At 42.0% G+C, this 144,179-nt stretch overlaps 4 protein-coding genes across 6 annotated transcripts; 3 read left to right on the forward strand and 1 right to left on the reverse strand.

Annotated features, from left to right (window-relative positions):
- The first annotated feature begins 249 nt into the window (after positions 1-249).
- LOC308323884 (ethanolamine-phosphate cytidylyltransferase-like) lies at positions 250-26,409 on the forward strand. Its single transcript, XM_080775740.1, has 13 exons — positions 250-623; positions 11,992-12,080; positions 17,281-17,442; positions 17,595-17,661; positions 18,106-18,190; positions 18,896-18,937; positions 20,874-21,006; positions 22,001-22,083; positions 22,207-22,284; positions 22,437-22,502; positions 22,624-22,689; positions 22,782-22,870; positions 23,595-26,409. Exons 1-13 carry the CDS (start codon positions 478-480, stop codon positions 23,707-23,709), a joined length of 1,221 nt encoding a protein of 406 aa, XP_080631866.1. The 5' UTR covers positions 250-477; the 3' UTR covers positions 23,710-26,409.
- Positions 26,410-29,759: 3,350 nt separating this feature from the next.
- LOC308323386 (guanine nucleotide-binding protein G(o) subunit alpha-like) lies at positions 29,760-42,748 on the forward strand (the record flags this gene model as incomplete). Its single annotated transcript, XM_080775114.1, has 10 exons — positions 29,760-29,798; positions 30,122-30,254; positions 30,367-30,458; positions 31,374-31,466; positions 32,549-32,709; positions 38,126-38,254; positions 40,025-40,169; positions 40,614-40,685; positions 42,081-42,168; positions 42,546-42,748. The coding sequence occupies 10 exons, from the start codon at positions 29,760-29,762 to the stop codon at positions 42,746-42,748; spliced, it is 1,155 nt and encodes a 384-aa protein (XP_080631240.1).
- Positions 42,749-43,514: 766 nt separating this feature from the next.
- Positions 43,515-45,132, reverse strand: LOC308323387 (neuropeptide B-like; the record flags this gene model as incomplete). Its single annotated transcript, XM_080775115.1, has 2 exons — positions 43,515-43,643; positions 44,866-45,132. The coding sequence occupies 2 exons, from the start codon at positions 45,130-45,132 to the stop codon at positions 43,515-43,517; spliced, it is 396 nt and encodes a 131-aa protein (XP_080631241.1).
- Positions 45,133-50,085: 4,953 nt separating this feature from the next.
- Positions 50,086-98,906, forward strand: LOC308324689 (E3 ubiquitin-protein ligase rnf213-alpha-like). Of its 3 annotated transcripts, none has more exons than XM_080776904.1 (71): positions 50,086-50,258; positions 51,774-51,882; positions 53,099-53,262; positions 54,339-54,668; positions 54,768-54,863; positions 54,966-55,162; positions 55,635-55,756; positions 56,849-57,060; positions 57,216-57,373; positions 57,665-57,835; positions 58,843-59,045; positions 59,135-59,439; positions 59,923-60,179; positions 60,372-60,584; positions 60,842-61,034; positions 61,136-61,191; positions 61,661-61,832; positions 62,964-63,128; positions 63,299-63,397; positions 63,485-63,607; positions 63,868-64,051; positions 64,549-64,722; positions 64,855-65,007; positions 65,813-66,435; positions 67,125-67,284; positions 67,379-67,596; positions 68,174-68,311; positions 68,924-69,088; positions 69,343-70,615; positions 70,733-70,914; positions 71,174-71,329; positions 71,428-75,018; positions 75,137-75,261; positions 75,355-75,468; positions 75,740-75,864; positions 75,953-76,072; positions 76,295-76,359; positions 76,585-76,741; positions 76,855-76,990; positions 77,320-77,505; positions 78,944-79,068; positions 79,430-79,587; positions 79,727-79,936; positions 80,155-80,342; positions 80,854-80,974; positions 81,299-81,399; positions 81,513-81,695; positions 82,146-82,312; positions 82,751-82,853; positions 82,947-83,061; positions 84,747-84,948; positions 85,335-85,531; positions 86,143-86,265; positions 86,437-86,547; positions 86,644-86,886; positions 87,017-87,092; positions 89,305-89,339; positions 89,436-89,536; positions 89,775-89,931; positions 90,178-90,352; positions 90,824-90,918; positions 91,885-92,139; positions 92,389-92,521; positions 93,478-93,561; positions 93,814-93,994; positions 94,574-94,775; positions 95,049-95,126; positions 95,527-95,724; positions 96,316-96,405; positions 96,778-96,956; positions 97,662-98,906. In XM_080776904.1, exons 2-71 carry the CDS (start codon positions 51,780-51,782, stop codon positions 97,813-97,815), a joined length of 15,924 nt encoding a protein of 5,307 aa, XP_080633030.1. In that variant the 5' UTR covers positions 50,086-50,258; positions 51,774-51,779; the 3' UTR covers positions 97,816-98,906. The 3 variants fall into 3 exon arrangements, with proteins under 3 accessions (XP_080633030.1, XP_080633029.1, XP_080633031.1); XM_080776903.1 differs by having other exon boundaries at positions 50,086-50,241; positions 51,755-51,882; XM_080776905.1 differs by having other exon boundaries at positions 50,086-50,241; positions 51,755-51,882; positions 76,588-76,741.
- The last annotated feature ends 45,273 nt before the right edge of the window (positions 98,907-144,179 follow it).

Here is a 144,179-nt window from a genome sequence, read left to right on the forward strand (position 1 = left end):
GTTCTTGTTTTAATTCCCTGTGGGATTTAAGACGTACGGTGTCACATGACAGTGGAAAATGGCCCTATTATGTAACAACATGTCGGCAGCAGTCAGTGCGCTCCTATAGCAGTCATCTCATCGTACGATTCCACGCCGTGGTGTGACGCTGCGTGTAGCGGCGAAGGAGGCGTTGGCCCCGGTTGGCCCAAACGGTGCTTCTCTGCTGCGAGGCGTCACTTTTTATTGCACACAAACTAACCGGCTGCCCTGCACGCACGCACGCACGGACGGACGGCTCGACGCACGGACAGGGGGGGGCATATACATTCAGTAGGTATATAGGCTTGACACATAGCCTTTCCATCCAAAAACGCGAGCAATCCCATTGCTGTTGTTTTTTGTTTGTTGTTTTGTTTTTCTGTAATAGGGTTGTACCGCATAGATAGAATCTTTTTTGGATATTTTTTTGCCGTTGTTTGCCTTGCACGCACAAAAATGATCAAAAACGGACACCACCAACACCAAGGGAACGGTAACACAGCACCACCGGCCGGGGGGAAAGACGCAGGGACTGTCCCCAGCGCTGCAGCCTGCAGCCCGGAGAAGAGACGGAGAAGCATCCGGGTGTGGTGCGATGGCTGGTGAGTTCAAGTTGATGGCATTCTAATAACCGTAATATGAATATGATGATGATTATGCTGCTGCAACATTAAGCCATGTATTTATCTCAGCATCATATTAGCGAGCATGTTTGATTCAATGACTCAAGGCAAGCCCACATCCATAGGCCTAATACTGAACACTGTACTGTAGTAGCCTAGTCTATTTGAGAGCTGACTGACATAAATGATGACAGCCTATAGCTGGTTTCTTGTGCATGTTGTATGTATGCATTACATTATTGCATTATGTATAGTATACGTTGCATACGCGCGCGCATGCAGAGAGAGACTAGAGGGCATTATTTTACATAACATCACCACCAGCACGCCATGCAGCGGCAGCCAGAAAGTTTCAATGGGCTCCTATAGGACTCACAGCCTACAGTGAGTGTAGACAAGACAACTTGTTCTCTTCCACGGGAACAAGTAAATGGAATCGTGACACACTAATCGCACGAATCTGCACATGGAGTCCCTTTCAATGTGATTCACTGCCAGTGCCACCACATGGAGTCTAGACACCTGTGTCAATGGGGCTCAATTTCATCAGGTTACCTTGCCCACACAGCACCACGTGACTGTCACTTAACCACTTGGTTGACCCGACTGAAGTACCCCAGGGATCTAGGGTCTCTTGTGGGGAAAGCTATTGTAGAAAATAGCAGATCTACAAGATGCGTTGTGAGCTTTGTTGATCTCCTATTTTCTGTGAAAGCTTTCCCTACAATACGGATACTGGGGTTTAAGTGGTTAAAGGCAATAAGTTAAGGCAGAAGATATGTATTTTGTCAAATGATCAAAATGCCAAATTTCTGACATTAGTAAGCAACTGGCTGCTATGCACAATTAAAAAAAAGGTTCATTTGAATATGACATCTTTGTCATTTAGGTTCTTCTGGCTGTATTTATCTACGTAAAATCCTGCAAATGATTTATAGGCCTATAGTGGATAACATGCAGGTTACACATTGATGGAGGCCAGCTTTATGGCAGAGTTCTGTTTACACTTGCATCATGCCATGTATCTATATCTGTGATACTAAGGTATCAGGTGAAATTAACCTTTAGATTGTTAATGTGAACTATGGCTGGACAAGATCAAATATTAAGACATTTCTGACCAAATACCTCGAGACCAAATACCTCAATATAATATTTTTCTTTTTGACGATTTCCGAAAGTATAAAATAAATCGTAAGTGATTAAAACCAGGACAAGACAACAGACATATGCCATCAAATCCCAGATGGTATCTAGTCGTCGCATATCTACAATCTTGATATCATATCTATCTACTGTATGTTGCCCAGCCCCGATGTGGCGGGAGGGCTGTGAGTATGTCATGTACAGTACAAATCCTGCACCGATCTCCATGAAGCACCGCTGATACATTTGATGACAACACACTAATCCTTCTAACGATAAACATACATATGCCGACATGATATAACATGCAACATATGCCAACATGATGTAACAGCAAGCTGATGGAGAAGACATTTCCACTGACTCTGCATAAACGGTACTTGCCGTGCCTGTGGAGCCAGTAATGGCTATTCAAGGCACAGAATGAAACATGTGCGCCAACATTCCTTTGGTCCTGAGACGCAGTACGTGCACTGCCTGGGATCGGGATGATGTTTCTATAACAATATGTTCCAGCACTCACACATCCCACAGTACATTGCACACATGGGTCAGGCAAGTTCATTTGTTGCTGAACATAATTTGAACATTTCATTGGTTCTCAAATGTTTGCCATGTAATGGTTCATTTGGAACCAACTCAAGGAACCCTGAGGGTCCACTTTGAGAACCACTGGCATTTTAAAGCACTGTTCCATTCAAGTAATGTAAGGAAAATAAAAGTAATGAAATAATAATAGGTATATTCATATAGGCCTATTCAAATCAAGATATTTGTATATATTTAAAAAATCAAACTGCATGGCTATGTGAAGCAACTGAACTTCCTGTGAGAATATGGACAGTAAAGAACAATAAAGAACAAGAAATGAACAATTTTATCATTAATAACTCAATATATAAATCCATATGGATACCATCAATAAAATCAATATGACAAATCTACTACACTACTCCAGCGACTTTTGCACTGCGTGCGTGCGTGTAATATGTGAATATATATCGGTATGCACACATACTGTAAGTACAAGTATGCGATATACAGTACAGTACCACAGTTATCATTGCTCTGTTGAAGCTTGCCCAGTAACCCGCAGGTGATGGATTGTCCATGTGGAAAGGCTACAGTGAACTATGTGAGTGGCTTTGTGTCACTCTGCCAACTCACACAATAACAATAACAACAGCAGCAGCAGCAGCAACAACAAAGTCAGAATGAGTGAGAACACATAGTAACTATTCCTACACACTGAGTACATGTGTAGGCTGTAGGTAACATCATTTTTTATGTTCATATAGTAAAAAGTCAAAACTCAGGTCAAGCCTTTCAGCTAACTACATAGAGACAGGATTACAGAATTAGTTGCAGTCAGCATTGCATTGCAAATTGAAATGAAACAAGTAATGGCAAGTCATGGAAATGGTAATCACATTCGATTCATTTATAACTATATAGGTTATATGATTATATACTGTGCAGGTTCTGGAGTTGAGTAGGTTCATAGATTATGTTATTCAAACACACACGGGAAGATGTACATTTATACCTACTTATTTTTGTTGAAAAGTAAAGGCTCTGAAAGTAATCATTGCTATAGTGTTAGTTCAGTAAGAGGGGTCTACTCATCTCTCCAACTCTTCAATAAACAGAAAATAAATATTGTGGTGGGTCATCTATCTAAGGTCGTCTGCTGTAAGGCCAATTCTGACATTAGTAAGCAACTGCTATGCACAAAAAGCTCATTTTGCATTCTGACATCTTTTGTCATTTAGGTTCTTCTGGCTGTATTTATTTACATAGAATCCTCCAAATGATTTATTGGTGTAGTGGTGGTTATACATTGATGAAGGCCAGGTTTATGGTGGAGTTCTATTTACACTTGAATGCCATAATGTATCTGAGTGAACCTGTAGTATTGAAAGAAAATGAAACATAATATTGGTTAAAATATGGTTGAATATTTAACCCCGAAACGTAGTGTATGGAAAATACATTATGTTTAGTGTAGTTAAACCATGGTCATTCATTTTCTGTTGACAAGGTTTTATCATAGGGGGAGCTGTGGGGGAAAAGCATGTTAGCACTATTGCTAACATGCAATAGATCCAGGAAGTGAGGTACCAGGAACAGTTATAAAAGTACAGGAAGTGAGGCAGCAGTGGGTTCCATTTTAGGTATCAAAAAGTGTTTGGTGGTAATTTGTAAAAGAGACTCTTTGGGGCCAATGCTAAACCATAATCAGAAATTGATAAACCACATAGTAGTGGGGCCTGGAAACCTTCTGGAATCAATCAATACAGTTTGGATACAGTATAAAGAATTACTGACGCAGGTACAGGACCTTTATTTCTTTTAGTTCTTTAATATAACTCAGACATACAGTACAAGTTTATGGTTCTGATTGTTATACATTTTAGTTTTTCTTCATTAGTGTTTGGCTTTTGTGCCTTCGTTGATAGCAGCAAAGGTCGTCATGAACGGTAATAGGTACTGCGCCTGGACCTTTAGATCAGCAGACGTCCCTCTTCATCATTTCTTGTTTATTGTATCCTGTATGAGTTTACTAAAGGAGTGGAGAGATGGGGAGACCTGTTACTGAACACTCACTAGCAATGAGCTCTATTGGAATGTAGAACTGTTTAACACAATGTATTCTTTAAAATAAATGTCACTTAGTTTACACCTTTCATTTTGGGCAATTGTTGTTGTTGTTTGTTTGTTTGTTTTGTTTATTTTTTCAGAGGTGATGCTTTCCATTGTCAAGGTTATTTGAGGAGAATCAAATCATCAAATCTAGCTTTATTTATAGCACAACATTTACAACAATCGAAATTGACCAAAGTGCTAGAATAGAAGGCATGAAAAGAACAAGGCCTGTGCAACAACATGGTCACATCACAGGACATGCACAGATAAAAATATAATGAAACAAGCTAGAAGACTATTGACTCAAACCATAATTATTAAAAGCTAGAGTAAATAAATGGTTTTTGAGGATATATTTAAAAACCCCAATAGTCTGAGCACTTCTAATGGGAGGGTAGGCTGTTCCAGAGCCTATAGGGGCAGCAGCAGAAAAGGCACCGTCACCCCTGTTTTGTTTTTACCTCCAAGAGCAACTTGTCAGCAAACATCAGAGCCCTGACTGGGGTATAAGGTTCCAAAAGTTCAGCCCATGTGAAGATTTAAAAAACGAATAAGAGGACCTCTCACATTTATCACCAGCTGTAAGCGCCTGAGTGCGGACTGCTCAATACCTCCTGTATGGCGAGAGTTGCAATAATTAAGGCAAGAGAATATGAAGGCATGAATAGTCCATTGTTGTCACATCTTGGACACCCTTACACTGCTCTGCACTATGATGACTCATCTCAGTCATCTCAGAAACCATGTTAAATTGGAACATCCACTTTGGATGCACATGACTCATGCTGTGTAGTTGTTGCACATGAAGATGCACTGTGTGTGGCACGAGATTTTTTTTTCATTTCATTTTATTTCGCACATGGTGTATCACAATACAGTACAAATCATAATAGATAACAATTCATATGTCTTACATAATTCATTTGTCTTTCATACCTATCTGATACCTATTTCACACAGTCAAATACTCAAGTGTTCATTTATCCATTTATTATGCAATGAACCTAGTCCATCAGAATGGAAGTAATAAGGAAACTTTTACCTCTTAAATCTTGATTTAAACTTCCTCACATTTTGATTTATTTTCTTAAAAAAACAGTGCATTTTCTTCACATATAAAATAAATGAGGATATTTACAGATTCACAGAACCCCCCATATTAGTCGCCCTCCTTTTTTCCTTCTACGCCAAATCTTTTTGCCGAAAATAGCAGATCTACAAGCTCATAACGTGTCACATTGTAATGCGTCGTGCACATGTAGATCTGCTATTTTTCTGAATGTTTGCCTATTATGGCGAGCCCAGAATAGGGCACCAGACGCAGGTGTGTTGGACACTACAGTGACAAATGAATCAACCATGAACAAACAAAAATTCCACACTGCTCTTGCTCAGCTGCACCGTTTAAAAAAAAATCAAATCAACATGACGTTTCTGTCCCTCTGGACCTTCATCAAGAGTCAGCAGCAACTTCATCAGCAGTGAGGATTTTACTTAACGGCAAACTTTTCTCCTGGGCAGAAACTGGGCTCATCACAGAGAGAGAGAGAGAGAGAGAGAAGAGGAATTCTCTGAATCTGCGTTGCTCGAAGACCAGGATTAACGGGGGCTTTCTCTGGGAGAATTCCAGCCGTTTAGGTGCGGCCCGGCCTCGCTGTGGTTTAATGGAATGTTTGCGGAATATTTGGGATGCCACGATATTAACCGGTGGGCTAGCTCGCAAAGAGCCCCAGTGTCAACACAGCTCATGTCATTAACCCCATCTAACCCCTGTGGGCCACACCTGCCAGCAGTGGTGGAAAAAGTACGCACATTCAGTTTTTACTCAAGTAAAAGTATCAATACTGCCAATGCAGAAATACTCTTGTTTCTCTTGAATTCAAAATGTACTTGAGTAAAAGTACAAAAGTATTGGCATCAAAATGTGCTTAAAGTAACGAAAGTAAAAAGTACTCATTATGCAGAAATCTTACATTTCATGTTTTAAAAATGTATAAAATCATTTGAAGTAGATCTGCTATTTTCAAATAGCCTAGACAACGTGACGTCTATATAGGGCTGAAGTGGTTAAGTTTTGTAATATTATTTTAAATCTACAAAGTAACTAGTAACTAAAATTGTCCAATGGAGTAAAGGTACTATATTTGCCTCTGGGATGTACAAGTAAATGTATTAGAAATACTCACGTAAAGTTAAAAAAATAATAAAGTAGTATACAGTACCTGAGTAGTGAGTACATGTACTTAGTTACTTTCCATAGTGAACGTTGTGCTGGACCATGCTCACCATGTTCTTATTGACATTCTGCAGCGTCAGCACAATGATAATAAAGGCCTAATTGTTCCAAGGAGGAGGCAGCCCTCGTCTTTCTCGCCCGGCGGTAACGTCACGTTATTAAAATGGGTGGGGACAGTTAATCCAAGTAATCGATATATAAAATATATATAATTATATCGTTAAGCGATTTTAAATACAAATAGTACAATTTGTGCAGAGGGGTGGGGAGGCAGATCTAGAAGCTATAACGACGATTTGCGTCACTAGGCCAATCATTTGATGACTGGTAGAGTTTCTGGTAGGAGACTGAAATGAGTCTCCGATTCCTATTGACCAATGACCCGGACATCAAATTATTGGCCAATAAATGCGACAAAAAAAATCTCCATTAATTCAAAGCTTCATGGCGTGAACTACACCTTTAAGTGGTTAATCATCCATCCGCATCTTCAACCGCTTATCTGTTGTCGGGTCGCGGGAGCAACAGCTCCACCAGAGAGCTGCAGACATTCCTCTCCATAGCAACATTAGTAACTTCCTCCTGGGGGATCCCGAGGCGTTTCAAGGCCAGTGAGTCGATGTAATCTCGCCATCTGCGCCTTGGTCTGCCCCGGGGTCTCCTCCCAGTGGGACGTGCATGGAGGACCTCCCTAGGGAGACACTCGAGAGGCATCCTAACCAGATGACCGAACCACCTAAGCTGGCTCTTTTCCAGGCAAAGTCGTTAATCAGATATATCAATTTAAATTATAAGAAATCATTTTTTTGTGTTTATTTGTTGATATACAGTACTATATATAGTCTATATATAAATATTACTCAATTAAATGAAAGAAGATATCAATAGAATAATAATCACTATGTGCACCCCTAGTTGTTTGTGTAGTCATCCCTGTCACCGCCAGTCTCCCTGTCCCCAACGAGGCATGTACTCTGCTGTTGTTTTTACTCCTGTGACACAGCTGGGCTAACAAGGTTAAAGTTCATCTGCCATCATCATCCGGGCCTCGAGTAAAGTCCACTTCCAGTTCATGTAACAGTGCAGACATGCACTTGTCCTGTTCTTTATTGACTCATTCTAGGGTCACCTGAGACGATGCAAACATACTGTGAGTTAAACCAGTCGATATCAGATACAAACACAATTAAATAATGATATATTTAAATATTTATTGTCCGACATGGTGTTGATTTAAGTGTGTAACGTCATAGCAGCACTAGTAGACAGACATTGAAATAGTTCCTGTTCAAATCTCGAATAATTGTAAACAGTATAGTTCTTTACTTTCCATACATTATTACTTAAGCCATTACTGGTATAATGTGTGTGTGTCTCCGTGCTGTACACTCTGGCTGTCAACGAACAGCAGTCCTCTTGCAGGTATTATTGTCACGGAGCCCAGCTGGCTCTGTTTGGGTGTCTGTTAACAAACGAGTTAATTTTTTATTAGTCACCTGTGATCCGGGTGTGATGATCCATCCCTGCACAAAAAAAAGAAAGAAAAAAAAGACAACAGAAATACAATCACTTCACCCTCTCAGCGTTCCTGGGTTACTCAAGGGCAGATGCTGCTGACTGGCTGCCTCCTCCCAACAAGTCTTATGTAAACAGGGCTTCTCAAAGTGGGGCCCGCCTGGGGGACACCAAGGGGTCCTTCAGAGGGTTCCAGGTGGTCCCCTGCAAAACGGGCAACCGTTTAAAACACTTGCAGGCATTCGAAATTAGCCGATCTACAAGCTCATACTTGAAATATATAATGTACAGTATGCTGTCTGATGACGTTACTCGGGCCGGCTGCAAGATTAAATTATTTTTGAGGGGGCAAAAAAAATAATCATATTGCGTTGTTAAATCAAGCAGGCAGTGTCAGTTCTATGACTCAGGTGGTCCTATGCAAGATTAGAATGATAGCGCTGCCCCTCCAGGGGCAGGGGCTCCAGATTTTTTTTTTAATGAAAATGCTTCAATCTGGTGCACTTAAAAATGAAGAGGCTAAATCTATAAAGAACTACACACATCATATTAGATTATTATCATCTTTACTGTGCTATTATTGCCATTTGCCAACATCAGCAGTAGGCGACAAAACAAAACATCGGATAGGGCAGGGGTGGGAAACTTTGATGATGGAGAGGGCCACTATATATTTCAAACTCACTCCAGAGGGCCACAATGCATATAGTCAAAAATAGCTGATCTACAAACTCAAAACGTTTCGCAGTGCGATGCATTTTGATCTGCTTTTTTGGTATTTTTTTTTAATTGGAATCCTGCATTATTTTCACCTATTTTTTTTTTATTGGAATCCGGAAAAGTAATCTTGTTTTATTTTATTTCAAATACATTTATATGTTATGTTAACTTTATGATTATGAACTGAAATGCAAATATTGGACATAAAAAAAAGACTAGTACTAGTCATTAAGCTACTAATATAGTAGCTTAAAGTAGTGAAGTAATTATAGCGCGTCCTGTTTGGAATTGCAATTGGAACAGCTGAAATCAATAACATATCAGTATTCTGATATTAACCTGCAGACCACAACTGCGTCTGTGCTCAAAGAATGCATTCTTCAGCGTGTCCACAATAGTCCACAGCCCACTTTGTCACTCTATCTGATCCACTGCATCAATAGCACACCTCCCCCCAATGGCAGACAATCATGTCAGACACATACATTCAGTAGATCCGAATTGACATATGTTAAATTCCTGTGCCTCAGGAATGTCGTACTTCCTGTTCTTTCCAGATGGGAGATGGCCATGACGCATGTTCTTCTCAATGTGCTCTATAAATAACTTGATTTGATTTTAAATGACTCCTCGTCACCTCCAAATGCCGTTGGTGCATTTTCCATCAATTACACACCCCATGAAGCCTGGAAGGAATTCATGGATTATTTGCCTCATTCCTAAAACAATAATTTGGGGGTCATCGGTCAATGGGTCCCCCCAGGTACCTCCTACCGACCGGGTTAACAGTGCCGGAGATTAGCTGTTCACAGACGGACAGACGGAGTGCAAAATATACTCTCTCCCCATGCCTTCGGCCTGGTGGAGACGATAATGGTTTATCATATCTTTTAGGACCTACTGGAAGACATAATAATAATAATAATGGTTTATCCCATCTTCTAGTTCAAACTGGAAGGAATCTTGGTTCACTCATGGGCGATTCATTCGGGCCACTGTGTGAATGTGTGTACAGTGATTCCAGCCACGGCAAGGCCTACACAGATGCACAGATATGATTAACATGCCCCGGAGCTGACAGCATCAGTGCATTATCATACCGTTCTGGCCGCGCACAAGGTCCTGGTGGCAATCTGTTTCTTATCTGTTCCTTATTGATTTGTAGAGGATGCTACAGTATGCTATTCTTGTTCCGCACACCACTGTGAAAATCCCGGGTAGTTTTCTTAAATGCAATTGGGGAATTTTACAACTCTATGTCATTGTCCAGCTAATCACACAGGTCCTACATACCACTGAGCAGTTGGAGGTTCTGTGCCTTGCTCCAGGGTGTTGAGGGCGGTGAGTGGTGAGAAGTGGTCATTCACTTCCTGCTCGTCCAGTGGGCTGAGTGGTTCGTCTTGGGGAGATTGTGGAATAGTTGTCTGGCTATGCGAGACTAGTGATGGAGTGCCAGTGGTGATTAGTGGTCATTCACTTCCTGCTCGTCCAGTGGGCTGAGTGGTTCGTCTTGGGGAGATTGTGGAATAGTTGTCTGGCTATGCGAGACTAGTGAGGGAGTGCCAGTGGTGATTAGTGGTCATTCACTTCCTGCTCGTCCGTCCGGTGGATCAAGCCGGTAACCACAGGTGCGTTCATCTCACCTATGGCCCCGGTTTAGTTTGAACATGTAGAGGCAATTGTTAATGGTCTTGTTCTCCAGATTGACAGGATACACATTTATCTGCTGTGACATGAAATCACACATTTCGCAGCATTAATTTTGTAGTAATAATGCTGAAAACATCACGTCACTCCTGACAATGCGTTGTTCCGACATGCCGGAACAATGACCTAAACGCAAGCATGGTCCGTGCTTGCAGTTATAGGGTTTTGGGTAGGGTGTCGGTCTAATGACAGTCGGACCAATAGTATAGGAAACTTGGAACTACCCGTTTTATTTGGTACAAATTATTTAGCTTACAGATGTATTATTTCAGTTAATTTTGTGTTCCAGCTAAATGCATTTATTTAAAATGAAATGGAATAAAATGCCACCAACCTGCAAGAAATGCTTGGACAATGGACTGCGTAAGATTCACTACCTGAGGCTGGTACCTCAGTGGATTTTTGGAGTTTTATTGATGTTGACAATAGCTACACTTATGGTGTGCATCCTGATCTTGGTGCTATCTTGCCTGTACATTAGACATCACTGTGTGCAGACACAACAAATACCAGATGAGTATCCTGCAGCCTGTGATCATAGAGGGGCTAATGACCATCTGTCTGCTATCCCTACGCTACATAATATAGGTGACAGTGAAAACACATTTGTCTGTCGAGGTTGTGATCAAATTCATATTTTATTCAACATACTTTATTTCTTATTCTGTCGATTACTAAATAATTAAATAACTGGGAAGAGCATTATTATAATATATTATAACATATTTTTTCATCGATTGAATCGGGTAGTATGATATAACCTTGTGCCTATTTTATACATTGTCTTACAACAGTGTTGCACAGAAATAGAAAAAAAAATGTGGATCTACAAGGTCATGATTATTATTTTAAAAATGATTTAAATCGATTTGTTCTATTGTGCCTGCACCTGTTTGGAGTACAGTATTAGGGCTACTTACTAGAGCAGTGGTTTTCAACCCTTTTCAAGATTTTGTCCACAACTCCATGCTGTATTGTGGTACCATAGGAGAGACAACAAGCAAATGTTGATAAAAACAACACCTTCTCTAATTGTGTAGACATAATTTAAATCTTGAGAGCGTCCATTTAGTTTTATTTTACCCTCTCAAGAGTTAAAGATCCATAAGAGTTTGTGCTGCCAGAGGGATGTGGGGGGGAAAAATATATGTAAATTGTTGAAAATACTTGTGTAATACAAAGAAAATGAATAAACATATGTTTAAAAAAAAAAAAAAAGATCCATAAGAGACCACCTGGAACCCCCTCAAGGACTACTGGTGGTACCCGAACCAGTGGTTGAAAACCTCTGCACTAGAGGGTAAGAGAGCTTGCGTTGTATCACAGGAAAAACCAGAGTTAAGTTAAGCGTGTATCTTCTCCTTGTCTCTTCCTCAGCTATGACATGGTCCATTATGGCCACTCCAACCAGCTGCGACAGGCCAAGGCTATGGGAGATTACCTCATCGTTGGAGTACACACAGACAGTAAGGTTCCACCGCTTCAACAGTGTTGACATTTTGACCACTGAGCCAATGAAAGGAGAAGGGGTCTCAGGGGGTCCGTGACCCCTAGAGGTGCTCTGAGATAATGCGGGGGGGGGGGGGGATCTTTGTGTGATAGGAACTATATTTTAGGGTCGCTGCAACAGCACGCTCGTTGCTACGTGCTAAGTTGTCAGCCAAACTGCACCTCTTTCCAGAATGTTTGGTTTTCTTCATAAAACACCCAAAACCTGCTAAATATTTGTTGTGTTCTTAGTACTGGGTGAACATTGATACTTTAGCATCATGGGATTAACATTGGTATGCAGCTTGTTGGCAGTGGCTTAACCTTTGCTTTTTTGAAATATCCAAGAAGACAATTAATGTTTTATGCAAGATGCTTCTCATCATCATGTACTGTATGCTTGTGTTATCTTATCCCTGTATTCTGTGTGATATCATGCAACAGCAAAGCTTGTTGTTGTCCTGTAATCTATCTTTTCACAGATTTAATTTATAATTCGCCACGACTGAGTTCAGTCATTTTGATAAGACTAAAGACTAGTATTAGAATGAGTCGAACTAGAATATTAAATCTGTGAAAAGCTAGATTACAGGACAACAACAAGCTTTGCTGTTCATGATATCACACAGAATACAGGGATAAGATAACACAATGCACGAAAAAGGGCATAGTAGTCTTTTTCTTAGAGACTGGCCCATTATCATGTCAGTGAAGGAAAGGTTGCTGTTGTTCTTTGTTCAATTATATGTGAGGATCCCATTGTTTGTCGTAAGCCACAGCAACAGTTGCTCTTCGCTAACGTTAAGCCTGATTCATACTTAGTTGTGCGCCAGTGTTGTACACTGAAAATAGACGATATACAAGAGAGTTTTGCTGCGCCACATTGAGGGCTTGTATATCGGGTATTTTCGGTGCACGACAGACACCCGCAAGCAACACGTATAGGTCAGCCTACTTTGATGTACCATGCAGAAAGGGAATCCAACAGCACACTAAACCGTTAAGAGGCAGGTCCAGTGGATCACAGCATCACAGAACCGAGACACATCAGCAGACTGGAGCATGGATGAATACATTACTTTTTTATTTATGTTAAAGTAAAGAAGAGACCGACATTACGATGCCACGTGCATCTCCATTCATGATGCTGGTGAAGATGCACTTGACGTCAGTCACTTGTTTACGGAGGACCTTTGAGAATAAAAGGGCATTTTGTCGTCCGCGATGCTCCGGAGCTTTTTTCTTTTTGTCCACTTTGGTACACCGTGTTTGTGTCACAGTGTCCGAATACCCCAGTGTGCCATGATAGAGTGGGACAGATTGGTGGGCCAGCATCCCTGGGTCCCTCTCTGTGCTACCGTCACGAGAGCAACCCTCTGGAGCTCAGAACACACAGCTGGTGCCTGCCTGCTGATTATTGGACCGAAACAGAACAAACAAGGGCTGGTGTGATGGGGAGTTTAAGGTTGGAACACGAGTGGGTGAGTTCAGAGGAATCTGGGATAGTGATGGAGGCAACAGGCTAGGGGATCCAAAGGTCAATCGAAGGACCTTTTGAGGTAATGACAGGGTTCCCACACATTTTATAAACTTTTACCCAACTTTAACAACATTTGTTGTATACCCCATTTCCATCACTTTATTGAAGTAGTTTAAAATAGGAAGGCCTATAGCGAGCTCGTCAATCTGCTGTCTTCAGCAAAAGCTTTCCCAGCATTACGGATGCTACTGGTTTAAGTAGGCCCTTTAATCGCAGGTCTACTTCTGACCTCAGCGGTCTACTTCTGTCTCTCTGTTGCTCATCAACGTATAGGCACAATACGAGCACTTTGTGAACTGACCCTTGCTTGCACACTCCTCCAAGTGTGCCCTGGTGTGGTCACTCCTCCAAGTGTGCCCTGAATGTGCCACATTCTTCAGATTCAAATCATTCACGATCTTCAATGTATTCGCAGACAATCAGGACGAGGATCACATTCACCTCTTCCCACAGTGCAGTTCTCATGAAACACTACAGTAACTAACTATCCACTCCTTCTGTTCTGACGTGAACCCTACAGCAGTGGGTTTCAAACAGGGCAAGGCACACAAATGGTCCAAAAGTCCAAATCTGAAGGCACACCTGCATTCATAGCGGAAATAGCCAATTTACAAGCTCACAATGAGTTAACCTTTTGAGGTACTCCTTCGGATGTCAAGTACATTCTACTCCTTCGGACAAGTACATTTCCCATTCAATTATCCGGGCACAAAAGTCACTTGTCTGAATAAATGTCACATCATTTTTCACAAACATGGGCGTCCGATCGTCTGAATCCTGTTTTTTACTTTAATCACGTTTCGTGATTAGGATTCTGTTGATGACTCTTTATCTCATGGGGTGAGAGTGTATGTTTAGCCTCATCTTTAAGACAACAGTTGTTGTCATGTTGTTGTCCATTTAATCTTATTTCCCTTTGGTACAACGGACAATCTGGAGTGGGTGACAGCTGATAGTGGAATTAATACACACGCAAATATTGATATGACTTGATATATCACTGGGTGACAGGGCAGTCCTGGGCACCAGATACAAGAATATTTACAAGGTCTTTTTTAACATAGTAATAAGATGTGAACATAAAATATGAAACAATAAATCATAATTAAGAAAATAGCCATCAACTGCTTTGGTGAATACATGTTGGAATATTAGATGAATATTCTCATTTTACAAGTTAATAGCCCTAGAATGTCTGATATTTTACAAACATCTTACATACATGTATTCCAAATACACGTGTGCGGATAGGATCGATTTATGGCTGTGTATTTGGAATACATTAAAAAAATGTATGTAAGATCACAGACATTCTACGGCTATCACCAATATTGGAAAGGTGATTATGAGGAAAGCCAGACAATAATGCCAGACAATATTGTTGTCTGATAGGAGCATCTCAGAAAATATGAAACAAAGAGTACAATTTTAATACACGGAAAGATTGTGCAGAAAGATTTTTTATTTGTCCCGGACAACAGGACAAGCCTTAATGTCTAGCCCTGCTTATAGTACATTAACAGATAATTCATGACCTTTTGTATAGTGGTAGTGGTCACTGGTAGGTATATATGGTTGTCACAGCCTTGGCAAGGCACACCGTTTGGTTTGGGAACCACTGCCCTGGAGTGACCTTGGGAGCACAACACCCTGTACTCTCTCTCTCAAGAAGACATCATCACACTGTACTCTGTACACTGTAATCCTTTCTTAATTTTCTGCACACGCGGCTCTTTGTCTCTGATCTAGGCATCGCATGCTTCTAAGAAAAGGTTATTGCACAGGTGTCTTGAGCAGGAGTGAGATGAGTAAGGTTTTACAATCCATTTTTATCTCAAGCACCTGCCCTTTTTTTTTGTTGATCAAAACCAATATCCACCGTAGGCCTGGTTTATAATAGTTATGCACCAAAAATACATTTCTAAAAACTCTACTACAACTTCTATTTTTAGTGTACAAACACTGGAGAGCAGATAAGTATAAAATAGGCTACCCTTTAGAGGCATTCTTGTGTTCACTTGCTTGATCAAAAGTCACTATTAGAGGACGTTTCTTTCAATGTCCTCTCTTTGATCAAACAATCCATTGTCTCTGCAGACAGAATAAAGCGGAATAAAGACAAAATGTATTAACTGGCTGCCTAGGTCATCATCAAATTATTCCACTCACGTTATTACTTCATTTGTTCCCATGAGAAAAATACAAATTAACAATCCTTATTCCTTAATCTTTCAGTTTCATTTTACTGGCTAATTTGGTGACTGTCTTAACCACAAATATTTTTCATCGGATAAAATACATTCAACATATTGATAGTTTAAACAATGTGCATTGTATAAAGGTTAAGGTTAAAGTTAATATTTTTGGATTATATTCATCAGTTCTACAGCGAACATAATTGTTTGACAGACGATTTCAATTAGTGAATTGGAAATAATTAAACTACAGTAGGCCTATGTATTTATTCTTGTGAATGGTATAGCTTTGTCTTATCAATTTGGTATTGGACGAGAAAAGGGAATGTTGATGGTCTCACTGGAAAAGTAGATCTGCTCTGGCTTTCTTGACCTCCTGTAAAATATGTGATCTTTGGCTCTGGTAATGCTCCTCTTGAGACTGTGTGACATGGTTGATCTCATGAGACCACAGAATCAGTCCTATCTCACAAACGTTCAAATGTTTAACCCATCGGTGCTGGCAGAGTCTAAGCATGGATGCATGTGTTGCATGCTTCATAAGGTCTTCTCAGTGTTCAGGGCTGTTTTTAAAATGCCAATACAGTAGGGAGAGAGTATGGTCCACCTTCCATCCGCTTGCCCTCTATCCATCCCGGAACACGTCAATGGAGAGTGCCTAGTACAGTACGTTCAGCAGAGATGTTGACTTGGACAAGTTTGGAATGAAGAAAATGTAACACTGTACAATTTACATTAAGCCCGCCCATTAACTGCACAAGGTTCTTATATTCTGTCTGTGCTGTATGATGTCCTGCGTAATTGTGTGCCTCATGGACCTCAGAGCTTACATACAGTAGTACTGTAGCAGGTTTTCACCAGCCCCACATCCAACATTCAGACACACAGCCATTTGTTTGAGTTGGAGAGCTTTGTTGTTCAGGCCTTCATTGAACATCATTCCATAACCAGCCAGCCTGCATGGTCACCTTTGATAACAAGCCATTTGAAGTAGGGCACAATTCCGAATTGTGGTGGAGAGGTATGCACTTTGTTTCCACACATCTAAATTTGGCTGCTATTAAAGGAGCCACACATTATTAAATGGGCACAAGTTTCTAGGCATTGTTGCAGATATGCAAACTGCTGGCACTCGCTAACCTTCTTCCTTGTTAACCCATTACGACCTGAGGCCGATTCTACAAATGGCTTCTAAATCGGTAGTTTGCACACTTCTATAATTTAATTATGACACGGATGCTTTCCTGGTAAAACAAATCTTACGATGTTTGTTAGGTCCCAATCTGTGATTTGTGAAAAGGCTTGAAAGGAACCCTATAGTGTTCTGTTTCCCAAAAGATTAGCACAATATGTAGAATTATGATGTTTAGCATTTGTGTAACCTATGTGTCGCTGTTCCGAAACTGCAGGTTGAGGCTTTAATCCCTGCGCTTGCTCCCGTAGGTGAAATCGCAGAGCACAAGGGCCCGCCGGTCTTCACTCAGGAAGAGCGGTACAAGATGGTACGCGCCATCAAGTGGGTGGACGAGATCGTGGAAGGAGCTCCCTACGTCACCACCCTGGGGACCCTGGACAAGTACAACAGTGACTTCTGTGTGCACGGAGGTAGAGCTGCTCATTCCAGCCAGATATTTATCGAGAATAATAATAATATATATATCTTAACACGCAAAGACAAATCACACATTCTGGGTCATGTGGTTATATGTGGCAGAGCTCAGGATACAGTGTGACGTCGTCATATTATGTAATTTCAGATGATATAACGCTAACTGTGGATGGAAAGGACACGTATGAAGAGGTTAAGAAGGCGGGACGATACAGGTGAGTACACAGATGTGATGAATATGATGATGTCACTGCACAAATTTATATAAATTTGACCCCCCCATCTGAACAGGTTTTGGGATCCCCAGAAGAGAATATTTCTCAAACACTTTAAAGTTAAATGTTAAGCTATTTCTGAGAACCACTGTTGTAAATCCCTAAATCTAAAGAGTTTATTTTTTTAAACGTACGTTTTGCTATATACAAAAATATGTAGCTAAAATCTAAAATTACACAGATGCTTTCCCGCTCTTAGTGGGCCACGATCATTATCATCATACATCAGCCAAAAATCACCACATTCTGTGTTACAAACACCTACACACAAAGCTGTGCATAGGAGGGGCTAGCGACCCTCGAAAAAAGATCTCTTTGTACATCGATCGAACCAATTAGATTTCTCTAATTAATTGTTGCGCATCTAATGTTCTGTTCTTCCAGGGAGTGTAAGAGAACACAGGGGGTGTCGACCACAGACCTGGTGGGCAGGATGCTGCTCATGACCAAAGCACACCACAGCAACATAGTGAGTAGAACAGTCTTTATTGTCAACACAGCAACATAGTGAGTAGAACAGTCTTTATTGTCACCACAGCAACATAGTGAGTAGAACAGTTTTTATTCTCACCACAGCAACATAGTGAGTAGAACAGTTTTTATTCTCACCACAGCAACATAGTGAGTAGAACAGTCTTTATTGTCACCACAGCAACATAGTGAGTAGAACAGTCTCTATTCTCACCACAGCAACATAGCGAGTAGAACAGTCTCTATTCTCACCACAGCAACATAGTGAGTAGAACAGTTTTTATTCTCACCACAGCAACATAGTGAGTAGAACAGTCTTTATTGTCACCACTCACCCCTGTAAGAGCATTAAGTCTGCTAACCCAGTGTTTCTCAAAAGGACCCCCAAATTTAATTATTGTATTTGGCCCCCAGATCCCTGTCTGAAAATGTTTTGTGCCAGGGACCCCCATCCCAGAACATTTATGTTTTATAAAATTTACCAAACAAACGTCGACATAAATTATATATTTTCAGAAATAGCAGCTGTACAAGCTTGTAGATCTGCTATTTTTTAATAGCCATACAAAGTGATTAAAATGATTATGATGTTATAATGTTTTATTCATTACGTTTGCTGAGGACCTCCTGGAACCCTGGGGGTCCCCAAACCACACTTTGAGAACCAATGTCCTAACCTTACACTCTCATCTCACCTCTTCAGGGTAGCCCAGACTACCAGCAGCACACGGACAACTTTGGAAAGGTAGGCATCTTGTCTGTCAAAACATTCTTCCTATTACACTTTAACCATGATGAATGGGCTGTCAATGGGAAGTTGCACCTATTAAAAAACCGGAATGTCAATGTTTTTTGGAATGTTACTTGCCACTACTGTTGGAGCAGCCGTAAACTAAACAGGTTCATCTCGATTTTCTGGGCATCTTTGTAATGTTAGTGTTAGTAAAAAGCAGGTAAAAGAGTAACGTTTGACTTGAGGCTGACTAACATCAGTCACTCTACCGTTCACTGTAGTAGAAGAGGTGTGCCTGGTGAGGGTTTAAACCCCGCAGCTATGGCGAGTCCGCCTACAGGAAATACTTAAGCTGCGACCATGAGACCCGTTTCTGAATTCGTCTTTAGAGCACCGAAGTCTGACATCTCTGCCGCTAGAGGGCGGGTTTTCTCTCGAAAATCCCATAGGGGAATCTTAGATCGTGTCATATTAGAGCTGTGTTCCAGAAATAAACAAATCAGCAGGGTGATTTTAATCATAAGGATATGAAGCATCAACTGATGGTGAAAAAGTACAAATGTTTTTCTCTCCAAACACAGACGTTATCAAATGTAACTCAATATCATAAACAACACACATACCTAACAAAATCGCCAGGGTGTTCTATTTTGTTTTTGGAACAAAAAATATATGACACGATCTAAGATTTGGGATTTTCAAGCGAAAAAAGAACACCATGAGTCATGACCCAGCAGTAGTGGAAGTGACTAAGGTAGTATATCTTGTCCCATCCTTTGGGAGTGACATCTTGTCCCCATCCTTTGGGAGTGACATCTTGTCCCATCCTTTGGGAGTGACATCAGGACTAAGGTAGTATATCTTGTCCCATCCTTTGGGAGTGACATCAGGACTAAGGTAGTATATCTTGTCCCGTCCTTATCCTCCTCTACACCAAATCTCTTGGATAGAAATAGACGATTTAAAATCTCGCAACGCGTCGCAACACGATACATTGTGAGCTTGCAGATTTTATTTCCGCCGGATGTTTTTGCTTATTTTTTGCCCACCCAGACTAAGGACGGACTCTAGGGTTCATGTCAAAGTCATTGTAATTCTGCCCACTTGATTTACTCACAAACTCTAAACCAGGGTCTATTTATTTAGGGACCAAATCCTTGCCTCTTTAGCCAGTCTGTTACCCAAAGTTTCCTAAGTTGTCCTCTGGGCCAGATGCCACCGTTTCCAAACAAAGGCCTTTACTGTGGGCCCAGTGCAGAATCATGCTGCGGGACTGGCGAGGAAACAATGAATGCCAACCCTGTTCCCGGATGGGGAAACTAAACACGCCGTGAGTCCTTACGGTGGCAAAAGAAAAGAGCACTGTTTTTAGGTTGTCCTTCACTCTTCTGACTGGAAGGGTAATGATGTGAATGTAGAAGGCACAGCAGAAATGCACATCTTTGGATGAATGGGCCAGTGATGTTTCTGTGTCTTGACATTTGTTCAATGTGCTTTTCATGCCACTCGAGGGCGCTAGTGCAGCATGAGCATTCAGTGTTCCATAGACATTAAACTGTGCAACACATATGGATCCACTGGATCATAAAATCGGTGCCATATTAGTAGGGGACATTTGCTATAATAACTCTACTGCAAGAAATAGTTGTATAGGTAAAGGTATAGGTTAAAAATTTGACATTTGTAACAACTAACAACCCAAACCCACTTTTGAATCGATTGCGAATACAGACAGCAAGTTATGATGATTTGAATGGAATGTGGATAGACCTACCTCCGCATTGAGGCATGGCTCCAATGAACGGCAGCAGCCAATGCTGTATCTACGTGTCTAATTACCTATATTATCTATGGCATCCTCTGTTCAATGCACTACACAGTGTTTGAGAGCACATCTTGTCTTGACTGCTTCTTCTCAGTACTTATTTACTTGTGTCTGTGAATCCAGAAAGGCCACAGTCCGTGGACAGGGGTGTCCCAGTTCCTGCAGACCTCCCAGAAGATCATCCAGTTCGCCTCGGGCCAGGAGCCTCAGCCTGAAGACACCATCATCTACGTGGGGGGAGCCTTTGACCTCTTCCGTATCCTGATGAGCATACTGTATATGACCTTCCTGACTAAAATTACTATATGACCATACTGTACAGTATGCTTCCTGTAGGCTTATAGGCTAACCTATAGGCTTCTTGACTGAAATAACTATGACCTATAGGCTTCCTGACAAAAATTACTATATTATTTGGACATGAGGTTTCCACCTGACAGAGACAGTACATTCTTGTCTATATTGACATGTCCAAAAGGTTGAAATGGTTAGTGCAGATACAGATGTTGTCAAAAAATTAAAATAAATATCTGATATATCGACCAGGCCGATATACCTATATATATAAGTTCATATCTAAGTGGCTATCTAAGTGCTAGTCAAATGTTTGCCCTGCAGGAGTGAGGACTTTTAAATCAATTCTAGAAATCTAATGTTCAAGTTCATGACTGGATGTACCTGCAAATTGCATCATTGTAGCGCTCTCAAGCCCTGTAATGAACTGTTAACTCTATAGAGGGTATGCGTGTGACATCATCATACCCGTAAAAAAGAAAAAGAAAAAAAGAAAACAACTTTCTGGCCTTGACAGTCCATGCATCCAAACAGAAAACTCCTATATGATTGCATTAAACGGCATTAAACAACGTTAAACTCACTTTGCTACTCGATTTATACCCTCTATACATGCAGACAGTTGTGTGTTCTGTTTTCTATTGGAGGGCATACGACAATCATTCCCTGCACGACATGCACACGTATAGGCTAAATAGGCTGTACGCTTGGCACGTGGTCAATGGATGAAATGGTTAGCAGACACTATACGCTTTTCCCCGGAAATCTCTGCACGGCATACTACGTATATACTGTAGCGTAACACGGTAGAACCACACCACTGCAACCAGACTAAAAGGCTGCACTGGCTAAAATGCCTGTGTGTCCTGCCTGTGGGTTATATTTTGCATCTTTAATGGTTTCAGTGCCTGTCGTGTTTCTGAAACTGTAGTGATCCTTGACCAGTCTCCTCGCAGACATTGGCCATGTGGATTTCCTGGAGGCAGTGTATAAGCTGTCAGATAAGCCATATATTATTGTGGGGTTGCACTTTGATCAGGTACAGTTCTACTATCTTTTTTTATGGTTACAAATGTATGAGATATAGCTACATGTATACTGTACATTTCGTTGAGGCTTATGAACTGGTTTCATACTGTGATTTGACGTTACTTTATTTCAGGAGGTGAATCGCTACAAAGGGAAGAATTACCCCATCATGAATGTCCATGAGAGGACGCTCAGTGTGCTGGCTTGTCGGGTGAGTTCTTTCCTATGTAGGGCCATAGTTGGCATATATGAAAAGATGAAGAAAGGAAACAATAAAGAGCGAAATTCGCTAAACATGTAAATGTTTAGCACTGCAATAACAACAATAACAAACAGTTATTTTCTTATGTGTTTCTTTCTCAGTATGTTTCTGAAGTGGTTATCGGGGCACCCTTTTCAGTCACAAAAGATTTGCTGGACCATTTCAAGGTAAGGTAAATACCCCGGCTACAGTTTCCACCTTAAACACGAGAACAACAGAACAATCTCATTTCAAAATAAATTTCACTCACTAAAAACTGCCTATGTATGTGCGGCTTTCAATTTACAGGTGGATCTAGTGTGCCATGGGAAGACGGAGATATATCCTGACAAGGATGGCTCTGATCCATATAATGTAAGATCTATTATTTCACCTTTAACCTTTCCATTGAGCATTTTCACAAGTGTCGTCACAAGTGCAAACGAGGTTGATTTGTTCCTAACCAGGAGCCCAGGAGGAGAGGGATTCTGCGTACTGTGGACAGTAGCAACAGTCTCACTACGGACGCCATCGTCCAGAGGATCATCAAAAACAGGTACCAGGAGGAAGGAACCTTCTAGTCCACCGGTTCTCAAATGCCCATTTTCCTTGTTCTAGATTCTTGGAACCTTGGTGCTTTCACGGAACCGGTGGCCATTTTATTTGGTCCCAGTTCTGTTTGGGTTCTGTACTAATTAATTTTCAGTGGAAACAACCCCGGTGGAAAATGGACCTGAGACACCTTTTCCACCGGTTGGTTCCCAATGGGAACCGGTTCAGTTCTTTTTGGGTTTCTTAGTCCATGAGCCAGAGCTCCAAATATGGAACGTTAATTATGAATTGAGTGGGCAAAACTGTACCTTCATTATATTGTTTATAGGATCAATATAAGTAAATAGATATATGATAACCCTTCCACAGTAGTAGCTTTTTCATATTTTAAATGTTTTTCATATTTTCCTATATAATGCCTAATTTGCATAATTCACATTTTAAATGTTGTAATACAATAAATCATTTGTGGTTTTGCACACTCAAATCATAATTATTGTTCCAATTTTGGAGCTCGATCTGGCTCATGGACTAAGAACCAAAAAGAACTGAACCGGTTCCCAAAAGGGGGTCTGTGTCCTTACATGATTGAGAATGAGAACCACTGTTCTAGTAGTCAACATAGACAGTAGGGGGCAGCAGTGGACCAAATTACATTACATTCCCTGTACATCCTTTAGTCATTTAGATGACTGCTTGCTTACATTGTATATTTATGGATGACTCAGGTTGCTCTTTGAAGAAAGGAATCAGAAGAAGGAGGCCAAAGAGATGGCTGTGATCCAGGCCATGAAGAGACGAGAGGAGGAGAAGATGAAAGAACGAGCCCAGGCCGTGCTGTAGGAGAAAGATAGGCTCCGTTCCGCTCCATGAATGAACCACTGACCAGCCCCCCCGTGTACATGCAGCCCAGATGAACAAACACTACTTCCACATGCTCTCTCTCTACTCTACCCACAGCAGTCCTTAAACCGCTACACTTGTGGGACTCTCTGCCGGAGAATGATCACAAGATTTGGCGGGGATATTCTGTTTTATTTATTTTATCTCCAAATATGCCACATTATGCAATTTACCTTTCATTTCAACGAGGAGTCATTAGACAGATCAAAAACTAATGGAATACTGGGTTGGAAAGTATCATGAATAAAAAGAATGAACATCTGCTCCAATGTAATTTAATGAGCCAAGGCTCTTTTTGAGTGAAAAACCTTTGAACCGATGTAGAGCCTTGGCTCGAAACGGTGTCATTAAATTATTGGAGCAGATGAGCGGGATCATTCTTTTTATTCAACAGATCACCCATGCATACACATACGTACTGTACATCCCACTGGCGGCCCTCACTGCTAGGTTACAGTCGAGGCCATAGAAAGCCAAAGAACAGATGGAATCATCATGTCAGTAACTTAACTTCTTTTCTGCCTTCAAGATGATGGAATTAATTTTATGGGCATTTATTTTTTATTATTATTATTATTCCTATTATGGAATTTGGGATAGGATGTGGGCGAGCAGATCACCTGTGATGTTGGTCAGAGCTTGGTTATTGTTCCATTTGTGAATGAATGGCGGGTAGATTATTTAAAATATAAGTGGAATATGAAATACGACTGGCTGTCATGGGATGATAGATGACCATCAACAAACCTTTGATGATAGCTGACCATCAACAAACCTTTGATGATAGCTGACCATCAACAAACCTTTGATGATAGCTGACCATCAACAACCAGGGGGCTGTTGCTGCTTTTATGCCCGACACTGGGCTCAGTCCCCCTCAATAATCTGACCTTCTGACCTTTGTATATAGTGTATGTAGTTTGTATCTATTATTAAATTAATAACAGGCTCTGTGGAAGATGCTGAAGCCAACGGAGAACCGGGAGTGAGACGCTCTCCTTCCTCCCCTTGGAAGCATTCCAATCGGCTGACCGGGAGTGAGACGCTCTCCTTCCTCCCCTTGGAAGCATTCCAATCGGCTGACCGGGAGTGAGACGCTCTCCTTCCTCCCCTTGGAAGCTTTCCAATCGGCTGACCGGGAGTGAGACGCTCTCCTTCCTCCCCTTGGAAGCATTCCAATCGGCTGACCGGGAGTGAGACGCTCTCCTTCCTCCCCTTGGAAGCATTCCAATCGGATGACCGGGAGTGAGACGCTCTCCTTCCTCCCCTTGGAAGCATTCCAATCGGCTGACCGGGAGTGAGACGCTCTCCTTCCTCCCCTTGGAAGCATTCCAATCGGCTGACCGGGAGTGAGACGCTCTCCTTCCTCCCCTTGGAAGCATTCCAATCGGCTGATTTGCTTTAGGAGAAGCAGTGGGCATTAATTGCATTTTTATCCGATATATAATTGTTTGAAACACATGGTCGTGTCTTGATTATATAAGAGCCGGTGTTATTTCTGAGGTGTGCTCGACCCGAGAGTGCCCGGACGGCACCCTGCTGCCTCGGTTACTGCCCTCTGCATTTAAAATGGTGGACCTCAGCCTTTGGAAGTGGAAGACAAACGGAAAGAAAGTATTGGATATTTTGGTGGGCTAACTTTATGGGACCTCATGTACTGTACATACCAGAACCTAAAGCCTGATTCATACATAGATGCGCGATGGTGTCACGCACCGAAAATAGACCTGAGGCCCATTCTACAAATGCCTTCTAAATCTGTAGTTTAAAAATTAGTTTTGCCATTGACTTGAATGGGAATTGGGAATTGTGGGGGGGATGGGGGGGCTAATATGGCATAGACATCCACACAAAGCCACACGTTGGAGTGGTTAGCACCGCTCAGAATATAGATGTACAAGCTTGCAGCGTGGCAGAAACTATATCTGCTGTTTTTGAATAGCCAATGCAAAAATCTAAAATGACACGGATGCGTTCCCAGTTTTAATGGGCTAAAGCTCACAGCCGTGTCAGAACACGACAACACGTTGAGAGTTTGTATGTCAGATATTTATTTTTGGGTGCGCGACACTGGCTCACAGCTACGTATAAACCGGGCTTAACTCCAGAATGCACTGACTGTACGCTGTTCAGAACCATCAGAACTGTTCCGTTTTATAGATAGAACAGTTTTTTAACTCAAAATGCACACTATCAAGATCTGCACATCTGGCCTTTCTGAGTGCAATTGTTTCTTCTTTTTTTAAAGACACACTCCTTATTCTTATTCTATCATAGAAGCACTATTAGAGTTTTAACAAGAATGCTTTTAATGTTAAATTATCTTAACAAGTAGAGGATTTATGAAAGATGCTCGGTGTCGTCGCCTTGATTATAGACCTCTTACTGTCATATTGTCGAAGCCCTGATGACGTTAACCTCTATCCCAAATGAAATGGGATTTAAATAATATATTTTTTGTAGATGTATATTTTGCTGACCACCTCTACATTAACTCTGGTTGGTTTCATATTGTTTAAAAACCATAGTATGTCTATATGTCATGTTGGAATGTATTGAGTGTAGGCTGTAAAATCTATATGTTAATCACAACTCCTAATTGACAAGCACTGTAGATATCGGTTGGCCTACTACAGTATGTTATCATCACTGACAATAATAACAACATTGATCTGAAAAGCTGTGTCGTCTTGTGTTTATGAACTTACTGTAACTCTACGCCTGTAGGTCATAGCAGTGGTGGCCATTTTGTGTTGGCACATATAGAAAACCCATCCACTTTTCCCATGGAGATTTCCGAAAATATTTATATAAATTATTTTAAGCCTAGAACCATGCCATCCGGCACCACTATGCCCTAGCCTAGGTCAGGAGGTCTATTTTACTGTAGGCCCTCATATGAGTCATATAATAATACTGAGGTAATTGTGAAGGTTATGTTAGTAACATTTACAAGGGTAAGGCCTAGTTGGACATAATCCTATTCATCATCAGTAAACACAGTTAATTTGAACTTGAAGGTCAATGACTGCATGCAGTGTCCATTAAAATCAGGGCATTTATGCAGAGCAAACCTGGCTGCTCCCCAACATATTAGGCATGACTTAACAACTTAAACCCTATAGGCCTATTGTATATTGTCTCGGTCGGGTGGAAAACATATACTGTACTGTATGTCTGAAACGGTTACTTTTCAGGATTCAAATTCTAAAGTAACAGATACTACTTTTGATGCTTTTGTGTAATGCTGTAATATAGGTCATCATTCATTTATGAAAAAAGGGGAAAAAATGGAGATAAGAGGTTTCTGCCCAACAGCAACGAAATACTTTGTGCCAGCTAGGGGCCTGTTCTTGGTCCCCTCCTTTTCTCTCTCTCTCTCTCTCTCCCATGCAGGAGACGGGTGTATGGATGGTGTTCTGTGTGAATATATTCATAAAATGTCATATATGACAATGAAAATGCTGGTGTTAATATAAGGTCTATTGCTCAAGCACACCATTATCAGCAGACTGAATTTGCACATGTACTGTAACGCCCAGGATTCAAAACCAGGTCTCCTGCTAGCTCTGGTCCATAGCCTTCTACTGCTTCTACGATTCTGCCCTGCGCAGTAAGGCTATTGGACTTTCCGTTTTAAATCTCAAATTGAAATCAGACCAGCCTCTCCTCTTTGGCGTAAATAAAAAGAACGTTTTTGATACTCGCCAAAACAAAGGCGGGTTGTGTCATTAGAAAGCCTACTTTCCTTAGTGGACGCACTCTGAGCCCCCCACCACACGTATAAACGGTACTTTTTGGCCAGAAAGGGATTTGTTTTCACCAGAGGAAAAATATTCTCTATGAGGCAGTTCTCTGGGCAATATCAGTAGAGGGCGCAGCGGAGTAACAAAAAATATTTTTTTCCCGGTGGAAACAAAATCCCCTTTGAAATGAAAATAAAAATAAATAAATCTGAATGAAGTTATCTTTAATTACATTATTATAAGTAATACTATTAGAGTTGTACTATTACTCGAACGAAAATAAAAGCTTGGGGGGGGGGGGGGGGGAGATGCAATGCAAATGAAAGACATATACTGTGTATCCCTATTCCCTGACATAATTTTATAGCTAAACGGACAGAATTCTATTTTATTTGAATGATGAAACCCAGCTGCCATTAATAGTTGGAAATGGAAATGGAAATTGCGGAAATTGTAATTGTGGAAATTGCGGAAATGGCGGAAATGGTGGAAATGGAAATTGCGGAAATGGAAATTGCGGAAATTGCGGAAATGGTAATTGCGGAAATGGAAATTGAGGAAATTGCGGAAATTGTGGAAATTGCGGAAATGGTAATTGCGGAAATTGCTCTTCACTTATAGCTATCTATTTTCAGGTAGATTGTTTTATTTTACTCAGTCAGCCATATCACTACCTCAAAAAGGTCATAGCTGGGTAATCTATTTTCAGGCAAATTGTGTTTATTGTATTTTATTTTACTCAGCCATAACAATTTATTTTCTGTTAACCAACTTGCTGGCTGGCAGGCAGGCAGACAGCTACTCATAGACAGGCAGACAGACAGACAGCTACTCATGGAGAATTGGACAGGCAGGCAGTCAGACAGCTACTCATAGACAGGCAGACAGACAGCTACTCATGGAGAATTGGACAGGCAGGCAGACAGCTACTCATGGACAATTGGACAGGCAGGAAGGCAGACAGCTACTCATAGACAGACAGACAGCTACTCATGGACAATTGGACAGGCAGGAAGGCAGACAGCTACTCATAGACAGACAGACAGCTACTCATAGACAATTGGGCAGGCAGGCAGACAGCTACTCATAGACAGACAGACAGACAGCTACTCATGGACAATTGGACAGGCAGGAAGGCAGACAGCTACTCATAGACAGGCAGACAGACAGCTACTCATGGACAATTAGGCAGGCAGGCAGACAGCTACTCATAGACAGGCAGACAGACAGCTACTCATGGACAATTAGGCAGGCAGGCAGACAGCTACTCAGACAGGCAGACAGACAGCTACTCATGGACAATTGGACAGGCAGGCAGGCAGACAGACAGCTACTCATAGACAGGCAGGCAGACAGCTACTCATAGACAGGCAGACAGTAAGACAGCTACTCATTGACAGACAGACAAATAACTACTCATGGACAGACAGACAGACAGACAGGCAGGCAGGCAGGCAGGCAGGCAGGCAAAGAGCTACTCATGTTATGTTATTATGTTATTATAACAGCTACTCATGTTATGTGCAATAATTTGTGCAGTTATGGAAACAGCTCTTTGTGTTTATGCAAGAAAATGTAACACATTTATTTATTTACATATTGTGTGCATGCACATTGTATTTTGATACATTTTGCGAAAATAAAGCAATTGAAAGAGAGAAGTTATCAAGTATCATTAATGTCGTAATTTTATCTACTGGCCCCTGGCCCCTTGCCATTTTTGTAATGTGGCCCACAGGTAAATCTATTTGAGTATCCCTGCACTAAGGAAAGTAGGCTTTCTAATGACACAACTCGCCTTTGTTTTGGTGAGTAGCAAAAACGTTATTTTTATTTACGCCAAAGAGTAGAGGCTGGTCTTGGTCTGCATTCATGCGAGCGGCGGAAGTTGAGAGTAACATAGCTCTAATGCGCGCATTAGAGCTATGGACCAGAGCTAGTCTCCTGCATGGAAAGCCAACATCTTAACCACTAGCCTAAAGGGGAATTATCCATGGCTGGGAGAGATATTAGGCTTTATAGTCATTAGGCACATATGCTCTGACTCTGAGCCACTATAGGGCAGGCCTACACAGGTGAGCTACATTCTCCAATTAGTGACATCATTGCCTCTGCCAAAAAAAAGAAAAAGATTGAACCCCACCCCTTCTTCCTCTGGGGTTTTCATTCACATGAGAAAAGTCTACAGGTTGCTGTGAGCTCAAGGACTACTGTTTAAAACAAACAAGCACGCCAAAAGTTGTGATGTTTTGCTGTCTCACTTTTCTGCCATCCCCTCTGCAGGTAGGCTAATTATCTATGCAGTTGTTCTGCATAGATTTCATGGTTCTGCTTCTGCAACGTTTTGATTACAAGGACCTGTAGGCCTACAATTTTACTCGAGTTACAGACTCGGGTCAATTTGGAAACTTCTTTAAAGAACCAAGTTTTGAACCATGTGCTGCTCATCACTACCAAATTGAATGCTTGCTATTCTAAGGTTGTGTAGTTTAGATAAACAATCCTATTGGGGTGGCATAATGAAATGAATGCATGAAATTAAATTATGGAAAAGTAGCCTTTTCTGTCTAAAGTTGTCCCACCTCCTCACCTGCCTGTATACATAGATTTGCATGGGCCTTTGCAACCAAGATGTGACTGAGGCGGGTAAGAGGGCAAAACTGCAAAACTCTATAATAGAACACGACATATGTGAACATGCCAAGAGTGAGCTCAACGTGACAAAGGTCCTGATGCTGGGTGAGTTTTAAATGTCTTCTTCAAATATTTCTGCTTCAAAACAATGAGTCATGTCAGCTAAGTGTCTGTCTCTAAGTGAAATGACTTGTTCTGTGTGGTTGGTTTGCACCAGGTGCTGCAGAGAGTGGGAAGAGCACCGTAGTGAAACAGATCAAGATCATCCACAGTCATGGCTTCTCCAAGCAGGAACTCATTAGCTTTAAGGTAGGGTCCATAGACATTTTTAAATCATTACTGACGACATATTTATTTTCTCATATTTCTTCTCTGGCTTTAATTTGAGCTTAACTAAATCTGGCACACCAGAATCGAATAGTGAATAGATTTCACTAGCCGCAATTTGCAACTCTAGTATTTTGAGTGGTGCAACCACTCCCTTACGGAGCTATGTGTGTGGCTGGCTGGGTAGCTGGCTGGGTGCATCTGAGCATGAAAATAGCATGGTTGTTTTTCACCCCCTGTGCTGTGCGCAACCCAACACACACACACACACACACACACACACACACACACACACACACACACACACACACACACGCACATTAACTGTATACTGTATATGATGCTTTCGGGTGTGCCAGTACAGTACAGGTACAGTACAGTCGAGAGTACAGTAGAGTGACCCACACCGTAACTTCTCTCAGCACTCGTTTTTATTAACGGGTCACGCTGCTGCCTCCTGCATTATGTGCAAATGTGAAACATGTGTTACGCAGGGCCGTTCAGTGACCTACAACGAGTGCTTCCAAACTCCAGCACTTAGAAAAAAATATCACCTGCACAGAATTTCTTGACAGAAAGTAGCTCATAACATGTCTATGGTGGATTTTTATGACACAAAAGCTCAGCAGATTGAAAGAGGATAATTCAAGCTTGGCCTAAAGCTGCAATGTTGGTGAGTTTAACGTTGTTTAATACAAGCAGATCGCAGATGAAAATTGGATGAGTAGGGAGTCAATTGAGGGTATTGCAACTCTAGATTCATCCCATTATAAAAAAATCTTATTATTACTACTGCACTTAAAAGGCATTATGATGGTTTCTTTCTTGTAACAAAGTGAATGTTCGGCTAACTACTCGGCACCACTAGTGTTGACAGCGGTTGTTATCCTTCCACAGCCTGCGGTGCTCAACAACCTCCTGACCTCCATGAAGTTTGTGCTGCAGGGTATGGGAAAGCTCAGGATCAACCTCACCAACAAGAAAAACAAGGTGATGCCATCACACACTTCAATAGACATTCAGACGCAAGATGTTTGTTTGAGATGAAGAGGAAAATTCACCAAGTGCACCAGTCTTTGTACATGCAGTACCTCATTGTCACTCTAGGTGTCTGTATCTATGCACTGCATGTGTGTGAGGAAATGAAGGCTCTGAACAACTGAAGACTGTCTTTAATTTGGTGTGGTAAAAAGGATGAAACAATTCCTACATTAGTAGCATTACGCCATTTTGCAATTAATTCACTAAATTCTCAAGCACTGGAATGCATTTTCTCATTGCAGTTCAAAGTGAACAAGAAAATCTGTGTAATTATAAGCTATATATTCCTAATCTAAAAAGCTGATTTAACTGTTTTTTTTATTGAATACATGTAAACTGCACAAGGTACAGTCAGACATTAAGGCTAAGGACATTACAAAAAAGTCCTGGGGACATGTTTCCATTGTGGTATATTCAATTCATCATGACATAAAATAATAATAGCACTAGTAGTAAGACGCCCTGAGGCCGAGAAGCGAGGTCGTGTGCACGCATCTGCCTAGGTGACAGCAGACTGCTGGGCGAGCGCTGGCGCTTTTCAACACATCTGTACTGTACTGGCCATATATGGAGTGTGTCTTGAGTGTACAGGGTTTGATGTGGTCAGATCAACACTATGAAATGTCAGAACAGGAAGGACGGGTGGGGTAGGATCAACATATGGAATGTCAGAACCGGTCAGCTCAAAGGAGATCTAAGCGTTTAAGGTTTGACGTCAGATGTAGAGTTGCTGGCCGGCTCCGCAGATCTAGGTGATGATTCAGTCTTCATGTATGGTTAGGTTAGATGAGGTCAGTGTCGTGATCATGACCATATATGGAGGCGTGATGTCACGAGGTGTGACCATATATGGAGGCGTTATGTCACGAGGCATGACCATATATGGAGGCGTGATGTCACGAGGTGTGACCATATATGGAAACGTGGGTGACTAACTGATGGGAGATGTAGGTTTTCATAGTAAATGCGACCTATGGTCGCAATTAACAAAGCCAAAACACTCATTCTGTATCTACTGTGTTGCCCTCTAGGTCCATGCCCGTGCCATCCTCTCTTGTTTCCAGTGTCATGGGGAGGACCAGGAGTTGCTCCCTTTCGTAGCTCATGCTTTCTATGCTCTGTGGACGGACCAGGGCGTGAGGACCGCCGCAGCCAGAGGCGCCGAGTTTGAGCTCAACGACTCTGCTCTCTAGTGAGTGTATATGCAGTACTGTACCCTTTACTGTACTCCTTTATGGGGTTCAGCATCCTTCAAGGACCCCTGGGGGTGCTGAACCACACCTTGAGAACCAGTGGTTTACATTCAACTACTCATCTTCACTATAGAATTCACAGACACGTCATTGCTTGTCATCACCATTGACGTAAAATGATGTATATGACGTAACTAAATCGGTGCTCGGAGTCTTGACATTTACAAAATGTTGTGTGTGCGTGTGTGGCTGTGGAGGCATAATTGCAGTCACATCATAATGGCACTGTTTGCACATGTCCAGGAAGACTGTGATTGGGTTGGAGACTGTGATTGGGTTGGAGAATGCGATGTTTTATTTGTTTTGTTGTAGTAAAGATGAGCACAAATGCAGTGATGGAAAGTAACTAAGTACATTTACTGAAGTACTGTACTTTTTACCTACTTGAGTATTTCCATGTTTGTTGAGTGGTGCAACCACTCCTATATACAGCTGTGTGTGTGTACCTGTGCCCATAGATATTAAAAAATCACACCCGTGTGAAGTAAGTGGTGCAACTCCGTGTCGGGGTTCCCGGGGGTCCCCGGAAGGAACCCTCAAGACCCGGAGGAATGCGCCCAGGGTGTCGGCCCGGTTCTGGCGAGCCGCCCCGCGTCCGAAACGGTCGAGAAATGACTATTACCGTGTGGGGTTCCCCGGAACATCCAGACCCCCAGGAACAAAAATAAAAGCTAAAGCTCGTATTTGAACATGTACAAAGACATGTAATCATCCTCACGATCATGGCAAATGCACTTGGTGTAAAGTGACACCAAATCCAGATTGATTAATTTCTGTAGCCTACATCTTATGGGTATTCAAGAAATGCCAGACTTGAATGGTGGCATCATTGACTGAAGAGTGTGAATGAAGTTCAGTAAATGTCACAAACATTTTTCACCACTCTGGGACTCGGGACTGTTTGCCGCTGTGAGGCAACGGGCTGAACACTGCCAAGTTAAGATGGGAACATGACGGCTTCATCGGAATTCAATAAGTGTGAGTGGTTGGGAACTGGAAAGTAATCACTTTACTAACTCTCTCTTCCTGTTCTCCACTCTCTCCGATAGACCTCATGCTTAAATCTCTCGTCCTCTGACCATTTTGCAGTCGTGACATAGTTTTGGGGCTTTTTTGTGCAATTTTAAGGACAGGCATCACCTTGGGCTACGACGAGCAGACTTGTATTATAATAATCTGTCTCCCAACTTTTCTAACATAATTTAAATGTCTTGCCATTCCAGAAAATGTTACATTAATAAGGCACACTGCATTATGGATGTATTATGTGACAGTCTACTAAATGTAGTTCCTGCCGCTCTTGGAGAAATGGAAATGTGCTCCCCAGACATCAGTGAGTCACCCTGTGCTTGCTAGACACTTGTCCTGTAACTCTGTGGTGAATTGCAGGGATGTGAGTATTGTGTTAGCCTTCATGATTTTGACTTCATGAACATGCACATTGCACAAACACCCACTGATTACGGTACACTGTGACCTGTGTTGTGATGATAACACTGATTCTTAACAAATGTATTATCACTTTATATACCCATTTGGCTGGGCCAATTTAATCACTTTAAAGCTTTTTTATAATCTGTTTTATTGTGTAGTCATAGACTTTGGCTTTGTAAGGCAGTAAAATGTACCTGTATGCTAGATCATATCACCCCCTGCCCCTCAAGTGCCTTTGAGACTGCCCAATGTCCCCAGTCCTATTAGTCCGTCATCTGAGCCCGCTGAATTACAATTGCAAGGCCGACACCCTGACTTGCTCTGGATTTCCTGTATGTATTGGATTTGGGGCAGAGAGTCTTTGAGGGAGGTGGACATGCACCCTGGGGTGTGACGTGATGAGAATGGACCTGACTGGAATGTTTCCTGTCGGGTGATGTCCTGGCTGGATGTGATGGAAGAATTACTCGCATGTTTTAAATACTCTGTGCTTGAGTGGCGCAGTGTTAAAGTCCCTGGTCACCATAGCAGTGCAAAAGTTAAAACACGTCAGGTGACTTATAATGATGATTCTTGAATTTTCCTGAAAAACCAGTGCAAGTGAAATGCTTAGAATCATGTGTAGATTGAAGGCGTCAAAGAATGTATTAATTATGGCCTTAACAGGGATCACAGAGTGATTCAATCTTTTCCTCTTGCTTCTGGAAACACTGGAAGCTGGATGTTTTTACATAGGATATCTCAGATTTTATTGTCTGTGTTGTTTCTTTGTTTTGTATATTACTAGAATTTCGTGCGCGCTACGCGCGCACTCATCCCAGAGCGACTTTGCCACGCACTATGGGAAGAAATAAATGGCGGGAGTTGACTCCACATGTAGTAACGAATGGGTTATTGGAAATGTACCATTGTTTTGTCCTGAATATTTCCACAGCCTAAGTACTAAAGGATTGTGACTGTGGGACAGACATACAGTCTGACATACAATAGGCTACACGTGTGCACAGTGAATAAACAATGACCTATATGCCCAGAGTTCTTAAATTAACATAGTTGGATTTTAACAGAAAGACAATGCCATAAATCAGTGAAAGTAAGTGACAGACTCAACAGTAGCACACAGCATGCAAGGCAGCGATGCATGCATGCAAACATGTTTGTCCAGCTGAGATTTAGTGTCTCCATCTCTCTGTGGAAGAGGTTGCACATGACCTGTACGGCCACACTGAGGCGCTCCAACACAAACACAGACACAAAACAACACCACGCTGTTTGTCCAGTTGACCCAAATCAACACCAATACCTAGCCTGTTTGTCCAAAACACAGTATCTGCTGGCCACGTGTCTACTTCGCCACAACCTAATGTTAGTAACAAATGTAGGGGAGAGCCGCCAAGGTTGTAACGCTTCACGGTTGTAACATGGACGTTATATCTTGATTGGTCAACGCCACCATGACGCCATCGCGTCAGTATGTGTACAGCAACGTACTCTACGTGGCCAGGAGTTTGAAGTTTGAAGTGTTTACCTTCAAAATGCGTCTAATTTTACACCTGGAGTATATGTGTGGTACAATTTTTGTCTTTGGTGTTGGTGAATAAAAATCCACATGGATGTGTTCATGCTTATGTTCTTCATTAGTTTGCATCGTGTTTAGACGGAATTCACGTTCATTCTGGTCTGTAAGCAACTGCAAAGAAAACTTGCAAAAGCGGGTCATTTGTAACATGTGTTACAAATGGTCCGCTTCCATTCAATGCCATTATATGTAATATTTACATATTTGACATATTGGCCAATATTATATGTTCTGAAATGGTATTGTATCGTGTAGTGTATTCTGAAATTAGTTTAGGGTTGTATAACGTTGTACAACGCAATCAATCAAACGTTTGTTTAATCAATGTATTGCCCCATTGAAAAAAAAGAAATGGCCAAACTGGTACTGGTACACCCGATACTATTTAATATTTCCCTTATGTTTGATACATTTTCTTATCACATCCATGGTATAAAAACAATGCTAAGGAGTTGCTTCAATGAAATGTAATTGCTTTAAGCTGAGAACGATATGTTTAATGGTGTTTTTTAGCGTTGTTACATTTATCATGCATGCCGTTACAATTGATCCGATATGCGCAGCAAATGTAACACTGAAACAGCGTCCACGTTCGGTTGAATAACTCCCGACCTGTTTTATCAAAAAAATAACTTGAAGTGGTTTATGGTAGCTGACATGTGTAGGTCCGTTGCCTGAAAATATTACATGTGTAGCTAAACGGATCTCTGAGTAAAAGAATGAAACGTGCAAAATGTTACATCCTTGGCGGCTCTCCCCTATTAGTTTACTCACAGCACAGCACCGTCACTCCTGTCAGTTATTTCGTCCTAATAACTTGAAGTGGTTTATGGTAGCTGACATGTGTAGGTCCGTTGCCTGGAAATATTACATGTGTAGCTAAAGGGATCTCTGAGTAAAAAAATGGAACGTGCAAAATATGTTCTAAAATTGTATTGTATTGTGTAGTGTATTCTAAAATTAGTTTAGGGTTGTATAACGTTGTACAACTCAATCAATCAAACGTTTGTTTAATCAATGTATTGCCCCATTGAAAAAAAAGAAATGGCCAAACTGGTACACCCGATCCTATTTAATATTTCCCTTATGTTTGATACATTATCTTATCACATCCATGGTATGAAAACAATGCTAAGGAGTTGCTTCAATGAAATGTAATAGCTTTAAGGTGAAAACGATATGTTTAATGGTGTTTTTTAGCGTTGTTACATTTATCATGCATGCCGTTACAATTATTCCGATATGCGCAGCAAATGTAACACTGAAACAGCGTCCACGTTCGGTTTAATAACTCCCGAGCTGTTGTGTGTATTGCGTGGTGAAAAGGCCGTGTGTTTGTGTTGTAAACAACTCATGTTATGTCTGCGCACACTGTATGTTGCTATGGCTGCTGACGTTAGCATGTGTGCTATCAGGCAAAAGCTGAGATAGATATGCAACTACTACTGGGGAAAATGCCATACAAAACACAACACCTAATTTCGGAATGTTATTGTGACCTATTGAGCACAATCAGACCATCATGATTTGCTTGCTGGACCTATAATTAATTTATTAGCATTAAATGTCCACTCGCCCATCCAAAAGAAAAGCAAGATGGCTGCGACAGATTGTGAGCGCGACGGACTACGGAGGCCAGGAGGAGCAGAGCTGGTGACGTAAGAGGCAGGCAGTGTTGCCAGGTTTGCGAATTGTAAGCGAGTTGCAGTGTATGCAAGTAGCGTGGTTAAATTCCTTGTTTCTCGGCGTGTTGTGGCACCCGTTTATCTGCTGGCTCGATCGTGATTTTCATAAAAGTAATATTTGCAGAGTAAATAAGAAACTTGAACGGCTAAAAAATAGGCTATGTCAGTTCGGGGAGGGTGGCGAATTTATTTTGCATATAGAGATGTGTGGTAAAAGTGTGGTTCGGTCGGAGATAGAGCATGAAGAATGAGTATGGGTACACCTTTTCACTTGTATATAAGATGGATCCACTGCGTCTGAAATTAAGTATCTATCAATATAGTCTTGAAATAATAATCAAAATCTACAAAGTAAATAGAACTAAAGTTTTCATATAATTGTAGTGTTGCCTCTGAGATTTAGTGGAGTAGATAAAAATACTGAACATGTAAATACTCAAATACCTCAACATTTCAGTACTTGTCCCTGGTATTAATGAAACTCCTTTTATAGGTGAATGCTGCTGATGGCATAAGGAACGCTATTGCTTCTTCGCTATCTTTTGTAAAGGATGGAATCCCACTAACACTGTTTAGCAGCTGACCCATCATGTCAACAAACACTGGTGTCTTCATCTTGATGTTTTAATGTTCCCTAAAGGTCTCCTTCTTTTCTAGCTTCTTCGAGAACATCAGTCGGATAATTTCCCCAAACTTCATTCCTTCAGAGATGGATGTATTGAGAGCGAGAGTGAGGACCTGTGGAATCATCGAGACCCAGTTTGAAGTTAACGAAACTATCTTTCGGTAAGAACTTGTAAGGAGCCTCTCTCTCTCTCTCTCCCTCTCTCTCTCTCTCTCTCTCGATTTGTGGCTGATGCCATGACAACACATTGAGGTTAGACACACTCCATATTTGGAGCATAGCTGCATTGGGAGCTCCTTATATGCTTATGGCTGTGTCTGAGTGACGTTAGTGGTCTGCATGCCCGCCCGACCTCCCATTGGCCATATCTTACTATAGGATAATACCGTTGCCTGTTACTCTGATATGCTAACACTGAGTCTAGATCTTGTGTCAAAATGAATGATATCCTTCTACAGAACAGCTCCACTGTACCGTTTGTACTGTAGCTTCTTCAAACAGTTCATACTTGGATTAGTCACCTCACCTCTCACTTCTCCCGTCTTTATGCGAGAGCTTCTGGGAACTGAGCTTAATCACTTAATGGCTGTCAATTATTACAATTTGGGGGTTTATTCTAGGCAGAAATGTTCAAAACATATTAAACATTTAGGGTGTTTTCAGCACAAAATATGACCGGGATGTTATGAAGAATTCACTTAATGTTGTTTCACCCCAACCCAAATTGGACTTAAATATATTTTTTATAATTTTGTATATTTGCACTTTGCATGAGTCGCCCCGGTCCGCAGACCCAGGTGATGTTTTTTCCAGGCTACTTCAAACACCACAGCTCTGGGTTACTGTCCTCCAGCTTTTGAAAGATGACTTTTTACTCACTAGACATGAGTATAGCAATCATGCACCTGGTTGACTGTGTCTGCTCTATTGCCCGTGTCACCTAGACCCACAGCTGCACTTGATGCATGACGTTCAATCTTTGACATTGTAAGTAATTGGTCTGTTGGATACTTCTTTAGTTTAGAAATTGGTCACGGTACTGAAAAAACAACTCCTTGGGCTACTGGCAGCGACAGTGTGCACAAGACATTTGGCACTGATCGGTTTGTGCGATTATCCTCACTCACTCACTCACTGTGTATATATATATAATTATAACACTTAGGTCAGGAGTGTTCAGACGAAGCAGGTACCTCCACTACATTGTATAAAATTGTGTTGCAGATTAAAAATGTTCATAGATTTCATAGATGGCTTCATAGACTTGTTTGACAGAACTGTCATCAGTGTTGGAGTCATGTTAATGTTTATTTATTTTATTTTCATTTCTTTTTTGACATTGTATCTGTAGCATGTTGTTGTGTATGATGTATTTTGGGGTGTGACGGACCCCAGGAAGAATCGCCATGCTTAGACGATTGCTAATGGGGATCTATAAAGTAACTTGGTAAACTGTACTTCATCTGCTCTTTTTTTCCCTCTACAACAAACCTCTGTCAAAAATAGCCAATCTACAAGCTCTCATCTCAATGCCTTGCGCCACAAGGTGTTGTGAACATACACAGACTGTTTTCACAGCCAAAATATATAAATGCACATGATACTGTACAAGTGTACAATGTACTTCTAATTCATGGAAGTAGTCTATTCTGTAATTGGCGACACCTGGTGACAAATGTGTAACTACTATGAATGAGAACATGGAAGCTGGTAAAAAAAATGACATTCCCAAAATGGGGATGCCAGGTTGAAAGTTGGTCTGTGATATTGGTAAATAAAATCTTCTGACAAAAAATTACTACATTGGATCTATTGTAAGACAGGTGTTCTTTATTACATTTCCTGAAAGGTAAGCGTTTTTTGACACTGGAGTTTCCAGACTATGCTTCATACACATCAACACTGGCCCATTGACCTTACTGTGTTGACAGCTTGTATGATGTGGGAGCCCAGCAGAGCCTGAAGAGGAAGAAGTGGCTGGGCTGCTTCGACTGCGTCCAGGCCGTGTTGTTTGTGGTGGATCTGAGCGGCTATGATGTGAACATGATGGATGACCCCTCACCTGGGACACACCGAGTAATGCAGTGTTCGTTCTCTCTCTCGCTCACTCACTCACTAAATGTTGACCTAATGGGTTGACTATTCTACAAATGTTTTCTGATATAGAAACTCGGGTTGCTATATCGGTGACCTGTGTGAGACAGAAGATTTGAGATGAAAGTTTAAAAATAATTATATATTCAAAGATTTTCACAAATGTTCATGATTTTTCTAAAATGGCAGATCTACAAGATCATATCGCTGCACAATATGACTTGTATATCTACTATTTTTTAATAGAAAAGTATAAAATATGGTCAAAATGATTGTGACAATATTAACTACTAAAATGACAGATTCTTTCCCGGTTTGAATTATTAAGAAGTGATTATTTACTAATCTTAATAACAGACAGTCCTCATCTATCTATCTGAATATTAAGTCCTCTTCTGTCTTTTTCAACATATCTTGCTGCTTCAGAGCCGGCTGCAGGCAAGCCTTGATCTGTTTACATCCGTCTACACAAACACCGTTTTTAAGGACACTCCGTGGGTAAGTTTTAAAAGGCCTTGATTCATTACACATTAAGCACTTAAACGCTATATGGGGCCCTCCTTTTTACCCTCTACACCAAATCTCTTTCCCAAAAGTAATCGATCTACAAGCTCACATTGCAGAAGTAATGACATTTTCACTGAATGTTAGCCTGTACCATGCCCAGAATGGGGACACTAAAGCTTTGTTTATTGTTTACCAGTATGTTGGGACACGGACTCTGTGTGTATTGGGATGTCTGTATATATATTATACGCCCAGTTAACTCTGTGGGTGTGAGAGGAATACTGAGCGGTTGGTATTATAATAACCTTCCCAAGCAGACGGGTCACTCACAGCCTGGCAGTGATTGCCTCTGACACGGATAATTAGTGCAACTGCCTGGACGTGGCGGTCTCAAGGCAGGTGATTTGTGTTTGTCATGTCAGCTGGAAGGGCTGCTTTTAAAACCCTGCAGTGTAATGAGTTTCAGAGTTTGTTTGATTTAAATTGTGGTGATATTTAAAGAGCTATGTACAGTACAGTGTGAGTCACTGGATGTTGGTCACAGTGATATTTTTAAGCAGCTGGGTGCAGGTTTGTTTCTATTCTTGCTCTTGCGTGATTTTCCCCCCTAGGCAGAACAATTCCACCCATTTCCTATACACAGCAGCAGCAGTCAAATGTTGTGACCACCAGGGTCTACATTTCTCAATGGAAGAATGGGGAAACTACCTCCAACCATTGCAGATGTACTACTGTTTGCTTTCCTTCACAAGACAACAGGGTATTCTTGGAGTATGCTTAACTAGTATAACTAATAAAGTTGTTTTTTATTCTTTTTGTCCCTTAACGTGACTTTGAGTACCTTGAAAAGGTCTATATAAATCGTATGTATTATGTGCAAGGGATCACATCTGCTGTGGCTGAACTGTCCGATGTTTGAGTAGCAGGTCTCTGGTGCAGTTTCTGCAAGAGTTGTACTGTAGAATTTCACTCGACCATGGTTGACTGACTGTAGCGACGGTGCACACTTATTGCAGAGTGTCTTTCTTTGAATGGACTTTGAAAGCATCTGCCAGGGGCTAGCCTTTGATGGGCATGCAATGAAGAAGGTCATTAGTGATGTTCAATCTGTCTCTTGGCTCTGGATGAATGGAGTGTTCCTGGTGTATAGACAGGCCATGGTTGGTGACTCTCAGCCGAGACAGTGACTTGCTGTAGCTTGCTGTTTTGGAATGGATGACGCCAGATGGTGGAGAAGGGTGTTGGGGAAAAAATAGTATTGCGTCTAGTGCACATCCAATTATTTCAGCATGTCCTGTATGTTTGCATCCTGTTGAAAATGTACCACTTCAGTGCCAATTATAACCACTTATCTAAATTAGATTGTAAATTATTTCTCTTCTATAGATTCTGTTCATGAACAAAACTGATCTTTTCCGGGAGAAGATCCTATACTCAGGAAGACACTTAAGATTGTACCTCCCATCTTATAAAGGTATGCCTCCATAACTGCTTTTGTGTATTGAATTTCTTGGTGGAAACAAATGTTCTACCTTCTCTGGTCATCCTGATTCCTTGTGAGAAACGGAGCAATTCAGAGCAACTACTTGACACACACACACACACACACACACACACACACACACACACCACTGATCTTTTTCTGCCTTTATTGATAGGATGAAAGTAGACTGACAGGAAATAGGGAGGGGGGGGGGGGGGGGAGAGATACGCGGCAAAGTTTGTCGGGAGTCGAACCCGCGGCACGCCGTCAGGCTGGCTCAGCAGCCTAGGTGCCCGGACGGTTGAGCTAACCGTCCTTGCTGGGAACCACTGATCTAAACGATTTAATACTGCCATGTCTCCCTGTAGGAGCTGATGGTGACGTGGATGCTGCAGCACACCACATCGCTACCATGTTTCTGGAGTGTAACAACAAGCCCAACAAGCCCATCTACCACCACTTTACCATCGCCACAGACACCTCCAACATACGGGTGGTGTTCGAGGTGCTGATGGAGCAAATCAAGGAAAAGGAAAACGGCGACCGCATCGCTTCTGTGACACTACTCTGAAGATGCCATGCAGATTGTGTTTTTAGTTGATTTATACTCGTTTGCGTGTTGGTGTCGCGTACCAAAAATGGCGGAAAGGGCCTTTACCACAACACACATTCTTCAGTCATAGATTGCAAAAAGTCATAGTAAACACAAATATATGGGAAGTACATAGATTTGCGTTGCTGTACTAAAAGTTGTAATAGGTTTTTACTGATTTTAAAATTCAATTTTAAAGCTTTTTTGTTTTTAATAAATATTTAATTGATAAAGCTCTACCTAAGTTTTCGCTCATTCTTATTCATTCCTCTTATGGGGATAGGGTTGTGGTGGTGGGGTATAATGACATTTAACCCAAAAGAGACAAATGTGTTAGTTTGCAGGTGGTAGAGGGTAGAGATGGAGGCACATTCAGAGGACTGTTTTGGAAACCTCACAATTTAAATTATATAAAATATTGACTTGCTAACATGTAGAATCTAAATGATTTTCTTTCATCTTTTGCGATTTAATTTAATATCAAACAATTGCTGTCTTGAGGATGATCAGCATATCTTTGATCATCCTGTTTTTATTGCATGAAGATATGTAAACGTGGAGATGGACAATTAATGACAATTTGGATGAATGTACCTTGTTATTACAGTGCATTATGTAACACACATCAGCCACAAAGAATGTTGTAGAGGCATTGGTTGAATGGAAAATAAGTTCTTTCATTTGGTGGAACAAAGATAGATCTTCAGTTTTCACCGCAAACCAAGGCTTATCCCATGATATCTGATCAATATTCTGCGCAGTCTGTGGCGTCCAATGACAGGAAAACATCGGCTTTACACTTGAATAACCCCTTGATGCCTCGGTCGAGTTCACAGCTCTGCAGGTTGGGTGTGATGTCTTTGATGCATATGGGCTGTTGGAGAAAAAAACACGGATGTATTATTGAGGGATTCCATACATCCTTGCAGTGCATAGTCTGTTCCCCAAGTGGGGGTCTCCAATACGCCAAATGATTTTGGGGGGGGTCCCAAGATGATTAGCTTAAAGGACCACTTCACCACTTTGCAATCTATCTTCATATAATTGGTACACAGTTCAGAAACCCATCCACCAGTGACATCATTGTTGCGCAGATCTTTTTTTAAACTAGATTAATTTAAAGAAAGATATTGTGAGAACGATGGCTTCCATTTACGCATTGCAACTTTTCAGGAATAGAAAGCCTGCAGTTTCTATTGGCTTGGATTGCCCATTGATGTCACTGGTGGACGGGTTTCTTAACTGCCCACAGCCGCCCTATGAGACACAGACTGAGTATAAAATAGTAGCAACATTGTTTTCTCACTAACAAATCAATACAAACACATAAGTTTATGCAGGGTATCTGCTCATTCCTAAAGTTACAATTTAAAGACTTAATGCCAAATTCGCCAAATTGTGAAATATTTCTTAAGGAAGAGGGAAAACATTGTGAAAATAGCTCATCTACAAGCTTGTAGATCTGCTATTTTCACAACATTAATCTGTGGAACTAAAAACTACTTGGACTATATTCTCAAATCTACAAGCTCACAGTGGGTGTGCAACACAATATGTGAGCATGATGTAGATATGGTATTTGTTTTGAAAATGAAACCATTTTGAATTCTTTGGAACATTTTACACAAATGTGTCATGGGTTCCTGGCACAAAACATTTCGCATCCAAAAATAGCCTATAGATGCATGTAATTTGGGGGTCCTTGATATGAAAATGTCACAGTCTAAAATAATGCCTGCCCTATGCTATAGTTGTAAAGAATGCCTGCAGTGTAGCCTATGCTATAGTTGTAAAGAATGCCTGCAGGCTGCAGTGTAACGGCTGTAAAGTGACTGCTGTGTTCCAGATCCCGGTGCTGAACGGACAGCTCCCCCATTCGAAATACGGTGGAATTTGAAAAGCTAGCCTATTCCTATTGTTTCTCTTCTTTATAATAACTTTATATAGCACCTTTTCAAAATCAATTTTACAAAGTGCTTCACATAAAAAATACAATAATATATATTATAAATTGTATAAACAGTTTATAGGCTGAGCGTGTTTAAAAAAATAATAATACTGTAAGTCTAGTTTCTGTTTGATCCTGCTTTACTTACAGTGTTAAAGAGGAAATTCAGAGAACCAATAAAGTCTTGTATGTTGTTTCCTGTTGGTTCTCTGCTGTTGTCAGATGAATCTCGCTCGGCTCTCCTGGCGAACGGGAATCTGCGGAAGCCTGACCCGGACAGCAAGCCAGACGCTCTGCCCACGGAATAGTAGCTCGGACCGGCGGTCACCTGCTTGTACCATGCTTCCGTTGGACTGCACCGCAGCAGCAGCAGCATGGAGATAACCGCGATACAGAAAGTGAGTTTAACTGTCATCTCCATAAATAAACTGAAGTTGATCGGCGGTGCGGTCACTGACTGCAGTGGCTTAGTTCCTCAATCCAACTTTAAGCTGCAACTGCGGTCGCTCTTGATCTCCTCTCACTATAGGTAATGGTATGATCTTGTTTCGAACGTATTCTCTACTTATAAAGACCCCGTGATCGTAGGCTATGCCTCTTGTGCACCATAGTAGACTCTAAAGTGCACGACGCAGATCACTATATATTCATTGGAATGCCTTCTTAGGGCATTATCATTATGACTATCATGCACTGTCTGGAGTGGGTAACCAGGACCGTGTCCAGGCTTTCCAAGACTGGTATAGCCATGAGCCTTATAGCCTATAGGATACATGGAGGGTTTTCTATCTAAAATAGTAATGTAGAGGAACTGTGGTAAATCATTCTCCCAATCCCATTGTTCTTAATCTTGACAGTACAATGGCATTTTAAAATGGCAAACTGTACTCTGACTATCTGCACTCATACGATTGAAGTTTGAAGCACTGATTAAAAAGTGTAGCATGCAGTCATTAGAAATCAAGATAGGAAGTGTACAGTAGGCCTACTTCTCAGAGGGTATACCTGACACAAAAAAGTAATAGGCCTACATTTGATAAAATAAACTGTATGGAAGACAATAATAAAATAAATTGGCCCATAGTGTTGGAGAACTCCTATAGGCTTTTCATGTGGATTCACAACACCATAAGTAAGATAAGTTTCATTTCATGGTTAGTTTCTATAACAGTGGAAAGACTGCACTCGTCATAAAAACGTACACAACAGGCTCAACAAATGAATTCTCAGTTACGGTCACACAATCTCAGCAAATTATTTGAGATTTTATTTAGTCACAAGCTCTTAATAATTTTCATTGGCAAAATTTTGCTTCTACGTGTACCGGTATCTGCTAAAATCCACATAATTTGGCAACTACTATGTGACACTGTAACAAAGTAGGGATTTCTTTTTTTTAATAAAATAACGTCAAAAGTTGAAATATGGACATATGAGCTTTCTGCCCAACAGCAACGATATCCTGAGCAGAGTTTGTACATGGAAGGTACTCTATATCAGTATGGGTTATGGTGACAATGCTGGGCTGGCTTGAGTAGATTTGTCATGTGATGCTCACATCGTCAATTTCAATCAATAATGTGAAGGAAGGGCTCCACATTGTAAGTGAACCTGGTCATACAGACCCCCCACCCATGATTTTAATGTTCAGGAAGTACAGAAGCACCAACGCATCATTGTGCACGGTTTACAAGTACCTTTTGTGTATATTACAGTTTATCAACATTGTCTAAGTCTATTATAATAGAGTCAATGTCATGTATGATGCGCTCTCTTGGTTTACTTTTTCAAGGTTGTAAAGGAAGTTGATTTGATCTTGATTATCCTGCTGCTTCCTCTTTGATTTGTTTTGGCCAGCCCCTTCTACTCCCAATATCATTTTGCCTAAAAGAAACGGAAGCATATACCTTTTTGTTCAACCATTTCACACGCAGCAATCTTATTGTATACTGACCTTGAAGTTCCAGGTTGAGAGCTGGAGCTAAATCCTTCAAGTAATGTTTTCCTGGCTTTCCTCCTCTCATGCACCTCTCTCCACTTTTCCCGGTGGGCACACTGTCCACTCTCACTGCGGTCTCTTTGAAGTATCTTCTTCCCTGCTTCTACGTCTTTCCTCCATCTGTCTCTCTCTGTTTCTAAGTACTGCTGTCTCCTCTGTACATGTGCTGTGCTCATTGGTGGGCCACACTGTAAGAAAAGGAAAACACTATTCAACTTCATAATTTCTTTCTAAATGTATTTATTTTGTCTCACCCTGATAATATACATAACAGGGTTGCGTGATGCAAAATGAGACATTCAAGAAAGGGCTAAAAATGTAAATGTAAAAACAGAAGAGAGGACATACCTTTCTCCCAATATCATGTTGCCTAAAAGAAACATAGAAGCATATATTTTAGTTCATAACCATTTCAAATGCAGCCAAATGGACAATCATAGCCATTAGCATTCTGTGCTTTATACTAACTAGCATTCCTCTTTCCTAAATAACCTCATTGTATACTGACCTTGAAGTCCCAGGTTGAGAGCTGGAGCTAGATTCTGAAATTTCTGCCTCAACTTTGATTTCTGGAGTGACTGGAGTTTCGGGGCTGGTTGGAGAGATGTTAAATCATTCTTCAAGCAGTGACAGCTCCAGAAAATTGTGACTGGGGGCAGTGGGGGGACTATGGGGGGCGGGGGCACTGGCTATTTAGTACAGGGGCGAATTCATTTTGTTTTACATAGAAGTCAGTCAATTGAGCTTGTGAGGACAGGGGCTTAGGGGGCGGTAAGTCTCCACCAGAGGGGGCTAAAGCCCCCCCTAGCTGTCCCCTGGAGCCCCCCTGTCTTCAAGTAACGTTTTGCTGCCTTTCCTCCTCTCATGCACCTCTCTCCACTTTTTGCGTTGTGCACACTGTCCACTCTCACTGCGGTCTCTTTGAAGTATCTTCTTCCCTGCTTCTACGTCTTTCCTCCATCTGTCTCTCTCTGTTTCTAAGTACTGCTGTCTCCTCTGTACATCAGCATCACGCCTGGCACGGTAGATTCTCTGCCTTTCAGCTGTGCTCATTGGTGGGCCACACTGTAAGAAAAGGAAAACACTATTCAACTTCATTTTGTGTCCAAGAATCATTAATTAAAATCATGAGTTACAACTCATTATTTAAATACAGTTAAATTCATGTTGAGTTCATATAATATTCCTATCCAGGTAGTACAATTTAGCAATTTAGGCATTTAGCAGACGCTCTTAACAGTAAGCAAGAACAACACATGGTAATACATCAAATACATACAGTAGAAATAGTCATCAACGATCATAAGCAAGCTAAGAACCTAACATCTGTCTAACAGTAGAATATATGTACAATGAAACTATGAGTATACACTAGTGCTATGTCTACATTATATGCTATCTAAATTACACAAATCAAATGTAGCCTTTTCATCCGTCTGGGCAAGTGCTACGGCAAGTAAAGTAAAGGCTCATACATAGTATGGATTTTCGGTGGTGAGGTGACCACCGAAGTGACCGAACTACAACATCACGTCACAAGCCGTGGTGAAGAGCAAACCACCGCCACCGTCCCAGCCCTTCTCTCTGTTTTTACTCACCACCACTCCGGTGGTCAGCTCACCACCGGAGCGGTGGTCACCTCACCACCGAAAATCCAGACTATGAATGAGCCTTAAGTAAGCCTTGCTGAGCCATGAGGCCCCTATGGGCAGGAGCCTATCTCCTGTTTCTGTAGCGTGAGGCAGCTTGATGTACAAGTACACCCCCTGGATATGACGCTAACAGGACTTTCCCCCAATCCAACCCTTGATGCTGAGTGCCAAGCAGGGAGGCACTGGCCGCAAGCACACTGTCACGCGTGGACGCGTCAGAAGAACCTGAAGCCCTTCTTCTTCGTGGGGTTTTTAGACAGCTGGTGGATGGAATAGAAGCTCCACCTCCGCGCCCGACTGACGCGACGGACAGCTTCACGGCCGCGCTCTCCTCCCAAGGGGCCAGCTATGCACTCCAATGTTGAAGCGCTGGGCCCTAGTGGTAAGAGGAAGGACTGCAGGCGGACCCGTGGATTCTTGACGAGGAAACCCTGTGCAACCGAGCGCCCAATGTAAAGCCCAGCTGCACTTCCGCATTTGGACACCAAAATTTGGTGTCCAAATGCGGAAGTGAAATGCTGAATCAGCGAAATAGACGGTACTTCCGGCAGCCTTCCGGGTGCTTCAAAACGCCACTGAGCAACTTCCACTGACATGAATAGCGGAGGGGGCGGAGCTTCGCGCCAGTTCAGTCTCTATCCTTTTAATACTCTATGTCTCCTCCGCGTCAGACGGCGCGGAGGTGGAGCTTCTTTTCCATCCACCAGCTGTCTAAAAACTGTGCGCAGCCGGAAACGTGGGCGACCACACACGAAGGTCTGCCTCCGCTGACAGGGTTCCATTTTTAGTCTTTGGTATGACCCGGCAAGGATAGAACAGACCCCGATCTCCCAGTCTCAGGGCTCTAACCACAAGGCCACTGTTCTACGGAATGTGGCTGCTGCGGGCTAAGGTCGAGTCTGAGGAAGGTGATTTTTCAGACTGTAGTCACATCTTCCACTGTAGTCTGAAAACTCACCTCTTCAGTGAGGTGCAGAGGTTCAACTCTGGCATCCAGGGAGTGTGTGTGCAGAGTTTGGCTGCGATCAAGTGCCAGAGATTAGCTGTCCACAGACGGACACAAAACATACTCTCCCCATGCCTTTGGCCTAGCCAATTTCCATTTAGTTTCACTTCATCGCCAGAACATATTTTTTTAATGGGCGTGGCTAGCGATTCAGGGCTGGAGCCAGGCAACCTTTGGCCTGGTGGAGACAATAATAATAGTTTCAGTATATTAGAGGAGACGCAACCCTGTTACTCTAATCACAATCCAAGATGATGTAAATTATTTAATTTTAAAATAAATAATAGTTTGTTTTTTTTTCCAATTTAATTTATACATTTTCAGGTTTAAAGACAAGCCTACTGTACAAACATTCACAGTAGAACTTTTAACCCAAAGTACAGAAGGGTATTATCTATGAAAAAATGCATTTAATGTGTAGTGCCCAAAACTAAACTGAACGAAAAGGGACCTCACAATATGGACACAGACACTTTGTGTAATAATGCTTATTTTAAATAATTGTGTTGATTAATAATTCATGATGTCCACATTGAACTATTGACTAATTTTCTTTAAGAATATTTGAAATGTTTTATTTTAGATTCAATTTGGATGTAAAAAATAAAATACAATGTGTGGTGGTGGTGATGGTGGTCCTTTTGACATGAAAAAGTTTGAGAACCATAGGAACGTGTTGTTCGTTGACGCCCACTTCTGACAAAACGAAACTTCAAGCTCGATCAGTTACCCACTCAGTACACTCTGTCTTCATCAGTTTCGTTAGCAGCAGGAGCAGCATTCCAGTTAATGCACGTCAGTGACTCAGTGACAGACACTTGTGGTGATCCCATTCTGATGGTACTGTTTCAACGTTACTTTGTACAGGTAGGAAGGCATTCATAGTGTGACTGTGTGAACCATCATTGTTTGTGATTGAATGCTAGCACGCTGTGCTGCATGGTTTGTTGTGACGGACGGAGGGCAGTCAGGACGGCAGGAGTTGATGAGAGAGAGAGATGCTCGAGGCCTCGGTCGGGTCGCATGACTGTTTATATCGACTACATACAAAGTCGACAACAACAGTCGCCTTTCTGTTTATCACTGATGTGATGATGGTGGTGATGCATGCATTATTTCATCTCTTGACTGCAGAGGTAGCTTATTTAGCTCAACCAATGGAGCTATGTATGTAGCTAAATAACGACCGAGTGATTTCGCTGTTTGATTGTAGGTTATAAGGGAACCATCTGTCACGTGATATCAAGTGTGTGACCGAAAAGTCGTGTTTATTAACCTAGCATATTGCATCAATATATGACTACAGTGTGCAAACAAGGAAGTGGACTTCAGCATATTGCCCGCGCATGCGATTGGCTAAAAGACTGAAGCGGTCGCTTATTATTGGACGTTGAGGATGTATGTGGGAGGTGTGTCTGTCGCTTCGCTTGTCAAAACAACTAGTTTGCAGTTTGCATTGTAGTGTGAAGATCCGGTCTGGAGCGGATATCTAACTACGTATGTTTGCTTGCATGTTATATGTGTGCGTTGAGATTGTCCGGATGCAGTAGGTAGGCGGGCTCTAGACCGGATCTGGGCACAGCAGTAAATACGAAAAGCCCTTTTTTACGGAATGTCGGGATGATAATAAAAAAAACTGGTACCCTTTACGTTCTTTTTGGTGAACGACACCCTCGCTCGATTGAGTCTTATTAATTAACTATTCATTTAACCTTGGCATCCCATTATGTCATAATACGCGGAGAAAGAAATTGACAGAATTTCCAAACTGTTTAGAAAGTATACAGATACAAGCCTGGACTTGCCTGTTGGCTATTGAGATAACCAAGCTGTGTATTGGTAAAGTCCACACAATTATTTGATATCCATATCTACATAATGTCTCAGTTCATTAGGCAACAATTAGCAGCATACATGTTAAAGTTCACGTGAAACAGATAGGCTACGCTGTTGTGGTGGTTTAGCAGAAATGAAAGTGAAAATGTTCTAGTGACCTTCTAATCCATTCAGGCCCAACCCCCCCCCCCTCCCACAATAGCTCACAACCCCTGCTTGTAGAATGTAGATCGTGTTGTGTGAGTCATGGTGAGCTTGTAGATCTGCTATTTTCATAATTTTTGCCTCTTATATTATTTGACTTTGGCCAATATTTGACCAGTTTTTATAGCATAGGGCATAGGCTATGTTGATTACCTTTGATACAGTAAATGTTTTGTAACTTTTTTTTCTTTGTTTCTTTCATTAATAGGAATTAAAATTTTCTTAAAATTGACCCTTCACTCAGTGTCATCTGGGGACCCCCCAAAAATCATGTTGGGACCCCCCCCCCCCTGGGGGTTGAGAACCACTATAATCTACTGACAATATGTTTATGATGCAGAAGACGTACGCCATTGAAGCTGAAGATGAAGTGCCCCAGTTGTGACCATACTATTGTGGAACAGACTGCAAAGTTCTGCAGTCAGTGTGGTTTCCGTCTGTCCACCCAGCCTTTGAACACCACACCTGGTTAGTATCATTATACTGTACAAAACCAATACCGAAAAATCATTATCACCCTCTTATCAGCACACACACACACACACACACACACACACACACACACACACACACACACACTGGCCGGGGCACACCTTAGCGCACAGCCACGGACAGAGGTTTAATTTTTGTTTTTAGTTCAATGTTTGTTTTAAAAACGCCATTGACAATAAAGATAATTTAATGTTTGTTTTGTCTCAATGTTTGTTTTACATCATCATGTTGTAAGATGATAAGAGCACCCCTCAGTTCACACAGGTGGGATTTTTTATATTACTCCTCCAGATTCTGTCCAATAATTCCGCAAATCGTTACACACTATCTCTATAGTCATGTGTTCAAGCTGGATCTGTCCGATATTTCATGCCATCCAAGGCGTAAGAAGGAGTTTCTATTGTACATTAACATTTTAGTCAATACAACTATGTATGTACCTGCATGCAACATTAGGATTAAGAACATAAAATATGGCTTTAATATTTATCTTTAAATTACCTATTTGAGTTTAAATCTGTACTGTTACATTTTAGACTGAGAAATGTGTAACTAATTACTATTCTTTAACAAACTGTATGCAGTCAGACTCAGAATGGGTGACCATGGGTGGCTTTCATTTTTTAAATTTAAATAGCTTAATCAGCAGTTGAGCAAAATACAGTATGATGTATTTTTGAATTAATTATTCATCTTTAATGTATTTTCTTTTTGTTAATTAGAACGTGTCTAAAATAACTTAAAATGAAATGTATAAGTTGATGGATAAATAAGAGCCATAATCTGATTAATTGTTTAATCGTTTAAATAATCAGCCAATGAATCAATTATGAAAATAATCGTTAGTTGCAGCCCTAGTGCCGGAACATCCATGGCCATCCCCCTGGGCGTGTTCCTGGGGGTCTGGATCTTCCGGGGACCCCCACGTGGTAACTCTGTCATTTCTCAAAGATCTTTACCAACAATAATCAAAGTACTGTACAGAGCACAGTACACTACAATTCAGTACAGAGCACAGTACAGTACAGTACAGTAACTACAACAATACATGTATAGTATTAGTTGCACCGCTCAGTTCACACAGGTGTGATTTTTATTGATTTTTCAACAGTCAGACAAAAAGAGACACAAACAATCAAAAATGATTTCCAATTTTGTGAAAATATCTGTGGACCTTCTTTTCCTAATCCAGATGCAGCAAGCGTGCCTGTTTCAAAATCTTCAGAACCAGATTTGGTTGAAACTGAAAATCCGGAATTGCAGAATTCCCCCTCGTCTGTGGACAACCATGAATCTAATCGATCCCCTAAACGGCCAAGTGATGAGAAAGAAATCTTACCCAACCCCAAGAAAAAGGTTTGTGTAAAGTGTCGTCTCATATTCAGGGCCAGAATTGGGTTGCAGGATTGCTGAGTAGTGCGCATCATTTAAATGATTCTCACACATTTAGCACTTATAATGTGGGAGATTGTAGAGTTCTCTATTTCCACTCGCTGCTTTAAGTGATAATGTTTTAGTGTTTGTTCATTAAACATGTGTCTCCCTGTCTCTGTAGTAAACACAAAATACATTTGCCGGTTGTGATTCCAATTTCATCCAGTCACTATTACAATGATTATCATCAGAATATAAAGCTTTAACGTTTTAACGAAACAAGAACAATATTTTAGCCAAAACACAACACTTACACAGACACAAGTAGCACACAAGACAGCTTCTACACTGGCAGTGGTTCTCAACCTGTGGGTTGGGAGTCCCCACATGATTTTTGAGAAGTCCCCAGATGACAGTGAAGTGACAATTTTAAGGACTTTTAAGACATTTTAAATTATACCTCAAACTGAGAGAAAATAAAAAGACCAATACTGCATCAAAAGTAATCAACAGACTACTAAAAACATTAGCCAAATTGTCAATAATATAAGAAGGGCAAAAATGCAAGTGCTTATCAAGGTGGCGGGGTCCACAGTTCAAAATCAAATATGATTATTTTGCGGGGTTCACAGCCTGAAAGGGTTTAGAACCACTGTTCTACAGCATAGTTCAGATAATTAGTTCGAGCAGGACAAAAATGCAGTCTGAAACGGGCATTATAAGACCTTTAGTTAAGCTCACAAGGAGAATCCCCCAAACTGTAAGGGAGGCATATTCCAAACTAAGAATATTCATCCCTTTGTGAACATGAGCAAAGTGTCCTGTAGTTTATCAGGAAATAATTTGATACCACTATGGCTATATTTCTCAGTCACAGTATACAGTACATTATCATATTGGTTTTCAATGGGTACTGATGCTTGCCCAGATATCTGTCTAGGATCTCCCACAGTCAAATCTGGCCATTTCCAGCACTGATTATAGTAACACCAGGTTACACATTAAAGATAAACGGCACTTACTAACTACATTGGTGTTTTGACTTTTGGTCTTCACAGAAAAAAAGAAAGAGGAAAACCAAAAAGAAGAATGATGGCCTTATATCGTTCGATCCGGAAAATGTAACCTCTGAACTATCCAACATATCCCTGGCAGACAGAGGGGTGAAGAAGACAGAAGATGGAGGAGAGTCTTCTGACAGTGACTGCTCATCCAGTGCATTGGATGAAAAGGAAGACTTGTCCCATGATGGTGGTTCCTCACTTGAGAGCCAGCCTAGATCTTTAGTAACCACACCAGCACCCAGTGCAGAGGGTCCCAATGTTGCAGCTCAGAGTAGCAAGCCACTGGGAGAGAACAATGAGAAAATATCAACCCAGGGAACAAAGGTAGTTATCCAGAAAGGTCAACAGACTGAATCTAAAAGTTCAAAGAAAGACATGCACTGTACAGTTCACGAGCATTGCCTTTTGTCCACTTTCGATCAGGCTGGGCAGGCAAAGAAGAAAGACAAGACCAAGGCACCAGGTCAACAACTGAAGCAGACGTCTTCCATTGAGCAGAGCTCTCCCGATGCTTTAAAGGTAATTTGCAACAAAAGGGGGGAAAACAAGTGACATTTCTATGCTTGTTAGGACGATATAAATGTGAGGTGCGTCCCTAACTTATGAATATAATGTCCACAGGCTGAAAGCAGGGGATCCAGTGTAGACCCAGAGGTGCAGGTAGAACACATGAAGGAGCAGCAGTCTGCCCATGGGGTAGGAGGTGACTCATCTATCTCTCTTTCTGCACCAACAACCTCTGATAATAGCGGAGAAAAGACAGACAACAATGATGATAACACAGGGTCTGAGGTTCGGGTTGACCCACCAACAAAAAGGTACAATAATCACATTCTTACATTGACATTGTTAACCTCTTACTATATATCGTCACTGTCGGCAGAAACGTATCTCCCAAGTTTCAGATTTGTACGTTTGTTTTTGTAAATTAAAGCCCTTGTTAACCCATTTAGACCTGTTACTATATATCGTCACTGTCGGCAGAAACCTTGTATCTCCCAAGTTTCAGATTTGTACGTTTGTTTTTGTAAATTAAAGCCCATCATCATACAAGACTGTCGCACAACAGTAGTGACAATTGCAGATCTACGAGCACACAACACTGTGTCACGATGCAAGCCGTTGTTTTCACTATTTTAAATCGTTTTTTAAAAGAAGGAAAAAGGAACTGTTTTGGACATAAAAGATTTCCACCAAACATCAATGATAGTGTCCCTTTAGAAATGTACATTTAAGTCATTTTGACCAGTATTAGTACGTTATTTAGATTTGTCTTTTTCCACACTTCAGGATAACAAGGGCAAGTAGCAAGCCAGTGGTAGAGATTGATAAAGGAATATCATCCCAGGCATCTAAGCAGACCGCAGCTAACCTCTCGGAAGCCAAAACAAGTACAACCCCTCAAGGTTCAGGTAAAGCATACTGATAAACCAACCAATTTGTCGGTTTGCTTGCGAGCAAATGAATGTGATTGTGAATGTGATTGTTAAACCGATTAATATTGATTGATTACAACTCTTATCAATTTACGGTTAAATGGTTAATAGGGATGTTAATCGGTTAATCAATCGTTCAGCATTCTTCAATTAAACTTTACAGTTAACAATTTAATCAAATTCTGCGGTTCCATCATTGGACGGTTTCTGTGAATGTAATGCTGTCTGCACATGTGGAGAGATTAGAAAAAATTCCCCCACCACCTTGGTAGCCACAGAAACGTCTCTGCTTTTGCATGTGATGTGTCAGACAAGACGGTGCACTTTTCATTTCATTTTATTCCTCATACAATTGATTGTAGTATTTATTAACAGTTTGCAGAATTACAGTACATTTCAAGCACAACTCAATACAAAAACTGTTAACCGTGGACGACACCATAAAGCATTACACTTGTTTACAATAGGCTCCACCAGGCCAAAAATCCTGTGTGCACGCCCGTGCACGCGCACAAGCCGTATCTATATGCATTATGCCTCATAATCTGCAAAAAATGCGATATTCGGTGCTTGATTACACCTTAGATTGACTTAGTTATGATAATAAAATGGATCGCTAGTATAGAAAGGCCCAGATACACTACTGTGAAATGGCCGACTTTCACTTTCGGTTCAAGCCGAACATCTGCTAGCTATTTGGTGACCTATTCCAAATATGCCTGGCACTGGTCAACGACCATCTCCCGGCCAAAACTATTATGGCACGGAAACTGTTTTAAGATACTAAAAACAACCAAAATGCTGCTTATCAACTAACCGGTTAATCGACAGATAAGGTTAACAATTAATGCATTTATTGATAATTGACATCCCTAATGTTTAATCATTAACATCCTTAGTGTCTGTGCATTATTGTTTGCTTTAGTACTGTATTATTGTATGGTTTAGAACTATATTTATTGCCTACTTGGGCCTACTCTGTTTATTGTGTTTACTAAGCACTTAGCCATGAATTTCCCTTTTGGGGGGGATTAATAAAGTCCTATCCTATCCTATCCTATCCTATAGGGACAAAGGTCGCTAACCAGAAAGCTGTGAAAACCAAGAAAGACATGACCAACACCAAACTCACTGAACTGGACCAGAATGCCAATGTGAATCAAAAGGCTAATCAGAATGGGCAGACAAAGCAGAAAGACAAGAAGGAAGCAGGTCAACAAGTGAAGCAGACATCTGCTGCTGAGGCAGGGATGGTTTTTGGGTCTCCGGATGCTTTAAAGGTAATGTGACGATTTGCAATGAGAACTAATTGCTAATGATGTGCAGGTTGGTGCCTTGCATGGTTTCCTCCGCCATCGGTGTACGAATGTGTGTGTGAATGGGTGAATTTAATGCACAATCTCTGTAAAGCAACATTTAAATGTAATGTCAACAGGCTCAAAGCAAGTCCTCCAGTGTAGACCCAGAGGTACAAGTAGTAGAACACATGGAGGTGCAGCAGTCTGCCCACGGGGGAGGAGGAGGTGACTCAGAAAAGACGGCCAATGATGATAACACGGAGCCCGAGGACCAGGCTGTCCCCCCACCCACAAAGTACAGTCATCACATTCTTTGACATTGATTAAGTCATTAAGAAATGTGGCTGATTCTACAAATGCCTTCTAAATCAGTAGTTCTCACACTTGTTAAAGATGGCAGATATACAAGCGTGGCACAAAGTGACGTGCTGTGACCTTGTATATTTGAATTGACAAACATTAAAATCTAAAATGACACGGATGCTTTCCCTGTTTGAACGGGTTAAATAAATAAATGAATACTTTTAGATGATTTTCACCTGTTTTAGAACTGAAATCTAATTTGCTTTTCTTTACCAATTTTCAGAAAAATCAGGGCAAACAGGCAAATTGCAGCAAATGCTAGACTCACGATCTACTTCCATGCAGTTCTCTCAAAGGATTTCAAATTTGATCCAAATGAAGACCGTATCTTTATAAGGGCTGGATCAAGTATCGGAACATGGGAAGACAATGCAGTTGAGCTCAACATTTCTAAGTGAGTTTTTCCCCAAACAAACATGCCACAAAGCACTGTTGTTCAGGAGTTGTACAAAATTATGTTTCTTTCTTCAAGTATAGCTCCCATTTATTGTTGTTAGACAGGCAGTGTATCAGATAACCTTGACCAGGTCAATGAATGCATTTCTTAGGAAATCAGTGATGTAGCGTTAGGAAGTGTAGATATTGTACCATGAGCTTCTTCAGGCAGTTCATACTTGTCAAGCAGTCGGTGTCCTTTATCCAACAACATCAACTACATTTCTCATTAGAAGAATAGGAGAACCTCCTCCTCCTACCATATATAGCTTACTACTCTTTCATCCAGAAAAAAATACATTTGGTGACACCTTGGGCATGGAAAAACTCTTTAAAACCCTTTAATGCGACTATTACGAAACCTCAAGCAGAACTGAGCTCTGGGCACCCTGGGCAAGACCTACGCTGAAAAGACTATCAGCGGAAGTTGCGGGATTTTAGTATTGCCCAAGGAAATTACGTTGATGCTTTACAAATCAGTTTACATTCTCCGCGAATGAAACAAGTGTTGTGATTGGTCGGGAAAATATCGTATCCGGGGGAAATACATTTGACAGATGTTCCGGAGGATGCATCCGCCGATAGCTTCTCTACCTTATCTTGTGACCAGGCTTTTCTTTTCGCAGATAAGTAAGCCTGGGACCGAGGCTAGGCTCTGGGTGTGGGTAGCCACGTCAGTGTTAGAGAGAAAGAGGGAGGGAGACAAGATGGACAGTAACTTTCACAATAATTATCGTATCAGCTCAAGGCTTTTGCGAAGTCAGTGGTAGTTAATGGTTTGTTCTCTAGCTTCCAAAATATTTCTTCCCCTCCCTCGCTCATTCTTCTCACTTTGCTATTTTCATAGTGCCTTTGGCAGTTAATAAATCAACTATATTAATTGATTAACCTGGTTATATAACAGTAATGGAAAATGTTATAAATGTGTAAATAGAAATGTGTTTTATTCTTTTCTGTTTCACACAGGGATCTCGGAGAAGGTGGATTTTTAGTTGAGGGCAGGCTCATTACAACAAAAGATGAAGCCATCAATGTGTCTATACCATACAAGTATATTGTCTGGAAAAACAAAAACGAAAGATATGACTATGAGTACATATACAAGATGGATTCTTCAAATATTATCAACAGGTGTTTGTTTGTGAAGTCCCATCTTCTCACCACAGAAGGTAAGGACACAACGCTTCATTTCATGGCATTTATATATAGAAAATGTGAAATATTTTTGATTTACATGACTGTGTCTCTTTTGTGAAAGGGGACTGGCATCAGTATGACGACATGATCTGTCACAAGCCAACACAGAACGTGCTCAAGCGGTTGAAAGAAACATTTTGGCCTGAAAGTGAACAGAAGAAGAGCCTAATCCAAGGCAAAGACTTTGCAGGGAAAGTCATGCTGGAAAATATATTTGATCTCCTCAGGAACTGGACTGATGTCAATCTAAAGAGCTTCCAGATCCAACTAGATCAGTTCTTTCAGATTTATGCGAACCCCTTTGTGTTTGAGGACGGGGGAAGGGGGACACAGAAATGGTACTCCTTGGACTATGGCGCGGATGACGTAAGTAAATGACATGCATAGATATTTAAAAAATAGATGCCTCATTGGCCGCTGCAGTTCGTTGGAGCGATGTGTGTTGAAGGAGGGGCGGAAGAATTTACACTGGGAGAGGAAGTACGCCGGAAGTGTAGAAGGCACGTTGCGTCAAACTGCCACTTAAGTGATTACTGGCACACAGCGCATATTTTCCGGGACTTACAGACCCCCCTTGAGCACATACGCTCCAGAGCCGGAAAGGGCGTCTACGTTTATATGTCTATGATGACATGCATGTACAGTTGTGTTGTAGGTAGGGCTGGGTAATATATTGCCTTAAGGCCAAACCGCACAAATGCAACTCCATGCAACTGCCATTGGGGATAATGGTTGCAAGGAGTTGCGACTAGTTGCATTGGTTCGGTTTGGCTTTAAATTGTATTTAAAAACATTGGTTTTAATTTGTATAAATACTGTTTTTCCCCCCCCTGTGTTTTTATTTCCTAGGTCAAGAAGTTGATCAAGGAATTCATGCTAGAATGCGTGACTCCTCAGTTGCTGAAGGTGGATAGAGAGAGTCATTTCATCCAGCATCCATTGAAAGCAGCTGTGATCATGCTGTATGTGTGGAGAAAACATACTCTCAAATTCTCAAACAGTGAGCTCCATCATCTCTGCAGTGCCCTGTGCCTGCCCAATCTGGCCAAAGATGACTTCCTGACGTTTTGGACAGATTTTTCAAATACCATCTCAAGTCTCAAAAAGTATGTCCTTGCGTACCTTTCCGGTACAATCCTACACAGTTTTTAGAGCGAGTAACAAGAAGACAGGATTACAACTAATCAACCAATACAATCTTATTTATACACCTTTATATATTACATAATATATTGTTCTTTGATTTTACTTTGATAATACATTTCTGTCAAGGAGCTAATGATTTTCTCTTTGTATAGTCTTCCAGAAGCATTGGTGTTTCTGATTAAATCCGTGAGAGGAGTGGGAATGCCACGGTGGATTTTGGTACTTCCCCTTCTCCACCTCTTGAGAGGCACGAAGCCTTTCCAACCATTGCCAAAGTCATCCAACCCCTCTTATGACCCATCTTGGACTGGATTGCAAGGCCTTAAAGTGGATTACACAGCATCATTGAACAGCCAGGATAAGAAGTATGCACTTCATTGCAACATTCACCAACTACCTGTACCAAAATATTATTATAACAAATTTAGGCTGTATTTATATAATGTAAAATAAGTAATCACCATGTTAATTGTAAATAAGCTTAGCTGTAGCCCATGTATTGTCTATGCCTATGGCAAAAAAATGTCTGTCACTGTCAGAAGAAAGTTGAAAAGGTCCAATATGTTTTCTGTTGTACTGTACATGATAAATTGTTTCAGCTTTTTATCAACCACCATTTCAGGGCATTGTTGAAACTGATGCAAAGCAACAGCCATTTGGTGGAGGTGGACAGATTGATAGTCCGGTCCTGGATGAGTCTGATGACAATTGAGGAACTTGTTGAATGTAGCAACATTCTTAAGACTGAGCTGTTGGACATGCTCCACATCTTTATTATGAAGTCTCCACAGGAAATCGGCTACATCTCTGCACAGGTGAAACTGCAGTATGCCACCAGCTATGCCACCAGTTAAACACGTTCCATGGTTATCATTGCACTCATACAAGTCTGTGTACTTTGCTTTCTATTTTACAGCATGTTACTGACATTATCTCGCACATCCAAGGGAACCTCATTGAGCAAAAATACAGGTGATTTATTTTCTTGGTGCATTAACACTTCAATTGCCCAGGGTTCCATTACATTATAGCGCCCAGTCGATTTATAAACACGGACCACTTTTACAGACGGACTGGATGTTGTGAATGTGTGTAGCAGCTAACAATAACCACACCACTCTAAAGGCAATCAACAACGGGAGGTAAGAATAAATATATCGCGACTGGACAGCGGAGGGCTGTCTAACAGGATATCTTTTCGATGACGTTTCACTGTTGCACAACATCGAGGATTGCACATCAGGCGCTCCCAGGCTGTGGAGCGATGCGATCCGTTTTTATATCAATAAACTTCGTCTTTTGGATCAAACTTCGTCTTGGGCGTTACTAATAGAAAGGACAAAGAACTTCGTCCTGGGCGATAGGGGTGTTTGTTAACGTGATATACTTGATTGAGTGGTCAATACCTTAATCAGCCACTTGTTTCTGTTTGCTATGATAGGTCCTTCAGCTGGGCTTATGGAAGCGAGTGTTTGGAGACAGCAGTGATGCTGCTAGAGAAGATCTGTAAAGCAGTCAGTCCTGCCTACACCAAGAACTTCACAGAAGTCCCTGTTGCATGCATGTGTCTGGTTGCCAAGGTCTCAGACTTTGTTGAAGCTTATGAGCCACAGGTACTGTATGTGAAACAGTAAATGAATTTGTATTGTTCAGTCTTATGTCTCACACCTTCCTCTTGACAATACAACCTATATTCTCTGTGGGGTTCAGGTCAGGCCAGTTGGCCGGTCAGTTAAGCACAGTAATAGACCAGTTACTAGTAGTTTTAGCACTGTGGGCAGGTGCCAAATCGAGCTGGAAAGGAAAATTAGCATCTCCATGAAGCTTGTCGACATATTGAAGCACAGTGTACTCTAAAAAGATGGCTGTGTTGAAACCATTTTTAAGTTTTCACTGTCGGTGGATCGACACCAGCAGATATGGCCTATATCATCACTGTGTTTTGTCATGTCCAGAGTATCAACACAACCATCTATTATGATATTTTACAGCACTGTGTGCTTCCGTACATTGACAAGCTTTATGTTGATGCTGATCTTCCTTTTCCAGCAGCACTTGGCACCAGCCCCCAGAGACAAAACTACACAGTGATGATTTAGGCCATGTTATCTGCATGGTTGGTCCACTGACAGTGAAAACTTAATAATGGTTTAAACACAGCCATCTTTTTAGAGTACACTGTGCTTCAGTATGTTGACAAGCTTCATGGAGATGCAAATTTTACTTTCCAGCTCGATTTGGCACCTGCCCACAGTGCCAAAACTACTAGTAACTGGTGTACTGACCATGGTATTACTGTGCTTGACTGACCAGCCAACTGGCCTGACCTGAACCCCACAGAGAATATAGGTTGTATTTTCAAGAGGAAGGTGTGAGACATTAGACAAATTAATTTACGGCTGTTATCAAAGCGAACCTGGGTTTCCATAACACCTCAACAGTGCCACAGGGTGATCACCTCCCTGCCGCACCCCATTGATGAAATAATTTGTTCAAAAGTAGCCCAGACCACGTATTGACTGCATACATTAATATACTTTTCAGATGGTTGACATTTCTCGTTTAAAAACAACATTTTTAGTGGTCTCGTAAAATATTCTAATTCATTGAGATAGGATTTTTTTATTTTCATGAAAATGAACTTTTACACAATATTCTAATTCATTGAGATGGAGTGTGTGTGTGTGTGTATATTTATACATTTTAATTACATTTTATTCTGTTAATTCTCATCCTGGTTTTAGGATGTTGGAAAGGACCAGGAACGTGCAAAATTCTCAATGGTGTTGATGTCCCAGGCAATGACGACAATGAGACGATGGGTCAGTCAGTCCTTCAAGGAGAGGCTGCTTAATAAGAGTATGTCTTCCTTGTACCTGCGAGCTAATATCACCACAGAAGAGACTGAAGTGAGTTGAAATGGCCTCAGGACCGAAATGATAATAATGTGAATTTGTGACGGGTACCTAAATACCCGTGATAATAATGTGATCGATATGGATCATCATAGAAACAAGTGGAAGCAAGTGTCCATTTTAAAATGAACTAACCCTTGTTTGGTATCTACCGTTTGGTCTAGATGTGGAACAACACAATCTCCCTCAAATTCAATAATGAAGATTTCACTGAGCTATGGAGAAAAACCTTCACAATGGATTTTGAGGGCAAGCTTAAAAAAGTATGCAATAAAAATACATATTTTGTCCATACAAATAAGAGGTGCATTTTCTTGTATTCATCAGTTTTGTTTAATGATCTCTTTTAGGAAAGTGCTTTGGATCAAATTGAATTCTACTGCTCAAAAATTGAGGAACTCATGACGTCCCATTCACACGTTGGCTCTATTGTTGAGAAATGTGCTCTTGAGTCCGTCACAGCCCTGTGTCAGGTATGAGGACCTCTTTATACATCATGTAGAATGGCAGAAAACATGTGTGTAAACAAATTAACCTGCACAGAAAATGTATGGAGACATTTCTAAAGTGTACATGAGTTATGTGCTGTTCTGTTTCACTTTGGCTGAAAAATCTAAAATGTTAAATTTATTCAGTTCTATGGTTTACCCGTTACATGGTGGCAATGTTTTATTTTATGTATTTGAAAGATGCAGTGTGCTCATTCATACAATGTTTTATTTTTATTTTGCAGAACAAGTCAGAGGGTAAAGTGTTTGAGAGGATTAAGATAAATTGGAAGTTCGGAAACCTCATTTCAGCCATTATCCAGAAATCCTGGCCAAAGGACAGTGGTGGACATTATCAGGACGAAGAGGGTGCCATCCTCAAGCATCTCCTTTCCTGGACAGCAGCCAAAGACATATTCCAGCTGCATGGTATCTACTCAGAATCTGTCAAACACACAACTCAAATCTTGAATAATTACAAGGCACAAATATATATATACGGTATACAAATATAGTGTTTAGAATACTAGTACATTGCTGTGTAAGACATTTACATAAATTGCCAGCAACGCTACTTTAACTTGCGTCGTAGTTGGACACTACCTGCATTCAAGTATATTGTTCACTTTTCTCTTAGTTATATGGCAAATAGGGAAACATTCTACAAAAATCTACTGTAAAAGCTGTGAGCTTGTAGATTGACTATTTTCGGCATGGAGGTTTGTTGTAGTGGGAAAATAGGAGGGGTTCCAATGAAGTATATCGGGTTTAAGTGGTTTATATCAAGCAACACTACTGCCATAGCTACTCGGTGCTACATCTTTTGATTGCCATGTGAATGTGTTCTCCGGCTTTATCATTGGTGGTGTGCAATAGTTTTATCATTGGTGGTGTGCAATAGCTTTTGACTGTTTTTGTATTTACAGGTGCTGAGGAGAAGCTTATCGAGCAGCTTTCCCAGGATGCCATGGGCAGAATTGCTGTAGCGATATCATCTTTTTCTGCCATCACCAATAAGCTGCTCCACGGAAACATCCAGATCAGGCTCCTCTCGCTCATTTTAGATCGGAAGGATGCCTTCGTAGAACTGCTAAGAATAGGTAATAGAACCCTAACTTTCATGTGCATGAAAGACAAGGAAAGAGATTATTAGTTAACGTTTTTAAAAGGATTGTATGAGAGCCTAATTATTCATTATTTATAGATTAAAATGTGACTTTTGACATTTGCAGACTGTCTCTCTGAGAACAAGCAATGTCAGGACAACGGCAAAATGAAGAGGCTGTTGCAGTGGAGAGAGGATGAAGTGACAGCTGTGTACCATGAGAGGGAGCTGGTGGACGTCATGATAACAATGACTCGCAAGCTTGAGGAGCATATAACAGGTATGTTGGTATTTGGGATGGGGACACATAAACGGTTTAATCCATCTACACAACAATTATTCATCTGTATAGGACTAATTAACTAACAATTTAAATAACTTTTATAAATAATATAAATTATTCAATTACTTGGGATACTGAGGTTCTAATTCACAAATCTGTTTATTGTACACAATGCAATATTGAAGCAATGTTATGGTGTGTCCTGTAAGTCCATGTGGGCTGGGCGCCTTTGGTGCATGACACAAAAATAAATAAATCTATCATACAAAACGGTGCTATTCAGTATTATTTCCACCACAAAATCTATGAATATTAACTTCAAAGCCAACAGGACATTTAGGGGGAAAGACAGCTTTGTAATCTAATCAACTATACCCAAGATATGTTTCGCTTTCATTTTAATGGCTTGGCTTTTAAAGTAAACGAAAGGCTGTGCTCTGAAACCGTAGCTGATAGCTAGGGAGTTTCCAGAAATACAGATGACTGTTTAACTTAATTTGGACAGCGTTCAGCTTGTAGTCCATAATGGGATGGTTGGCTTTATTCGCTGCATTCAATACTGATACATATACTGTATGAAACATTTGCTGGGTTAAGGCTAGTGAATAGTGATGTGCTTTACAATGTTACATTTGCAATGTTACTTTTTATAAATAATTTAATCTGATTATTGTGTACACAAGTTAACCAGCTAACCTTGACCACTCCAAATGAACAGAAATGGTATTTCCTTGTTATTATATCAAGTATGTCAGTGTTTTGTTTTTATAAAAATGTTATATTGATTTAATCTGTATGACAGTTGATGTATCCGACTTGGAGCAAAGACAGCAGATCAACATCGACACCATGATCTTGGACCAGTTCATGGAGGTTCGTCCATTTGACCAACCGGACTCCCCAACGGCCTTTGTGGTCACCGGCTACTTCGATCTCGACGAAGAAATCAGAGAAATGGCTGAGATTCTGCACACCTTCAAGGACAGTTACATATTCAAAGAGTGCTGGGAAAAGCAAGCCTCACTCGTCTCCCGCAGAGAAAGGGAAGCCGAGGACCCTGATGAATCTGGGGTTGCTGATATGCAGGCGACACCGGACATAATTCACGATGACATATTCCAAGCATGCTACGATGAGTACAACGTGATCTATGACGAGCTGAAGAACGGCAACATCATGCTTGGTGAGATCGACTTAGTCTTCAAAGAGTTCAGGGACAAGTACGCAGAACTCGCCCAAGACTTGGCCATCATGTGTCGCATTGATCCATCTGACGACAAGCGGTGGATCCAGGGAAGGGTTGAACAGATTGAGCAGTATCACCAGCTTCATCTGGCTGTGGAATCTGCCAAAGTCATCATGATGGTTAAGGAGACCCTTTGTCTTCAGGGTGACTTCAGGGTTCTACAGACTCTGCTTGAAGTTGTAAGTAGCCTTGTTTTCATGTACTGTATATCATTACTAGTGCATGTTTTAAATGCATTCTATAAAAACAATTCAGACCCCTGTCATTGGAGATCTGTACATTTCTTTAAAGATGGAGTGCCATGATTTTTGCTTTTTTTGTTCTGCATGCGTCTATGGAGTTAACATTACTCTAATAGACCCACAGGTGTGGTTATAATATTCATATATGTCTTCCCTGTGTATTTTTGGTTTCTTCCTGAAAACTGAAAGCCTTTGAGTCAAAAGGCCCAATCGAAATAATATCATTTTAGTGACATCATGTCCCTCTCACATTATCATACAACAGCTGTGGGGGGGCTTTAACTTCAGGTGGGTGGTGCTATGGTGAAAACCAGGCATACTTGATGAACTGGTGGGTGTGGCCACATAAAACATAATTTTAACACTTTCTGTATACTTTTTTGGAAGAAATCTTCCTCCTAGTATAATCATAGTACCTGATGATCATGTTTTAGGCGGGGGGGAAATCACGGCACTCCATCTTTAAGATGTTAAAGAGGCATTAGGCATAAAAACGTTTTGGAGAACTGATTCTTGCTTTGGTCTTTAATTAACATAAAATAATATGAATCTTTATTGTGTTGCTGTTATCCATGCATGTAATATATTTGGGCAAAGTGTTGACAATAATGTTGGCATCTCCTCAGACTCACGCAGACTTTCAGCAAGAGCACCTCAGTCGGATTGACAATGACTTGATGCAGGCCAAGCTGGTTCTGGTGGACATCACAGAGCCTCGCAGACTGTGTTTACACGAGCTGGGCCAAAGAAGACAGTTTGTCAACTGGGTGAAGGAAGCCCTTGAAGGTGAGCAGGATCAATAGCTAATATTAACGCAAATTATTATTTTAATGGTCATTCAGGCAAGTGAACAGTGGAAATGTGATCCATTTAATTTCAGATATCAACGAGCTGAAGGTGTTTGTTGATCTGGCCTCCATCTCTGCTGGAGAGAATGACCTGGATGTGGACCGTGTGGCCTGCTTCCATGATGCTGTACTTGGCTACTCGTCCATGCTTTATGACCTCAAAGCAGACGCTGGTTTTCAGGCCCTCAGGGAGGTACTAAAGAAGCTCTGGAGAGCTTTGGAGAACGACAGCAACCTGCCCAAGAAGCTGGTGAGAATAAATGTTCAATACTAAGAATAGTTATTTTTCTTAACAGTATACACTTGTACTTGGTAATATGACACATAGCAAACATTGCCCCGAATGTTTTCATGGAATGTTCATCCTTTTTTGCCGAATATTAGTCCATTATGACCTGCCCCGAATAGGGATGCTGCTAGGTGTAGCCTGGCATTAGCCAGATTCATAACACGGATTCCCCTATACGGGGAGGAACTTGTGAGAAGGGCAGGAATTTCCCCTCTCTTTGGCCGTGTGCCCCCGAAAAATTACATGCCCATATGGTGCCCCAGTGGCTGACCGGCGCCCACACCCCACAGCAGTTCATTTTACCGTTTTTCCTCTGCACGATTTTCCAGTGATTACGGTAACCTTCCACAAACGTCTCACGCAAACTTGTATTGCCATTTGCCAAGTGGTTTGATTATTTTGCGTGCCTATAAGTACCCCCACTGGTCGTCATGGCGCACGCACGCACACACTGTCTCAGAGTTATGCAGAGCTTAAAATGATGTATCTAATTATGACTGGCTGGCACCATTGATTGTAATGTTGTTTTGTGTTCCAGCGTGACACTGCACGCCATCTGGAATGGCTGAAGAATGTGAAGGACTGCCATGGTTCAGTAGAACTCTCCTCTCTCTCCTTAGCAACGGCCATCAACAACAACGGCATCTACATGATCAGTGCACAGAATGTTAAGAAGGTACATTCATTTTTTATTTAGCCAGGTTATTACACCCTGCACACAGACACACATTAAAACCTGTGACCTGACCAGTACAACCACAGCCCTATACTGTTTGCCACTGAGCAGCTCCACTGGAGCAGTTAGGCATTCAGTGTATTGCTCATGGTAACATCACTTAAGCCACTTTTTCTTTTTTTGTAATCAATTTACTGTGTAACAAAATAATCAATACTTTGCAGCCCTACTTGAAACCCGAGTTCCATTTTGGAACTTCTTCCCTGTCAAGACTGGGGGAAAAGAATGGCGTTGGTTTAGCATATGTTTGTTTAGCAATGTCTGGCAGGGGATCAGGAAGTAGAGTGGTTGCTTGGGAAACGTTCCTGGTTCAATCCCCGGCTCCCCCTCTGCTAGTGTCAAAATGTATTTGAGCGAGACACTGAACCCCTAATTGCTCCTGATGAGCAGGGTGGTGCTGTCACTGCTGTGAATGGTTTCCTCTGCCTTTGGTGTGTGAATGTAATGCACATTGTAAGCCTATTGCTCTGCTTTCAGTTGGAAAGCAATGGTATCATTTCTCACAAAATGATCTTTCCAGAAGTAAGTTTAAGACTATGCCTTTCTTCTCAGTTGAGTCTTGACACAGCCTTGAAGCTGCAGATTCCAGAAGAACACGATGAGGGTCGGAACATGCGCTGCTACTCTCTGGAGGATCTGAGGGAGCTACAGAACAAACTCATGCTCATGTCTGGGAAAGGAGAGCAGGGGCAGTGTGAGGTGGACCGCTTTGCAGAGGTAAGAACACACTCGCCCCCACCTGCTAGTGACCACCAACCCAGAAGTTTAGTAGTGTGCTGTGATTTAATATATGTAGTACTCTTAAAACGGCAGATTTCTTTATTCCGAATTTTATTGATCTGATGGAATATAATAATTTTTCTGTTCAATGACAAAGCTAATTGTTTTTCTGTCGTCTTAGAAGTGGTAACATGCCATGACATGCATAATGTTCACAGTTGTGACGGAGACATCTCTTTGCACCCACTCAGGTTTTTTCCAGTATTCAACGACTAGCTGAGGCATTCATTGCCCTGTACGCAGCTGGGAATCCTCTCTTCAGGCAATGGGAGGCCCACATCACATGCAACTCGAGTGGCACAGAGCCCAGCATCGTCATGGATTTCAACCTAGACTGTGCAGTCGGTGTTACCTTTGTGGATGGCATTGTGGAGGAGCAGCTCCCTGAACTTTGCAAGAAAATGGAGAAGTGCTTCGACTACTGGATGGACTTCGTAAACAAACAGAGGTCGCAGCATTACTACCTGAACTACTACACCGCAGAGCAGATTGTATACATGTGCAGTAAGCTGACACAGGAAAACGCCACTCAGTTGGAGGACCAACTTCTCATGATGCTCTCTTTCGTCAAACCAAACTGCACAGCCTTAGATTTGAGGGAGGTTTGGCACAAACTCCAGTATGAAATCCTCACCAAACCACGAGAGATAAACGAGGACATCGAATATCAGACATTTGGAGACGTTCCAGTCAATGCGCAGGCAGACCCAGATGCAATGGGTCATTGTGATCCTCTACCAAGTCTTGTGGAAGCAGCGAGTGGTTGCCAGAAGTTTGACCTGATATGGAACGCCTACATGAACGACATGAAGAACTTCCTTCCAGACATGCTCGACACTAGAAGCCTTGGAAGACTGCTGGAGATACTGGCCAGCGTGGAAGATGAGCATGCAGAGGGCCTTTCTGAAGAGAACAACGACACTTGTGTGAAAAGAAAGATGCCCAAAGGTTTGTCCACTGGGAAGCCAAATCTTATAGTCTGTCCACACGACGAGGTCTTGACCTCCTGCATCTCCATCTACATGAGCAGCGAGGACGAGGTGCTGCCCACATGTGACGAAGTCCTCCTGTGCAATTCGTCCACGCCTTATGAGCACGTGGAGCTGTTCTTCAGACGTTGTCTCACGGCGGGCTACAGGGGACAGAAGATACACACTCTGCTGTACGGGGATCAGCTGAACTACGAAGTGAGCTCCAAAGTCGAGAGGTTCTTCCGTCGAATGGAAATGCAGAGCAGGAAGGACTACAAACTGGTCATCGTCTGCAGCTCGGACAGAGAGCACGCCTACCTTCCTTCTGCCTTCAGCCAGTACAGATTGCACATGGTTCCCCAGGAGCCATTGGTCCGCATCCAGAAGTACCTCCGTCGACACTACACTGTCCCAGAGGATCAAAGCAGCGCTGCGGCTGTGTTCGGAGACAGAATGTGCGTGCGAGTGGTGTCGTCCAAAAGAGCTGGTGTTGGTGAGTACACATCTAAAGATACATATTTGAATTTTGTGCAGAGACTGTTCCTATTTCATTTCTAAGCATGTTGACGCATGGTACGTATATTAATGACTTGCTATTGAAACATTTCAGGCAAGTCTCTCTACACCAAGAGGCTTTGTGAAAAACTGAAACGCTCAACCAAAAAGTCATCCGTGATGAAGTGCATTCGCTTGATTGAGCCAAAGGTCGACGAGAATGTCATTCTTCAGTCTCTTCTCAACACCTCCAAGAAGGATGAGCTGACAATCTTCCATTTTGATGTCACATCATCGGTAATGATTGTAATGCAAAGGCATTTTTAACCCATTAAGACCTGACGCTGATTCTAAAAAAGCTTTATCGGTGGTTCTCAAACCTTCATGTCAAAGACCCCCCAACTGAGATATTTTAGCCACTAACCCTTTGTTTCAAGAACCCCCTCAGAAATATTTATAATATATTCAAAGATTTGCACAATTTCTCTAATGAATTAAAAACGGTCTTGTTTATCCTAATTAATTAAACATCTGTCTTGTTTATCCTAATGTAAAGGTGCGGAAAGGCCTCCAAGAATTCCTTTTCAAATTGCTGATTCTTCGTTATCTGATGGACTCGGAGGGAAAGATGTGGAAGTGCAGCAACAAGCAGCTCTATGTTATCGAGAGCTTAGAATCAACGACAAATCTTCCACGCAACGCTTCACGTCAGGTACGTTTCCCTCACAATATATATATTCTTTTAGCATTTTTTTTGTCTAGCATTGATTTTCAATTTCTCCTTTCTATCCTCTTTTGTTTTGGTCATAGACCCGGGATGTGAAAACGTCTTTCATAGACGTGTTCCCAAAAGTTGTCTGCCAATCACCAAAAGAGGTGCTGATGATCGAGATGAGGAAGGAAGATCATCCAACAGTTGTGAATCCTCTGGACCCACTAATGGATGATGGAGAATTCAGAAGTCAAGCCTTCCAGAGACCATACCAGTATCTCAGTCGGTTCCATAACGGTGTGGATCTGGACACCTTCATGTACCAGGGCGTCGAAGGCTCTCACGTAGAATGCCTACAGATGCTTCTCATGTACTGCGGCATTATTGACCCCTCCTGGGCAGAATTGAGAAATTTTGTATGGTTCTTGAACCTCCAGCTGCAAGACTGTGAGACGTCCGTGTTCTGCGACATCGAGTGCACTGGTGACACTCTGAAAGGATTCAAGACCTTTGTGGTGGACTTTATGATCCTGATGGCCAAGGACTTCGCCACACCGTCACTCAGCATCTCTGACCAGAGTCCCGGGAGACTGCAGACAGACCTTCCTGCTAGGTCCGAGGAAGACTTGGCCCCATTTCTGATCAGGAAGCGATGGGAGTCGGAGCCACATCCGTACATATTCTTTAACGATGACCACGTGTCCATGACCTTCATTGGCTTCCATCTTCGGCCTAATGCAGATAACCGCGTAGATGCTATTGATGCCACCTCAGGAAGGGTGATAAAACGAAACATCATGACGCTGGAGTTGTATGAAGGTCTGAAGCTACAGAGAGTCCCTTTCAACATTAACTTTGATGGTCTATCCAGGGGGGAGAAGATAGAGAGACTATGCAACGTACTTGGAATCCAGTGGCCTCTTGATCCAGACGAAACTTACGAGCTCACCACCGACAACATCTTGAAGATGTTGGCCATCCACATGCGCTTCAGGTGTGGCATCCCTGTGATCATAATGGGGGAGACTGGGTGCGGGAAGACTAGGCTCGTTAAATTCATTTGTGAACTACGGAAGAGTGGAGTGGCCACGGAGAATATGAAACTGGTCAAGGTGCATGGAGGAACAAGTTCTGACATGATCTACAACAAAGTCAGAGAGGCGGAAGCGATCGCTTTAACCAACAAACAAGATTACGGCTTTGACTCCGTTCTCTTCTTTGATGAGGCCAACACAACAGAGGCAATCGGCAGCATTAAGGAAGTCCTCTGTGACCAGACGGTTGAGGGGGAGGGCTTGATGCCCCACTGTGGATTGCAAATTATAGCGGCGTGCAACCCATATCGAAAGCACACAGATGAGATGATTCAAAGGCTAGAGTCTGCTGGTCTCGGGTACCGAGTTCGAGCTGAAGAGACGGATGAGAAGCTCGGATCCATTCCACTGCGCCAGTTGGTTTACAGAGTTCAGGCATTGCCACCAAGCATGATCCCTCTAGTGTGGGACTTTGGACAGTTGAACGATCACACCGAGAAGATGTACATCCAACAGATTGTACAGCGAGTGGTCGAGGTCAATGAAATGCATGTGGACTACATCAAAGGCATCACGGATGTTCTGTCAACCTCACAGAGGTACATGCGGACGAGGAAGGATGAATGCAGCTTTGTGAGCCTGAGAGATGTGGAACGCTGCATGCAAGCATTTGTGTGGTTCTACAAGAACCATGGCATGCTTTTTGAGGAGCTTGAAGTGTTTGAGAAAAGTCTAAATGCTAACAGGCCCAGCGCAGGAGACCCTGTGCTGTGGTCCCTGATTATGGCTGCGGGAGTGTGCTACCACGCTTGCCTAGAAGACAAGGAGGAATACAGACAGGAACTCAGCAGGAAGCTTCCTCCAGAGTATAGTCCAATGAGAGTTATGCAAGAAATCTCACGTATGCAGGATCTACTTTTGAGCGGTGTTCCAAAACAACAGTTGCAAACAATCGCAAGAAACAATGCGCTGAAAGAAAACGTCTTCATGATGGTGCTCTGCATTGAACTACGAATCCCCCTCTTTTTGGTCGGAAAACCCGGAAGTTCAAAGTCTCTGTCTAAAACGCTGGTGGCAGATGCAATGCAGGGCCAGGCCGCCCACTCTGAGCTCTACAAGAAGCTCAAACAGATCCACTTGGTGTCCTTCCAGTGCAGCCCTCACTCAACGCCAGAGGGCATCATCAACACTTTCAAACAGTGTGCTCGCTTCCAGGAGGGAAAGAACCTGACAGAGTACATTTCCGTCGTGGTCCTCGACGAGATCGGCTTGGCGGAGGACTCCCCTAAGATGCCCCTGAAAACTCTCCATCCCCTGCTGGAGGAAGGTTGCATTGACGACGAGCCGCTGCCACACAAGAAGGTTGGATTCATTGGCATTTCTAACTGGGCCTTGGACCCTGCAAAGATGAACAGAGGCATCTTTGTCTCCCGCGGTGACCCAGACGAAAAGGAACTCTTTGATAGTGCCAAAGGCATATGCTCATCCGATGCCATGATTCTAGACAAGGTTAGGGATTTCTTCCAGCCATTCGCCAAGGCCTACTTGAATATCTGCCGCAAACAGGGAAAAGGCTTCTTTGGTCTGCGCGACTATTACAGCTTGATAAAGATGATTTTCGCCATGGCAAAGGCCTCTCAACAGAAACCCAGTGCAGAGCAGATTGTGGAGGCAGTGTTGAGAAATTTCAGTGGCAAAGATAATGTGGACGCAGTCACCGTCTTCACAAAAAAGTTGAAGATGACACCCAACCTAGAGAGCATCAGCACCATTGAACTGGTGAGACAAAACATTACAGCAATCGGACAGGAGGAAGATTGCAGGTACTTGCTGGTTCTAACGAAAAACTACGCGGCCCTCCAGATCCTGCAGCAAGCCTTCTTCTCGGAAGGCAGCCAGCCCGAAATCATCTTTGGCTCGAGCTTCCCCAGGGACCAAGAGTACACCCAGATATGTCGCAACATCAACAGAGTGAAAATCTGCATGGAAACGGGTCAAACCGTTGTGCTCCTGAACTTGCAGAACCTTTACGAAAGTCTGTACGACGCCCTCAACCAGTACTACGTCTGTCTCGGAGGACAGAAATACGTAGACCTCGGACTGGGAACCCATCGTGTCAAATGCAGAGTGCATAAGGACTTCAGGCTGATTGTCATTGAGGAAAAAGAGGTGGTCTACAAGCATTTCCCGATCCCTCTCATCAACCGACTGGAGAAGCATTACTTGGACATCCACACCGTCCTCCTTGCTGAGCAGAAGAGAGTTGTGAAAGAGTTGGAAACCTGGGTCGCACAGTTCATCTCCCCCAACACTCAACACGCAGCGGTGCCTCAGACACACAAGTACTTGCCGGCGGATGTCTTCATCGGCTACCATTCAGACACGTGCGCTTCCGTGGTCCTCCAAGTGATAAAGAAGCAAAGTGACGTGGAAGCATCGGACCATGACCGAATGTTCCTGGATGAGGCCAAACTCGTACTGCTCAAATGTGCAACGCCTGACTCTGTGGTGCGTTTAGACTGCATGGGTCTCCCCAAAGTCGAGAGCGACTATCTGGCGAGGGTCTACTTTGACGAGCAGAAAAACAGTTGCTTAACTGACTTCATCCTGGCTCACATGAATCAGGATTCCTATGGCCTGGCCTTCTTCACAGAGGTAATATTACATTTGTCATATACTGTATATGCTTAGATTTGCTTTTGTAATCTCTATAATACCCTGAACGTATCCAACTTGTCTTTGCTGATGCTTGTACTGTAACTCTAATCCACAGGTGACAACATTCTCCAGACTTCTGACAGTATCTGATTTGGAGCCACTGGATCAGGGGTGTCATGGCGTGGAGCTTCTCTCGCTCCAGCAGTTCGACACAGAACACTCATTCCTCAAGAAGATCAGGTCTATTAATAGGTCTCATCCATATTGTTTGCAGTTCTGCACTCAGAATCTGACATTATGTTAATGTAAAAATCTCTTGTCTTCCTACTGTAGGCATTTCCTCACAACTGGAAACGGCCGCATGCCTGCACCTGGCAACCGGCTCCTCATCATACAGTGTGATTATGATGAAGATTCTCAGAGTGCCAAACTGATCGCGTCTGCAAAGTGAGTTGTTTGCAAAATATTTATCAACCCATTAAGACCTGAGGCATTCTCCAAATGCCTTCCAAATCAATAGTCGAGTGATTTTTTTCCCCCCCAAAATATTCTAAAATAGGAGATGTACAAACTCGCAGCGCTACGCGAAGTGACATGCTGTGAGCTTGTATCTGTTGTTTTTGAGAATCAAGAGTTTTCTATGTTGCTCTATATATGTATATATAGCTAAAATGACATGGATGCTTCTTTTATCATGTTGTGTTTGATTGTTTGACAGGTATTCAGCCATCAATGAAATCAACAAGTCAAGACAAGAGAACACTCAAAGCAACGTGTTTGTCTACTTCATCACCAAACTGCCCAGGATGGAAGGAGAAACTCCCTATGTTGGCTTTCATGGAGGTGAGGTCAACACGACTTAACTCAATTCCCTGTCATCCAAGCTTCCAAAATTAGTCATTGATTCTATTAACTACTTTAACCATTACAGGGCCCTGGAGTTCAGTGCATATTGACGACCTCAGAAGATCAAAGGATATTGTGTCTGATATCAAAGCCTTGCAAAATCTGACAATCAGTCAACTGTTTGAGGAAAGGAATCAGCCTGAAGGTAGAAAATATTGATTAAAACATCTCTGTTGTTGGGTTGAAGTAACTTTAAGGAGTAGATCTTTTTTTGTTTGTTTTTATCGCATTCCTAAGCCAATAATTTGATGACCGGCTTCATGGGGTGTGTGATAGAAAATTTAAAAAAGTAATCGTTTGGGTAAACTACAGTACTCTTCTAATGTAAAAATGTGGCCTAAAATCACAAATTTGATATTTCATACAGCTATGGAGGTCGATGACTTGTACTCTGAGACGGAGCAATGCGAAGAGGAGCCTGCAGGCCGTCCTGTAAGTAAAACACACATGCTGTAAACACCTCAAATACAGCACCTATAAAAACAGGTCAAACATTGGCCAACTTGTCAAACAATATAAAAATGTATCTGTAGAACAGAGTCTCCAGTGCAAATTATTTTGGCCTGTTAAGGTTAAGAACCTCTGACTACAGTAGCTACTTGTTTTTATGTGAAGTGTTGCTCGTTTCTCTTGAAAACGTGTGGTACTTTCTGCTAGCAGGGCTGTGAGAATATCCTGGACACCACAGGACTAGTGCGGAGCTGTGTGCAGAACGCCGTGGGAATGCTGAGGGACCAGGTGGACAGTGGTTTCCGCAGCACAAGAAGAGTAGAGATCCTGCTCGCGCTCCTTAACGACCACGAGGAAATCAACGGTAATATTCTCTTTGTTTGGCAGGGTTTTTTTTTTTAATCTCCTCCTCTTGTCCAAGACCTCACAGCAACCAATCTTATTGTTATTTATTTTGTGATTCATTATTCTCATCAGCGGAGTTTCTGAGACTGGTGAAGAAGCGCCTTCACTCGTCATTGGTGACTCAGGATGGCAACACTTTGTCAAAAAGTAACTGGGTCATTAAGGAGGCCTCCAACATCGATGCACTGCAGGAAGGCGGGACGTTCAGGTATTAAGATATATAATTAAGATGTATAATATATATATATTATTTTAAAGCAAACTTTTTAACTCAAATCTTTGCTTCTGGGCGTCCCTGGAACGAAATACTTTGAGATGGGTCGGCGGCCGAATACATACAATTTTGGGGGGTGCTTGACATGAAAAGGTTTGAGCAGCACTGATATACAGTAGCAACATAGGTTTTTCAGCAAACTGATTTAGAAGACTTTTTGAATTGGCCCTAGGTCTTAACGGGTTAATACAGCATACAGAGGATCAGGAACATTGAACGGTTTCTTCATCTAAACCTTGCAACACTGTTTGGACTCTTGATAGACACACCCTGTGGAAGCGTGTCCAAGCTGCCGTCGTTCCTTTCCTGGCCCAGCTGGTCTCCATCGTCGACCATGATCACAACCTGGATCTTCTGCTGGACACCAACTCTGGTGACCCCCTGAAGAAGCTGTGGTTGGACATCTTTGGCAACGAGAAACTGTTGCCGTCCATGACGCTGGACCGCAGGTTAGTGACTGTTGGAGGTCCCGTCCATGACGCTGGACCACAGGTTAGTGACTGTTGGAGGTCCCGTCCATGACGCTGGACCACAGGTTAGTGACTGTTGGAGGTCCCGTCTATGACACTGGACCACAGGTTAGTGACTGTTTGAGGTCCCGTCCATGACGCTGGACCGCAGGTTAGTGACTGTTGGAGGTCCCGTCCATGACGCTGGACCACAGGTTAGTGACTGTTGGAGGTCCCGTCCATGACGCTGGACCGCAGGTTAGTGACTGTTGGAAGTCTCATCCATGACGCTGGACCACAGGTTAGTGACTGTTGGAGGTCCCGTCCATGACGCTGGACCACAGGTTAGTGACTGTTGGAAGTCTCATCCATGACGCTGGACCACAGGTTAGTGACTGTTGGAGGTCCCGTCCATGACGCTGGACCACAGGTTAGTGACTGTTGGAAGTCTCATCCATGACGCTGGACCATAGGTTAGTGACTGTTGGAGGTCCCGTCCGTGACACTGGACCACAGGTTAGTGACTGTTGGAGGTCCCGTCCATGACACTGGACCACAGGTTAGTGACTGTTAGAGGTCCCGTCCGTGACACTGGACCACAGGTTAGTGACTGTTGGAGGTCCCGTCCATGACACTGGACCATAGGTTAGTGACTGTTGGAGGTCCTGTCCGTGACACTGGACCACAGGTTAGTGACTGTTAGAGGTCCCGTCCGTGACACTGGACCACAGGTTAGTGACTGTTGGAGGTCCCGTCCATGACACTGGACCATAGGTTAGTGACTGTTGGAGGTCCCGTCCATGACGCTGGACCACAGGTTAGTGACTGTTGGAGGTCCTGTCCGTGACACTGGACCACAGGTTAGTGACTGTTAGAGGTCCCGTCCGTGATGCTGCATGGACCACAGGTGGACCACAGGTTAGTGGTCTTAAGCAGTGCTTCCTAAATTGGGGGTCCCAAAATTATTTTGGGGGATCCCCAGATCATAAGCTTAATATCCAACATTGTTTTCTCACTCGACAGTAAAGAAACCAACATACAGTAGTAGTATAGTAAGTGTATACAGGGTATCTACAAATTTCTAACAATTTAAGGACTTTTAATACGAAATTGGCTATCTATAAATTACCTATTTTACGATGGGTGGTCCCCAGTTCAAATATGATTTATTTTGGGGCGGTCACATCCTGAAAAGTTTTGGAACCCTTGATCTAAAGCCTGCACTGATCTCTACAGGCTTCTACAGGCTCGGGAGGAGGTTGAGAGGTCACTTAAGAATCAGAAGGTTCCCGGACCATTTACCAGTTTTCTTATCCGTGTCTACATATGATCGCCTAATTATAAATTTTCTTTGTATGCTTTGTATGCTTTTTTCCCCATCTCCTCATAACACTCATCTCCATCCCTCTGTCTCTGTACATGTACTGTATCATCACAGCTCAGAGACCAGGACCATCCTGGTACAGAGGCACATGGACCACAACGTGGGCTGCAGCATGCCTTTCAGCTGGAGGATCAAGGACTACCTCGATGAGCTCTGGGTTCATGCCCTTCAACATGAAGGTATTTGATCACAATGTCACAAATCACACTTAAGACTACTTTCAAACAAAGTCAATCATTTGAGACAAAATATTGATTTGATCATTATTAGCTTACAAGCTCCTGCTTCCATTGGCACATTCATCAGAGGCAGACGAGCAGTCTGTTATTTCCTGATTAGCAGACTGTTGCTCAATAACGGAGCTAAGTTCATTGAACAATCAGAATCGAGTATTCAACAAAGCATTTTAATAATGCAATTCATAATTTCCAATTTTAACATTACTCCAATACATCTCAAAAACAAATATTGTACTTTTTACAAGAAAAACATATGAGTACTGTTGTTTTCCCACCATGCACTGACTTCATTGTCCACTAGGCCAAACCCAAACTCAGTTTGAAGAGTTCTTTGGGAAGACTCCACTTGGCAGATACATTGCAAAAGCAGATGCCGAAACGCAGATGGAGTTTTTCCACCGATACCTGCAGGATTTCGTCTCCATGACCATGAATGTGACTGGCAAGGAAGATGTTCTGGTAATCACGTTTTTCCATTCAAACTTCTGATGGCAACACTGCTCCGTCAATCAGAAGTTCATTAGGGTCATTAATAAGCCATCTAATAATAATTCCAGGATGGTGTAAATATTATTTCATACTTTGTTTCCCATTGCAGCTCCTGTGCGGTGCATTAAACTGCAGTGTCAATGAGCTGCGACTGCGCCTCAATGCAACAGATAAAGAGCTGATCTCTCTCTCATGGGTCCATGCCGCCTACCATGAGTTCAAGAACCGACTGCAGAACCTCTCCAGAATGCTCACCATTGAACCCAGCATGGCACAGGCCCTCCTGAGAAACACCCATGCCAGAGAGGGGATGGAGCTTGTAAGCCTCAAAATAGCTTTTTTTTGTGTTTTGTTTTTTTTAATGCTTGAAATCTCAGTGTATTTGGGAGTATTTTGATGGGGTGTTGATATTCTGAAAGTGAAACCATTTTTGTACAGTCCCTCCCAAATGTATGTTATGTTATGTTTGTTTGCAGTATTTGTCTTTGGTCTGAGGTGTCCTTTTTTTTTTACTGTGTTCCCTCTGCCTCCTGGCAGATTCTCGATGTGTACGCCGCTGTGGCCTGCCTGGAATTCCTGGAGCCTCAGGAGCTGAACACTGATGCCCAGAGGCAGGCCTGGCTCAGGCAGGTCAAGAAGCTCCAAGTTCCCATCGAACTGATCTGCTCTGAAGACAGCATGAGACACTATGGAGCCAGGAGCAGGGACATGGTCTGCAGGGTCCAGTGAGTGCAACTTAACAGTAATTTGGGGCTGCAACCATCCATGTATTTCTTGCCAATAATCTGTTAATTACGTATTTGATTAATCGAATAGAGCGTGCTTACGTGTGTGCGTGCAAACAATTCTATTAACTACTGAAGTGTAACTTTATACTTCATCAGACAAGGTTGTCATGCAAGAAATAATGAAAATGTTAGATCTACAAGATCACACCGATGTGTTGTGAGCTTGTAGGTCTGGTATTTTACATTGAACATTTGAACATTTTTTTTAACTTTGTCTATAATGACATGCCCAAAATAGGGATTGATTATGAATTGACTCTTTTAGATAATTATATATACTTTTTATATCAATTAAATGAATTAATCAATGAAATTAAAGTTGTCTGTTGCAGCCCTAGAAAGAATTTTTCAACTGAGGCAATTTGTGATGTAGTTGATGGGTTTAGAAGTAGCATTGTGTTGATGGTTGTTTTCCAATCGAGACGTTCTCTCTTGCGGTTCCGTTCAGGAGCCGATGGAGCCGGATCTTCTCCTTGTCTCTGTTTGTGGAGCACCTGTTGCTGGGCATCGAGGAGGTGGAGAGGCAGCTGACACCTTTGGTTCTAAAACACACGCGAGGACTTGGCCAGGTTGGTGTGCTCTGATAAATGGTGTCATTATCTTTGTAATGGTGTAATTAAATTAATCTAACCCAAAACACTATTGATTTTAGTGTGCCTGGTTGTGCCATGTAAGACAGGTAACAACCCTCAATTGTTGCTTGTGCATTCGTACTGACATTGTTACCTCTGACTTGCATGGATTCAAGTTTTCAGTCACCATTTAGTCATTTGGATTCCATAGAAGCCTTCTTCTATGGAAGCATGTTCCCTCACAAATTGCATGTTACTGTAGGACTTGGCGAAATGTTTTGTTGTCGCATTTTGCTTTTAATCCATGGACTTGTCATCCAGGTGCTGGAGAAGAACTCGGACCTCAAAACGCAGCAGGCATTTGAGGCGGTGATCACTATTCTCAAAGCCTGTAAAGACGGCGCAGTGGAACACATCTTCAGGTATGGTTCCATCTTTACCTATTGAACTCGTATCGATATCTTTTCTTGCCAAGCGACGAGCTCTTGGACTGTAATTCTACACTGCATGTGTGTTGTGTGCCTGTCTCGTCCAGGTTTGGGTTTGAGCTGTGCCCAGTGTGTATGGGGGACCCCCAGGACCCCCTGAGCCTCTCCTGTGGACACATCTACTGCATGGCCTGTATCAAACAGTGGCTGACCCCCGGTCAGATGTACTGTCCCCTCTGCATGCAGCACGTTGCAGATGACTATCCCATGACACCATCAGAAGATCTGAGGTACAGTAAACACTTTTATGGAAACATTAAGAGTGACCCATAAGCCTGCTTTTCACTTTCTTAATACATGAAACGTAAAATAAATTCGTCAAAGCACAGATTTTAATGGTTAATTTTAAACCTACTTCAATTTAAAGTCCCCATGCAATGTTTCCTTGGTTTGTATATTTTTGCATTTAACAAGATATCTATTTTTAATACAGACTGAATCTGGAATGTTTCTTAGTGAATCATTTTTGATTTGGACCAATCTGTATGGCAGAGTATGTTAAATAACGCAACCTTTCCAACCCTCAGAGTATGGTTACGAAAACGGACACTATTGGAATGGCATTCTGTCAAAGACTGGAATGGCACACTCCCCAGTATTTAAATTGAATAGGAATTTATATAATCTGACCAGAGCATTTTTGCATTATTTAACTACTTTGTCCCCATTGTCATCTGCAGGATTCTCATCAGAAAGCATGCTCAGTTCAGGAAGCAGTGCCATGCGTTCTTCATAGACCTGGTGTCTACTGTGTGCTTCAAGGACAACTGTCCTCCCTGTCCAGCCATCATCAAACACCTCCTGTCCCTCGTCATGGCGGAAGCTCCTCTTGTCTGCGTTGCCAAAGGTAGGCTACGCATTCTGTTAATAGCTCTCCCAAACAAATGACGTATTTTCTATCGATTAACACATGCCATGAAGCCTTGAATTCACGGAGAGTTTTGTGTTTTTGTCAAACCAATAATTTGATGACCGGGTAGCTGCTCAGTAGGAGACTCTTTTAGCAGTCTCCGCTCAGTTACCGGTCATCAAATTATTGGCTTATTAATGTGACAAAAAACACAAGTCTCCTTGAATTCAAGGCTTCATGTGGTGTGTAAAATAAGTCACTTTTTTGGGTGAACTACTCGTTTATACTCTCTGAGTTATGAATGGATAATTTAGTATTTTGCTTGATTGATTGAATACTTTATTCACATGTTTGTTAGCGGTACAAATATCGCAGTCAAAGGTTATACAATATACAGAATGCATTCGTGTTCTATTCTCGTTTTTGTTTTTAAAGGTAATCGCCAGATTCTGACGAAAGCACTGTCTCCCTTCAATGACTCGTATGATAAGAATCCCGTGGTTCGATCGGTCGTCCTCAAACTGCTGCTGAAGTACAGGTACGGTGATGGCATGTGTTGTGCATGTTGGTGATGTTTAGCTCATGCCCAGGGCTTAACACAATTTAAACGTTCAACTTTGTGTCACCCCAGCTTTGACGAGGTGAAAGACTACCTGCAGCTACATCTGACGGCAGTCGAGGAGAGCAACATCTTGGAGGAGTCTGACAAAACAGAGCTGTACTCCTTGTACATCAACTGCTTGGAGGTAAGTACACAATATAGGGATAGCAGTGCAGAAGTTAATTGAATACATTGATTTAATCGATTACTAAAAAGATAATTGTACTCAAATATAGTAGATTTTCAAACATACCCAAAATAGCAGCTCCACAAGCTCACAATACGTCATTATTAGCTTGCAGTAGATCGGTATGAAATTGGGCTTTAGCTCTAGGTAAATCAGTATGTATATATTAGGGATGCACCGAAAGGGAAATTCTTGGCCGAAACCGAATACCGAATATAGGAAACAGTTGGCCGAAAACCGAATACCGAATAGCCGAATACATCTTTGTTGTAAAGCTACCGGATTATGGAAAAAGACATGATTATGGCAAAACCTAAACACTTATGGGTCCATTAAAAAAACATCTAATTAATTGGAGGCTTTGTGATTAATTAATCTCAAATAATCACATTTTAATCGCATATCAATAGGCCTATTTGACCTGAGCAGTGAGCTTTTTTTTCTACATAAGCATAGGCAATAAAACAAGTAGTAATAATAATAGTGATAATAATATTATTTATATAATGCTTCTCTGAGTACTTAAAGATGCTTTTCAAGGGGAACATGAGAACTAATAAAAAACAACTTTATTAGGGAAAAACTAAGACTATGGAATAAAATAAATGAAAGTGGAATGAGATAGCTGGGGAAAGTAATATTCTTGAGGTGGGTTTAGCATGTCTCTGAGAAGTGCATAGTTTCGACAGGTCTTCCTGCTGTGGACACTGGACAGTGAAACTAAACACGGGCAGATGCAAGGATAGTCTATCATTCATTTTATAATGGAAACCAGCAACATGTTGATGCAAAGACGTGTAGCTGCTCCAAATGATATTCCCATTCGTCTTTGTGTCTGCCCGTGTAAACCTGGTGTAAACGCAGCATCGAGTGTGAGGTGTTTAGTTGGGGAACGGATGGAAAGTACTATAGTGTTATTAAGGAGGACTCCTTCTAACGATATGGAAACTAATGTTAGCTCCCATGCTAGCTAGTAGCTACCCTCGTCAGACAACACCACCACCATCCAGATCGGGTGGAAGGCAGCTGCTGATATCACGTTGCTTGTGCCCGTGGATGGGAAATAAGATTTAAAAGGCTATGGAAGCGCGGATGAAAGCACAGATGTGTGCAACAATAAAGTTGTGTCGGACTCGGATCTGTCTGTGCATTCCGTCTGCTGACTGCTGCTCGTGTGTTGTGAGTGACTGTTTTAAAGAGCGTCATAAGCATGCGCCCTTCCTGCGCTGGAAGTAGCAGATCTACAAGTTATCTACCCGTCGCAATGCACAGCGCTTTGGGCTTGTACATCTGTGTTTTTCCCGCAGTTTAGTTGAATTATATCGATTCACAACTTTAGGACCACTACTACTATTCGGTGATATTTTTCGGCTTATTTGAGCCGAAACCGAATAGGCCGAAAATACATTTTTAGCCATTTTCGGCCGAATATTTTCGGTGGCCGAATTTTCGGTGCATCCCTAGTATATATATTTTTTGCGTTGATTCGTCGATGTACACCTTTGTGTCCAAAGAAATAAACGTCTCGAATGTTTTGATTCATCGTAAAAGTAATCAATGGAATAATCATTACGAAAATAAATTATAGTTTCAGCTCCATGAAGATACAAGTATGAATTGACTTTCTTTCTTCCCTGATCTAGGACTCCATGTGCGAGAGGCTGCAGTCCCACACCGTAGCCGAGCAGCAGGCCAGCCTGCAGCCTGAGAGGCACTTCCTGATGGACTACCTGCTCTCTGAGGGAGGCTCTGCTCCCGCAGCCACTGTGGAGTACCTGCAACAGGTGGCCAGGGTGCGCATGTGTCTGGACACGGCTGCCAGCCTGCCCAAACTAACTGCTACAGGTGTGTAAAAACCTTTACCATTTTTGTTTAAACCTGATTCTACAAATCGTCATCGTCATCTCACTATTGTGTCGCTGCAATAGTTAACAGAGTTAATCAATTTAATTGAAAAGTTAATAATGTAATTGTAAACGATTAGTAATCCATCCCTAAAATGTAATTATATGTTAAAACGTAATAAAAATGTCAAACCTACGCAATGTGATCATTTAGATAATCTTATTTCACCATTTGTGCACTACAAAATTGTTGTGCGACAAAGTATGAAATACGGCCTAATTGGTTCATCGATTCGTTGATATATTAAATAATATTTCAAAACACGCTACTCGATTATTCAATTAATGGAAAAAGTAATAGAATAATGGTTCTTGTCCTCCCAACAGGATTCCAGGAAGAGCGTCAGGATGCAGAGACGCGCTTCCTGTCCAGTGTGGTGGACCTGTGCACGCGCAGCGGGAACGACTGGTACCGAATCTACCTCATCCGAAAGATCTGCAGCCAGCGCGGAGTGGAGTCTGTGCAGAAACTCCTCAAGGTGGCCCATGTGCGCTGGCTGTTCCCTGAGGAAGTCCTGCAGCAGGTATGTTCTACATCAGGGGTTTTCAAAAAAAATTAAGGGACCCCCTTAGCTGAGAGAGATGAAGCAGGGGCCCCTCCGTTACATATTGTATAAAATTGCGTTGCGGATTAAACTTTTTCAGACTTGTTTGACCGCACTGTCATGTGTATTTTCAGAGATTTAACCACTTCACAATACTTAGTAAACTTGACCCCTGGCCAAAAATAGCCGATCTACAAGTTCACAACGGCATTGTGAGCTTGTAGATCTGCTACTTTTGGCTAACGTTCTCCTCAGAATAGGAATGCTAGGATTCAAGATTCAAGTGGTTAATGTAAAAAAAAATATCCTGTGTCACACAAATATTTTGTGGCCCAAATATTTTATCCCCCTTGTAGTAACTGGGGATCCCGTACGGATCCCCCTTGTAGTAACTCTGGGGATCCCGTATGGATCCCCCTTGTAGTAACTCTGGGGATCCCGTACGGATCCCCCTTGTAGTAACTCTGGGGATCCCGTACGGATCATGGACCCCCTGTTGAAGACCCCCATTCTACATTATCGCTCTGACGAACAGGCTGCTGATATATAAGGACGTATTGGATGTTCATCACAAACACTTAACTTCCTAGAATCAAGAAGACACAGCCATAGACCAGTTCCTGGTGTGTGGAGAGGACTACAAGACAATCAGAGATGCTGTTGCCCAGGTGGTGATCAAAGGAAAAGCAGACAAACTGGACAAGATCTGCCAGGTACTGTAGTCTTGTACTAGATGTGTTAATTACATCTAATGCAAATCAATTGAATTATGGTGATAGAGAGAGTGAGTGTGGAGAGAGACAGGGGGGCAATGCTACTAGAGAGAGATGCCTGTTTTCCATCTGCATAATGAGTCTGACTCAATTATGGTTCTATTCCTGTAGGGGTGTAAATGCTCACCACAGCGGAAGGCTGTTTACCTGCTTTTAGCCCTGTACAGAGAAGTCACTTCTCTGTATAGAGACACCCATGCAATCTCACACCCCAAACCTGAGGTAAAACGCAACATAAAGATATTTCCATAACATCTAATTGTCTTTCAAGACCCATTTTTACAGTGTTTTTCTTTTCTTTTTCCCGTACCCACACAGCAATGCCAAATCCTGCTGGCGTACGTCCAGGACTCTCCTGTCCTGGCCAGCCTCCAGGTCAAGGCCTTCGCCCAGGCCCTGGTGAGCAACCAGCTGGGGCCGCTGAGCGCTCATCCCGGGGCCTCTGCCAGCAGCTGTGTGCTGGTGGAGCTGACCGTTCACCTGGCAGCCGTCCTGCTCTGTTGGAACCAAGGCGTCCTGGTTCCCCTTCAACAGCTGGCTCTGTCACCAACCAACATGCAGGTAACGTGCTCTGCCTTTGACGCCAACAGCCCCCCACAGTCTGTTTTTAAGAGGACTGAATATATGTATCTGTGTTAAGAGGACTGAATATATTAGTGTTTAAATTTTTTTTTATATTATTATTTTACAGATGGCCTTCTTGCCCACCATGCCTGAGGACATGTTGGCAGTGGCTCACCAAGCCATGGGTAACTTAAAGTGGTACTGTGAGTATCAGAAAGATGAACTTCAAAGATTAAGTTCATGCCAAGCTATTTATAGCCTCCACTAGAGGTCACTGTTGTGGTAAATGTCAGTAGTCTACACAAAGTTCAGTTCAGCTGCTGCATGGGATGTATGTGGAACAACTTGCCGATGGGTGTTGGGGTGCCCCTATTTTTTTTTCAGTTAAACAATAACTGGTTTAAAACAAGAAATAATCACATAGTGATATTTGTCAGGTGAAAAAGCACTGTCTCCGTAGTGTTCCCCCCCACCCCCCATATTAGTATGATGATTATTATTTTAGGTCGCATTCTCACCTCTAATTCGGTAGACTATGCGAATGGGCGGAGAAGTTTCATCATTCCTGCATTTTTTTTACATCAATATTCATTATTTATTTGTACTAGAAAGAAAAGCTGGTGACAGAAACACATGTGAACCGATGACTAAATAATAAATAAAGTGGGGTCGCTTGAGGCCACAGTGAACTTGGTCCATTGATGGATAGATTCCATATTTCAACTCGCCACCGTGTGAGCGAGACTTCCTGTGTGCTCTCCGGGTGCAGGCTTTAGTTCCGACATACTATTGATCCGAAACCTCAATCCTAACCTAAGCAGCGCATGTCGGACCATCGCTTTTTCGCATAGCATGTCCCCCCGCTTCGGATCTTCGGTGTGTCGGAAAAGCTTGCGCACCCCTGCTCTCCCTGGGGGGGGGAACGCTGTCATCTGCAGAAATTGGAAAATCGATGTGTTTAAACTACACAGTGAAATATATGGTGTTAAAATTATACTTTGAGTAATAGTGTGTGTGTGTGTGTGTGTGTGTGTGTGTGTGTGTGTGTGTGTGTTTGCTCTTTTGGGCACGTGGAGGCACAGCGCACTGAGCACAGACGGCGAGCAACACAAAATAATCCGACCTCAGACGTTTACAAGTTTATCGAGATGAAGAAAGGCTGCACTCCCCACACAGTGACAGCACTCCATGTTTACAGACAGACAGACAGACAGACAGACTGAATATTCTGTAAACTGCAGTGTTTTTATGTGTTTCCTTGAGAAATTGAGTACTGTACTAGCCTACTCGTCCTCATATTTCAATGAGGGCTTTAGTCTCCTCATTCGGCCACGTCTTTCCACGTAACGGGACATAATTTGCACTGTGTAAATTATGCCCTCTCTGTCTCCAACTGTGTTTACTCTTCATTCATCCACCACATTGTTTGCTTCATTTCCTTTATTTGATGCGAGTGAATCGAAGTCAGGTGTGATTGGAAGCGAAGCGAAAAGTTTTTTGGCGAAGTAGAATGTGGATCTTTGATGCGCATTAGGATTCGAATGAGGCTTCACACCTGCCAAATGAAGCGCACTTTCCGACAATGTGCAGCAGGATTTGTTTTAATCGCAGAATTGGTGTGAATATGACCGTAATAACGTGTATGTTTGTGTGTCACAACCTTGCGCCTTGCGGCCGTTGTTTGCGTTCGTTTCCGACGTTCTGTGTGTGGTTCAATGACTGTGTTTTGTTGTGGCGTTCCTGCTGTCCAGCTCATAACATTAGGAGCTGTTGTCGCGCCGAGGCTGCGGTGGTAAAGCTGGCTCTCTGTGGTGCGGAAATCGGCCCTTTCGCGGTGCATGTGGCATAGTTTAGGAGGCAGGCAATCATACTACACTCCCATTCATGGCTTAGGCAGCGTGTATGGCAGCCAATCAGGACTAGGCATATGACTAGGTCGTCTACATTTCATGACCTTTCATTAGTCAGGTTTCACCTGACTAATCAAAGATCTGTCTTGTAATTGACATTTTATTTTTTAGTTGTATCATGTTATGGTTTGGAGAGTAACTCATAAACATTAAGAAGTTGTGGGTATTAGATGTCAGCAAAATATTCTTCTGGTCTAGTATCTGCTGAAGCCTAAAGACCAGTTATGCCAATAGTTATTTTTAAGCCAATCAATAACTAACTGCCTGGTTTAGCTCCAAATGGTAATAGTTTCTGAATGGAAGGGTTTTCTAGCTACACAGACCAAAGATATCTGCTTACTGGTCATTTTTATCTTCCACATAAGTCTTTTGGTCTTCTAATTACTCCAATTTGCAACCTGGACTTCCAGGTTAGTTTTTCCAGATAGATGCTGCCAAATACTTACCGGTAATTAAATAATCAAGCTTCTTTTTAAAGCACTATTCCTTTTTTTCCTTTCCACAGCATGTCCAAATGGTCACCCGTGTACCATTGGCGAGGTATGTACATTTATTTAGTATTTATCTTAATTTGGGGGTTCTATTTAATAGTGTATTGTATTTTTAAACATGTTATAATGTTGATGTTGTGTATAGTGTGGCCAGCCCATGGAGAAAGCTCGTTGCATGGACTGTGGTGCAGAGATCGGAGGAATTGACCACAGACCTGTCGAAGGATTCCGTCCTGTTCACATCCAGTAAGTAGAGTCAAATCTGTCATTCTATTACAGCATTGCAATACTGTGCATCTTGTCCTGTGTTACCTGCAAAGTTAAATATTGATTGACACATATTTAGGCAATCATTAACTGCCTAAATCCATCCATTTATCACCATCAGCCAAACCAGATCAACCCATGCATCACTACATGTACAACTAGTTTTAAATTAACTAACGAACAGGCTCATTTAATTAATACATTTTCTAACACACAGAGGTGACCGCACCCAGCCAGGCCACATCTTAGGTGAGCCCAGACGGAGGGACAATCCAGACATGTTGGACACCAAAGACATGTCCCCTGTGCCCTTCAACCTGATCCGCCTGCTGACTCACATGGCCATGCTGCTGGGTGCCATGACAGACCCACAGGTAGGGTTCACTGACTACAGCACTAGTTTTCAAACTTTGTTCTGCTAAGGACTGCCAAATGAAAATGTTTTGTGCCAGGGAACTCTAGTCTAGAAGCAAAGATTTGACGTACAAATGTTTAAAAATGTATATAATTTATATTCAAATATTTACACGAATCTTCAAGCATCTACAAGCTCATAGCACGTCAGTTCATGCCGTTGATTTCTTGGCATATCCACCTACTCATGCGTCCTGTGTTTCTAGGCCATCTCTGCCATCATCAGGCCTGCTGTCCCTGACCCAGGAGCCTTCCTCCTGGGTCACCTGCAGAAGGACGTGGAGTATCTGAGCAGATCCCTGGGCAAGGGCACCGACGACATGGTCATCACTGTCCACCTGCTCATCAGCAGCCTCCTGGAACCCATCCAGATCACACAATGTAAGAAACAGTAGTGTAAGAGTACCGAAGGCTGACGTGATTTACGACTCCAACCTGGCATGTGTGGCTTTGCTTGCCCATTCTGAATTCCCATAGACGTGTTTTAAGTAAAAAATACACAAATTGACTCATTTAGCTGATGCTGCTTCTCTGATCAAAGCTCACGTTGCCACTCAACTCACGCCACTAAGCTCACGTTAGTGCACAACCTGCACAGCACACGCTATACATGAATACAGCTGGCACATAACGGGGAAGCCTTGGTGTTAGTAGACAAGGTCTTGCTTATCTCTGCAAATCATTGGAAAGAAAACGCACAAATAGTTCGCAATCATTCAATCTTTTGCTTGATCAATCTTTTCATTGCTCTTTAGACGGTCTCAAACACTCAGCCTACATGCATGTCATAAAATTAAAATAGACAATTTATTCTATAGTTTTATTGAAATATTGTCTTGTCTTGTCTCTTAGGGCCTGTTCCGTATGACAACCTGCTCTCTACCAAAGAGTCCAGAAATGGCTGGGAGATCAGTGTAAGCAACTCCGTCATCACACCCCAGCTCAAGGTAAACACCAATATCTCATTTCCTACTCAAGTTTGTACATAGTCAAATGTTCATACAGTACAGTATATCCATATTGTAACTCAGAGTGCAATTGTCACGGTGTCCGGTGTTACCGGTGGGCGGGCACACCTCAGAGTATATTACTTGCACACTGATGGCACTGTTTTATTATTATGTTTAATACTAGACTATTTCATTTCTTGTGTACCCTATAAAACCACTTAATAATCACTTATTTTTATTATTATTATGAAGAGAAGTGAGTGCTGCAATTCAACGGGGCTGCAGGCAGGCAGCAGCCAGAGCGGAGCTGAGCACACACGCAACATGGTGTCAGATTTCACTTTGGCTTTAGTTTGGTGACAGGTCTTAGCTGCATTGTACAGCTTATACTTCCACAATGTTTTAGTGCTTTATTTACTAACAATAACCTGTAGCAACGAATTAACGATGCGTTCTCAATTCATCTTGTAATGAATAATGATTTCCTGATCAGCGCTGATTAAGGCTATTTGAGCTGAAACATGTCTGTTGGTTTCGGTGAGGAAAATAAAATGGTGAAAAGAGATCTGCTGGATTGTTTATCTTCTAGTTGTATTTTTTGACCGTGTCTGCCTGTACTGCCTAAAGCCTCGACGTAAGTTACTTTGGAAATTAGATCTAGAAGTGCAAGCGCTGTTGTAGTTTCTGTTTCTGGGTCATTGCCAGGCAGGTCTATTAGGACACCTAGTGGTGAGAAGCATGGTCAAAAGGGTGGGGAAATTCTAACACCGCGACATGCCTAGCGTCAGTGCAATTGCTGAGTTAAATTAACACAAGGATTTTACTGTGTATACTGTAATATACGCCTTACACACGGACACCGTTTTACTTGGACTTGATAACTGCTCATCTAAGGGGAAAAACGTGTTTTTCTCTCTCGTAAGGTGAAACGTGAACGTATTTCCCTCTTCTCTCCTTTCCCAGCACTTGGACCGACGACGGCTGAGGGAAGTGAACGCGTTTGTGCGAGCAGACACCCGTGTCTCTGCCAACCCGGTGGTCAAGCTGATGTTCGGGGATCCCCGTCTCTTCCTGGCCTCCCTGCCCGCCGACTCTCTGATCCACCGCACGGCCGTGTGGAGCTGCAGGGAGAAGGTGTCCCTGCTGAGCCTCGCCCACATGCTGGAGCAGAACGACGGCAGGGACACCCTGCCCGTCCTCTGGAGGTTCCTGCAGAGGGTAAGAAAAAGTACTTCAACTCGGTTTGAAATAAATTTAGTGGAGTAAAAGTACAATATTTGCCTCTGAGATATAGTTAGTAGAAGTATTGGAAATAATAGTAAAGTACCTTGTAAATGTACTTAGTTACTTTCCACCACATTAAAGAGAGTATAGGTTCTGTCACAAAGACGGTTATTAAAATAAGAACCCACTTCAACCCCAGGCTCGAAACGTTATGACAGGTTGTTGTCATTATGTACCATGCAGGAAGCGGAGCTGCGGTTGGTGAAGTTCCTTCCTGACATCCTCACGCTGCAGAAAGACTTGGTGAAGAAGTTCCAGAACGTCACTGACGTGACCCATGTCTCCATGGCAGACTTCCTCGACAGCCACGGAGCAGGTAGTGGAGCCACACCAGTGGTTCACAGCCTTTTCAGGCTGTGACCCAACAAAAAAATAGATTTGAACTTGGGACCTGCCCACCCTGACTAGCACTTTGTATTAAATTGAATTGTAGAAGTTGAGGCATTACGTTTGACTTGGTTCCATTGCGAAAATTGCACTTCTACATGCGCACAATGCCTTGTGTTGCGAGGCGTGTACAGTTTGTAAATTTTCACAATTTCTGCCTCTGATATTTGACAAATAATTGACAAAAATAGATCTTTAGATTTTTATTATCTTGAGAACAATGGCTTCCATTTTCGCATTGCAACTTTTCAGGACTAGAAAGCCTGCAGTTTCTATTAGCTTGGATTCCCCATTGATGATGTCACTGGTGGACGGGTTTCTGAACTGTCCACAGCCCTCCTATGAGACACAGACACAGAGTAGGAAAAAAATGGTACCATTTTATCATGATTATTAGTGAGGACCTATTACATCGGTTGAAAAGTGGTAAAGTGGTCCTTTAAGTTGAGAACCCCTTCTCTACAACAGTTCTAAATGGGCCCATACAGATCTGTAAATCTTTGAGATTGTACAAATACAATGACACAGAATTATGCAGTCCTTGAAATAAAAAAGAATAGTGTGCGACCCATACTGCTCTAAACTTTCACCAGTGCTTCTCAACCCTTTCACTTAAGCAACATATTTAACCACATGAACCCTAGCATCCCTATTCTGGTCATACTCATAGTATATGTTTGATATGATCACCAGCACTCCTGTGGTCCTTTTTTTTAGGTTAACTCTTATGTATTGTGTAGCTCCAGCAGCAGCTCATCACACACACACACGTTTCAGCCAAAGGCCTTCCTCAGGGTTCACGCTTTTAGGGTTCTAAAGCGAAGACCTATGAATTATCATGTACCGTTTGTTTTAATGCAATGTTTCGTCTCCATCTGCACCCAGCGTCACTGAAAGCCTGGTACGAGAAACGCATCAACATATTCCTGACCACTTGGAACCAGCTCAGGGTGTCCTTGGCCAACAACGGTAAACATCTTAAATAATATTACTAATAATAATACCAACAAGAAACTTTTGTATTGCACCTTTCAGAACTGTTACAAAAGTGCTTTACATGGCAAGCAAAAAAACATTTTGAGGAGTGAGCATTCAAAGTTAATCCATAAAAGAGTTTTAAGCAACTATTTAAAACGGTATGACAATATGATAATCCCCACAAGGCGTGCTAATCTCCTCGTCCTTTACTTTGATGCCCATGTGATGCTTTCTTTCTTTCAGGTGAGATCAAGATTCCAGAGGAGTTCTGCCAGAGGGACCTGGACGTTGGCAGTGACTTCAGGGTGCTGTTACCTCGGCGTCAGGGCCCGGGCCTGTGCTCCACAGCTCTGGTCAGCTACCTCATCTCTGTGCACAACGAGCTGGTCTACTGTGTGGACAAACACACCGGAGAGACCACCAGGTGAGGGCGCTGTTGCCTCATGCATGCTTACTACTCACTCACTGCATTGCATGGCATGTGCAGTAGCCGCACTTGTAATTAACCTTTGTTTAGTATTTTTAGGTTGGGATGAAATAATCAAATTATGCCACAGGATTACGTCCTGTAGTATGCAAAGTAATGTCTTTGGTGTTATTTTATCCATCGTTTGAGAGGACAAATGTACATAAGAGTCTATTTGGTTACACTCTCAGAGGTAACTAAAAGTTGCTGTAAATGATGGGAAAAATAATAATTTATTGTTAAAAAGCCAAAGCTGTAATATATTGATATGATATAATGTTTGTTCAACGACAGGGGTCTCAATCTATTGATTGCCTGGTTTCTAATTCGCCACTGATTTCAGTCATTTGGAAGCATGTTGCACAGAGAAAACAGCATCTCTACAGGCTCTCAATGTGTCTGTGATGCATTGAGAGCTTATAGATAGACAAGACAACGGTTATTATTTTAAGCATTTGTAGTGGTCTGGTCAAACAGATTCTATTTTACTTTTAATCCATGTGACTGATTGCTGTGTCCTCCTGCACCCGTCCCCAGCTACACAGTGAGCCCCGCGGACCTGACAGAGCTGCACGTGATCCGCTACGAGCAAGAGAGAGACCTGCTGCCGCTGGTCCTGTCCAACAGCCAGTACAGCATGGAGCGAGGCCAGGAGACGGTACACGAGTACGACCTGCCCAAGATCCAGAGACAGATCCTCACACGCTTCCTGCAGGGCAAACCTCTCATCTCCCTCAACGTGAGTGCTTATTGGATAACCATTTATAAGATCAGGGAATTCCAAACAATGGGTCAGGGCCCAGTTTTTATCGGTCGCCAGTAAAATGTATATTATAAAAGTACCAGTTATAAATAAAAGCTCTACAAGGTCACAATGTGTTGCATTGCGATGCCTTATAACCTTTACAGCTCTTTTAGAATTTCTTTAGGCTTATTTGAGTTCTGCCTTGCCATAGTTGCACTCATGTTGATGAGTCTGTCATGTCTTGTGCCCCCTTTTTCTCCACGGCAGGGCATTCCAACGCTGGTCAACAGACACGACCGCAACTATGAGACTATCCTGAAGGACGTGAAAGACAAAGTTAAACAAGTACGTTTGTTCTATTTCCTCTTACCTTTGTGCCTCATTTATACTCATTTATACTGCCCAAAATAGATCTGTGCTTATCAACACGCGACAGTGAAGTGGTATTGTCCCCATTTTTGACCATTGGTCCGTGCAATTTAGGAATGTGCACACGCTGTTATCCATAGTAGTGAGCATGGAGTAATGTGTTTTTTGGAAAACCAAATAGAGGGCAGTGAAAACCGTATAGTGCCTCAATGAGACTAGGACACGAGGAAATCAGTGAACCTGGTATCTGTCTAAATGGCATGCTATCTAAACATTTGTGGTCTCTGAAAAACAAATCGAAAGAAATAAAACAAAAAAACAAGTGAGCAAGATATGTCAACGCGTGTGTCTGTCTGGCATCCCCCCCCAAAAACAGGAGCCACTGGCAACCCTGACCTTGTCCGCCCTGTGTGGGGAGCTGCAGTCGTACAGTGAGGCGTGCGAGGCCCTGTCTACGGTGGAGGTGGCTCTGGGCTTCCTGGCCATGACCGGCGGAGAGCCCCGCATGCAGCTGTCCAGCTACCTGGAGGAGGTGCTGCAGATGGGAGACCAGACACCTCCGCACATCCTCAAGGTCTGAGAGCCAGACGAGAGACGCCAGGCCTTATCTCAGCCTTGTGCACTCAACCTCTCACAGTTGTGACTTAGGGCCACTGTTTGTCTGTCGTCAAGACGTTTTCTGCACCCAAATCCTCCCACACTGCGTATTGTTGTTGCTGTCGGGCGTAAAAACCTTGTATGGCCAAAATGTTTCCAGGAAATGTGGGGGGAGGAAAGGACAAATGTTGTGATTTAATCACACGCTCTTTGTTAATACTTTTCATAGGTTCAATATTCATAAAATAGCTTATCTACAAGAACACAATTTCTTTTGGGCTTGTAGATTGGCTATTTTGCTTCTTTTGACTTGATACACTTGTATCTGTATATTGGCTATTTTTCTACTTTTGTGCGACACCCTTGTATGAAAAAGTACGGCATTAATTTATGAAAAGAAACAAAGTTGAAATCTGAAGATGCAAGGTTTTTCTGCCTGACAGCAACGATGGGTGTTGCATTTACTCTCTGTAATTAGCTTAGTTCAAAATGAACAACAAGTTGGCCTTTGACTGCATGTGACACAACTTGGTAAACTGTTGTATTGTTTTGCTGTATATGCACACAGGCATTGAGCATGTGCAGTTTGAACCACTGTGTGGCGCTGTGGCAACTCCTGACATCGCTCAAATCAGAGAAGATGCTTCGCCTCAAGAGGGTAAGACAACATGCTGGAACAGTGCTTCCTCAAGGTTGGGTCCAGGGGCCCTTGAAGGGTTCTTTAATTCAGGGGTTCTCAACGTTTTTGGCGGAAATGCTTTGGCCGTGACCCCTTTCAGATCTGTAAAGATCCAATTTTGGAACCCCTTGGTGCTCCCTGGAGTCCCCTGGTTGAGCATATCAATAAATACAAAATGGTCACAGATAAGTGTGATTTGTGGAACGGTGTGAACGTACTCCCCGCAAATTAATTAAATCCAAGTGAAAATATATATCCGACTGGGATTGACCTAACAAATGTTTTCGGTAGTGAGATTTCTTTTCAACTTTAATCCCTGTTTGTCTACCTCCTGTTAACTGTGGCCCTCAGGACCCGTTCGTAGGGATCTCCGAGGAGTACCGGCAGCCCCTGGGTGAGGAAGAGCGCAGGCTGCTGACGGCCTTCTTTGCCAAGAGCAGTGTGGACGCCTTCCTTCTGGAGATGCACGAGTTCCTCCTGCTGGTGCTCAAGAAGCCCCGCGCCCTGGATACCTACAGGCCCAACTGGGGGTAAGACAATGGATCAGAACCCTACTAGGATACCTACAGGCCCAGCTGGGGGTAAGACAATGGATCAGATACCTACAGGCCCAACTGGGGGTAAGACAATGGATCAGAACCCTACTAGGATACCTACAGGCCCAGCTGGGGGTAAGACAATGGATCAGAACCCTACTAGGATACCTACAGGTAAGACAATGGATCAGATACCTACAGGCCCAGCTGGGGGTAAGACAATGGATCAGATACCTACAGGCCCAGCTGGGGGTAAGACAATGGATCAGATACCTACTGGCAGCATTTCCCAACCTGGTGTCCGGGCTGCCCCCTAGTGGGTAATATAGGGTTTACAGTGTGAAGTATATGGGATTTAGGGCCTGTTTGCACCAAGCACAATAACGATAATCATGTGAGCGTCCACACTGATCTTCTTCTCTGAACAATGACATTAGAGTAGTAGTTCACCTAGAAAAGGACCTATTTTATATCAATTACATACCCCGCGAAGCCTTGAATTCATGGAGATTTCTTTGTTTTTGTCGCATTCCTAAGCCAATAATTTAATTGGCGCCGGAAAGATGCTACCGGTCATCAAATTGTTGGCTGGAATGCAAAAGAATCTTGTATTTTTAAATGTAATATTTTTATAATATAATTTTAGACCACGCTAACATTGCTGACTGACTGTGTGTGTGATGTATGTGTGTTGAACAGACTGAAAGTCACGCTGGTGTCCTACATGGAGCGCAAAGACCTGGACGCCCCGCCCGACATGGAGGAGTTCTTCCCAGAGCAGATCTTCTTGTCGCAGTACGTCGAAGTGTGGAGGTTTACGGTGGCTTTCAAACTGGAGCGCACCCAGAGATGAGTGAGCCTACTGTATGACCTGTGAAGCGTGCAGGTCTACTGTGGCTTTGGAACTGGAACGCACCCACAGATGAGTGCAACGATGACCTGTGAAGCCTGATTTATACTCCATTGTATGCTGGTTTTGTGTCCCAAACATATGGTTGCTGTCGGACAGAAACCTCTTTTTTGCCTACATTCGAACTAATGCCTTGCACATGATCATAGACGAGTACAGCGTCAAAAGTAGTATCAAGGTAGCAGATCTTCAAGCTCAAAACGTGTCGCTTTGTGCCACGTTTCAAGCTTGTAGATCTGCTACTTTTCATATGTTGGAGTAACAGTTTACCCCTTCCAACAGAGACGGTAATTGATGTGCACACACTCACAACTTGTTTTGGGACACACGACTGCCTACAACGGAATATGAATCAAGCGTTAGTTAATGCAAGTCAGTGAAGCTGACGTTTTTGTGGCCCTTTTTACTTCGTATCAAAACGCCACAGCTAATGTTTACATTCGTATCAATAAATGAAAACAGATGTCACAGATTAGTGATATATATTTGCACACGTATTAATGAATGTGCCTTTTTAAAGAGCAGTGGCTGCAAGTTTGAGGCCGCGGCCAGCTCATTTGCACAAGTGCAATACACATTTAGAACGACCAAAGTGAATTTGGACTCCTACTTAACTGTGTATCTTCTCTGTATTGAGCTGAACGGATGTATGTTCTGTTGTAGTTAGACATTTTGTATTTTCCAAGGCAGTTAACACTGCTCACTGTTTGCCTGAATGCTAGAGGACTGCTCACTGTTTGCCTGAATGCTGAAGGACTTTTTTTGCTTTATCTTTACCTGAATGTAAATTTCTCTGCCATCCACATTTAGACAATTTTGTTCTTTGACTCAGGTGCACAACTCCACAGGTGGGATCATAACTCTGGGAACTAAAGGTCAAATCAAACAAACCATTTGGCAATCAATAAGTATTGAACAGTTCGATCAACTGTAAAGCTGCTTTTTTTCCCACATTCCTGATTGGACCAAATGTTTTCTTTTTCTGTATCCATTAACTTTATAATCATTAAACCACTGCAATTGTTCTCCCACAATTATTTATTCAGTTTGTCTTATTGATTCAAGCTGTGTATTTTAAACTAAATATGGACAAAAGATACCAGTGATACAGGGCTGGGCATTCAACCAAAACTATATCCATTGTCAACTTTAGCTGATAATCTGATATACAGTAAATGGTCTTCACTAATGATAATTATTAATTATAAAATTTAACCATTTCCGTCTTCACTTTGCAGCTCATTGGTGGGCAGTTCAGAAACCTGAACTAAATTTGTATTATCAACTAAATTGATTGATGGGTTTGATTAGCTTCATCCTGTATTATACTGTTGTACAATAGTGGCATACAAAATGTTTTTTTCAAAAATACCCTATCTACAAGCTCACAACGCGTCTAATGATCATAGGTCACGTCGCCCAGCCCCTAATGTGAAGCATAATAAATACACGTTTCACAGTCTGTCTGCAACGGCAGCTTCTGGGTCAGTTGGAATTCCTCTTCTTCAACAGCTTGTTACATCACATCACATCACCTCCACCGACCGACCGCCTGCCTGCCTGCAGGCCAGGGAAGGGAAGACGCATCCATGATGGAAGGCTCAGGAAATGCCTGTCTGCCTCAGGTCGGGTGACTCTGTGACCCTCTCTGTCGGTGGGAGCTCAATGTGTTTCTGATCAGTGGCTGATGGACATGATAAGAACATGGAGCCGCCGAGCTGCTGCATGGGACAGCTTCCTTGATTCAATTTCCTCTCTTACCAAAGCAGTGTTTAGCATAACAATGTCAAATGGGTTCGCACGCACACACACACACACACACACACACACAGGCTCTTCAGAAGTAAAACCAAGCCAGTGCAGTGACTGCCTGACCACCCCCTGGCTTTGTCGGCCACCAGTGGCCTGTGTTGCAAAATACTAATGCCCCACGTGATCATAGAGCGTCACACAAAAATATCAAAGGTAGCAGATAGCCCGAAACGCGGTGTGAGGTTTGTAGATCGGGTATTTTCGGCAAAATAGGTTTGTTGTAGACTGACAAAATGAGTAGAAGTAAGTAGTAAGTGAAAGGTCAAGTTTACTAAGTATTGACGGTTTAAGTGGATAATTTATAAAAATACACATCATAAATCCAAAACAACACACATGTTAGTGCCATCAGACAAATCTATGGAAGAGCTTAATCTGCAATACTACATAATATGTTTATGGGGGTCCCTGCTTCATCACTCTCAGCTAGGGGGTCCTTGGATTGAAAAACAAAGACTGTGATTAAACAAGTGAATGACCCAGAATTGCTTATTTTAGTTCATAAATAAACGGTCGGTCAATGAGTGTAAAGATTCAGTCCTCAAATTGAAAAAAATACATGTTTGAGAATAATTTAAATTAAACAATGCATTACACCGTACTAGTGTCAGGCCTACCTGTCTCCACTAGGATTATTGTATTATTTTTATTACCGGTATATATTTTTGGAGGATCATGTAGCAGAGTCTACTTTCTCTTTGCCTCTTTATGACTATATGATGACCAACCCATATAGGTTGAAGTCATGTCAATTCCATTTCACTGGAATTAATAATTAAATGATTATTATGTAACAGCACATCTTGTTAGAGCTTTCTTATACTGTAACATAATAGCTATAGACTATAGCTATAGTATAGAGAGCAGTGGCGTGCACAGATAGACACTAGGGGGTGCTAGAGCACCACCTGCCCTTTCCCTCTGGACAGCATGTGCCCTTTTAAAGAAAAAAAAACACAAACTTTTTTTGTAGTCAACAGTATGTAGACCATGGTGACATTGATCAATTCTTGATTTAAAAAAGCATCTAGGCCTGGGCTGTGGCTCAGCGGTCCAGGCACCTTGGCTGGTAATCCAGTCTGGCAGTGTGCTGCGGGTTCTACTCCCGATCCAGACAGCCTTTTACTGCATTATTTATTATTATTATTATATATTATATATTATTATTTATGCCCCAATGCTTAGATAGGGAGGGGGGTGAAATTATGACAGACAGTTACTGCCATCAAAATATGACCCCCCAGTCACTTTGTGTTTGAAATAGACTCGTGCTTTCTAAGGTGTGATTTGGGGCCCTAAAGATGAATACAAAAATAATATCAACAATAAAGTAATATCCCGACGGCCTTTGCTGCATGTCACTTCCCCATCTCTCTTTCCTGTCAGCCATATGTTTAGGAGTAATTTAAAGGTGTTTGTTTGGGTTTGTGTGTGTGTGTGTGTGTGTGTGTGTGTGTGTAAACACTAAACAGTAAACAGGCTTCAGCAGGCAGTGTTGCCAGGTTTTGCGAGAGAAATAAACACCCAGGTCTGAAAACAAGCCCTAGGAAACCTATACATATGCTATTTTTAATGTGAAACAAGTCTTGTATGGGGGTCCTTGGCATCAAATATATTCAGATAGGGGACCGCAGACAAATATATGATAGGTCTGCCTACATACAAGTCCAAAAATCCGCTTTGCGCAACTACTTATTATTTTCAAACAACAGAAAAACAAGCCCAAAGACGCTTACAATGAACAAACATGGCAACACTGACCTACGCGGGCTCCTTGCCTCCTTAAATCACCCGGGCGGTTTCCACCTGCGCGAGACAGAGAAGTAGGCCTACGACGGTGTTTACATCCTCCTCCTTCATAGTAAAGTAAACATTATGAAATAATAAACCACTTATAATGTAACGTTACACCTCATGGATGTTGAGAGTTGTCCGTGTAGTTGTCAGGGAGTGAACAGCACTACTAAAAAGACGACAGACTATAGTTGACACGGGAAAAACTGCGCTGCTTCTGTCCAAAATTCTCCATGTTCTCCACTCCAGAGATGCCGCTCCTGCGTGTCACTTTTATTATTTTACTTGGTAGGGGTAATAGGGGGCTACAAAAACTAGTTATGTAGCACTGTCTGTCTCATGTCTCTAGCCTACTCTGAAGTCGAAAATAAAAGCCTGGGTACTGGGGCTAACTGAGGTGAATATGTCGAGTGTTTTGTTTAACATGCAGGCATATAGCTAGGCTAATAGCTAGCCCCGGCCCCCTCTCGGAACCCTCCATAAAGCTTTTATGAAATTTAACATGTCAGAAACTTTACTACAATTGGGTTCTGCTTGTGGGGCTAGGCTAATAGCCTGAAGCACATAAAGGATTATGTATAGTTGTGGTTAATCTAGTCTGTACAGGTCAAACCTCGTTCTGTTCTGCACTGGTTCTTAAATGTTTTTGTGTCAAGGACCCCCACATTGATATGTAGGCTATCTGGCTGAGCCTGCGCAGACCCCCATCTGAAAACATGTGCCAGAATATTTGTGTTGGGAGGTAGCCTTGGTCCCAGGCTCACTCATCTGCGAAGAGAATTGGGAGGGGGAAAAAATCATTTTCAATATTATTTTTACTTAAAAAAAAAAAATAGCAGATCTACAAGCTCGCTCACAGCACCTGCCACAATGTGTACAATGTGTGCAGTAGTGTATTTTTGAACAGCTAACCCAACATATAAATGCATAAAAGTGGTTAAAATGATTGCAATGCTAAATTAACAACTTTAGCTGGGGACCCCTGGAACCCCCTCAAGGAGCCCCGGGGGCTAGGGGTCCCTGGAACACACTTTTAGAACCAACACTGTAGAGTCTGTTCTCCTATCCAGCTGTGGCCTGTGGATCCAGTCTGGATGATGAACATCCAACAAGCATCTGTATGGGGGGCTACCAGTGCCTACTGAGGATGGTGCCATTGACAGCAGGAGAGGAAAGAACTGGCAAGCTCCCCAGGGGGAAACCAAGGGGCAGATGGAGGGATTACATCCACTCACTGGCCTTGGAACGTCTCGGGATCCCTCAGGAGGAAGTCACGAATGTTGCTCTGGATGGATGAAGCTCCATGGGTTCCAAAGTCAAGTAGAAGACGGCTCAAGGTAGGAAGTAGGAACCTTTTTCTTCTCCTCTTTTGCTGTTGCTGCATGTGTGTGTGTGTGTGTGTGTGTGTGTGTGTGTGGGAATTTTAAGACTGACGTGGATCTACACAGAGTGTCTGTTGTGTTGTGGCTGCTGTAGTGCTGTTGAATGTTTGTGAGTTATGACAAGATAGCGGCTGTATTGGTGGTTTATGGCTGGCTGCAAAACCTATGTCTATGTGCGTAGGCCTATTCCTCACAGCCCACAGGTTGGGAATCACTGCTGTAGATGAGGACATAATAGTACAGTATCTTTGGAGGAATCACTGCTGTATATGAGGACATAATAGTACAGTATCTTTGAATCGCTGCTGTATATGAGGACATAATAGTACAGTATCTTTGAATCGCTGCTGTATATGAGGACATAATAGTACAGTATCTTTGAATCGCTGCTGTATATGAGGACATAATAGTACAGTATCTTTGAATCACTGCTGTATATGAGGACATAATAGTACAGTATCTTTGAATCGCTGCTGTATATGAGGACATAATAGTACAGTATCTTTGAATCGCTGCTGTAGATGAGGACATAATAGTACAGTATCTTTGAATCGCTGCTGTATATGAGGACATAATAGTACAGTATCTTTGAATCACTGCTGTAGATGAGGACATAATAGTACAGTATCTTTGAATCGCTGCTGTATATGAGGACATAATAGTACAGTATCTTTGAATCGCTGCTGTATATGAGGACATAATAGTACAGTATCTTTGAATCGCTGCTGTATATGAGGACATAATAGTACAGTATCTTTGAATCACTGCTGTAGATGAGGACATAATAGTAGTACAGTATCTTTGAATCGCTGCTGTATATGAGGACATAATAGTACAGTATCTTTGAATCGCTGCTGTATATGAGGACATAATAGTACAGTATCTTTGAATCGCTGCTGTATATGAGGACATAATAGTACAGTATCTTTGAATCGCTGCTGTATATGAGGACATAATAGTACAGTATCTTTGAATCGCTGCTGTATATGAGGACATAATAGTACAGTATCTTTGAATCACTGCTGTAGATGAGGACATAATAGTAGTACAGTATCTTTGGAGCAATGAGTAGAGTTGTTCCGATACCGATCAGGAAAGCTGCCTAAAATGCTGGTATCGTAATCGTATATGTCAGTCTCTAATCTATGCCATTCAGATAATTCTGGTAATTTACCACATGACGTTTTATAATGATATTATACTATTTACATTATTATTGTACTAACTAGCTAGCTGCATTAACAATGATTAATTTAATGGATTTGTTTTTATTCATTCCTAGATTAGTGGTTCTCAAACCGTTCAATTTCAAGGACCCCCATAACTGAGTGTACAAATGGAACCAAATTAACCTGTGAGGTGCATTTGGTTTAATTTGTACACACTCAAAGTTACAGATCTGTTAGTGTTCATTTGGTTCCATTTGTACACTCAAGGATCCATTTGGAACTGGAACCCAGACGGTCCCTGCCTGGACCCCACTTTGAGAACCACTGTCCTAGATTTGTTTAAATTACTCACTGGTAACACGCACACGTACACGCTTTGTAAGTTGTCTGTTGGGAAGTAGTTCAACATTTTCAACCTTTTGCACAAAAATCATAACCTGCTTACATCCACTACAAGCAGAAGCTTATAGATCTGCTTCTTTCACTTTTGTTTGTACGGAAAGTATATAGTGCTGGCATAATGATGAAGGGGGAACAAAAAAAAAGATATACTGTACTGTACATTTTGGATGTGCATAACGCCTGACCTCCGTTAGATGGCATGGGTTCAATGATAACATCCAGTGAAGGTGACTATTCAAATGGAACATTGTTACAGAGTAACAGGATTATGTAGTAGTATTTGGGAATGCGCAAAGGTAAAGTTGTTTTGGAAAGAACAGATGTATTTAATATGATACAGTAGATCAGATTTTATCCAAGAATGTACCTCTTGACCCTAAATCTTGGATTCTTTTTAATAAAAAAAGAAACCGGGCAATGTCCATTGGGAAAAACGGGCCCCTCGGTTACCCTTGTACCTGTTGTCAGAGAACCAATCTACCCATTATCATAGCACTTGGAGGCCAGTGCATTATGTTAGTGGTTCTCAACCTGTGAGTCGGGACCCAGGGGTGTCCCCAATTTGTTTTTGCTGGTTCCACAGACAATTAGCTTAATGTGCTGTGGGAACCTTGTTTTCTCACATAACAAGAAACAAACCAACATTTTCTAAAGTTATAATTTAAGGACATTTAATACCAAATAGCTGAACTACAAGCTCACAACACCTCACAGTGCAAGGCATTGTGAGCTTACTTATATTTCACAATATTTATCAGTGGAACCGAGTCAAACTAAATGTAATGCCTCAACTCCTAGATTCCAAATGGTAGGGGGTCCACAGACCACAGTTAAAATATGATTATTTTGGTCGGTCGCGGCCTGAAGAGGTTGAGAACTGTATTACACGTACGTCACAATCAGAATCAACTGAATTGTTATATCACAGGTTTACGGGAGTAAAATAAGTGGAGTAAAGAAGTATTTTTTCACATGCTTGCTCCTTCATTTTGTAGTTTTGTAGTTTTGTAGTTTCTAGCAAGAGCAGGAGGGAAAAGATGAAGGCGCGTGCATGCGTGCGTTCGTGCGTGGTCTTCTTCACCTATCGCCGAGGTGTTGAGTGGGAATGTAATTAATTGGACGGCGCAAAGATTACCAAGAGGCCAAATTATATTAGTGTTCTGATTGTGTGGTCTTCTTGATGAGCAGAAATTGGATGTGAGAATGCAAAGCTAGCTTTGTGGAAAGGATATGGATACCTGGCAGTGGGATGAGCGAGTGTAATTATTTTTTATTTCCAGCCTTTAAGAGTGAATTATGTGACTGTGTCATAGTATTAACCTGACTCCGCCAGATTGTGGCAGTATTGAGTTCACAAGTTCCCTCCTCCTGGAGGAGGAACTCACTGTCAGGTTACTCCTTTCCTGAAGAGACACATATTGCACTTTTTAATCCACACTAGTACAACTATTTGATGGCTTTAGTTCCTTTTCAGATTTAGATTATTATTATAAAACATACATTTAACATACAATCATTCATACTTTGTCCATTCAAAAATATCTGACATAGAAGTTTTTAAAACATGAGACATTCTGCATAATGATTACTACTACTACTGCAATTACAGCTCACAAAACACCCAACCCAAGTGCCAAAATACACAGAACATAAAACACATGCACATAAACACAATGACCCCAATAAACACATTCCCTCACACATAATAACGAAACAATAAGCACAATAATAAGAACAATAACGTGGGAACATCCCTGAGGCGCACTGGGAACCTCCCTCAGCCTGGAATGCTTGAGAGAGGGATGTGCCACATGTTCCACTCCTCTGCATGGTAGCCGGAAGGAGGGCTGCAGGACTTATGCTTGTAACAATATTTCTGCATTCTGGTTCAGCACTTTTACAACTTACCCATTTAGACCTGAGGCCGATTCTACAATAAATTGTCTTCTAAATCATAACAACTTTCCAGGAATAGAAAGCCTGTAGTTTCTATTGTCACTGGTAGGCAGTTTCTGAACTGTCCCCAGCCCTCCTCTGAGACACACAGTGAGTAGACAAAAATGGCACCATATTATAATGAGCATTACTAGGACTAAAACTATATGAAGTCGTCCTTTCACCAGAAACTTCAAATTATTATGTTGCTACTCTATATATTATTAATCATTGCTATGGGGTGGAAACATTGTACAGTATACAAAACCGTTCCTTTTAATTACTATTTTAAAAACGACGCAGTTCTACAAGCACATGATTGTAGATCTGCTATTTTCACAACTTTTTTGTGAGTCTTTTATGATGAAGTAGGCTTAGTAGGGCTTTAATTTATGAAAAAACAGACACAGATGCTTTCCCTGTTTGAATGGGTTAAATTGGCCTACTTCTACTTTAAAAACCATACGTGCGTGCCTGCGTGCATGTGCGCGTGTGTGTGTGTGTGTGTGTGTGTTAAATCACATGCTGTGTGTGTGTGTGTTAAATCACATGGTGTGTGTGTGTGTGTCACATGTAGCCTATGGATAAAAACATGTATGAATTTTCACACAGTCGTTAATTATTCAAGGAAAAGGTAGACTTCCTTGGTCAGAAAATCTAATCTGAAACGAGTGAAATTACAACGAAAAATTTATAACACTCTTCAAGCCAATGCCAACACTTCATCATGTTTTTTTCCTCTCTGAGCCTGGTAAAAAAAAGGAGAGAAAATAAATAACTGACTCTGAAAACCTAAAAATGCCATGCCTCCACTTAATCCCATGTGGTATGTTCCCACTTAACAAGTAATTGTATTTTCTCTTCACATATCTAATAGAACAACATGGCAGCCGCGCTTCTTAATTTCTTCCTTGTGCTTGGAGGGCAACCCAAGTGTTGAGTGCACGGAGAAGTGCACACAATTAGCTAATATAATTCACAGATGTGCTGCCTTCTCGTGGTTGGAGCTTTGCTCTCTCCTCGGCCAAAGCGAGGTGGACCGATCAGGGCAACCTGAGAATCTGGACAAAGTCTCTGCCTCACCCCGCCCTGACCTATTGGCACATACATTTCCGATGACGTAGTAATTAAAATACACTAATTTGATAATAATGCAATAACAGCAGCACCCCTGAAGGGCTAATTTAAAGAAAACATTTACCCAGACTGCCAGTAAAGCGCATGTAATTCCCCATAGAAAATACAGTAGCCTGTGTTGATGTGTTTCCTGAGGTCTCGGGGGTGTTCCGAGGTACTGATTTCATACCACAATCATTAAAATCTTAGCTGCCTTTTGGCTGGGAGCGTCTGGCCGGCGTCAGACGTGGAGAATGATATTGGATCCCCCAAGGTGCAAACCTGATGAATATCTGAGGTTGTTTTCAAAGGGTTAAGTGGAATCCTCGCTACAGAAGAGAGAACAGTGACAATTCAAAATGTGAACTTGAACTGTGTTTTTATTGGAGTGCAGGAGCCAGGCTATCTCCAAAAGAAAGGCCTAATGATGAACAGAAATAAGGGGTAGGCCTGGCTACCACAAAACAAACATGGAAATGGAGGTCACCATCAGTGGTGAACAGCAACAAAGTACATTTACTTGAGTACTGTACAAGTAGGGTTTTTTGAGTATCTGTACTTTTATTTTCCTTTTTTACAAAGGAAGATATTTTCACTATAATTGCTATTTTTTAACAGCCCAACATTTTAATCCTGGTTGTGCCACTACTCCTACTGCAATGCAACTACTTGGCAACTGCCTTTTGAGGATAATAGTTGAGTTGATCAGACAGCGAGTATTCATAATATTGCACTGGAGGGGAGAGTGCTACAAATATCGATGGACCTCCAGACAGAGGTATCAGAATAAGAAACGGCTTTATTGTCACATACTGTAACAGTAAAAAATAGTTTAAAAAGTGGGTGAAATTAGTTTTTGTGCTTAGTTCCCATCATGTCATTTGTACAAGAAAACAAAGAAAGGGAGTTTGAGTGCTTTTGGCACAAACGGTACACGTTTACTCCTGACGGTGTGGATAAAAAACAGAAAGGCTAAAAAAAATACTAAAAATAAGAAATAATGACACAATGTACTGTAGCTTGCATGAACGCTACCTTCGACCTCCATTCGCGCGCCCAAGGTCCACGATGAGTTGTGCAGCGCTCTAAACGTCGCGTTGCAGCAGTGTTTTGGGCAACCCACATTCCACCATGAGGCCAGTGGCTGGAAGATGAAATGATCAAGTGAGGAGGATACCACACAGCAGGAATGCATCTCCAGTCTCCCCCAGCAGTGGTGAAAACATTTCCCCGTGTTATGTGGTCAGATGGGTGGGCCGATTGCATTTTTAGATCGTGTTTATTTGAAGTACCAAAAAGTGAGTCACATTGTGCTGTGCTGCAAGCTTTGAATAGCCAATGCTAAAACCTAAAATGACACTGAGGCTTTCCCCGGTTTTAATTGTTTAATCAGTCTTGGATCAATGGAACTGACATAGTATACTTTTAAGTTCCTATTTATTAGTATCACAATGAAATACGTTTTTTTTAGATAATATACGTTATATGTTATCATTACAACTTTAGTGTCTTTACCAATTACTTGGGTGGCCCACTTGCAATCTCCTCGCGGCACACAGGTTGAGAAGCACTGGATTAAAGAACACACTGAACACTAGGGACTTTCCTCCATTCAATCTAAAATGGCTATTTTTTTGCTTAATACTTAACAGTCCAGGTGGAGCCACTCAAGCCTCAGCCTGGGCCCAAAGAAATCTTAACCTGGCTTTAGCAGTTTCATTATGACAGCTTGAATTTCAGTACCAAAGGAGAAAAAAAAAAGCTCTGCAACAAGGCAGACCGCTTTTTTGCCCTTGCAACTCCACTACACCGCATATTGAATTGGATTGTTATGGTAAGACGAGATGGTGTTTGAGAAGCCCAGAAATATGTCTAGCATTTCCCAAATAACAACAAGACACGGGGCAGGACGGGGTTGCGGTGTCAGGTGCCGTGTTACATTTACAAAGTGAGAAGCCCCTGCCGCTCTCGCCGACTCTTTGTTTTGGGAAAAAAAAATAACAGAAAAAGAAAAACTGTAGACACTGGATACAATTATTGGGGCCAAGAATCTTACCCCCTCATTGCACGTTTGTCAGGATTGTATTTTGCTTGAAGGGAAACAGTTTGGAACAGCGCGTCTCAAGGCCAGCGAGGGATACGTATTTTTATAAGGTGCTGAAACAGAAATGCCTTCTTGCTGTGCTCTGATGGCCGGGTAACAGAGCTCTGCAACTTGATATGGTCCATGACTGGGATGATAGCTTTAATGGCAACACAGGCCACAAATCATTAGCATTTTGCTCATCGCTGCTGTCGGGCAAAAACCTCTCGTCTCCATATTTAAACGGTTTGTGTTTTATTCGTAAATGAAACGCCCTACTTGATCATACTGCAGCGTCACGCAAAAGTATCAAAAGTAGCTGATCTGAAAGTTCGAACTTGTAGATCTGCTCATTTTTGAGTGGTGCAACCACTCCTACAACCAGCAATGTCTGTGTACCTACCTGTTTGTTTGTTTGTATCAGTGGTCATGAGCACGAGTGGTGTGCGCAACTGCGCATGCGTGAAATCGGAACGATACAGAGAAGAAACTGGAACGATACAGGATACAGAGAAGAAACTGGAGCGATACAGAGAAGAAACTGGAGCGATACAGAGAAGAAACTGGAACGATACAGAGAAGAAACTGGAACGATACAGAGAAGAAACTGGAACGATACAGAGAAGAAATTGGAACGATACAGAGAAGAAATTGGACGATACAGAGAACCAATAGACGGGAGTTAATTGCACCACTCGGTTCACACTGGTGTGATTTTTTTAATTGAATCCTGAAAAGTAACAGTTTTGGACAGAATGAGGTTTCGCGTATTTCGAGATTCTATTAGTAATAGTATTCTATTCTATTCTATTCTATTTCAAATTCAAATTATATTTATCTATTCTAGCATGTCTTTCTACTAACTTTAACCGCATGAAACCTAGCATCCCTAATCTACAAGACTGTAGATCCGCTATTTTTGGCAAAGAGATTTGGTGTAGAGGGAAAAAAAGTAGGGGACCAAGTATAGACCCCTGGGGGACCCCGGTCAACAATACAGTATATTAATCACTATCCTTGTTCCTCAAGGAACTGCATGTGCTTTTGATATCCACCCTCTACCAATGGCTCTGTGTTCTGTTCTTCAAGCCCCCTCTGCATGTGCTCCTGCCTCCACATCAATGTTTTTCAACATTTTCTGAATCAGGAGCCACTTGAAAATCTTGAAAGTGTTCGCTGCCCACCCATATCTGACCACTAATTTGGCTGCCGTGTTAAAGTGGTCAGATGGGTGGGAAAATTGGGCAGATACCATGCATACACTTATACTGTACTGTATGTTGGTTTGTTTACTGTTGAGTGAGAAATCAATGTTGCACATTAAGCTAATCATCTGTGGATCCCTCAAAATGAATATGGCGACCGTCTCCCAGGTTGGGGAACCACTGCCTCTTCTAGATCCCATCTGGAGATCCCTGCTACCCCCCACGGTGTGGGTGTTCAGCGCTGGCCCCGAGAGCAGCTGCTCTTCATTCCCCTGCACACTGCACTCCAGCAGATCCTCAGCTGTTCCCACTTTTCCCAGGAGTTTTCCCGGTGTGAGGGATTAGCACTTTGGTTCTTTTGGACTCTGTGAATGAGACTCTGTAAGCACAGGGAGGCCACACGGAGCAGAGCAGAGAGAGAGAGAGAGAGAGAGAGAGAGAGAGAGATGGAGGAACGGGTTAAAACGGAGTCAGACTGCTCAGAGCCACCACCACCAACATTGTTTTTAAAGCAGGTCTACATTTGTGAACTTGGACGCTGTCGTCGGCTGAGGAGCGAGGAGACATTTGACTGATTGAATACTTTTTGTCAGAAATGTAAACGGCACCATGTACAGTCAGACATTAAGGCTAAAATAATGACTGAAAAGACCTGGGAACTTGTTTCCATTGTGGTCCTAATACAAAACACCATTATGTAGTAGGCCTATATGTAGAAAAGGAAAAATGGCAGCACCTAATTTCTATGGGAAATGTCATTTATCTCCCCTTATGGTCTCTGTATACGTGGATGTTGGCTTTCCCAGGCGTTACATTGGTGCCGTGTGAATGCGACTGCCTTCTAAGCCCTGACACTTCCATTTCTTCTTGGACAAGGACTGAAATAGCCAGCCAGTCATCAGCAAGAAAATTATGTTTTTAGACCACGTTTTGTCATAAAATGTCGCTGAATCACCCTTCACGACTTCTCAAATTTAACGCAGCACAGAGTTTCCAGTTATTTTTATTTTTATAATGACCTTGTCACATAAATCAAACTATAGAGAAATATTAGTATCAGTTTTCATCAGAGGGGGGGAAAAATCTGCGTGGTGCACACGACTGGCACTTTCACAAGAGAAAACTCCATTAAATAAAGAAACACAGATGCTGGCACGTAGAGAAGAGTTATATAATACAATAAAAGTCTGCTCTGCTTTTCTCTCCGCCTTTGTAATTTCCATCTGTAATTTTCTATCTCTGATTTGCCATTAAGTCTTCCTTCTTTCTTTTTTTCTTTCTCCATCCATTCCCATGTTCCTGATATCTTACATGTCATGTGACATATTCACAGCCTACAGGCTGTGAATTGATCATTGCTTTTTTTTTAAACTACTATCCATGGCGTAGATACAGTATAGTATCACAATATTTTAACCACTTTATCCGTTTAGATGTTGGCTATTCAAAAATAGCAGAGCTTCAAACTCACATTGCGTCATTTCGTATACCACGCTGCGAGCTTGTATGCGATCTGCTATCCTATTGGTTTTTAAGGGAGGACTGGCCGGCCGGCCAGTTCCCAATGCAGCTACGCCCAAATAAAGTGTGTTGACGACTTATTTTCTGTTTCTGAAAAATAATACTCTCCACCTTTTGTCTTGGCGTCTAGTTTTTCTATCTCAGAATTGCCATTGCAGTCTCCTTTCTTTCTCCACCCATTCCCATAATGTCCCTGACATATCCTTTGTTATCTGACGGGCGTATGAATAGACGATGACTGCGCGAGAAAGTTGTGTTTACCATGGATAGCAGAGGATTATGGGTGGTGATTACTGCTGGTGCCAGCAGAAGAGTCAGGCGGTCAGACACAGTGTATGGAGGTGCTGACAGCCATCCCTGTACAAAGATTAGAGAGCTTGGATTATGGGGCTGTGTTTTCCCTTTTACCTGGGTGATGAGAGACTAATTAGGAAGAAAAGGATGAACGTCACAAATGTAGAGGAGGCCCTGAGGGAGAGTGTGTGTGTGTGTGTGTGTGTATTTTCATTCATCATTGATGATGTCACTGGTAGGCGGGTTTCTGAAGTGTCCGCAGCCCTCCTCTGAAACAGAGTCAGTGAGTAGACAAAAATGGTGCTTTCTTATAATGAGCATTAGTGAGGACCAAACATATATATGAAGATAGGTTGAACATTGGGTGCAGTAGTCCGTTAAGTTTAAGCCATGGACCTTACGGGTCCAGTCTGGGGACTCCCTGGAACCGCTGGGAGGTTGGAGTTGAGAACCAACTAGCACTGCGGTGGCCCGCATTTGAGGTGCCGGAATGACGTCAGTATATTTACCTTGACCTTTTGCATGGTTGATACCAGAGGAGGTTGATGGTAGGAGATGGTCCCTCTCGTTTAGCTCCGCCGTGGTCACGGCCCGGGCCGGTGTTCAATTTCACAGCGGCACCGCTCTCCTTGGCCCCAGCACAAATACACAACGCCCTCTCCGATTGCATCCCATAATATTTATCCTCAATTATAATTCCACAGATATGGATTCCTGAGTGGAGTACAGTGGCAGAGGGGAGGGCAAAGTGGAACGGCCTTGAGAGAGCCCCCCGCCCTGACTGAGCACACATCTCAGTCAGGGGTCTCCTTTGCGTAGTCCCTGGACAATTGACGAGCTACACTCTCCAGCATGTGGGGTTAAAATAAGCAACGTAGCCATTAAGATCTCCGATGCAATGTAGGAACACTGGGCTGTATATTTGTCCTTGCCGTGGAGTGCATGTTTTGTTGTGACTGTGAAATGGGAAACCGAGCTCAAATACACACTAAAAAGTGTTGCATGTGCGGTGGTCGCAGTTCAAATAAATTAAGCCCGGCTCCTATAAGCGAGAGCCTGAGCCAAGTAAGCCCATGACTGTGTTCACCTCAATAACCAAGCCGGTGTCAGAGATAAGTGTATTAATGACTTCAGCCCCAACACAATGCCATAAACCGTGAAGCCATAAATCGGTCAAACACACGTCCGCAGGTATGAGGGATGGTGGGGCGTTCCAGCCGCTAGACCTTGGTAAAAGGCTCCCCTGGCTCTGCTGCTCTCTGAATGGAGAGAGCCCCTCACCTCAGCTTCAACCATAATAACAATGAATAATAGCCGGTGCGGAAACAACGCTGTCAGATTGTCGGTTTTGTGTGCAGATGACTGGTCTGAAGGGTTTGGATGGGGGTGTAGAAAAGAATCTCAATTGAGTTCCAATCCACGCTGCTGGGAAAACAAGCTTTCACCACTTTTCATTTCACTGCAGCAGGAAAACCTGTGCTGCTCCTGGGTAAGCTGAGGAGAGGGCATAATTAGGGTGTGGAAGGGATCACACGAAAGTGCCATGATCTGTAGACTATCTGCCCCTGGTCCTCCAAGTGTACATCCTATTAACATTGACTGCTAGCATGTAGGGCTAAAGGTCATAACCTTTGTTTTAGTTTGAACTGGTGACTTGACACTATTATAAATAACAATATTTATGGTCTAATTGATCAGCAGCCCCAAATATAGTGATATAGCCCACTACAATGTATTGTCGTATGATACATTGAAACATTATTTCATCTTTTCAGTATGATTTAAAATTATTGTCCTATTTTAAGCCAGACAGTTTTAAGTCATGTCACACCAATGCAACTTCTTGCAACTGCCATTAGGGATAATGGTTGCGGGTAGTTGCATGTACGTAGTTGCATGTTGCAAGGAGTTGCGAGTAGTTGCATTGGTTTGGTTTGGCTTTATACTTTTCAATGCAAAAGTAGAAAAAATTGCCGATCTTCAAACTTGTAGATGTAATTTTTTGTTTACATTTGAAAAACTTTGCTTCTCTATACATGATGCCCAAAGTAGGGACGCTGCAGGTTGAATTTCTGTCTGTGGGTTTTCAAAGCATTAACCGATGAACTGTATTACCAAGAGCTTGGAACTATAAATAATGATATTAACTACACTGGATCGGATCAGCAGATTATTTTCCCCCCATGTCCTGAAAAGTAACTGTTTTATACAGGTTTCCACCCGACATCGGCGATATTTTGTTATGATGAGAGGCGAATCCAATCTCCTCCGTACACAAGGAGTCATATTTAACTTGGATCATCACTATACGTACAGCACAGTGTACGAGGGTCCCATTACCGGTGGCTCTTTATACCTCTCAAACTGTGGCACTCCCTCCCGCATGGATGTCCTTACATCATCACACGTCTCATTTGGGCTCTGGGCTGCCCTACCTACCGGTATCCTGTGTAAGCCCAGAGCCCCTTATTGAGGATCAGCCAGTGATTTGTTGGTTGCCTTGGCTATTAGAGATGGCATCGGAGAATTATTGAGGATTTTCTAGCAAGGGGAAGTACTGTAGCTAGGAAATAATGAGGGGAAGGAACGGCCGCCAGCCCCTGCTTCTTTAACCTGTAACACGCATAAAGAGATTTGTGTGCAAAACTGTTGTTACTGGCAGGGGCTGGTTTTTGGGCAAGTGGTGGAAGAAGTACTCCTCTTTTTGTATACTTAAGTAAAAGTAGGAATACTGCAATGTAGAAATACTCTGGTACAAGTAAGAGGCCTGCATTCAACATTTTTACTCGAGTAAAAGGTGCAAAAGTATTGGCATCAGAATATACTTAAAGTACCGGAAGTAAACGTTTGCATTGTGCAAAATGTCCTATTTCAAAGGTTTTTGTAGATCAGCTAGTTTCAAATAGTCGTAAAATATATAAAATATGCCTTAATTACTTAATTACGTTTTGTAATAATAAATCTACAAAGTAATGTGTAAATAGTTTTCAAATAATTGTACTAATAGCACTATATTTGCCTTTGAGATGTAGTGTAGTGTAAGTACAAAGTATTGGAAAAATTGGAAATACTTGACATATACTCAAGTAAAGTAATCAAGTAAGTACCTCAAACAATGTGCCCAAGGACAGCCAGTACTTGAGTAGATGTACTCGGTTACACTCCGCCCACTCTAAAGAGATTTGTGTGCAAAGCTGTTGTTACTGGCAGGGCCTGTTTTGGGCAAGTCAGCACTACCCCGTGATGCCCAGCCACGACATGCGTGTCATTTCCTGCCAGAGGCAATCATTTGGTTATTACTGCCTGCTCGCTGGCAGACCACGTATGTTCTGTCTCTGATTCCCAAAATGAAACATGTATATTTTTCTTTTGTCGACAGCGGCGATATTTCCAGGCAAATCAAGGATTGCGGTCCAAAAAAAAAAAAAAAAGGTTTTTTGGGGAGTCTGGGTCTCGAGATTTTTCAGTTTATAATGAACTGTATGAAATGTCTGAATCAGGCCATTTATAAATATGCTCGAGAAGTACCTTTGGCTTTGAAAAATAGCATATTTACTCTACCTTGTAATGCCCTGTATGATGGATTTCCAAACTGTATATATAAGGCCTGTACCAACAATACAGACTAATTGCAGGGTATCTTGAATTACATGATATTTAGCTGCTTTTGCACAGAGCGATAACAGGAAGGTCACATGTAATTAGATGTTATTAATGAGTGGGCTGAGTCAAATGGATGCTGGTCGAATGCTCATAAATGTTTCTTGTTTTTTTTTATCTTAACGGGCACAACATTTTGTAATTCGATTCTGACTAAATTGCTTTGTAATATAAGACAGTCCATGCGCTTATTTGTGCAGTTGCAGCCGAATGAGAACATAGAAATGTTGAAATCACAGCGTTCATTTTGTGCGACAGCATGAAGGTCATGAAGGTCAACCAAAAACACAATCTTTGAGCGGGATCTAGCTAGCTGGAGCCCTCATCCAGTGTCATTTTGACAATGCATGCACCTCATGGTTCTCCCAACACCCCCAAGTCAGTAAAACCAAACTCATAAGGCTGCTACTAAACCTCAAACCCAGGAGTCACCTAATTCCAGCGCAGGCTAGGCTGGGATGGCTCCATGTAGAGAACAGCGTACAGCAACGGCCTGCAATGGGCCTGGTCTTTAAACACTTCTGTAGTCCAGCATATTTCAAAATATAGGCGCTAGAGTGCCAGCAGATATGGCAGATTTTACTCTGAAAAGCCTCTCCTTTCCGTTCCCCCCAAAAACCGGGAGGCATAATCTTCCATTTTTACCTCACGCTGGTCACGCTAAAGCGTTATTATTCCAAAGAGAGGCATGCTGAAGTCAGAAATGAAGACAGAACATTGCCCATCTGGTCAAAACCATGGAGAGATGCAGTACCCATGTATTGTACCTGTCAAACTACTTCTCTCTAGTGTGAGACACCCATGGGCACAACACCAGAGGGAGCCTCTGACCTCTGACCTAGCCTCTGACCTAGTTCCCCCTACATTTGACATATATATCATCATCTGCCGATGCATTTTCAGATCTAGCGATCCCATTCCCTACTTTCTTGCACTCTTATTCTATCCATTTGTTAGCTTTTTTTTGTTGTTTGAATGTCATGCTATCTATATGATGCTGCATTGTCTGTAAGGAAGCCAAACAAAAATAAGATTTACAATAAGAATTACAGTACATTTCAAGCACAACTCAATACAAAGGGCTTGGTAGGGCATTACACATTTTGGTGGCATAGGAGCGAAAATAGGGCAGGGGTGAGGTCGGTTCGAGGAGTGAGGCCAAGTAGTAACCTGACCAGTTTGTTTTGGGAAGTCAGGAACCTTGTCTTAAGGGCCTTTACAACCTTGAACCTTGGAAGTCTGGTAGAAGACTAAATGAAATCAAGAGTCACATTTGATGTCTATCTATTGAGAGTAACTTACTGTGGAAAGTGCATTTTACAGACCTGATCAATGACGTTACCTTACAGAAGACGGCTACAATAACGTACAGTCAAATGCCATTTTCATATTTTCTGCTGTGCTACAGTATGTCGTATAAAGTAATTTTCTTCAGGCTAGTTGCTCTATTGTTGTTGTATTGCGGCCCAAAGGCTGGGTGGCATTGAATCATATCCAGTGAGTGTTTCTGGCTATGGAATTGAAGGGCGATGTGAATCCACTTTATGTCTTGTGAGTTGTGGCTGATGATGAAGGGTTTTGGTTGTGACATGATGGCTGTTGTATTGGTTCACATGATTGACTGGGTGGTAAGGGTAACACCTCTTACTGTGTGTATTCCTCTGGGTCACTAACTAATACCAGGGATTCTCAACCTTTTGAATTCCAAGGGCCCCCAGTTCGATTAGGCCACGGACCATTGTTTGATTTAATTTATTTGTCATTGTTTTAATCTCTGGTACTTCAATCTACACTGGATATGAATATGAATTGATTGACTGATTGATTGAATAGGCCTAATTTTACTGAAATGTAAATAACAGCAACAGTACAGTCAAACATTTAGTCCAAAAGGGCTAACGCACAAAAAAACCTTTGCAGTCTTGTTTCCATTTAGCTCCTAAGCATATTATGAATAATATTATGAATAGTTTATTTTGGTCTTAAATCGGTCTTAAATCATGTACAGGGTTGATTACAACAAACGTCACAGAACATATTTAATATGTAAAAGCATCAGTGTTCATCAAACGGAACCAAATGGATGATCTGTTCGGACACAATGTTAAGAAACTGAGTATTACTCTCCAAGTCTCCATCTGTCTCAACTCTCACAAAACTGAAGTCTATGATCATTATTTTGCTATCAGTCTACAGAATCAGTGGCAGTCCAATTGTCTCTCACGATTGCAGCAGGCGTGCTACCGATATTTATACTTATGATGCTGTTCTTATAAGAAGAAAACATGAGCAATGTCATTAGTATACGTTAATGTAGAAACGGCAAGCAACGTCATATATATATATATATATATATATTCAACATATTTGACAATTTGGCCAATTTGGTATTAAAAGGTCTTAAAAGTAATTGTAGTGACACACTTAACATATCAGGGAGATTCAAATGCTTGTGAGCAGAACAGACTTTTGAGCCTGGATTTAAAAAGATTCAACAGAGAATCTATGAAATATAGGGCTTACAGTATAGTGGTTAAAAAAAACGTTGCGTGTGGGAGGGGTTGAGGAGAGGCCCTCTGCGATGAGCCCAACCCAGGGACCCATGATTTACCCAAATCTGACCCAAGTCCCAAATAATATTTATATAGCAGTCACTGGCCTGATGGGGCCACTGTCTGCTCATATAATATTCTGCAGTTCTGAGAAGACCGTGAATGTGGCCTTGTGTGTTACAAGGATACATTATGCAAGAATGAATGTCCTATGAGAGTTTGCTATACAGAGTCACAGACGGAAATCAGTGAAATCCAAAAATGATCGTCCTTTGTATTGCTGAGTGTAGGCCAGTGGTGGATAAAATACTCAAATATTGTACTCAAGTAAAAATATCAATACTGCAATGTATAGAAACTGAGTAAAAGTCCGGTAATCAAAATGTACTATACTTGAGTAAAACTACAAAAGTATAGGCATCAAATTGTACTTAAAGTACCAAGAGTAAAAATCCTCATAATGCAGAAGGTCCCATTTCACAGGTCTCAGATGAAATAAATTATAATAATCTTTTGAAATGAGCAGATCTACAAGCAACAGTAGATCTGCTAATTTGGGGGGGGGGGGGGGGGGGGGGGGTACACTTTTCTATGAGATCATGTATGGGAGTAGATGTAAAAGTACTGGAATTTGGAAATACTCCAGTAAAAATACCCCAAAATTGTAGGTACAGTACTTGAGTAACTGTACTTTGTTACTTTACACCACTGTGCAAGAATGAATTTCCTATGAGATTTCACAAGCGGTTCGATCACATCAGTGAAATCCCCCTAAAAAGATTTTCCTTTGTACTGCTTGAGTGTAGGCCAACAGGCATGACATATTGTCTAGCTCATATTTGTTGGAAATACAACTCTAATCAGTTAGATTTTTTGTGAATATTCCCATTCAACATTTATCTTTGAATACAGACGTCAGTGACGGTTTTCCTGCAGACTAATAGGCTTGTCGCTGCCAGTTCCCGTGGCCAATCTCCCGTGGTTAAACTCTGCGTCTTCATCAGCCCTGGCCACGAAGCCTACATACCAGATCTACAGGCTCACAACACGGCACATCCGCAACGTGTTGTGAGCTTGTAGATCTGCTATGTTCTGCTGACGGAGTACAAATCGGGCGTAACAATGCGGTCCAGAATCCAGCTTTTGAACAAAGCCTTTGACTAGTCTGCACAATTTCCCTGCCCAGACCCATTCTGCTATAATTTATTGATTCTTTTTCCCAAAGCCTCCTTTTCCAAAAAAACATCAAAAAGAGGAAACGAAACATGAAAACAATGAATGGGATTGGTATAAACAATTTTAATAGTAGAGCTTATTTTTTCTTTTCTTTTTTTAAAAGATCTTTGGAAGGGAAGGAAAGGACTTCTCTCTGTGGGCGAGAGAGCCCCACAGCTGAGCATCAGTATTCCACAGCCATCAGATAGTTGGCTGGGCTGACGGCACAGCCGGCGATGTGGGACCCGTGCCAACGAAGCACTAATGGTTGAATTATAGCCCAGAAGCAGCTGGGCCCATCAGCCATTGGACCAGAACACTTTGGGGGGGAGAGGTGTGTGTGTGTGTGTGTGTGTGTGTGGGGGGGTGTATGGGGTGTATCAGCCTTTTCATTCCCCACTACTTTTGATGATGAGGACTATGATGGAGCACATGTGGACGTGAAATAGAAAGGACGCATCCCTCCTCTGTGCGAGCAGGCCAGGCAGGCTGTGGCTGAAATGAGGGTTGTGCAACTATTCGTTTTCTTAGCCTTTACGACTCCCTTTGATTAATTGAAATAATTGAGAAGTGCACATTTGTATAAATGTTTTTTTGGGCGTTATTCTATACCTTGTTCCATAACGGTGTCGAGCAAAAATAGACATCATGGTCCGTATCGTGTCAGTATCATGTCAGTAACATGGTCAGTATTATGTCAGCATTATGTCAGTATCATGGTCAGTATTAAGTCCAGTGTCATGGTCAATATCATGTCAGTATTATGCAAGTTCAATTAACTCCATTTAGCACCCAAAATGAAGCGTCCTCTCCTCTAAGCGTGTGCAAAGGAGATGAGGGTGAGGAGTTCTCCTTCTGCTCTGTGAAACAACGTGAAGTGAAGTGAAGTGATGTCTGAGCTGTTCATGGAGGAGGTTGACGTTCTTGACCTCAGGGCCTTTCTCTCTCTCTCTCTCTCTCTCTCTCTCTCTCTCTCTCTCTCTCTGTCTCTGTCTCTCTCTCCCCCTCTCGGGCGTTCAGGCATCAGACCTAGCCAGCAGAGACTTTGTTTGTGGATAACGAGGATGAGATCATGACAGCAGCTGATTCCATATAAGCAGACACTGTATCTCTGCATACAGCCTATAAACTTAACGCGTTAGTGTGTGTCTGTGGTGTCAAGATTTAGGCTGACCAAAAACGAGAAAGATCTGAAGTAGGCCTCTGTAATAGGTGCTATAATGCCTGATTGCACGCCGGCATGCACAAAAAATAGCCAATCTACAAGTTCACTCGCAGATATGCTATCGGTGTGCGAGTAAATAAACTAATCATCAAAGTTAAAGATCTCTGCAAAAGAAACAGCGCAATAAACCATTCAAGTCCAGCCCAGATGTGGCATCCTCAGAGGCACAGCTGTGTCTGCCCACTGCACAGCACTATCAGTGGCTTCTGGGTTATCTGGAGGCCGGGCGGAAGCGTGGGCGATATGCTGTGTTTGCTTCTTAGCACGCTCCGGCTCGTTCTGACCGGACCTTTATCAGTGGTGACGGGGCTCCTTGGCAGCGGCCCTACGTCAACTCGTTGAGCTTCCCCGGGCTGTTGCACCGGGTCGATCAGCGGCCCTGGAACAGGCCAGACTGATAACAACGGGAGGGCGGCTTCCATCCCAGCCTGCCCCAGATAACACTCTGCAGGCTGGGGTAGAGATGTTGTTGTTGTCCCCTGACAGTATAGGCACTGTTCAATATCCAAGGTCCCTCGGATCAACCATGGAAAGCGGAAACACCATCCAAGTGTGTTAGTCCTTGTGGTTGTTGTTTTTTCCTTGTAGAACCACTTTGTGCTTTCGGGGGAAATTACTTAAACTCTACATCCACACCATTATTTCAAACTTTTGCATTGATTACAATATTGATGAACAGCATTTCGGTTATACTGAAAATGGCAGTTCTACAAGGTCATGATGCAACAGTTCAGCTATTCTTGCACACCAATGAAGTATAATAGTAAAAATAGTATAAGACTTGTGTGAAGTGAGGCGTGGCCAGATTTTTGGGTCTTTTGAGGCGTATTGATGCTCTCATGTCAGAGAAAAAAGTAGTATTATGTATTTATCAGCGAGATGACATCGCTGATTATTTCCCCTAAACAAACATTCAAATCCATATACTTGGTTGGCACAAATTATATCATAATAACCTAAATAATCATTAAAGTCCATTGACTTTGGCGGGGATGGGACATTTGTAATTAGGCTCTCGACAAACATTAAAAGTCCATGACTTGGCTGGCCTATGACATACTTATTTCGGAAAGCCATGCATTGGAGGGGCTAGCGCTCTAAAGGTCTGTTTCGATATGTTTTCATTTAATTTCCCAGCCTTTGAACCACTGTAAATGAGGTAGTAAGCTACTGTGATTGTATTGACACCGTTTGGGGAGTTTAAATTCATAATTTCTTACACATACATAGTCACACACATTTTGTATTACTACACTTGTTGTGTGTATGTTTTAACCAAGTGTAAAGCCAAAACCAGCTGATCATTTTTCTTGTGATGACCAGGAAAATCGCCCTCACAATGTCTATTTGTCAAATTCTACTATACTTGAATGGACATTTGGCACTCATAAGTCATAACTATACTAAATAGTAGCGCACACACGCACACACACGCACGCAACGTGAACAACACACTCTTTGGGGCTTATAAACAAGTATGAGTTTCCACAGAGAGGAAAGGGGGCGGTGTGTATACTATATCATTGGGAGGACTCTTGGACACACAGTAGATCCTCCTTAATCCTCCGGGTCAGTCTCAGGACTCTGCGAGCTCTCTGAATCAGGCTTATGTCAAAGCACTGACACCCTGGACCAGAACCGGGTCAGCCGCGTATAAATCCCCCTAACATCCATTATACCGATGAGCTCAAGAATAACAGGGATAAATCTGGTGATGAGCGGCAGTGCAGGATGCAAGGGAATGAGGCTGCTTTAAAGGGGGGGGGGGGGGGGGGGGAGAAATGAAAATCAAATAACTATTTCATTTCCTTTTGAACTTGACAGAGAGGCCCCGGCGTGCGCCTGTGTTGCATCACGGTATGATGACTTTAGCACACAGCCTCAGTTCCCCCCCTCTGGACTCATCCGTCTGAGAGAGTCCTGAGGTTCAGATAAGCTCAGGATGCATGTGAGAGAGTGAGAGAGGTGTTTAGCACAGTCACTCCCTCACTTCAGGATGCATGTGAGAGAGGTGTTTAGCACAGTCACTCCCTCACTTCAGGATGCATGTGAGAGAGTGAGAGAGGTGTTTAGCACAGTCACTCCCTCACTTCAGGATGCATGTGAGAGAGGTGTTTAGCACAGTCACTCCCTCACTTCAGGATGCATGTGAGAGAGTGAGAGAGGTGTTTAGCACAGTCACTCCCTCACTTCAGAGCAGAGAGTGAGTGAGTGAGAGAGGTGTTTAGCACAGTCACTCCCTCACTTCAGAGCAGAGAGTGAGAGAGGTGTTTAGCACAGTCACTCCCTGAGTCACTTCAGAGCAGAGAGTGAGAGAAGTGTTTAGCACAGTCACTCCCTCACTTCAGAGCAGAGAGTGAGAGAGAGTGAGAGAGGTGTTTAGCACAGTCACTCCCTCACTTCAGAGCAGAGAAAGCATTGTCCTGCCATGAGGACAGAGACAGTATTTTGTGTATATTGCCATGCTACAGTATCTTAGAATGTATGCTAACTCTTCAATGGCGTTATAGGTTATTCTGTAATTGATTTGAATACATACACTGTGGCACAGGAACACATGCCCAGCAGTGCAATACTCCTGTACCTGATGTAGTCATTGTGATGTTGGCATCTCAGGCGTATCTCACATTTTCTCACACGCCACCACTTATGTTGGCCATGAGGTCAAAACAAGGCGTTCAAAATTCAGCCAATCATTGAAGCTGATTTAGTGTCAGTTTAGTCAATCAGGGAAGCCGGTTCCCACAAAACAAACACATTGGCTCTGTGGCACAACAAACAAATGTGACACGCAGCTCGGCCAATCAGTTAAGCCGACGGGTTAGATTTGGTGCTGTTTTCCGGTTCTCTGAAACCGTTTGTCTTGTCAAATTGCCACTTGGCACTGCTGCATACCCACGGGTCATATTGGACACAAGTCAAGTTTGAAGCCGTTTGGTCCGACGGCACCCAAGTTGTGCAAGACAGACAGACAGACAATTTTGTGAATGAATATATAGACAAAGAACATTGTGATGCAATCTCAGTGCTGGACAAAATACCCCGGTCTGTGTATAAAGTCAGGACCCTCGGCCTCATGTGAAATAAATCCACTCTGAATTCAGGGAAGTATTTGTCTGGATGTCAAACTTAAACACGTTTGTCTCCGTACCACTTCTGATCCTGCTGCGTGATAACACCCATTATTCTCTTATCACTGGCACGACCCCCAGCTTTTTAGATGTCCCCGTACATGCCCGAACAGATCATAGCTGTGACAGACCTGAAGAGGAATGTCCGTTGTTAAAACAAACAACGGGTTATGTGGTCATGGTCATGCCAACAAACACATGGTGGGCCTAATAAAAGGCATCGCCAGGGACACACAGTTCTGTCCTGATAATAAACTTATACCTTATACCTCTGTCAGTTGTTCACTATGAGGCGTGTAGAACTTTGTTATGCGTAATTTTCAACAATACATTCCTTTTATGTTTTGCTTTTTTCTACCTCCAATCTGTTGTGAATCCAAGCCCTGTTATACTTGGTTGTCCACTGGTATCCCCGAAAATAGATGATCTAGTTAGTTAGTTACTTTATTGACACAAATGTATAAAACATTGGGTCCAAACAATAAAAAAAAAAAACATGAATCAAAAACTTTAAAAAGGTACAATACATTAAAATATACAATACACAATACAGAAACCCTTTACAACAGGAGCTTTCTATTGCTCCACAAGTGACAGGCAGGCATGTAGCATATGCAAAGTCTCTCTGTTAGTGCCCACAAAGAGTGAGCTCAAATCAATACCCTCATGTCCATATTTCTCTCTGATATCTTGTGTGAGGGGACAAACCAGTATGTGCTGTTCGTTTTGTATACCAGTCTCACATTGGCAAAACCGCTGTTCAGATGGTCTACAAGCTCACAGCAGGGCTTATAGATTGGTTATTTTTCTTAAAAGGTGAGTGAGCATTTGTGCTGAGGTCGAGCCTCTTCTGAAAAACACGCATGTCAAGAGGCATTCATAAAAACATCACGAGGCATTCATAACAACATGTGGATCAACACATGTATCGAGCCCTCTGTATATGTACATATGTCAGCGTAGGACACAGATGCACATGGTAGGAGGAGGGGGGTGGATATTGAAATAAAACTACTCCTCCATTTCATAGTCATGGCCAGAAAACAGATAATATGCAATTTGCACACATGATGTAACTTCTGTTCGTAGGCCAAATAGGCACATATGTACGTACACACACACACACACACACACACACACACACACACACACACACACACACACACACACACACACACACACACACACACACACACACAGTCGGATACACAGTCAGATCCCTCAACTAGCGACTCATTAGCAGACAATTTACTCTCGTTTGGGTTTTACAGCGTTCATCAGCACAGCGACCAAACTATGCAGCACAGAGTCAGCCGTTGCAAAACGTTGGCAGTCGGATGCCACCGCTGTGACACCCAGCCTGTTGCTGAACAGACTGTTTGCTTGGACAGTGTCGTTGCGATTGAGAGGTGACGACGGGCGGAGGGAAGCTGTCAGTCAGACGTTGGCGGGCGCTGCCGGTGCTAACAGGTGTGCACATGTCACCAGCTCCATGTCTTTAGCTGTATATGGAACCTCATGTGTTTAACAGCTGCAGGCCCAAGCCCATAGTGTATGGATATATAGTGCATGCGTGTGTACTTGTGCGTGTGTACTTGTGTTACTATACTAGGTCAAATGTCCTCACAATATAGTAGAAGGTGAGAAATGGACATTGTGGGAATAGTTTTTTCCTGGACCTCACAAGAGCAATGGTGGTTTTATGGTAAAAAAAAAAGGAAGATAAAAATGTTTATAGTTTGATTTACAATTTGGAAAAGATTCATATAGGCTCTATATGATTATGAATCAGTTTGGATTAGGCATTTAAATTAGAGGTTAGGTTGAAGGTTTTTTTTGGGTTGAAGTTTTGACAGATTTTACCTTTTGTAATTGTGTGCCGGTGTTGCGCACAAAATCTCACTGCTATTTTCACCTTTCGGGTTACAATTAAAAAGAAAGGGAATTGCATTTTAGAAAATCCATGTCCTAAAACGTTGAAGACCTCACAAGTATAGTAATAGAAGTGCGTGCGTGTGCGTGTGTGTGTTTATACGTGCCCTTAATGGAAGGCTGGGGGGTTGAGCGAGGAAGCCCTATATTCCCCTATATTCAGGGTGTCTGTCAGCGCGCCGGCTCCTCTGGGTCTCTCCGCGCTGCGCTGCACTATAATGAACAGGCATGTCATGTGGACTCCCATACTGACAGCTATGTCTTATTAGGCTGCTGGAAGATGAGGGTATAATGCATCCTACAAGGCCTGCAGGGCATGCAGGGTCTGCTCTCTCCTGCTTGCAATGAATCCTTCCTTCTTCCTTTTCAACTGAGGGGGGCAACGGCCGGCCACACCATTCACTGAAGCCTGATTTTAACCCGTTTAAAACCAGCAATGTATAATACTTTGGCAATTCAGAAATAGCAGATATACTGTACAAGATCATAGTTTGTCACTTCGTGATGTCATGTGCTTGTAGATCTGCTATTAAAAGAAATATAATTTATGGCACAAATCATTTTTTACAATATATTCATTGACATTCGTTTTAAATTATATAAAACATTACAGATGGCGCAAACCTTTGAATATATTCTTTTAAATAGAACATTTTTAACTCAAATCGTTGCTTCTGGAAGTCCCTGGAACAAAATATTTTGAGATGGGGCGGGGGGGGGGGGGGGGTTTGTAAAGTGGCAAATGGAATTTATATACCGGTAGATATTATATTCTAGTGCCTTTCAATGTATTCCAAATTCACACACTGACAGCAGAGGAAACCTTACAAGGCTCATCAGGAGCAGTCTGGGGTTCAGTGTCTTACTCAAGGACTCCACTTAGACATTCAGCCAAGAGGCCTAGCCAGGTATCAAACCGGGAACATATGTTGATCTGACCCCCCATGCCAAAGTGCCAGCGCTCGCCCAGCAGTCTGCCGTCACCCAGGCGGGTTCTTGCCCTCAGGGCGCCTTACTGGTAATTATAGTGTTTGGTGTGTGTGAACGTCCCTTTACATTAACCAAATTTTGATTTGCGTCATTTTGTGCACCGGAAATAGCAAATCTACGAGCTCCCAGCACGACGCGTTGTGAATTGTGATGTGTTGTGAGCTTGTAGATTTGCTTACTGTATTTTCCAACGTTCGACACTGCCGTGCCACTAAAGTATAAACCAGGCCTGCACTGCAGGGCAGTATCCGGGGCCCCAGCTCAACCCCCACATGCCACCCTGTATGTCCCCTGTAAACCCAGGCTATGAAAGTCAGTAAGCCATGACAGTGACCATCTTGCCGGCTTTCATGGAAACCCCCCCCCCCCCAATCCCACCCCTTCATGACAGCCACAAGGAGCTCTGAGTTTTCAGCGCCCCTGTTTTTCCCCTCCAGTAATATGGCTAAACCTTGCGGTCGTGGAGAGAGGGGCTAGCAGCAACATTATCTGCTGAATTGGCCCAGTTTGAGGTTGGCCCTGCAGGCTCTGCGTGGTTTGTGCTCCGTGGCCCTTAGCCTGTTATTCTAACATCCAGTTCAGTGATATTTACGACAGGCCATATAGTGCACACATGTACACCTACAATGGCCATGAAAATGTGGTGAAAAGCAATATCCCTGGTGGAGCGACGTTTTGGGAAAAGAGGTCAGTCGGCCCGATTTTATTTTATTGCGTTTAAGCTATGCACAATCGTGATACGAGAATATATTATCATAATCCAATAAAAGGAGAGTCGATCTGCCGGCCCATGTCTAGAAGTGTGTGTATGCTCGTTGCCAGGGATACCAGGGATTGCATAACATTGACTCTGTGCTGAATTCAACGGGTGATTTCAGGCCATTGGACCTGGAGGCGGACTGCAGGATAACACACTTGTAATAATGTGCTGTTTTTGCCATGGAGACCGAGACCAGTGGCACATGGAAACCTCTCCGCACCCTCACTTCCCCCAGCGGTGCCTGTAAGTGTGGCTCTGAACGCCTCCCTGGTCCCCGCAGCAGACGTCCAGTCACAATCTCTGCTCTGTCGTGCGACAAAGTATACATTTGAAGCTTAATCATAGCATCCTGAGGAAGACGGCGGACGCCAGAGAGGGCTGGGAGGGTGACTTGTTGTTTGTGGTGGCAGCATGGGACCAAGATGAGGTAAGGCCCGTCCTCCCTCCCTGCACCCTGCCCTGAGGGCCTGGCGCTGGGCCTGGGGCTGGGCTGGGCTGGGCGCTGGGCTGGGCACTGGGCCTGGGGCTGGGCTGGGCGCTGGGCTGGGCTGGGCTGGGCTGGACGCTGGGCTGGGCACTGGGCCTGGGGCTGGGCACTGGACAGGCCAACGTCACAACGCTGGTGGAAAGTAACCAAGTTAATTTACTCAAATGCTGTACCTAAAGTACAATTTTGATTTATTTTAACTTGAACTTGAGTTTTATGGTATGTCAAGGTTCCGATATTCACTACAGTTATTTGAAAACGGTTAATACAAAGCAGTCATTAACCAATTAAGCCCCGGATATTTTATACTTTGTCTATTCGAAAATAGCGGATCTATAAGCTCAATTTGTGAAATGGGAATATGTCCCATTTCACAAATTGAGCTTATAGATCCGCTATTTTACAAAGCTTTTACAAAGTATTTATACGTTGAGGTATATGGATTGGATACTTTTACTTAAGTACAAAATCAGTACTTCTTCCATCACTGTTGTTGGCAGGGGCCTAGAGGGGCCGACGTCAGTTACTTTGGTCTACACTACTCGTCTTTACTGACGCTGACTGAGCGTTAATGTCGGGAGACGACAACTTTGCAGGATTGACGTCATGGCTTTTCGTTTGGCTTTCTTTTCTTTCTCTTTTTTTTGTTGCTGCTATTAATAAATGGCCGGTTTGTTTGGCGCCAGAGCTGTGGGACATTCATATTATTCATAACATGACCGCATTCCAAAACAGCCAATTTGAGATACATTCAACTATAGAGTTGAGGATGCTTAAAATACAAGAGTTTGACCAAAATAGACATTTGGATTATTCCGTAATACTTCTGCCAGCAGAAAGCAGTAAATTGCATGGTGGATAATATAGATTCACTTTTCTATAACTCCCTAAATGCTGTGCTGTATAGGCTCACATCTGTCGCTCCATTCATTCCCTCTTGCATTAAAGCATTGAATTAGACACAGGTACTTTGCCTATGGAGCAAAAAAACCCATATTTCTCTTTCTCATGTTTTAATCTTAGTTTTCCATGGGCCTTGAAATGCCCGAGCCTCTCCTGTGGAGGATATTCAGCTATTTCCCAAACATCTGTTAAAATTTACCTTTGGAAAAAAAAGGAAAGCTGACTGGACCGTTTGCCCATTGTTATTTTTCTCGTTCATTTTCTCTTCCCGTTTGAATGGAGAAAAAATAATGATCTGTGTAAGCAAACACAGTGTGTCTGGCGAGAACTAATGTCAGCGTCTGAACATCAATTAAACTATTTCACAGTAGATACAAGACGTGGAGAACATGTCCAGTATGATTTCATCTTTGGAAGGCAGACAGTGGTGGAAGAAGTGCTTTAACTTATTATACCACAATGTAGAAATACTCTTTTACATTTTTTAAATGTATGTTACTTGAGTAGAAGTACAAAGGTATTGGCATCAAAATATACTTAAAGTGCTACAGGAAAAGTGCTCTAAATGCAGAATGTTCCAGGTTTACAAAATGAGTCAAAAATCTTTTGGAAATAATAGATCTACAAGCTCACACGTTCAACCTATCTTCATATAATTGGTCCTCACTAATGCTCATTATAGTATGGTACCATTTTTATCTACTCGCTCTGTGTCTCAGGAGTGCTGTGGACAGTTCAGAAACCCATCTACAGTACCAGTGACGTCATCGATGTTGAATCCAAGCTAATAGAAACTCCAGGCTTTCTATTCCTTGGAAAGTTAGCATGATATAATGGAAGCCAATGTTCTCGCCTTAATAAAAAATTAAAACAAAAATAAAAGTAAATTATTATTTGGAAAAAGGATACAAAAAAAGAATAACTATGATGTTACTGGTTGGGCGTGTTTCTGAACTGTCCAAGTCCCTCCTATGAGACACAGATCACCCATTTTATCATAACCAGGTTGGGCAGGTTTCTGAACCGTCCACGTCACTCCTATGAGACACAGATCAAGAAGATTTTCCCCCACCCATTTTATCATGACCATTGGTGAGGAGCAAATATAGGAAGATAGGTTCAAAATACGTCCTTTTAAATGCAGTGCTTGGTTACATTCCACCAGTGTCCACAGTATAAAGACAAATGTCGAGAACATGTCCAATATGATGACTGTGGGGGATTCAACCTCTTGGAAGTCAGACTGTTCCACTTAACAGCAGAATATGAGATGGACAGACCGTTCCTCGGGCAAAGTGCTTCTTTCTTGCCAAAGTGCAGCGCCACAACTCATCATAATATTTTATTACATGGCTCACTACAGTCCCATGTCTCAGCTTTATCATAACTCTTTACTGGAGATGTAAGTCTAACCTTTGCTGGACCTACAGGAAATTGAAAGAGGAGAATCTCTGTGACCTCAGATTTTTCAAACTAGCCGTTTAAGGGCTTTTCATTCTGCAGCCGCATGGCTAGTTATTGAAACACCTCAGCTGAAATGCCTCAGAAACTCACATTGTGCTTGAGTGAATGCCATTTGGATGCCATTTCTCAGCAGTGCTGAATTTGTGCCTTTTAGCTTTTGGGAGATGTGATTGAAAAGTAACGAGGACAGACAATATGATAACTTTATCAATGTGAGGCAATTCTGTTAAATGCTCAATAAGTTAGGTGGCTCAGTTTGTAGAGCTCTCCCATTTGGACCACAAGTTCACCACAGAACGACTCGGGCTGTTACCCGCACAAGTTTGTAGACGGCATTCAGGTTTTGAGCGTCCACATTGCAGTTATGTTAATTATGCATGTAGTCCAGACAAGAGCGGTAGCACTCCGGACACCCAGAGAAAGCTGTAGTAGTGTAGGCTATATTATGCAAATATGCACGGCCTCTAAAATCCATATGTGGCATTGTGGCATAATCATTCAGTAGGCAAATGGGCATAATAAACTGTAGCTGATGTTTTCTTTTCATTAAAAATCATTACAATTTTAATGATTTTACATAGGCCAAAGTATACATAAGCATGATATTCATAGTTTGCAGATCTTAAAGCTCACAACGAGGGATGCATTGTGAACGTATGAGTTTGACTTTGGAGATTGAATATATTCGGTACGCAGCTGAATGTCAGATAATTGCTCGTTAATAGATTTGATTCCACCTGCTGCCTGCACAGTGCTGAACATTTTGCATAATTTTGCCTAGTTAACAAGAGAAATTGCACATGGGCTACTAATACAAAAGTATAAAAAAGAGGAAACAGTGAAAACAGGCCGTTTATAGAGGAATATGGACAGTAATGTTTATCCTACCTGGGTGGGGTCTCTCAATGCAAAGCCGTTTTGAAGTTACACAAAGGCTTTGCCGTGACATTTTGGCTGCTTGCTTGCAAAGCATATAATTTAGAGAGCAAGTTGAAGCATGGATAGCACCTTCAGATTGTTTAATTTCCACCCAAGAAGACGAAGCACTTTGACGAGGTCCATGCTGCTGTGCACTGCGCAGGAGAGAGGGACAGACAGACAGACAGTGGAGGCTGCCTGCTGCCTGCTGCCTATCTTATAGCCTATACTAATCTGTTCTACAGTACACTACACCATTATAGTAACAATAATGTAGATCATCCGTTTTTTTCCCTTTGTCTTAATGTCTTTCCAGATTGGTAATCACCATCATTTATATCTGTTCCCCCGAAAATAGCTCATCTACAATTAAGCTCACAGGCTGCAGTTCAGCTATTTTCGGAGAAGAGATTTATAGACATTATGTGCAAATATAAAAGTGCTGTGATACTGGAGGTGGAAAGCATGGTGACGTGAGGTTAGTTTGCAGGGGGCGAGGGGACTATGGCGTCACCGCTTCAGCCCTGGGTGAATTTAAAGCTTTTTGGAAAAATGTGCTATATAATACACCATATTTACCGAAACATCGTCTTGTGCATCTGTCTGCACTTGCACTTTACTCAGATTTTGCACCTTGTGAGTCGTTCTGTATTAGACGGTACCATAGATCTGTTAAATACCTAATAAATAGTAACTTGTATGTCTATGTGTCTATACCTCTGTCTGGCCTGTCGGCGTGTCTGACTGAGGGACTATATATATATGCTATTGAAACATGGCCCTCTACCTGAACCTCTGCCCAGCTTCACATCAATAAATGTCTTAAGTTTCTTTAGGAATGCTGCGGCTGGCATCAGCAACATGCTGGCTTTCAGGAAGGTTCAGATCATAACCCCCTCTAAGTCACTTCAGGTCCAGTTCCACTCACTTCTGCACTGTACAGTGTTCATTTAACTCTCAAAGTGTAGAAAGAAAAGGAGCCACAAGGCCTGGTTTTGTCATTGAGATCGGCCTTAAACTTATCAAGATGACTTATATATCCATAAAAGAGTGAGTGCTATGGCTTGTTTTCAGTAGATAGTTTATGAGGTCTTGTAATTTGTAACATAATTCCTGATATTGTTACTTTGTTGCCCATATTTCAACATTTCTGTTTTTGTCATCGGACACAGAGGACCTCAAAAGGGATTTTTGTGTTCTCTTCACGGCAGTACCCCGGATTGTCCAATGATGGCACTCTAACTCCACTCAAACAGGCCTGCACGCTGTTAGACTCCACAGCCCTCTTGACATGTCTGTAAATGGGGCCCTGTCTCAGCATGTTCAGTCCAGGAAAAGGAGAATTACAATAAGTTATTAAAATGTATTGACACCAGATGTGCCCTGCCTCTATGTTACAGACAGAGCGAAAGGTGTTCTAGCCCCTAATTGGCCATCTGACCAGCCAACTTGGTTCATAACCACTCAATCACACATGCACACGCGCGCATGCACACACACACACACACGAGACACACACACACACACACACACACACACACACACACACACACACACACACACACACACACACACACACACACACACAAACGTTGTTTTCACCATAGTAAAAAGAAAAATAATCTCTTGCCCGTGCACAACATGGCTGCTATCAGTGAATGGCAGATTAACAGCCATGTCTGTTTCTAGAGTGTTAGCGCTTACATGTTTTACTATCGGCGTCGTTGACCTCCCACGTTCACCCTCTAAACATGCGACGTCTCTGCGGAGTTGACGGGAGTGTTTGGGGTCAAAGGTTATCAGTGGGAAGCGGTCCCTTACTGATGATGTCACTGATAGCGCGGGAGCAGACTGTGGGTTCATATGAGTTATTAAGTCTCGGTCAAATAAACACGGAGCAAGAGACAAGTTTGACTGCCGTGAGAAGCTTTAAGTTTGCCCGGGCCGATATGTGGCGATGATGATGCTTATAACGCTAACCACCAGCACCCATATAATGCCTTAACCCCATGGAACCTGGTATCCTATACAGTTTCAAATGTATCCTATAATTGTACAGAATGTTATTTAGATTTTCTAGTATACAGTGTCAGATAAGCAATAGTTTCAAATGTGCAGGATGCTATTTAGATTGCATGTTGTTTTGACCTGTGGTTTTATAGGTTTTTAGCTCAAGAAAGACCCACAAGATTTATCAGATGCCCAAAGTAGTGAAAATAGCGGATATAGAAGATCACAACTTGTCGCTTCTTGACGCATTGCAAGCTTGCAGATCTGCCATTTTCACTACTTCTTAAAATTTCTTGGATTTTGTTTTATTTTTTATGAAAATCTTTTTGAAAAAAGTTTGAATTAGTTTAAGTGGTCAGGAGGTGCACGCACATCCCAGGCTAATTCACCGGGTGCTCTAACAAAAAGAACCTCTGTGGCCTTCGTCGGGTATATTGGATAGCAGCGCATATAGGACAGGTATATATTGAGGTATAAGTGGGCAGAAACAAATCAACGATAAGCAATCACACCTGTGGACACAGTCCCTATTTGGGATTGAACTTGGCTATGACACTTAGGACAAAAGCCATTAGTAGGCTATCCCTGTGTGGCCACCAGGGGAAGAAATCATCACACATATACAAACCTCAATAATCCATATCATAACCCGATCCAAGTGTACAGAAAGCTCCTGAGCTGTACAGTACACATGCACTGTCAGTTCTATGTAATAAGTAACGTAGTTAAAAACACACTTAAAAAGACAAGACCACAAATATTTACAGGAATGGTTTGATATCAAACTCTTCATTAAGTCCGTATGGGGCCATAGTGTTCAAACTATAAATGTGGAACATTTCTCTTTGTAGCAGACGACGCTCCTCTGGGGGGTTTGTCCACCTTTTGAAAGCCCACATAACGAGACTGGCTAATGTTATGGAGCATAGCGAACAGGGTTTTTTGGGGGTGGTCTTTTTGTGGGGTTCGTCCCTCGTGCCATTTCACACCAGAAATGTAGTAGCCGGCCTACATTGAATGTCTTATTATGCTAATGGAGCAAGATGTTCCACAATAACTTGGCCCATGTCATTGGACATTAAAATGAGCAATACCAAGCCCCAAAAGGCACCCCATCTGCACGTGCCTGATAAACACTTGTAAGTCACTCTGGATAAGAGCGTCTGCTAAATGCCTAAATTGCAACTAAATTGTAAGTAACCCTAGTGTCCCTATTCTTATGTCATAATAGGAAACATGTAGCAAAAATAGCCGAACATTCAATGAAAATAGCCATATTAGCCTATATAAAATCTTGTAGATCTGCTGTTTTTGATGAAGAGATTTGGTGTAGGGGGGACAAAAGGAGGAGACCGGGTACAGACCCCTGGACCTGGGGAACCCAGTCAATGGAATATGGGTTTAAGTGCTTAACAGAGTGTTTGGCAGTTGTGAACTTATGTGCCCTCTAGCATCATTCTGACAGTATTTTGTGCAGTTGCCCTGCATACTCAGTTGGAAGGGGTGGAACACTATATTTCCATTATTGTTGTAAAATACTGCCTCTCCAGAGTCCCTATAAAGGCTCAAATGAGCAGAGATTTAGTAAGTGAAATGTTAAATCTAAAGTTACTCAACTCTAGCAACACCCTTGGTGATTCTCAGGCTCATCAAACCAGTCGAACCGTAGTGATTTATATTTGGGACATATCCCTAATTTCATCACATCCTTTCCTTTCTTTTTGTTTAACTACTATTACTCAAAAGCAACAGACAACGTGCAATCTTGAGACGTAAAGCACTGCAGACTTCATCCTTTAATGCATTAAAACCGGGAAACTATCTGTTTCATTTTAGATTTTAGCTACTGTATATCACATTGATTGGCTGTTCAAACATAGCAGATCTACAAGCTCACAAGTTCATGAAAATCATGAAAATGTGTGCAAATCTTTGAATATAGCCGATGTTCTTTCTAATTAACATTTTTAACTCCTCTTCTGGGAGTCTCTCTGGAACAAAATATTTTTAGATGGGGGTCGGTGGTCAAATACATAGACAATAATTTCAGTGGTCCTTGACGTGAAAAGGTTTGAGAACCACTGATATACAGTAGCAACAGAAAACTGTTTTTGTAGAACTGGTCTCAGATCTTAATGGGTTAACAGCATTTCTACAGAAATGCACATAATTATTAGATGGCTGCCATTTTCTTCAAAATGGGTCCATCAACTTGAAATCCAGCTGTGCTTTTAAATGGGTCCTGCTGACTCAGAAGGACTTGGTTGAAGCTGTGTGAGTCACCATGGGTAAAGAGAAATGGTTTGACACTGGGGTCCCTCCCTGTTGATGTGGATACTCTGTCATTGGGAGACCACCTGTGAGACAACAACCCTGACAGCTGACCTCTGTCTGACCTGGACCAGAGCTGATCACCTAGGCCAGTGCTAACCAAACGGAGCCCCCTCCCCTTGGGGTCCCCAGATTATTTTGGGGTCTCCCCAGATGATTATCCAATCCAATCCAACTTTATTTATAAAGCACATTTAAAAACAAGAGTTGACCAAAGTGCTGTACAGTAGGCATAACAATAAATAAACACAATGCAACATAGGAAAACATACAATACAATATAAATAAATACACAATCAGGGTTTAAAAGCCAAATAAGAAAAAATAGTTTTAAGACTGGTTTTAAAAACGGACAATGTTGGAGCTAGCCGGACATGGTTGGGTAGCTGGTTCCATAGTTTTGGAGCAATGACCGAGAAGGCTCATTGCCCTCTTTGCTTAAGCCTCGTCTTAGGGACGACAAGCAGCTGACCTCAGTGATCTGGAAGGGACATATACATTTAGTAGCTCAGAGACATACATTGGCGCTGACCCATTTAAAGATTTAAAAACAAACATTAACATCTTAAAATGGATCCTAAAACGTACTGCCAGTGGAGTGAGGCCAACATGGGGGTGATGTGTTCGTGTTTCTGGGTTCCAGTTAAATGTCGAGCAGCAGCATTTTGTACTAATTGTAGACAAGAGAGGGAGGCGTGGGTGATGCCGGCATAGAGGGCATTGCAGTAGTCGAGGCATGTATCACTTGTTCAAAATTACTAAAAGACAGGAAGGACTTAACCTTGGATAGCCGTAGTTGGAAGAAGGAGGATTTTAAAACAGCATTTATCTGCTTATCAAATTTAAAATCACTATCCATAATTACACCAAGGTTTCTTGCATTAGCTTAATGTGCAATATTGTTTTCTCACTCAACAGTAAACAGACCAACATACCGTTACCGTATAAGTGTACACAGGGTACGGTATATGCACATTTCTAAAGTTACAATGAATGACTTTTATTTTTTAACTTTTTTAATACCGTCAAAAAGGAAAATAAATCTCTCAGCGCCTCGTGGTGCGAGGTATTGTGAGCTTGTAGTTTGCCTATTTTCACAATGTTTATCTGTGGAAACGAGTCAAACTGTCAAACTAAATGTGATGCCTCCAAGTGCTTGTCAGGGTGGGGGGTCCCCAGTTCAAATATGATTGTTTTAGGGGGACGCCACCTGAAAGGTTTGGGAACCCTTGACCTATGCCCAAGATTTCAACACTTTTAATCCTTATATCCAAGTGGATCAGATTTGGATTTTGGGTATAGGTCAGAACGCAGGAAAACAGCATTGGGATCACTTTGATATCCGATCTGTGCTCATAGAATGATCTCGGAAAACATTATGTTAATAAGAAAGTTTGATTAATCAAATTATAGTCCTTAACACCCAAAACCCCACATCTGATCCACACGGATAGGGATTGCAGATTTTGAACTCTTGGTCTATCTGTGTCTAGAGGAAGATGAAACATCTGCACGCTCTTTTTAAGCTCCAAAAACATACTATTATTACTGCTGCAACGTTTCAAACCTTTTAGGTCTTCAGCCCTTCTGTCTCCATAAGTGTCTGAAAGAATCTCTGAAAGTTTGTAGCTTCTACCCCACTACATCTCAGAGGAAAATATTGTACTTTTACACCATTACAATTAGATGAAAACTTTAGTAACTTTATAGATTTTAATTATTCTTAGAAAACATACAACCACTTCAGCCCTATTTAAACTTTGGCTATTTATGATCTACAAGCTCTCCACGTGTCGCATTACGGTGTGTGCTTGACATTTTAATACATTTATACATAATGATACCTTATACTTATCTTACACAATACCTTATGTACAGTATGGGACATTCTGCATAATGAATACTTTCTACTTTTGGTACTTTAGGTATACAGTATTTCGATTCCACTACTTTTGAACTTTTACTCAAGTACATTTTGATTACCAGACTTTAACTTGTTTCTACATTGTTATTGTTGATACTTTTACTTAAGTAAAAGTGTTTCCACCGCTGGACAAATGCTAGTCTGAAATTTGAGTAGTATTGTACTACTTGTGCATTAACTTCTTATTAAACCCTATATAATTTGTCGTACGTACGTCATATACTGTAGTGAAAATAGCCAATCTCCAAGCTCTCAATGCTTCACAGCATGAGTAGAGCTACTATTTCTGCTGATTGATTGCCAATGTGACATGACCAGTCAAGAAAAAGACAGGCATGAGTGCTTTCTCATGGATGAAATGTAAAAATGCACATTGAATTGTTGCCATGCAGTGTTTGTTGTACTGCAGTGGTGGAAAGTAACTAAGTACATTACATCTACTTAAGTACTGTACTTGAGCGCAATTTAGTTTTAGTTTAGTTTTGTTTACTGGGAGTATTTCCAGTCGTTTATACTTTTACTTTTATTCCACTACACCTCAGAAGCAAATATTGTTCTTTACTACTTTTTAATTCACTACAATTATTTGAAAACTTGACTACCGGTACGTTACTTTAGTAGATTTTGATTATTATTACAAAACAAACATTACTCAATACAGCCCTATAGGTACATTTCAGCCATTTGAAAATAGTCGATATAACAGCTCCCAATGGGTCACATCGCAACACATTGTGAGCTTGTAGATTGGCTATTTTTCAAAGATGTTTTATACATCTTGAACTTGTGAAATAGGACATTCTGCAAGTATATTTTGATGCCGATACATTTGTACTTTTACTCAAGTACATTGCAGTATCGGTACTTTTACATTAGTAAAACATGCGACTGGGAGTACTTCTTCCATCACTGTTATGAGAGTGATAATAAAACCCCTGTGTTCAGCTGATGTAAATCTGTCTGATGCACTGTCAGGTTTACAGGCACTTTTCACGACAATATGGCAAAGCAATATATAGAGAACAAGTAAAAAATAACAAGTGGCAGGACGACCTGGTTTCCCGACAGTGGCAGTGCACGGGTGTGCACAGGATGTAACAATAAAAACACCTTGACCTTTGAACCTTGACTGGGGAAAGGTTCGACAAGGTTCAAGGTTGAGCTTTATTGTTACATCTTGTGTGCAAGTATAAGAGTAAAACTCATTTTTGTTCGGCTTTCATCAAACAAAGCAGCAGCATAGATAGTAATAACAATAACTCATAATAATAACACCAATAATAATAATAATAATCATAATAATAATGATTATTATTATGCAAATAATGGCAAAAGTGTAAAATATGCTTTACTTCACAGTATCTTCTATACAGCAGGCATGTAGGCTTGGACCGTAATACATATTATTCTACTGTATATCCAACTATCAAATCCATTAGTTGCATTATTATTCCACGCTTCTTTGCGGATTTCCTATAGGCCAATGTAGGTGGCACGTTCTTCGCAATGGTACTAACTCTGTGTTTCCAGCCCTCTTTCAACATACTGTAGCATCTGCTGTTGTGGCACACAGAAATACAACGTTCAAGACAACTCAACAGGACGTCTTTTTATTGCTCGTAATATGGGTTGAAATCATTTGTTCAACAGTAGTTGAAAACCTCCTTAGGTTGTAGCGGGCTGGGAGGGGGGGAGGGGATGGGGGGGGGGAGGCTGAGACTTGGCCAGTGTTAAAACAGCAATGTGGGCCCAAGGTACCATTAGTGGGCTGCATGAGCAGCTGGAAGTGATTCCAAAAACATGGCCGAGCAGGAGGAGGAGGAGGAGGAGGAGGAGGCAGTTTAAAAAACCACATGGTTTCAACTTGGGTTTTCACACTGTTCTTGGCAATTTACCGCTAATGGCTTCACGCTAGCCTCAATGTGACATTGTTTTTTTGTGGCCGCAAGTTCAACGAGGGAGACAATAGCCGTGCGGTGACCAAAAAACAAAGATGGTGGCCGCATAACGTAGGTAGCGCTGCGTATGTCCCGCGGCAGCGTTGGCTACTGTGTCGTAGGTGTTAATGGGCTTATGGAGGGCTATATGATCCCACATGGAGAGTGAAGGAAGGCCCTCTGCTTCCTCTACTCCTGACCTGGAGCCAGAGGTTTTGGTTGGTTACCTTAACCATATGTACCCCGGCCCCCCCCGGCATGTCGGAATAAGCGCACATTTGGGCAAAAACTGAAAAGAAAAGCGAAATAAAATGTACAGTTTTGAGCATGTAGATAGGCTATTTTAGCTATTTGATGTACTACAACATGCTTCATGGAGAAGGGTAGGGGTCTTCAACGTTTTTCAGTCCAAGGACCCGTTAGGTGAGAGAGAGATGACACTACATAATGTATAAAATGTTGCAGATTAAGATTTTCATAGATTTCATAGACGTGTTTGACAGCACTGTCAATGTAGTGTATAGTGTTGGATTCATAGCCTATATATCTTCAGACGGTAACCACCCTAAATACTAATTATGACACCACGTCCAAATGAAATATTTCCAACATATTTTGATTATGCATTTTCTTCTTCTTAATAATTTTTATATAGGCCTATATCAGGTCATGATCATTAGACTCAATAATAACCTATACAATATTGTTTACATTTAATTTGTAAAGAAAAAATCTCTCTCTCACATGTGTGCCAGTGATCACCCTCCCCTGTGCCAATGTTGGCATCCATGCCTAAAGTTGCCTATACACCTGCAGTAGGGTATACAAGTGGTTAAGCCTTCATAGTTACATTCTCAATCCTAGTATACAGCCTACACATACTGTACACTACAGTAACCTTGAAGGGATTAGAGTTATTCATATTCACAAATTTCACATGTAGTGTAAACAAACCAAACATACACGCATGCACACACACACACACACACACACACACACACACACACACACACACACACACACACACACACACACACAGATGTTCCCACATAAAGGAAACTGGCACTGCTATTGGCTATTCAAACTAGGACATGATCAAACTGGCAAATGTACACACTTGAAAGTGCAGGAATCTCATAAACATTAAGCATGGATGCCTGTAAGCAGGCATCCATGTTTCAGCAGCATTGATTATGATTTCTCATTAGGTATTCTGCAGTGATGGATGAAGACAAGTACTCGGATGCAACACGAGTACTCTGTTACAATTAAATGCTGTGTATTTAAACACGTTGGCGTCACAATATAGAGGTTATGCGCATGCATTGAGTGAATGGCAAATCGAGTGGCAAAGTGAGTTTAACATTGTTTAACGTTGTTTAATGCAATCAGATAGGACATTTCTGTTTGGATGTATGGGCTGTCAAGGCCAGAAAGTTTTTTTTTTTGCCACTCATTAGCCGTTCCCGCATAACTTCCGGGTTTGATGATGATGTCACGTGCATACCCTCTATACTTAAAGTACTATAATTAAAAGTACGTATTATGTACTCATTATGCTCATTATTACTCTACAGCTTTTTTTTCCTTGTGTATTCATCACATCATCTATTTGTGAAATAGTTATAGGGCGTAATTGGTTATGTTTTGTAATATAAGGCTGCAAAGTGACTAGTAACTAAAGTTATTTACTTTCCACCACTGAGTATTCTGAAAAGATAAGGTTCATTTGCATAATCTTGCACTTTTGCTTTATGTTGGAAAGCACCTTCCTGTAGTATCTGGTTTCCAGGTCTTTGTGCTGTACTCTCACTGTGTACAGGAGAGTAGAGTATGTAGACAGGCCTGTTTAAAGGTCTGTTTAAAGGTCTTTGTGCTGTACTCTCACTGTGTACAGGAGAGTAGAGTATGTAGACAGGCCTGTTTAAAAAGCCCACCTGAATAAACTTCCTGCACTATCTGCTCTAATTATGGGATTATCCCTGTGGAATTCACCAGCTCCTCAGTATGAGGAGGAACACACAGCAACACATGGAAGATGTACGGCGACAACACACACATGCACGGACGTGCATGCACGCACACATACACAGACACGTTTGTATTACTGTACTTGTGAGGACATGAATATTTCAGAACAGCAATTTTATGAATGGCATTATTACAGGTTTTTGCCTTTTTTATTTTTTTAACCATGACCCTACAAACAAACAAAGCGTATATAGCTATAGTACTAGGCAAGCTCACAAGCTTGTAGCTACAAGCTCACGCGCCACACTGCAACGTGTTGTGAATCTAGCTTGTAGATCTGCTCTTTTCGGTATCTTATTTTGTGTGTAGTTGGCTATAAATCATTATAACCCTTGACCCTAAACTCTCATAACCCTAATTCTCTGTCTTTTGTCTCAATGTTTCTCGCGAGGACAGGACATTTGTTCTGACAATGTCTATTTCTCAAACTGGACATTTGGCACTCACAAGCATGAATAGAGGTATACAGTACACACGCACGCACGCAAGCACACAGTTCTGCAAGTTGTTGATGGTATTTCCAAGTAGATGAAACTGAATGCTTTGACAATAAATGCAGTATGTGTACATAGTACATACAGTATAGTGACATAATATCAATAACACACAGTGTACACACAGGCTGAATGGGACATGTATGGGATTATCTGTCTGTTGCTTTGTGTTGCATTTTCAACCCACATGGCAAAGAATAACGTGAAACATGGCACGTACGACATATTACATCATGGAAAGAAAAGAGGGTTTTTTGGACCAGGTTTCACCCTGGCAACAACCTCCAGAATATACCTTGCTTGTTGAGCAGGGAGGTCACAACTAAATGACCATAATTCAATCTCAAATTCACCACATCTAATTGGCTATGAGTAAGATAGAATTTATCAGATTTGCAACGTTATTATCCAATCCGATCTAAAATGAGAATATGTGGCCTCCTTAGCTTGACCTGTGCGTCTAATGCATGAACAGGGCCCTCAAATTGGAGGGTGGTGTCATGGCGCTTTAATTGGCAGCTTGTTGTTTCCATTTCTTTGAAAATAAACGGTTCCTAATGGCACATAAATGTAGCCTGTTTTCTTAATGGCTGCAATGGCCATTTCATCCACAGATCAGAGAATTTGTTCAATATCTCTGAGATGTCTATCTTGCATGTGTGCAGTCCATTTGGCTTCAGAGTGATACAGAGTGCTATGGTCTTAGCATTAGTCTTTCTGCAACCTTTTACTTAAGTACTGTTACCGAGAATAAGATCTGTGTTCAAAATTGTATTTGAATAGCTGAAGTATAAAATGCGATGTTTTGTATTAACAATCTAAATCTGCAAAGTAACTGGTAGCTAAAGCTCTCAAATAATATTATAATGAGGTTTTATTATATATATATATATATATATATATATATATATATATATATATATATATATATATGCATCTGAGATGTAGTGAAGTTTAAGTAAAATATTGAAAGATGAAAATACTCAAGTAGGATGAAAGAACATACCTCAAAATTGTACTTAATTACAGTACTGAAGTAAATGTACTAGTTACTTTCCACCACTGCTAACCCGGGAGCACAGGCCTTATGCCAGCTACTGCAGCACTCACCAGAACTATCAGATCTCACAATCCAAATACTTCAGTGATTTCAACTCAGGCCATTAGGACCTTTTAAATTCACAAAGGAATGACCTCAGTGGATGAAAACGTACAATCCATTGTTTAATGGCTCGAATATACTATAAAAATAAATAGTACCAATTTTATAGATTGCCCTAAAGCTTGACGGATAGGACGAAGAGGAGATTAGTTTTGCCAAAAGTCCCAATTCTGCATGCTTGTATCGGGGAATGCATGCAAAAACACGGTACATGTGCGTGTGCATACAGTATACTGTAGGTACGTGCATGCATGCATGCACGACGTGTACACACGTACAGTACACACACACACACACACACACACACACACACACACACACAGGCACATTTCTGGTTCATTTCCCTTCAGTCCCAAGTCAACTGTGAACATTTTTGTTCTCCTGTGAGCCTTTTAAGCGGTTTGAAATGACCATGATGCATTGCTGCGGGGGTATCTGTGATGAGACGTAGGTCGGGGAGCGAGGGGC

Source organism: Protomyctophum bolini (assembly GCF_963924005.1).
Source record: "Protomyctophum bolini genome assembly, chromosome: 11".
In the NCBI taxonomy this organism is placed as follows: Eukaryota; Metazoa; Chordata; class Actinopteri; order Myctophiformes; family Myctophidae; genus Protomyctophum; species Protomyctophum bolini.

Bases quoted from the DNA above. Each gene is read 5' to 3' on its own strand.
- LOC308323884 (XM_080775740.1), top strand. From the start codon at position 478: ATGATCAAAAACGGACACCACCAACACCAAGGGAACGGTAACACAGCA. The intron at 22,084-22,206 runs GTACAGTTCTAC...ACTTTATTTCAG, and splicing joins TGGGGTTGCACTTTGATCAG to GAGGTGAATCGCTACAAAGG. The intron at 22,503-22,623 runs GTAAGGTAAATA...TTCAATTTACAG, and splicing joins ATTTGCTGGACCATTTCAAG to GTGGATCTAGTGTGCCATGG.
- LOC308324689 (XM_080776904.1), top strand. From the start codon at position 51,780: ATGAAGTGCCCCAGTTGTGACCATACTATTGTGGAACAGACTGCAAAG. The intron at 63,398-63,484 runs GTATGCAATAAA...GATCTCTTTTAG, and splicing joins TTGAGGGCAAGCTTAAAAAA to GAAAGTGCTTTGGATCAAAT. The intron at 79,937-80,154 runs GTAAGCCTCAAA...GCCTCCTGGCAG, and splicing joins CCAGAGAGGGGATGGAGCTT to ATTCTCGATGTGTACGCCGC.